We start from the raw sequence: 144,179 nt of genomic DNA on the forward strand, positions 1-144,179 counted from the left end.
AAAACATGACCCCTCTAATAAGTGTTTTTCCTCCCTTCTAATTAGAATTATTTTTCTCAGTTCACGTCCTTCACGCAACCCTCTGTTCGTTACGTAGCGTAACACAAGGGATACCGTATACTAAATTTCAGCCTTTTTTGTGTGTGTATGGGGGGGGGGAAATCTTACTTCAGAATGCAAGAGTAATTGGTTTGATGCTTCATCATTTTTTTCACAAAGTTTAGCAAACAATGGCGATTTAAGAGGATGAGCTCTAATTTGATTAATAGATTTAATATACACTCTTAGAGTATCATGCAGTTCGTCACTGAGAGTTTTTGCCACCAAATGGTTTCGGTGCAACACACAGTGAACAGTACGTACACTTTGAACTTTTTCTTTCAGAAAGGCAGCGAAACCTCGATAACGGCCCACCATTGCAGGTGCTCCATCTGTGGCTACTGCTGTTATATTAGTAAATGGAATATCATACTTATTTAAATATTCCTCCAATCGCTGAAAAATTGTCAACCCCGTTTCATTACTTTCAAGATATTTTGCAAATAAAAATTCGTCAATAATTTGATGTTTAGTTTTACTATAATATCTTACATAAGCCATAAGAATAGAACTATCGAATGTAGATTCATCAAGTTAGATGGAGAACTTACTATTTTTGAGTTCTAATACTACAGTTTTTTTCTACATCTTCAGCCATTTCACCAATACGCCTTTTCACGGTATTTGCACTCAATGGTAAGCATTTTAAAACAGGGCCAGAATCTTTTTTTTTTTTTTCATTATGGTTTCAATTACTTCTTTGATTACGGGTATAACAATGTCCTCTGCAATTGTATATGGTTTTCCTTTTTTTGCTATATTAAAAGAACTATTGTAGCTGGCTGTTAATCCTTGTTTATTGTCAGCTTCGGCAGGTGCTTTCATAAATGATTTTATAGTTGGTCGATGGGTGTGTTTCTCTTTTAGTTCTTTAAAAAGTCAAGATCTTTATCTTTCTTATCGGGAGGGAGTCTTTGAAGATAATCTTTCATTTTTGCTGGTTTCATTTTTGCATCGTTACTAAAAGTTTTTTCACAAAGAAGACACATAAGCCTCGTTTCGTTTGTTAATGAATCAATAAACCCAAGTTTCAAATATTCTAACGAATACTGTCTGCATTTCTTTTTAGAATCTGAAGCTGCCATTGTGGTTACTGGAGTTGTAACAAAATAATTAAAATTGAAGTCAGTAAGCAAAAGTAATAAGTTTAAATAATATATCTACTCACGTATTTCTATAGGATGTACAAAACTACCAGCTCTGCTCAACTTTTCAACATAGAAGTTTAGTTCGTGAAGCAACCGCGCACGTGTTGCAATCTCGCTCCCGCCGCGTCGGCCGGCGGGAACCACCGACGTCCGTTTATTGGTAAATTCGTCATTTTGGCCTACTTGAATGGCCTCCGTAACTATTTTCATGACCTTGCTCCATCTTACAGGTCCTATTCATGTCACTGTTAATTGCGTTGTCATTCAGGATGGAGATAATCCAAGTTAACCGAATTAAATATTACCCGTACAATGATGTCTTATATTTTTCTATCGACCCCCTAACAATGTTATATCGACCCCTGGGGGTCGATATCGACCACTGCATTAAATAAATCCATACTTGGTGAATGCAAACATCTTTTTCAATACAATTTCTCTGGATACATTAAATAAATCAGCAGTTGTAGTCACCGATGCCCCAGTTAAATGTGCCTAAACAATTCTACCTCTGTAATTCAGACCCGTCACCCATTTCTTTTCATGTATCTTTTTATATCACCTCTAAATAAACATCAGCTCTTTCCTTCACAGTACTACACACAAAAAAACAAAAATTAAAATAATCATAACTGCATGTTCATAAATACGTCATACAGCCATTACAAGAACAACAATTTTCATATCAGGTGTTTCTATTATTTCCCCATGCCCAATGCATTTTGCATGCCCAGCTATAAGTTCTGCCAAATGTTCAAGCAATGGCAGATTTAACTGATATCTCACCTACTGCTCTCCAGGAATCTAAATCTACAACTGTTCATTGCGCTCTCTTTCTTGTCACTTGTTTTGTTACCTAGTTGTAGAGTGCTCTGTGCTGCCTGTTTAAAAAAATTGCATAGTAAGTCTTTCGTTATTCACGTTTAACATGACGTAGAACATCGTCACTCCGAAAAAAATAAAAAATAAAAAAACAATAATGGTCCGATATGTAAGAGTGTCCAATACGAACAGTACGGACCGATAATAATAATAATAAAATCAAGAGGACTAATCAAATGATTAAAAATTTGAATTACATAAAAAATTATATTATACTACTGTATATGAAAATGAAGGAGCATTTATACTATTCTGCAATTTAATTACCAAAACAGTTTGCATATTTATCCTATGATCAGGGCCGGATTTAAACTTGTAGCCCTAAGCTAAGAGAAGGGCCTCATACATATGAGGCCCTTCTCTCTGACAGTTCTCCTGTGACAATATTAAAAAGGATTTTTTAAGATGGATCGATGCCCTTTGTAATGTGAGGCCTAAGCTGTAGCTTGTTTAGCTTATATGAAATTCGGCCTTGCCTATGATGCAAGTTTCGGAATTACGCTATAACAGAAACTGTCAGGTTGTGCACAGAAAGTGACGTCAGCAGTTTTGATGCTGTTATCAGTATGGAGAGCAGGTCAGCTTGTATGGCGGAATGCAGAAACGCTATCCAGTCCCACGAACGAATTTTGTTTCAGAAGATTGTATGTTGTTCGGCGACGCATTGTGGGGGGTACAACAATACATTTTCCATGCGTTCGTTGCTGGTCATCTTCGCACAATGGCTGCTCTTAGACGTGACACTGTAACCAAAGGTGGAATCACTAAAAAATTTATTCCTGATATCCAACTGGTGTACCCAAACTATCCACCTTGGCTTTCTCCTGGACTTCTCGCCACCTACCTGTTGACCGGCCATGGCGCCATAAGAGAAAAACTCCATGGATTCGGATTGAGTGACACCCCCTATGCCACTGTGGTCTACGTGAGACATGGGGACACTTGATGTGCGACTGCCCACTGTACGAGGATCTCCGCTGCCGATTTATAACTACCACCCAAATAATGCTACGAGACCAGGAATATCTGATACTAACTGAAAAAGATACCTATAGTGCCTTCACTCAATATGCGCACGACCTCTTCACAAGAAGGTGGACTCTCCCGCATCCACTACCGCAACAGCAACAACCATGAAATGAATAACCTATGACAGCAAACAATACGAACCAACAACGAACTGCCTTAGACAAAGAGGAAAAAAAAAAAAAAAAAAAACCCATGATAAGAGGATCACACCAACCGGACCTAACCCACGAAAAGTACACACCGGATATGTGGAACTCTTCCGGACGGGACACAGCCTCATGAGTGACTTTCTATTCAGCTGAATTCCAACCAGCCCAATGAAACCGCAGAGCTTTCTGCATATGCCAGCCATAATAGCAATCGGTGCCGGCGCTCTTGCTGGACCCATCTTTCTTTCCTCCTCCCCAGAGTGAGCAGGTGGCAGCACCTGCCAGAGTAAACTACAACTACTGGGTACCTGGTCTGCCTCCACGGGGCGAAGTGTGGGCAACGTCGGGCCTCAGCAGGGGTCTGGCGGCTAAATGGCCAGAAGAACAACGGTACACGACATCACACACCTCAAGATCCATATACTTTTAAATCTCTGGCCTTTACAGTGAACTGTATCACACCACAATGTAAACTACGCGGAGATGGGGGAACCCTGGTGCCGTTTGACCCTAAACACACTTTACACTGTAACAGCATTTGAACTAGTATTAACACGTTGGCCAGGAGGAAGAGACAAAAAATATCACACCGTATCACTCAAAAAGGTTGTGAGCATGACCTCATCTGCCGGTGCAACTGTTAGGAACATCTTTGATGGAGGGGAAGTTTACATGTTTTCTATACTGCTGCTGCGTTTCAGGCGTGAAATGGTTAACCCAAGGTTCATTTCTGATGATGACGATGTTCGGAAAAGATTCACCCTTGCAGTCGTACTGTTTAAAATTTTCCAGATGTACATCATGCGCCCTTATCATCTGCAGACAGCTACTTTAAAATTCATCGCACTGAAACCTTCCTATTGAGAAAGGTGCCGTGCATTGCGTGATCAAGCAATGCTCGCTCAATTCAATGGCCATGCTTCTCTTCCATACAGGCCTCTTCAGTCACTGTATTCAGTTTCCAGTAGATGAGCATCGGCTTGGGGTATTTGGCTCACAGTAAGCGAGCGACACTGCATTTTTTTATCTGCGTCGAAACAGCAAACTGGATTGCCACATTCAGCAGCTCTTGTGACCATCACAGTAGTTATAATTATTCTTTCCACAACGTACAGAAAAGTTCTGGTTTCGAGTCTCGTCTAGACAGAAGAAACTTTTACAGGCGTTTTTCACACTCTGGCCGAGTTATTTTATCTCAGGTGAGAGTTGCGTCTTTTTCTCCTCACAAACTGCCCTCATGGGTAACACTTGGCTATAATCACCATCTTCTACTGCGGGTGGCAGTAAACTTTTATCTTGTTGAATTATTGTTTAATGTTAAATTTTTCTTGTACAATTATTTAAATGTATTTTGATAATTACTTGACGTTTTTGTGTGGTAATTCTAGCTTATTATTAGTAGTATCTATGTAAGCTTCTTTTGCATACTACGATTGGTGTTGTGAATTTTATTTTATGAGGGTTTTAAATTTCTGTGTTGTTAATAATGTAAATTGAATTTGCAGTTTCTGAGCCTTACATGGTTCCAACTGTATACTACGATAATGTCGTGAACTGTCTTCTAAGGGTTTTAAAATTACTATGTTGTTAATAATGTAAATATTATTTTGTTGTCTCTGCGGGTTGCAGAGAGCCATTTCGTTTGTTGGCTAATTGTATTTTGTTAATTCACCTCGTTTCGTTGATGAATTGTTCAAGCTAATTATTTTTAGCTAGTGATTCGGGGTTTTAGTGGGTCTTTCACCCATAGCTTGGGTCATATGTCTTTGGCAGCAGGAGTTCTGTTGTCTTAATAACCTTAATAATTGTTTGAACCTGAACTTATGATTTTATGCGAGTTGCTACATAAAGGGTTTTAGATTTTATGACCTGTTTTGTCGTTTTAACTTCTATTGTTCGTGCTTATAGTTTCAGCTGAACTTGTCGTGGCTGTTTAGTGATTTGCCATCAGTACTGGTTCGGCATTCTCAACATTTGCTCTCTGATTGTGTCTTAGGTTTTGGAAGTAGTATTAGATTAATTACCTTGTTATGTGTTGTTATCCTGCATTAATCGTGTTGTTGGGTGTTTTGCTGATTAATTGGCTGTTTAGTTGTAAGTTTTTCAAGGTTTTGTAATCTTACTGATTTGCAGTCTTTCAATTGCTTATTGGTATGATTCTTGTCTTGTTGTTTTTGGAGTTTTAAATTTGAATTTAAGTTATTATCTGCCCTAATGGTTGATATTATGACTGGGTTTATTGTGATTAATGGGTAAAATTGATTGTATGTATATATGCATAGCTGATGTTTGTATGTATATATGCATAGTTTTTAATTACATGTTCCTCGTAGTCTTCTTACTTTTCTCTTTCATATTCTTCTGCTTATATTTCTAGAGTATATCTCTATTCCTGCCCTCTTCTGTTCCTTTTTTTTTCATCCTCTTTCCCCTTTTCCCCTTCTTCCTTTCTAAATTATTTTGAGGTTCTCCTTGTGACAGCCTCAGTACGTGTCTCTTGATAGTAGAATGGGATGGGAGTCGGAGGGGGAGGCTTTGTTCTCCTACCCATTGACTGCTAAATGCCAGGTGCCGGCTTACAACGTACAACAAAACTCACATTAATACGCACATAAAGATACAAATATTTCATTAGTTTTTTTTTTTTTTTTTAATGCCGGCTTTGGCACTTTGCCGTTATATGACTCGGCGGCCTATAGGGGAAAACCTGGTTACCGCCTTTATATACAAGAATACTTTCCCACATTGTGCGGAAAAGGCCTGGGTTCGAATCCCGTCAATAACATGATTTCGCAACAATGATATGGACTCTCAATAATATGAACTTTTTTTTCCATAGCATGGCCGGTTTCCCCCCGCTCCCCAAAAAACACTGTTTTCTCCCAGGAAACAGGCAAAACAATTGAAAAATACGCGCAATTACAGACAGAATACTACTGAAGTATGATGGAATGAACTTTTTTTTTTTTTTTACAACTCCGCACACGAAAGTTATTGAGAATTTTAGGGTATAGGTTTCGGTTCATTTTATCGGTAGCAGGGGTCGATTAGAAACTTTGCGCGACTGTTTAAGAAAGCATAATATTTTCTCACAATTAAGTACTGCTTAGATATGGGTTGAAAGCCAAGAAGGAAGAAAATACTCGTTGATATTGAACTTGTATTTCTGTAGATTGAAATTTTCGAGAAAGACACGTGAAGGAAGATTGTTACAGAAGTAGAAGGAATAAATGAGGAAAAATTGGTTCTGTGAGCATGGAGTTGGACAATAAATGGATATCAACAGGCTACAGAAAATACAGATATCAATTCAGAAGAACAATACCCATCGAAATTATCTATACAAAACGCATTCAGCAGAAAATGAACGTCTATGACACAGAATGGAGAGACTTTGTAAGGTATTAATTAACCTGACTGCCCGCTTTTGAATATAGTCAAGGAGTATGAGAGAGGTTTTGAGCCACCCCAGAAGTTTTGCAATTGTTTAGAAGAAAAAACAATGCTGAGAGCGAAAAATACCGCCCCCCCATTTCCCTATTTTTTTATGCAGAGGAAGAAATATTTGCGATGTATTTATGTCAAGAGAGATTAGAAATCAGGGATACGTGATCTTGTCTATAAATCTACCGTAGGTGTCATCGAAGATGAGGATAGGAATATTAAACTTTTTTGCAAGAAATAACACAAGAATGAGTTTTAGAAGGATTGAAATTACTAAGTTTTATTCGCCCAATCGGAGGATTATTTCAAGATCGACACAAGAACTGGTGGCAGATATTCGAGAATTTGAAGCTGTGCAGACAACGTTCGTTTGCATACAATTAATGTTATGCCTTTTATAATAATGATATTTTGTGTATACAAAAGCTTAAATAAAACAGTCTACACTTTTAAGGTAAGGCAACTTTTCTGACACTAAATGTAGATGAAGATAACGTTGGATAATCTCCGAAGATTAATGCATACGCTTATACCATTTTTATAAACATGCATCAAGATAGTATATTTTCAGTCACTAATATTTTATTAATTTATAAAGGAAGGTATTTTTTAATAGCACGGTTACTTTATCATTTGTTCATTGTACATTGACAATAACAGAATTCAGTGAGAAATATCTGTATGGCACCATACAGTAAATTTCTGAAGATAAAATGTTATTAAAAATTAAATGTTTTAAGCAGTACTAATGAAGTCTTGTTTCTGCTTCTCTAAGCATAATGAATAATGGTATATTGCAACTTTGTTTTTAGGTGGTAGATTCGAAATCCCACTCCCTCCCATGAGTCGGGGTATCCTTTGAACCTTTTCCAAGCCCTGCAAATTTGGTGGATACTGCAATATTAGCACCAATAGTAAAAAGTTAAAGGACAGACGACGAAAGTGCATAACAATTGATGCAAGTCAATAAAGTTCTGTATGATTTGGTAACATGGTGTCATGTTATTGATGTGTGGAAGTTCTTAGTGCAACTTATTTCCAATGAATAATAAATCTGTGGAGCAGATCGCGAAGGCAGTAAACGTACTGACATCCATATTTCGCAAATTGGATGTACATTTACATTTTACATACAAATGTGTACATATACAGTCGAACTTCCCTATAACGAATTCGATAAATTCAGCAAAAAAATTCATATAGAGAAATTTATCTTTTCTCTTTTTTTATTAGAAATTGTTAGAATATCTATTGTTAGTTTCTAATAATAAAGAATATCTTTTTTTATTAGAAATTATTTAATTAGACAATGAAAATGAATCTACATTTATTTTTAAATGTATTTTATTTCAAAAACACTTATTTAAATTACGTTTACACAATTTTCGCCGGTAAGTATCACAAATTAAAAAAAAAATCTGTAATTTTCGTTTGCACAATACAATTAAAAAATTGTCTGATTCTCAAAGAAAACCTCACATTTGTTCCGAGCATTAAAAACATTATCAGGAACATTTTCACAAAACTGTAGACCCATACAAACCGTTTTAAAAGCGTTAATCATTTCTTCACGAGTTGGCTTTTCTACGGGTTGTTCTGATGTGTCTTCAGCGTCATCGTTAATTTCTTCGTAATCATGGTCGCGTCTAACACTGTTCAGCAGTATTTCATCTTCATTTGGATGTTCTGTTGTAGTCAGATCTTGATCTACATAAACATAAATATCCAGTGTTATTTCATTTTCGATGTTTCCGGACGATTCTAATAATGTCCAAAAGTTTTTCAGTTGTGAAAGGGGCAGTTCATCTTGTTCATCCAGTTGATGTTCGACTTCTGTATTCAATGCAAATCCCGCTTTCGAAAGAAAAACAATTTTGAATAGTATTCAGTGATATCGTTTGTCCAAACTTTTCCCAGTTCAGAGATGCAATCTCTAAGGTTAATTGTAACCTCCAAGTTTCTATTTTCTGATAATGCATTGACAATCTTCATTATTATTCTCTTTCGATAATGAAATTTAAAATTTTTAATAATGCCTTGGTCCATTGGCTGGAGTTTTGACGTCACGTTTGGTGGTAAAAACAATAACTTCACACTTTTAAGTTTGGCAGAAATACTGACAGGATGTGCTGGACAGTTGTCAGTTACCAACACGATTTTCCTTTTTTCTTTTGTTATGCGCTTGTCTAGTTTTAATATCCAGTCTTCAAAGATATCACTGGTCATCCATGCGTTTTTATTAAAGGTGTAGTCAACTTCCAAAGATTTTGTGTCTCTAAAACATCTTGGGTTTTTTGATTTTCCGATGACTAAAAGTCTTAATTTTTCACCCTGTCATATTTTCTCCAACTAGCACAGTGATTCTTTCTTTGCTTTCCGCCAAAACATTTATCATCCTTAAAAGCAAGTGTTCTATTCGGTAAACATTTAAAGAATAAACCCATTTCGTCAGCATTAAAAACATCCTTAGGTTCATATTCTTCCAAAATCTTCTTTAAGGTATTGTTCCTCCAACTGTTGCAATCTTCTTCGCTTACATTAACACTTTCTCCACAAATAACCTTTTCCACAATTCTGTGGCGCTTCTTAAATTTATCTAGCCACCCAGTGCTCGCATTAAATTCTGTATTTGCACAAATTTGCTGAGCAAATTTCAGAGCTTGTTGCTTAATTATTAGGCCCGATATTGGTATATTCTTTTCACATGTCATTTGCACCCATTTTAGAACAGCTTTATCAACATCTTCGTATATACACAACTTAATTCGCTTCTTGTCTGCACCTCCTTCAATTGCATTTAAAATTGATTCTCGATTTTTTAAAATCGTAGATAAGCTGCTTGCAGGTATGCCATATTTCTCCGCAATATCTTTTCTCTTAAAACCCTGGTCAATATTTATTTATTTATTTATTTATTTATTTATTTTTAACATATAATATACACAACAGGCATTCACCCAGTTAAAGTGTATAACAGAACAAAGGTTGTACAAAACATAAAATAGATGGTAGACTAATATACTTTGTACAATGGAAACGGGAAAAGTTCAATTCACAAAAATAAAAAAGATATTCATGACGTTAAGTCCAGCTCCATGAAGACTGGCAGAAAGCAGTATGCTGCAGTAGACATCATCACACACACACACACACACACACACACGAATTAAGGAGGACATCTTTAACCCAGAACTCATCCGTCAATCGGTCAACGTACTCCGAATAGTTCTGTGAAATTGTTTCTTGTTCACAGCCATGTCCAATTCAAACTTGTTCATGAGTGCCAATGTTCTTTTGAAGAAGGAGTTCCTGGATATCTCTAATCTGGAGTTACCGATGTGGAAAGTAGTCTTCTTTCTAGTAGCCACCACTGGAGCGTGAAGGTCAATATAGCACAGAAGATCCGGCAGGTAAGTTGATCCAGCGAAGATGTGGTACAACAGTTTTAAATCAAGAACAGTTCGCCGAGTTTCCAGAGATTGAAGCTTGAAGTAGGAACAGAGATTCCGGTAGAAGATTCTGTGGTAAAACATGGGGTTACGTCTGGAAAGATAGTGGATAAATTTCATCTGGAGCGATTCTATTTGCTGTATCAAGTATGCATAGTGTGGGTTCCATATAGGAGAAGCAAACTCCACTATAGGGAGTATAGTTGTCTTAAATAGGAGCACAGAGAACTGAGGATCTTGAAATCTGCACGTCTGCCGTTTAATGAAGCCAATTTGTTTTTTCGCTTGGCTTAATATATTCCTAACATGTTTTTCAAACCCACATGTAGCGGTAAAAGTAACTCCCAGATCTTTAACTTCGTCAACTCTGGAAATCGGCATCTCCTTGATGTAATATTCATTACCTAAAGTCTTAGTTTTCCTCGTAGAGGCAAAGGAAATAGAGCTGCACTTCATAGTATTAACCTCCAAACCATTCAAAGCAACCCAATCAGCAAAAGAGTTGAGAGCAGTCTGAAGGTTAACTGCATCATCTTGACTGCTGATAGGTGAATATAGTTTCACATCATCGGCAAACATTAGTATCTTGATACCACCTCTCTCAACAAATTGCGGTAGATCGTTGATAAAGATGGTGAATAAAAGAGGCCCAAGAGATGATCCCTGAGGTACTCCTCTCGATGGGAAAAATTCCCTTGAGACTTCCTGTCCGATGATCACTGTATGTTTTCGATATGAGATATAACTCATCAACCAGGATAATAAAGGGTCAAGTATTCCATAGTGGCTTAGTTTTTGAGCAAGTTGATTATGTGGGACACTGTCAAAAGCCTTAGTAAGGTCTGTGTAGATCACATCAACCTGTCCCCCGCGATCGACGGTGTCTAGAACCTGTTGCCAGATGGTGAGAAGATTAGTGGTAGTTGATCGGCCCCTGGTGAAGCCATGTTGGCAGTCGCAGATGAAGTGATTAAAGTATTCCATTAATCGGTGGTGAATGATAGTGTCCAGAATTTTTGCCAGCGAGTTCAGAAGGCAGATGGGACGGTAATTCTCTAGTGAGTGGTTTGCACTTCTCTTTGGGATAGGAATAACATTAACAGTTTTGAAGTGAGTTGGGTAGATACCAGACTTAACGGAAAGATTGAATATATGCAATAATATATATTTAAGTTGTGGCAAGCATTTCTTCCACAAGATAAGTGGAATCTTATCTGGGCCTGCAGAAAAATCTTTTGTTAGTTTCCGAAGCGCTTGAATGATATCGCCTGTGTCCACCGAGAGATTATTCAGTGTATCATCCTTAATGACTTGAAATTGATAAGCTGAAGCAGCAGTAGCTGCTGTTTTCTCTGAAAAGGAGGAGAAAAAGGTCGCAAAAAGATCTGCTTTAGTTTTGTCAGGTTATAGGCTTGCCATCGGAATCAATGATCCTGGTTCCTGTTGAGCAGTTATTAGAATTCTTTAGCATGTTCCAGAACGGCTTTAGGTCTCCATTTACTGTGAAACTGTGTTGAATTGATTGCATATAACGAGCGTACTGATTTCTGATCATCCTTTTAACGTTACTTCTGTGTTCCTTGAACAGTGCCATATATGCTTCATCATGTGTCGTCCTAAAGAGTTTTCTGCACTGTTCTTTGGCTCGTATAATCGCAATTATGTCTGTCGTGATCCAATGAGGGAATCTATTCCTGTAATTTTTACTAAGAGGTACGAACTCTTGAATGATTGAGGAGATTGTGCTAATAAGATGATCGGTGACTGCGTCAAGATCATTAATCCGTGGGAAGGAGAACCAATCAATGCAATCGAGCTCACGCCCTAATAGTTGCCAGTCTGCTCTCCTAAAGTTCAGCTTGGCTGGAACAGGAGTAGTGCATCTATTCTTCTGCGATATGTTTATTTGACAGCTTAGAGCCTTGTGATCAGACGGCAGAAATGAAACTGCTTCTAAAATACGGATCTGCTTGGATGCAAAAACGAGATCCAGCATCGCCTTGCCTCTAGTACAAGTATTGTTATACTGCTTGAAGCCCAGTTCTGACGTGATGTCATATAGCAGCTTAGTTGTAGCGGTTGACTTCTCGATGCCTAGTGGAGAGTGTTGAGTATTGAAGTCTCCAAACAAGTACACCTCATCCGACTGGTGAAAAAACGTTTCAAACTCACAGAGTGCTTGCGACAGCCTCTCCATAAGAAGAAGATCGACCGGAGGCGGAAGGTAGATAGCTGCAATGAGAACAGTTTTATTATGAACCTTCAGCTGACAAAAGATTCCTTCAATGTTTTGGAAAGTCCTGTGCATTGTAACTGCAAATTGGTTTGAGATGATAATCGCGACACCACCTCCCCTAGATCCCCTGTCTCTTCTGAGGACAGTATGGCCCACTGCTGCCACTTCCGAATCCAGCATCCCATCGTGTAGCCAAGTTTCTGTGAAGATATATATATCAAACTCCAGAGAGCAAAGCGAGATTCTAAGTTTGTCAATTTTATTCACTAAGCTCCTACAGTTCTGATAATATATGTGAAGAGATTGCTGACAGGGATCATCAGCTCTCCCTGTATATACAGAATCAGTAGAGGCCTGGAAAAGAAGAGAACAAGAGTTGTTTGTGCACCGTGATTGCTAACTATCATTCTTCTCCACATTATTTGTACTCTTGTTGTAGATTTTGAATGGCCTGATTATTAATCCGGGAGGCCAATACAGGGAATCCAGTAGTTTTCTTTCATCCAATGTATTGCAGGTCACCAGGAAAGAAGCGTAAGATGGATGTTTAGTTTTAAGTGCACGAACTTCAGCTACCATTCCGATTTCATTTCTGATAAATTCATGTAGAACTTCCACTTTTGTGTGTGGACTGAGCCGGGAAATAAATAACTTGGATTTGCGAGGTACTACAGTGAGATTGTATTTTCCTTTGAATAGGCGATCCTCACATTGAGAAGGCGCGTGTGCCGAAGAGAGATAATTGGCTGCACGATAATGGGCTGATGAGGTGTTGCTATCAATTCGTTCCTTATCATTCTCGTAAGTTCTTCCACCAGTTTTTTTGTTATCATTCCCGTGAGTTCTTCTACTGGATTTTTTGTTATTATTCTCGTTAGTACTTCTACCGGTTTCGATGTTTCTGTCCTCTAATCTGCCTACGTCGAAATCCACCTGCAGTGCCTTATCCTTTGGAACTTTAGGCAGCTCAGACTCTGATCTCTTGTTACCAATAGGTATGAGATTACTGATGTTGGCTTCGCCTACAGAGCCAGTTTGTTGTGGTTTCCTCTGTTTTCCTGCTTTAGCCTGAAGATCAGATATTTTCTTCCCTTTGCTGAGGGTACTAACTTTTTCAGCAGATCTATCGATCTTGTTTGAGGAGGTCTGCGGTCTATGATCAGTTGATTGCTTAGCTGGCTGATTCCGTTTTTCTACATCGCAAAAATTTCCTCCTGAAGCCAGTGTGGAGTGGCTGTCAGTATGATTGCGTGCGCAATGAGGGCAGATTGCAATTAAGCTGGATTGGGCATAGTTTTTATAGAATCGGATAAGCTCAGTTGAATTAAGTAAGTTCGTCAATTTAGCTGGGTCATCAAGATTCCTTAGTTCGATTTTGTTAAATATATCTAGGAGGATAAGTTTGATCTCCTCATTTTCCCTGTGCAGTACCGTGATATAGTCTTTCAGCTCTTGTAATTGAGCTTTAATAAGAACGTTTCCTTGCTCAGGTTTAGTAACAAAATCTGAATAACCTTCGCCATTGCACTTTCTTTGAGTTTCAAGTATTTTTTTCTCAGATTGCAGGAACTGAGTGCTATCATCGAGGTTGTTTGTCAGTGGCTTCCCATTATGTGACCCCTGTTTTGTCAACTCCAGAAGTTCCATTAGTTTATTAGCCATAAGATCGGCTCTATTTAAATGATCTTTCTGGAAGTTGCGGAACTCATTTGTGAGTTGTTTCACAGCTGTGGAAATCTGTGTTAATCCTTCGTCACTGCTCGCGCTCCGCGTGCCATTCCATGTTAACGACGGAGGGCATGTTAACTCGGCATCATCTGATGAGTCATCATTTACTGAGTCCTTAGACTGATCGCCACCCTTACATAACTCACATTTCCAGAATTTTTTTACTTTTTTAGCGAGTTTTTTCAGATTCGCGTAGGGAGAACAGGATCCGAAATAATGGGCATGACAGGATGTACATTGAAGTGCATAGTCCACTTGGATGCTACAACTTGTGCAGATTAACAATTTCTCCATAGTCTTGTGGAAAAGAAAACAGAACAGAATATGCCAAGCAGCCCTTCCGATGCGCTTCGTAGTGACAGTCAGTAATTAGGCGTGACCTGTAGCTTGTCCAACATAGCTCTAGGGCTTGAAACGTTTGAAAGCATAACACAGTGTATGTAGGTCGGAAGACGCTAACTGCTGACCTTGACCAGCCAGTTGAATGCAGAAGAGAGCTCTTTGTCTGTATTACTGAAATTCAAAATATGAATAAAATTACCTGAAATCGTCCAAGAGGATCCCTGTAAGTTGCCCAGAGTAGTCACAGCGAGTAGGTGAAACACTTTAACTCCAAGAAATGGAAACTCCTTAAGTTAGATACTTGTTAAAAGCACACTTTTTGAAGAGCACAAAATTAATACACCTGTATGCAGACGCGCACGCGCATATCATGAAGCCACTTCACTCGTCTCGCTTGACTACACAATTTCAGCATATTATTTATTTTTATTAATTTACAAATTCTCTTCGCTGATTAATCAGGTGGTGGCAATTCCTTTTCCTTCTGATAGAATTTTTCTGATTTATAACACACACATTTTTTTTCACTTTTCAAATATGTATTTCTGTATAAACACTCTACACTTTTCACTTATTACTCAGGGTGCATTTCTTCGCAACAGTTCTGATTTTTTAACGAAATAACTACTACATACATACAGGGCCGTGCAAATGGGGGTGCACTGGATGTGCGCCGCACAAGGGTCCCCCATCTTGGGGACCCAATCGAGGGAGCCATTAAGATCTCAACATAAGTAAACGAGACCCCTTAACCCCTGTTGCATCCGGGTCCCCAGGTGCCTTTGCTCAGCCCTGCATACATTAAAAATATATATATATATATATTCAGCCTTATTTCAAACAGATCATGGTGTGTTAGACTATTAGAAACAAAAACACCTCACCCCCTTTTAAAACACCTTTTTATTTTTTAATGTACAAAATCTTCTTGTGTAAAATCAAAATTCAACGGTTTAAAAGCTAAATGCATTATAACTATTCAATGTTTATATGCAAGTGGAATTAAATACTAATTAAAAGAATAAAATACAATATGAACTAAAATTTAGAGTAATTTAAAAAGAATTTATGATACTGCTGTGGTCATACATGCACCATTAAGAAATGGAAGGAAGTTATGAAACTGTTCGACATGACTGACTTGTTTTAAATTCATGTTCTGTTCTTCAAAGGCAAAATTTCGGTACTCGCTCACATCCGTTTAAAATATTGAATACAAATGCATTGCAGCATCAGTAGGTACATTACAACATACTGGAGAAGTAATCATTGGCGTACTCTGCTTATCCTCAACACCTGTCATGTGATTCCACCTGCATAACTAGGTACTTGCAAGCAGTGTGCTGCAGTGCATTTATATTCCGATGATTTGCGATCGCAGAAAGTCTTTCTATTGAAGAAGAGATCACATAGGTTCGAAAGTTTCAGTTTTCTATCTCTGTAAATATAGTTTATATCAGTATTATTTCATATCATATCAGTATTATTTCATGCCTATTTCGATATTTAGATCTATTTTTTTAAGCGTTCATCATCATATTTTAATGATCTTAGTATTTGTTTCAATTGTAAAGTAGGGTCCTGCAGACCTGTTTCGAATCGGCAATGGTGATTTCTTTCGATTTGTACAGGGCTAATATAAAGTGCAGGGCAAATATAAAGTGCTGCTTTAAGTCTATCGCGTGTGTAACATGGCTATTCACTTGCAAGTTGCTCATTCAAATATAAATGATAATACATTTATGTTGGAATGATAATGCCGGTAGCGACAGTGCAGGATATTTTCATTTCTGGAAACTAACTATCCCTCAGATTATCTCCGAACCTAGAATATAAACAATGCAACTGTTTTTGCTAAATTTTGCATGACGTACGTAAGCCAATTAAAAAAGAATAACTAGATAACGGCTCAGCTGATGAAGTATTCAATGAAGCACAATTGGAAAAGGTAATCATATAGATCAGTGGTTTTCAAACTCTGGCAACCTAAAGACTCCTTTTAAGTTTAAAACTTATTTTTGTGGATCCCTAAGCTTAACATATAAACATATTGTTTGTATTCTATGAATTTTCTCGATATAAATTGTCCTCATTTCTCAGTTTTTAAATATTTATAAGAAAATTTGGGCATTATTCATAAATTCGTTGTTATGCTTTTTACGAAATCCTATGGTAACATAGCGTCATGCTGTTCTTAATGTACTATTTAAAAAATTTCAACGTTCTCAACAAAGGAAAATTTCGAAATACAGCCTAGTCTTGTTTTCAGAACGAAGTTGATGATTATGGTAAATTTTACACCATTAATAACAACTTATAACCAATTTGTGGATAATCTTAAGTTCCGAAAGTAAATTGACATAAAGAATGGGGAAAACTTGATATGGCGGAACTTACCTCCTTACTGCTTTCGTATGATTAAGGATGAGATTAAAATTAGAAAGCATAAAAGCATTAAAAAATTATTAAAATGAAATCCTATAAAAGGTTCACCTTTCTATACGTCATGGAGAATTGCTCCGTGTTAAAAGCATACTGTTAAACCAAGAGTACGAACGACGAACTTTCGTAAAAACATCATCAGGTAGTTCGTGAATGGCGAAAGGTCTCATCTTAATCATAAGAAAGCAATAAGAGGGTAAGTAATGTCATATAAGGTTTACCAATTCTTTATGACCATTAATATTATATAATTTATTATATAATATTAATTAAAGAAAAAGTATTATATAAAAATAGTTTTATCGATTAATTTTTTTTATTGTATTTTGTTAAACCATTAATAGTTTTTAATCGTAGTTTATTGTTGTTCTTGAAAGAAATAAAATAGTTTGGCATATATTGATATACAAATACCCTCATATAACAGTAGATAATCCTCGTATATCTATAATCTTTTATTGTCAAGCGATAAGTAGGTGATAAATCATAGTTAATAGCAATTCCAAAAACACAAACTAAAGGGATTTTACGCAAAGCATTAATATATATATATATATATATATAAAAGACGCTGCGGCGCGGAAGACGCACCCTCATTTTAGAAAGGTAAATTAAAAATAAAAAATAAAAACTTTAAAAAAAATTGTTAATACAATGGAAATTTAAAATTCAATAAAAAATAAAACCTAAAAGCAAATAAAAAAGGTATAGGATTATTATTATTCTTATCATTTAGTATTATTCAACTTCATTACTGACTTGATCCTCATTATCCTCAACATCGTAATCCTCTTCACTAGTATCAACTATCACTCTCATACAATAAATGATCTTCAATGCCATCCATTGCATTACTTACACCACATTTTTTAAAGGAATTGGCCACAATTTTAGTATTAACATCATGCCACGAATCATCTTCTCAGTAAGCGGTGATCCGAAATTTTGTTCTGCTGCTCTGTTCCCGTGTTCTTTGGCATATTGTACTACTTTTAGCTTATATACAATAGTATAATTTTGCCTTCTTGATGCGCCTACCACTGATTAGGGCTTAAATGTATAACTATAATTCACTTGTTACTCCAACAACAGCCTGGTAATTACTGAAAAGTGTACTAACATATATATGATGAGGAATAAATCTGATCAATAGAGCTAAATGCAATTTGGAAATGACGATTACGCAGAGATTAATTATGTAATGAACCACTGTTATACCACATTAAGTATTTATGACCTAATTACAAAATTTGATACAAAGATGTTTCAGGAATAGTTTCCAACTAGCAATGCTGTGACATCTTCAAGAAAAAACGTAGTTTAAGAAAAGCTCTGAAAGCAGAATCAAACTGATACAGCAGCACACCAGTCTACCATGGATTTCGACAAACTGCAATAACACAGAAAGAATTGGTATCGAAGCTTCATTAACTAAAGATAATGAAGGTTTATGACCCGGTCTAATCTCAACTCATTGGTCATTTAGTAGCATGTTGCCATTTAGCCTTAGCATAACAATCCAATAGTATAATTTTGCCTTCTTGATGCGCCTGCTATTGATTAGGGATTAAACTTATAACTGGAATTCACTTGTTACTGTAACAACTGCAGTGACTGCTCCTCATGGAAGAATATGAAATCATATGTATCACAGAAACCTGGTTACCCATGAACAATCACCTAGATACACTCACGCAGTCGACAAGGTATAACTCTCTAGAGAATTCCAGAGACGCCAGAAGAGGAGTCGTTGCCCTTGTCTTCAGAGAAACTTATCACCAACTAAAACAAAAATTAGCGAGCAAAACAAACAACTTTGAAGCTCTATCCACAGTGTTATCTAACAAGGACACCCAGATACAAGTCTGGGTAATATATTTTTCCCCAGATCATATCGAAGACTCAAGAGCGGAGCTACATAACTGAATAGTAACAAACTTGGAACCAGGCCTCAAAACCATAGTGACAGGCGATTTTAACATGCCCACACCACGTCATGAAGAAGCCAGGAAAGAACTTGACACCATATTTGCTTCCCTAGGCCTCGCTCCAATTATTACTAGCCCAACCAGAGGCAACAGTTCACTTGATCTGCTGTTCCGTAATCTTCTCAACATCTCTGTGATCACCTCTTCCTTTAAATTTTACTCTGACCACAATCGAATCACATGTGAAATCGCCTTGCAGGAACATTTCTTCGAGCTATGTGTTCTGCCCAAGTCCATTTCAGTTCGTTAATTTTGATAAGAATGTTCTTTGTGTTTGCTGCCTAATCTGTGTGTTTCTCTTCTTATCTAACAGTCTGATTCCTAATAAAATTAGTTCCATTCTTCGCTGTGTAGTTTTCAGCTTCTCCTCCATTCTTTTGGTGAGCGCCCAAGTTTCACTGCCATAAGTCGTGGTGGAGAGTATACATTGGTTCATTATTTTACAATGAACAAATTGGGATATTCTTCCTCAGTATGTGACTATATTTCCTGAATGCTATCCATGCAAAATTTATTCTTCTCTGGACTTCTATCCATTTATCATTATTGCAGCTAATGACTTGTTTGTTATTTGGTTTTTAGGAGCATTAGCAACTAAGGCCATATTGCTCCAGGGATATGCGGTGGTCATTCCCTGACCTTTCCGCATCCTCCGTATTTGGTGGTCACAGGCTCGAACCCCGGTCTAATCAAGAAGTATGTGCTACGCACTGCTGCTCCTGCCCACCTGGCTACGGAGGCGCCTAATGACTTGTCCCAAATAAGTATATGAATCAACCTTTTCAATTACTGCTCCATCAATGATTATATCCCTTTCTGTGGCATACTTGTTCATCATTACTTTTGTTTTAGCTATATTCATTTTTATTTCGAAATCCTTACTTACTCTGCATAACTGATTACGATTTTCCTCTAATTCTTTGGGATCGTGGCTTATGGTCACAATCCCAAATGTATCGTAAATGTTTTAGATACTCTCCATTCACATCGACTCCTTTCTGTGACCAGTCTAATCTTCTGAAAGCTTCCACATGATAAGTAGTAAACAACTTCGGAGATATGTCTCCTTGTCGAACTCCTTTCTCAATTTTAAATTTGCTACTGTCTTTGTCTAGTCTAATAAAGGAGGTAGCGTTCTCATATACAGTCGGCTCTCCACATAACGAAATCAATCGTTCGCCTGAAAATATTCCTTATACAGAAATTTCGTTATAAAGAAATATGACCTTTTCAGCAATGAAAAATTCAGAAATACAGTAAAATATGGGAAATAAATCAGAAATAAGTGGGAAAGAATAAATTTTCTAACGTTAAAACAATTTATTAATATCACATATTAAGAAACTACTACTTACATGATTCGCACAATATATTAGTACACTTTTAAGAATTATGTCGAAAAATATTTGGTTATTTTTTGTTGTACACTGGATTTTACTGTATATCGTTCATAAAAATGTTCGCATTTGTTTAAGAACTCAAATATATTTTCTGGCACATTTTCTTCACACTGAAGGCTTCGATGCAAAGTTTCAAATGCTGCCAACATTGCGTGTTTGGAAAGTTCTTTGCACTCATTTTTATCCAACTCATCGTCGATATTTTCACTAGTTCTTTAAATATTGTACTATAAAATGTTGGGATCCCTCGGATATTCAGCTACTATGACATCATTATCAACTCCTAAAAATTCGTCAAGAACAATTTTCTCCAATGATCAAACCTCTCGCTTGGAGTTCTTCCCAAGATTGCTCAATGTGTTGTAGCAGTTCAATCCTCTCTCTCTCTCGTTCATCGCTGTTAATTGGTGTTTTAGCGAAACTTGCTTTTGTGAACAAATTCTTAATCGTTGTTTCCGTCACATCTTGACTCCACACTTTTGCCTACTCTGATATGCACATCCGCAAATCTATAACAGTATCTACAGGTTGATTGGTTTTGTTTCTCAGTATAATTTTTTCCAGTATGCGCCTTGGGTAGCACATTTTCATATTCTTAATAATGCCTTGGTCCATTGGCTGCAGTTCAGACGAGGTATTCGGAGAGAAGAAAACAAGCTTCACACTTGTAAATTTCGAAATTACTGAGTGAAGGTGGGCAGTTGTCGACAATCAAAGCGATTTTTCTGTTTTCTTTCGTCATATTTCTATCGAAATTTAAAATCCGCTGTTCAACTGTTCAAAAATTTCACTTGTCATTCAAGTTTTTTTGTTGTAGTTCAACTCCAACGACTTTACTCCTTTGAAAAATCGGGATTGTTTACTTTTGCCTATTACCAAAAGCTTCAAAGTTTTCATTGCTAGCCATATTTGCACCAACCAAGGCTAATTCTCTCCTATTTTTCCACCTACACATTTATCACCTTTAAAAGTCAGTGTCTTGTTCGGCAAACATTTAAAAAATAGACCTGAAAAATAGATTTCATCAACGTGGAATGTCGTTGGGCTCGTAGTTCTCCATAATTTTTTTCAACACTGTTTCTTTTCAATGGGTATAGTATTCTTCAATTACAACCGCATTTTCAACAGAAATAAAACTTTTTCGAGTAAGTGATGGCGCTTTTTAAATTTGTCCAGCCAACCAGAACTGGCTGGGAATGTTTTATGTCCCAGAAAAAATGCTTACTCCATAGCATTTTCTTTTATTAATGGCCCTTATATCGGCATGTTTTGGTCTCGCATCAACTTCACCCACTTAAAAACAACTTCATCTACATCTTCAATACAGGCATAATTTCGCACGCGTCCCGGTTCCTCAAACAGTTTGAGAATCGAAACACGGTTTTTTAAAATGGCTGACATTCTGAAAAACAGTGCCACTATTGGCAGGGATATCAAATTTTAAAGCGAGTTCTTTTTTTTTTTTTTTTTTTTTTTTAACGCCCGATCTACACTATTAAGCACTTCCACCTTTTCCCCTACACTCGAAGACTTCCTCTTAGACAATTTAAGGTGTTACGTGACAGCAACTATAACAAAACTGATTTAGGGACCACTTGTACCGACCATGCAGAGATAGGCGAAATTTAGTGAAACTGTGGATGACTAATTTCTGCAAAACAACGGATGAATTTCTGAGATAAAGGAAAAAATCACTCTCTCCTAATTCTCTCATAGGGTGCTTCCAAACAGGTTAACCAGAGTCACTATCCGTGTCCGGAATATGCCTTATTCTTTGCCAATAACTGTGGACAACACAGAGAGCAGTTGACCAGCGCAACTTCTCGGTACAGTAATGGCTTTACGGGCAACACTAAATTGTGGAATGCTCTTAAGAATTAAACCCTTTAGCTATTAAAAGCTAAAGTGATTAATTGTTAATCCTTAGCTCTTAATTCCTAATTTCTACAGCGTCATCTCTATTGCCTAAAGGCCAGAGGTGTGAAGAATGCGTACCCAGGTCTCTCGAAATCAGTTCGTTGTTGTTGATGGGGTTTTAAGTGCAATGGCTACTTAGGCCATATTGCACTTCAATCAGTTCGCTATCAAATTATTATATTAGGATCAACCGTAATTCATTACATAAACCTGTATTTGTGTCTGTAAATTCCGTGTGTTCTCTGGTTGATTTGCCTGTTTTGCTGGACGAAAAAACCCGTTTCTGGGGGGGAAAAATATATAATTGTAAAAATATATAAATATAAAAATATATATATTCTCCTTATATAATTGCTGTCTATGCTTGAGACCGACTAACTCAGCCACCCAGTGGAAAAAAAGCCGAATAAAGTTCCTCGCGTCATCGATGGTATTCGAACCCGGGCCTTTTCCACCCGATGTGGGGAGGACGGTGACGATACCACTATGCTACCCGCGCAGACAATCAGTTCGTTATATTAGCTGCTATAATTACATGAAGGTGATCCATAGTTGAGAATCTTGACCTAAAGCCAGCTTGCTCTTTCGGTTGATTCTCATCAAGTATTCTTTCTAATCCGTTAGTAATTCTTTTAAACAACTTGTAGATGTGGGACAACAAGCTAATTGGTCTATAATTTCCAATTTATGATTTATCTCCTTTCTTATACAGCAAAATTATGACTACATTATTCCACTCCTTAGACGTCATGCTTTTTCCTAATGTATTTTGTGAAGAGTCTTGCCAGTTTCTGTGTAATGTCTCTTGCTCCCAATTTTAGCAACTCTGCAGTAACTTCATATTCACACGGGGCTTTCTGATTCTTCATATTCTTGTATGCATGTTCTACCTCATCGAGAAGGATATCGGGTATGTCGTATGTGTTGCTAATTTGTGAACCATCTTCCCCACTGCTGGCATCATTCCCTCGCTCCTTATATAATTCTTTATAGTAGCCTTCTGCTATTATTCATAAGTACACCAACGCTATGCTTCAGTTTCAGTATCATTTTTCTTTCTGTATTACTGCTCATGGCTGCTGATTTAAGTCCTATGTTTTCCCTTAACGCCTTTTCTACTTTTCTTGTGTTAAATTTCTTATGTCTTCTCAGAGTCTCTTTCTAATGGCTTTGCATAACTCAGTATACTCAATTTTATCCTTGTCAGTGATTATCTTGCTCTTCATTTGTCGTCTTCAGTTCATCATGACAAGTGTTTCTTGACTAATTTTTCTTCTTTGGATTTCTTTTTACCTATAGGTTTCTCGGGCTTTATCATTTTCAGGAAGTTGTTTTGTTCCTCTTCGATATCTTGGTCTTCCTCAAACAGTTTGAGAATCAAAACACGGTTTTTTTAAAATGGCTGACATTCTGAAAAACAGTGCCACTACTGGCAGTTTACCTCTGCAGAAGCTTAAACTTGTTCTTAAGTTCCAGGAGTTTGTTCCACTCGCCAATCTCGTTTCCCTTCTCTGTACCTGTTCGAGTAGCTCTATATACTTCCTAAAATGATGCCTCCAGACCTGTTTGCAGTACTCAAGATGTGGCCTACCATTACCTTATGCAATGGGATAATCACCTCCTTATCCCTACTAGAAAAATTCCTGCATATTATTGATACACCTCCATGAGCTGTTCTGGCCGCCTGTCTGTACTGCTCAGAGAAATTCATATCTGACTGCACAATTACTCCCAGGTCTTTTTCATTTTCCATTACTCTGAGTGTCGTACCATACAGTTGATACGTTACTCTGGGGTTACTGCTACTTATATGCAACTTTGTATTCGTCAATGTTAAACTTCAGTTGCCATTTCTCAGCCCATCTGCCTAACTTTTCTAGAACTTATTGCAACAGCATAAAGTCATTAACAACCCTTACAACCTTTGAATCATCTGCAAACTTGGACATTAAGCCTGATAAGCCTTCATCAATATTACTGATAAATAAACAAGCCAACAACAGGACAACACCGAACCGTGAGGTAGTCCACCAAAAGCAGTGTCCATTGGTTACCACTATGTCTTCTCCCCTTTATTCATAGCAGCAACTTGCCCTTAATGCCACAATTCTCCAGTTTGTACAGCAGTCTTTTATGTGTAACAGTATCAAAAGCTTCCCTGAAATCCAAGTGTATGATATTAAAATTATTTTTATTTTTTGCATCCAGTACCTTTGTGGCCACATCGTAATGTCCAATGAAATTTGTCAGACAAGATTTCCCCTGAACAAACCCCATGCTGTGTGTGAAGTACAATTGCCACCTTGTCTGGATGATCCTGCATTACTTCTTTTACCAGTGACTCCATTATTTTTCCCTTAACAGAAGTTGAACTAACAGGTCTGTAATTACTCCTATCACTCTTTGATCCCCTTTGTGAATTGGGGATACATTCGCACATCTCCAGTCCGCGGGCCCTCCCTGAATTCGAGTATGTTCTCATAATTATAGCTAAGGGTTTGCATACTCCCTATGCTGCCTCCCTTAATATAATTGAATAGAATCCAAGTGCCTTTCTTATGTTTAACTTCAACACTTTCTCTTCAACTTTTCCTGTCAGTTATTGCAAAATCATTTAGCTCCCTGTTAGAGTTTCATAAACTTCTGGTCTCCACTTAACTTATTCCTCATACGTGAATGTGGATTATGATAAACTTCTAGCATTTTCCTCCCTTAATAACTCCTCGTGTGTTAACGTAGATGCAAAATATTCATTCAGTTTGTCAACAACCTGAGCAGGATCGTCAACAGTCCAAACATCGATGTCAAGTGGACCAATTTGAATCATCCCCTTCTTTCTAGTGTTCACATAAGAAAAGATGTCGTTGCTGTTTTTCTTTGCACGCTTTGCAAAAATTTCTCGTAAGACAATGTCTAGTAGCTTCTGATTAATTCCTTGAATGCTGATGGTAACATAATCATTGGTCTCACTGCATAGAATTTAAAAACATATCTGAGACCACTGCAATCACTTTTATGAAAGCAAAAACTCTTCCCTTTACCCTTGATGGCCATTGCATCTTTAAGCAAATTCCACATGAATACACTATGACCACCGTCACCTAGTAGTTCTTTTATCTGCAGATTATTACTGCATGAATAATCACTGCCCATAATCAGATCAAGAGTACTATTCCCACTGACTGGCCGGATATGGCGCATCATGGTCTTAATCGCTCAGGCGCCCTAAAAACCAAAATCAATCCATCAATCAATCAAAAAACCCTCTGGTTGTCTCTCTACATGTTGCTGTAGTCATCCAATAAATCCACAAAACCTTGCTAGTGTGTGAGTGACCACCCTACAAGTTCAAGACAATATCTGGAAAGTTAAAATCTCTAGCCCACTTTTATGTCTTTGTAAGTTGTTCGTTGCAGTCATAAGAGTAATTAGGCCTATAACACACTCCTACTCTCATTTTTACTTTCCGGCACTCCCACTACCTTGAGCCTTTTGCTTTAGTGCCCTGGTCTGAGGCATGATTTCGGCTAAAATTCAATATAATTCAAAATACTACACAAAAAGTATGTACTTAATGCAGTAATTACACTAGTAGTAGTGGCATGTGATGCAAGAAAGCAAGTGTATGAGCTTATGCAGCATCAGCCAAAAAAAAAAAAAAATTCACACAACCATTCCCTCTAAATGTTTGTCCAGATGCTCCTTAAATTTATTTAACCTATCAACTTCCACAAGACAGATGGAAGTTTGTTCCAACAATTAATCACCCGCTGGCTAAAGGCAAAATTCCGAACATCTACATCTGTCTTTCCTTAATTTGAATTTATGCCTCCTTAGGTTTGTAATCTGAACAAGTGGAAGAATCCCTTCAGAATTCAGCGTGCTCAACCCATTCAAGGCCTTATATACCTCAATCAGATCACCGCGCAGGTGCCTAGTCTCCAGCCATTACAATTTGCAAAACTTAAGCCTCTCTTGGTAAGAGGATCCCTTCATTCTCCTCACCAATCTTGTTGCCCTTCTCTGTACACGTTCAAACAAATCGACATCCTTCCTAAAATGAGGCCTTCAGACCTGTACGCAGTACTCAAGGCGTGGGCTGACCATTACCTTATACAGAGGGACAATCACCTCCTTTTCCCTGCTAGAAAAATTCCTATATATCATTGACGAAACCCCATGACCTGCCCTGGCAGCCTGTCTGCATTGCTCAGAAAACTTCATATCTGACTGCACAATTACTCCCAGGTCTTTTTCCTTTTCTACCACCTTAAGTGTAGTATCACACAGTTGGTACGTTTCTCTGGGATTACTTCTACCCATATGCACTATGTACAGATTATGCTAGGAAGTTTACGTTATTAAATATATATATATATATATATATATTTTTTTTTTTTTTTTTTTAATAACGTAAACTTCATAGCATATCTATACCGTTACGTTTGTAAGTTCTAAGCCCTTATAATAGGTAATAAATTTATCTAACTAATGCCAACCTAATGTGATTCGAACTTTCGAGCTACATGTTTGACACAATTAAAAATTAAACAATTAAATTCAAAGTAACAAACAAGTTAATTAACTAAAACAATAAAATATAAATATGCCAACGTACATGATTAGAGCCAACGAACTACTTATTTTTCACAATTAAAATCCTACAATTCCACTACTATGCTCTATACCACTAGCCAAGCGATACTATATCTACGCCAAATCACCAGCACAAAAAGCTCTACGAATATTAATGTCATACGTTGTGTTAGGTGATAAAGTTAAGTTATTAAAACACATATGAATTGCTAAAATATAGTTTATAAGCCTCTTCTAATACTGATTACACTGCTACAAAACTATAGAAACCTCCACGTATCCTATATCAATATTAAAAGAATGGCGGCAAAATTTGCAATGTAAGAGTTTAAAGAACAGAAATAATTAAATTTAAAAAGCACACTTCTTAAGCATTTTTTACTGTAATTCATCACTACGCAAGATGAGAAAGATGGCTGTAAAAGAGGGAGGCCGACTTATACGGAGAATACATGATTAAGAACAATTTTTTTTTTTTTTTCTTTCGGGCTGTGTAGGGGGAAACGTTAATGTTTACATAAATAAATAATAACCGGGCACAACCAACCACCTCATATACCTGAGGTGATTGGTTTCTACCAGTACGGGGTAGAAAAAAATCCCATAAAAGGGTCTTTTTTTATTTTTATTTATTATTATTTTTTTAATATAATAATTGAGATCGGATTCGCACCGAGCTGGAGGGAATTACGAGATTAACCAGGATAATGATGACCAAGAGCCGCCAACACCACTCGAAGTCGGCCATCGAGAGACTGTCCATAGCCGGAAAGAAGGAGGGAGGGTTTTGACTTCACTGAACAAGAGAAGGCGGCGATTAAGAACCTTCGGGATTACTTCCAGGAAAACACGGCGCCAATCTACCAAGCCATAAGGAAGGACAAAGGGCACATACTGCTCAACCTCAACAAGGAGACCTCACTCACAGAGGTACATGACACAAAGACAGAAAGGTGAGCGAATAAGGCACTCCACGGTAAACACTACAATATCCTACTAGGCTTCCAACGCATGGCCCATGAGCGGAAGGCTCTTATGCGAGACCAAAGGATTCATCCTCGCCATCCACTACCAAGTAATTAACACCAGGAACTACAGGAAATAAATCGTGAAAAACCCCGGAGTGATATATGACAAGCTGGCGATGATGCCCGGCCCCAGAAACAATCCAGCGCATCACTGCGGGATGTACAGCGATCACCCAGACACTCAACATCACACTCATAGAAATCACCAGGTCGCCAGGATAATACATCGGAAGCTAGCGCAAAATTGCCAGTTGATCAAAGAAAATGTACCGTATTAAAAGTACGAACCGCAGGCCGTACTAGAGACCCCTACTCACAAATTCTACTGGGAGTGCGCAATAATAACAAACAAGGCGATCCCGCACAACAGATCAGACATAACCCTCATCGACAAGAAGGAAATGGCTACCTACTTGATAGACAGAGGTGCCCAAAATCAGCAATCTCCAGGAAGTACATAGACTTAAGACAAGAAGGCCAAGAGATGTGGCATGTGGAACAAGTAATTACCATTCCGATCACGGTATCAACCACAGACATAGTGCCAAAGAACCTAGTAATAATAAGACGCTCAGAGAACAAAAATTACATGGAACTCCAGAAAGCCGCGATCCTGAAAACCTGTATTATAGTCAGAAAGTTTCTCGACCAACAGTAACAATAATAATAGTAACACAACCAACTATCCCATGCACTTGGTACTAGCACCACGTTTGAAAAAATGCCATGAAGAGAAAAAAATTCATAATAATAACAAAAGTCGACTTATACGTCAGTGTATAAGGCATTTTTAAATGCCTTATACTCTAATACATTTTCATATTTTTATGTGAAATCCTTTTTTTTTTATTATTATTTTTTTTTTTTGTAAGAATGCAAAGAAAATTGAAACAATAACTATTTTTAATTTTAATAGTTTCAGGCAAATCAATATATATACAGTATATTAAAAGTGTTCCTCCTAGTGATATTTATTCGAGCCAATGGGAGAAGAGGGCGAGGCAATTACGTCACTACAAATGCAATTAATTATTGACAACTACCTCTATAACGTTCACCAATCTTGTGCACGTGCTTCCCTGTCAAACATTTGATGTTCCATTGTAACATTTTTGTATATTAATGAATGTTGTATACAGTATTTGTAAACAGTTTAGTATTTTGTAAATATTTGTATAGTTTTGAATATTTCAGTTAAATATTTTAGTCCTGTTCTTTGGGATGCAACAGTATTCCTCATGCATTATGAAAACTCGAAGCAAAAGGCCTTTTCCTAAGTGGCATATGTAAACGCACGTAAATAATTACATAGCAATATTTATTCGACCTTGAGAACACTGAGCACTACAAATGCACAGGTAAATAATTACATAGGTCATTACCTGATTAGAAATCTATCAGTGCGTATTGACAGGTGTGTCTTTTACGCAGAAAACATTTGACTTACTCCGTATACATTTTACGTAGAGAAGCATGCGGGAGTGGGCGAGCAGGGGGCGAAGCCCTCTAGTATTTTATTTTTATTATTTATTTATTTATTTTTTTTTTTTTTTTTTTGTTAGTTGTTGGCGCATCGGCTTCTGTGGCCATAATGCACCTCCCAAGGTTTTTGCACTACTCTGATCCAAGCCCGAGGCGGGATTCGAACCCGCAACCTTTGGGTTGCCAGGCAGGCACTTTATCCACCCGGCTAGCCCGGTTGGTCCCTAGTATATATTAATATTAAGACAAAAAATAACACACATTGCATATAGAAACAGAAAAGTTATTTCATCCGATTTTTTTTTTCATTGCATCCAAAAGTGTCATATAATATTCATCTTAAATCAATTCCTGGTAAAATCCTACTATTATTTTTTTTTAAACCCTACTATACTTTTAAATGAAAATACATCATATTAATTTTATTTACAAATTTTGAGCCAAACTCATATCTCACAGTGTGAGAGAGTAGCCTTGCTCTTACTTGAACTACCCGCCATAGCTTACCTATGAAAAGGTTGTACTTAAAATTGTGATAATAACGTGGAAGCAATTCGCACAGAAACATTTTATAGTAACTGAAGCTTAACTTGAAGTTGAATTTCTGTTTTCCAGAGTTAAAAGAAATGAATATTAGAATCGTTTGTGCGATCTTTATGATGTTCCTGACGAAGACATCGTTCTCTTTGCTGTTCAAAACCGTATTATATAAAGAAACAGACGGACATCGATTAGCTGAAATTACTTATAACACCATCGGAAGCGTCCTCATCAACATTAGCAGTTGCTACCTGTATGGTGACAGGTGGGTTTTACTTAATGTAATATTTTATGGATTTTGCAGTGTAGCGTTAAGAAATTCGTGGCTTTTCTCTCGAATTTGGAGAAGTATAATAAATAGTTTTCAAGAGAGTTGTGCTTTCATCTAAGAAGTCTGGCTAAAAAGGTTTTAGGAATGACTTTATAAGTTAAAACTGAATTCGCAATTATTTGTTTTGTCTCATCAAAATAATTACTTTCGGCAGCTCTACATGAAGTGTTTTAATGTGTCACGACTGGATGCATTTCTTGAACTCATAAATACATGTCAATTTGATTGTTCTTTTTAGAATGGACTTCCTCCAAAATGTCTCTTTCAGCGAAATTTCCATACCTGGAAACAGAAGTAAGAGGGAACCAAACTGTAGGATCTGGAGGATGTTCTATCTGTAGGATCCACTTTCAGTCAGAAATTGACTCACTGACGACGTAGAGTGAGCCAAGGCGTTGTCGGTCAGACAATTCATAATTAATCATCGCTTGTTGAGGGCATAACGCGATACCAGGAAATACGTTTCAGAACCGTTTCTACTCGTGATAGAGGAGGACAAATTCGAATAACTGGTAAGTTCAATTTTAACTTATAAAGTCACTCCTGAATTCTCCAGCCTCGCCGTCGTGCATAGTGTTAGATTATTGGTGAGGATACGATGTGTATTAATGACCCTGTATTTACAAGTGTAAGTTTCAATTAGTCGACATCTAACCCCAGAACATTGAGTAGGATCTCCACTGGAAGAAATTCTCCTGCAGCCTGTGCGAAACGAGCGGAACAGAGGAAGAAGCCCCCAAAGCCACGTGCAGACCTGAAAGCAATTAGGAATTACGATATTGCTAATCACTTTGATGGCGCTATTAAACCACAGGTAAATTTACTATTGAAGACCTTATAATCGATTTTAAAATGCAGTAAATTAAACCAGTCAGCTGGAAGCACTGAATAACCACTAATTGGAAAAATCGATAAACCCTTTAGTGTTAAATGCTGATCCGAGACATGTAGGGAGAGTCGCAGCATGGGTGTCATCCTTGTTTCTGGAGAAACTTCTGTGAGGCCAGTATTGTTCTGTTAATCATTGAGTTACTGTTTAAATTTTGATGTGGTTTCATAATTGTAAATGTCATGTTCTTTGTTTACAAATGTAAGCTTGAATTACTTTGCAGTTAAATCAAAACAATGAATATACTTTTTAATCATGACAAAGCCACATGTCAATAATTATATTTTAATGTTTTATTGATATTAAGACTGTTTTCATAAGCATTTAAATTTCAATCTGTACTTTTTCTTGTTATTGTTGTTGGAGTAGGATTTATTGACGCAAGGGCTGCTATGGCCAAATTGCACCTGTTTGGAGTGTTGGTCAATATATGAAAGGAGATAGGTCTAGAAGTGACTGTATACGTTAATCATTTTTAGATAAGTGAACGGTTCTGATAAATTTGCATCTTCTCCAAGTAGTTATATGGGTTAGTGAGGTTGCAGAGGTTTTTGTGAGTTAACTAGAGATCTGAAACATGCGATTCTAGCTAAATGGTAATGTGCACGCAATGATAATATGCTACACGGTAGGTATATAACTACAATGTTTTTCCTGTTATAATTACATTTCAAATTGTATCAATGCACAGTGATATTGGGCCTAAATCTGTAATGTTCTAGTTCATAAACAGACAGAAGGTTGAGTCAAACATAAACGAAAATTCCATTGTTTAAATTAAATTTAAACTACGCGCCGCCAGCCATGGATGTAAATTTGGTACCAATGCTTCTACTGAACAAACGATCCTTTGGCTATCCTGAATGTGTGTGTGAGGGTGGGGGAGTGGAGAGTTGCTCAACATCAGAAACAATATTGTGTTCATTTTAAAGGGTTTTTTTACACTCGGCCCTTCAACACTCCCACCTCCGAAGGAAGGCACCCGTAACCACAGGGCACCTCCGTAGCCAGGGGAAGGAGCAGCAGTACGTAGCACACGCTTCTTGATTAGACTGGGGTTCGAGCCCGTCACCACCAAATACGGAGGATGCGGAAAGGTCAGGGAATGATCACCGCATATCCCGGAGCAATATGGCCTTAGTTGCTAATGCTCCTAAAAACCAAATAACAACAACAACCGTAACCACATCAGCGAGGGTACATTGCAGCACAATCCTTTTAAAGTTACAAGTTAGCATTCGTAGAAGTGCATTTTGTCTGTTAATTTCGTATGTTCTTTGGGCGGTTTGCTTTGATGGTTTGGCGGGTTTGGGCAGCCTGGGACCGGGAGTGCTGCCACCCACCAGTCTTGCACTTCACTGGTGGATGCAGGATAGTGTATTTAACCACACAGAATGAGACAGTTAACTCCGGCCCGGCTCCTTGTGCCAGGGACAGGAGCCGGGTTGCGTTTGTCTATTTGATGGCTGTCACTGGTGGTAGAGAGGCCCAATACCCTCACAAGCCAGGCCAATACGGTTTAGAATTTTCTTTTGTTTTTGTATATAGTGAACACAGGTGGAGATAGGCGTAAGCCTGGGTGCCACCGACGACAAGATTATACATATATGATCAGTTTGCTTGTTTCGCTGAACGAAAAACACTCGCTCGAGACCAACTAACTCGACCACAGTGTGAAAAAAATCCTATAAAGTTCCCCTCGTCATTAACGTGATACAAGCCCAGACTTCGTCCATGAGATGTGAGGACGTGATTATAATTGGTACTACCCACTAGAACTAACTTGCCATGTCATAGTGCAAACGCAGATTCCGTCATGGTATGTGACATTCGAAAAATGACAACTTTTTGGTGAGTTTTGGAACTCAAGAAATTTTCTCAAAAAACCTCTCTACAAAAATAAAGCCTCAATTGCTGCAAGGGAAAACTGGAACTGGAATTCAGACGAGCATTTCCAGACTTTATACTCGAACAAATGTCAAATCGAAGTCTCGACATTATAAAAATTTCAGAGAAAACATTAAACTTACGAGAGTTCTATATCATTTGCTTCAATGAATAAAAAAATTGCTAGCATAGTGCAATACTGTTTTAAAATTCATGGTAAGGTGGTAAAGTTTATCACCGAAATTCTCACCTTCAGCCCACAGATCAATGGCGATATTCCCTTGGAAATTTGCACAGTTGTATGGGATTGACTGCACCGTTAAGGCATATCTAGACTGGCAGAAAATCGTTTTCTGCTATTAGTAATGCAAAAGTTGGATCATTTCATAAGAAAAAAAAATCTCTTTGCAACAGCATTAATATTAAAAAAACTCCAAATGCAGTATTTGGAGTATTTCGGCGTATCAAGCTGAAAAATTGACATGTTTTCAGTAATAGGAAATTGGATTATACTGTGATGAGTAGAAACCTCAGATCACGCTGTGATGTTGCGATATGCAGAGTTCAAATAGTGCCTCGCGATACGTTAAACATTTTCTTATTATATTCAGCTGTAATCGATTACAATGGTTCCAACACACAGTAGATGAAACGAATAAATCTTTATTGCCGAATACACACACTAACAGTGAAGTATGTACATATATAGAGGCCAAGTTCCCTCCACGGCCGGGGATTGACAGCATTAGTATACTATAGATTATTTCTAACTCACTCTGCGCGATTAGTACAGACTATAGAGCAGGGGTCGGCAACCTTTTTTGAGTGAAGAGCCATTTTTGATCTCATTAAAAAAAAAAAAAAAAGAGAGAGAGAGAGAGAATCCGATGAGCCGCACCTCAGCTCAAGCTAGTGGGGGGAGGGCAGGTTTAAGAAATAGAACAGAGTGGAAAGGTGTTTTATTAAAAAATATATATATTTATTAATACTGAGAAAACGTAACAAACATTCAATTAGGTAAGAATTAATGTGAATTTTGCTGCTGAACTTCTTGAGCGAGTCTCTCATAATTTTCATCTTTAAACATGCTGAGAGACTTGCATTGTTCAGACAGTTTCTTGATTTATTTTTAATATAGTTCATGTTCGAAAATATTTGCCTGCAGAAATACGTCGAACCAAATATTTTCAAATTTATGTGTGTCCTGTAAGCTACTCTACATATCTAACACAATTTGGCCTAGCTTTTTCAATTCACCTGTCGCCGTCCATTTGTCTATAATTGCAAGGGCAGCCTTTTGCCTCTACAAATCCTCAATTTCAGTTTTAAGGCATTTTAGTCTTGCACTTCATGTGTCCTTGATTTTTAAGTCCTCTAACTCCATTTTATATTGTGCTTCATGTGGGAAAAAAAGTTAAAGAGCCGCAGGTGGCCGACCCCTGCTGTAGAGTGATATCATCACCATCCTCCCCACACAGGGTAGAAAGGCTCGGGTTCGAATCCCATCAATGACGCGAAGAATGGGCTTTTTTTTCCCTCCATGACTGAGTTAGTCGTTCTCAGGCGTAGATAGCAAGATTTCCTTTCCCCCCCCCACACACAAAAGGAGTCTCCGTAGCCAGGTGGGAAGGAGCAGCAGTGCGTAGCACACGCTTCTTGATTAGACCGGGGTTCGAGCCCGTCACCACCAAATACGGAGGATGCGGAAAGGTCAAGGGAATGATCACCGCATAATCCCGGAGCAATATGGCCTTAGTTGCTAATGCTCCTAAAAAAAACCAAATAACAAAATACCCCCCCCCCCCACAAACTGGGGTTTTTCGTCCAGCAAAACAGGCAAATCGACCACAGAACACATGCAATCTACAAACACAATACAATACAAACACAAGTTTGGTTTAGTTTTACTCACTCTATACTAATGTTAGTATAGATTATATTATTAGTTATTATTACAATTGAAACAATACTTGTATATACCCTTCAGCACACTAAACAAGGAAAGATATTTTAACTGAATTTGCAAGTATCATTTAGTTACAATATTTAGAAATTGACTGAATTTGTAGTGATGGCTGCATTATAACATAAGAACAGCTCTATGTTTTTCCAGCAATATTTCTTATAGATAATGAATGTTTAAGGTCCATATAAAGTTACTGTGAAACCTAAGCATTTGCCGGGTAAAAATCTGTCAGCCATGTGCAACTTATTTCTATTGGTAGCTAGGTAAGGAGTCGCCAGAAAGGTACAGAGTGGAATCCTCCAGTGAACGCTATCCCATAGATCCGGAGCCGAAATACGTCCTATTAGCATATTTACATTGGCAGCGAGTCTTCTCTCAAAGATTGAACTATGAGCCTTGGGATTTTTAAGGATTGCGCCTAGGCTGCAGTCCTACTGGCAGGTGGCGCACCATGTTTATGAGCTGTACGCCTCGCCTGAACAGCCAGTATTCTTAAGCACACAATGGTTTCAGTGATACAGAGACCGACGAAGCCCATGTATCTGCCCCATACAAGATTGCTGAGTGGACAACTGTAAGAAACGCACCTAGGGTGAGATGGGACCTATCCAGTTATATTAAAGGAGGCAGTAAAGGAAATAAGCAAACCCTTAGCCATAATTATGAGAGCATCCTTGGACTCAGGGGAGGTACCCATGGACTGGAGATGTGCAAATGTGACCCCAAGTTTGGGGTCACATTTGCACATCTCCATTTGCCATTTGAGGATCAAAAGGCGACACAAATCATTACAGACCTGTTAGTTTAACTTCTGTTCCAGCGAAAGTAATGAGGCACTGGTTAAAGAAGCACTGCAGGATCATCTAGACAAGACTTCAGTTATAGCTCGGACACAGCATGGGTTTGTTAATGGGAGGTTTTGTCTGACTAATTTGATTGCATTCTATGATGTGGTCAGAAAGGATCTGGATACAAAGAATAATTTTAATATCATATATTTGGATCTTAGAAAGGCTTTTGATACTGTTGCACATGGAAGACTGCTGCACAAATTGGAGCAGTGTGGCACTGGAGGCAAATTTCTGCTATGGATAAAGGGATGGTTGAGTGGGAGAAGACAGAGAGTGGTAATCAATGGACACTGTTCTTCGTGGACTAATGTTATTAGTGGAGTCCCCCGGGGTTCAGTGTTGGGTCCATTGTTGTTTTCTGTATTTATTAATATTTATGATGGTTTATCAGGCCTAATGTCCAAGTTCTGTGATTAATGTTTTAAAGGTATACTATAATTCAATTGTATTCGCTCTCTGTGAGGTATCTACCCAGTTAATAGAGGCCCTATATCACCTTAAGCCGTCGTAATTTCCTTTTTCTGAAATTATAACCCATTCTTTAACTACTGCTAGCTCTCTTCATCGTTCACCGTAGAACTCCACGATGACTCCCTGCTACTGGTTCCAGTACTGCCAGCCCTATTATGTCATCTGGTTAATGGGCGATGATGAGTTCTAGAATATTCTTTTTCTCTGACATGCTGATACAAATAACAATGATCTAGTTGATTTAAAAATGTTGTCCTCCATGTCGAGTTTCCTTTCCATTTGCTCCAATCAATTAGAGGCAAATTAAAATCACCCGCAATAAGACATTCACGCTTATTTGCCCATTCCGTTTGCGCGTAGAGGCTCTGATCATAATCTTCACAATCACCTGGCCTGTAGATTACTCCCACTCTCATTATACCTTTGCTTCCAATACAGATTCTATACTAGCATACAAAGCGCTTGAATCCCCCTAAATCTTTCGTCGCGCTCAGGCTGCTTCTGATAAGAAGCATGACCCCATCACCCCTTCTATCTGTCCTATCCTTCCTAAATACTTTGTACATACTGTACTGAAACTCATCATCTCCTCTCTCCGGGTGGCACCACGTTTCCGTAATCCCTGTTATGTCAGTGTTACTTGTCCTGACCAGCAGTTCGAATTCACTCATTTTATTGACGACACTTATGATATTACTATACAAACAATTAAGACTTGTGTTCTTCTATAGTTATCTACCCTGACACAGCCCCTTGAAGTTATTTAAGCTTGCTTCCCTGGCATTAGCTACCCGCTCATTTGAAACATTTCTTCCGTCAGAACATCTTGCTAATATGATCTGTTGCGGTAACAAAAAAGAGCTCTGAGGTATGTGCAAGAGTTTAACATATATTATCAGATAAACGCATATCTATATTACTCTTGTCCCCCTGAACCTTTAAGGTATCATCAATACTGCCAAAAACCATTCCACCACCTTTGTTTAAATATATACCGTTTCTACAAAACAGATTCCTTCTACCTACAAGTGGGGTCCAAGGTGATAAAATCTCCCCCCCCCCAAAAAAAAAAGCCTTGCAGAGTCCTTCAAGTCTTGAGTTAATCCACAAGGCTTTCAGCAGATAATCCCTCCTATCGTGTCTAGGAAGAATTTCAGATACATAGACATTGTGACCGAACTAGCAGCATTTCTTCAGCATGGTCCGATATTTGTATGCTTAATATCATTAATCCCCACATGAATAATAAAATTCTCTTTACCCCACCCCTTAAAATCTGACAGTCTGTTTGATGACATCATTAATAGTTGTACCCGGCAGACATACCCTGGTTCTAGTTCACCTATCCTTATTACAAAATAATTCCACGTTTTCCCTGACAATGGAGTTTCTTAATAGAACAAAGTCCTTCTGAACCAGAGCAGTTTTCACTTGGTTATTCTTCTCTGGGGCCCGAATCGGAAGTGCATCGCTTGGTAGGTTACTAGAGTCTTGAGACCCTGACCAGCTCCCAGTTACATTATTCTCTAGGGTAAGCACCCGTTTTTTCAGTAACTCAAATTGTCCTTGCAATGCACCAAATTTTAACTTTAGATATGTACACTCCGTACAATGGTGACAAAGAAAAGAATCGCCAGGTGAGCTATGATTATCAACTAGGTCGACCTTGGGATACATGCCACAGGTTCTGCAAAGGGTGAAATCATGATTCATCAGCTATTTCCCTATGAGTCATAATACCCTCTGACGAATTGTTGAAGGTAGATCTTGTCACAACCATTGTTAAATTATTCTATTTATAATATTATAAACATTAAATTGACAATTTTACAAAAATTTAAATTTACGTTACAATATATTAAATAAATTATTTAAAAGCAATCTAACCTCTCTAATCCTAATCAGCTCCACTAATCCCCTCTAATCTTAAGTCTTCTGTAGACACTATGAAGAGCACCACGAAACACGTCTGCTTGCCACGAATGCAGTTTTATGTCTGTATTATACTATGGAAGTCCTGTTTGTGGTTTAAGCAAGTAGTAAGAAAAAAAAAGACTACTAGGCTTTTGTCCTTCCAAAGATTCGCACAGTTTTCGACGCAGCAGATGTAGCAACAGAATTCAGCCAGTAAATCATTAAGGTGACTATCAAGATCACAGTACCGGAAGCCGTCTAAAGGAAATGATTTTATTGTGGGTGTAGTGCGAACGGCAATTTTTCAGCATATTTCTATTTTTTTTTATGTATTTTTCCTCTTTTCAATATATATTCATATAATACGATTTGAAAGCATAAGCAAAGGAGTGAAGAAATCTTCGGAGAAAAATAGAAAGCAACTCCACTATGTCTCCAAAAGATGAAGACCATCATTGATTGCGGAGTCGAAGTCCCAGTAATTCAGTTACAATACAAAACTTACAATAGCCCTATGTCCTTTGCTGTCGTTGTTGCAGGACAAAGGTTTTCGACCTTTTTTTTAATAACGCCCCCCTACTCAATTTTCTGCCTGTTAGATCCGATTCTCTCCTTGTGTGTGTGTGTATATATATATATATATATATATATATATATATATATATATATATATAATATTAAAAAATATATGTTACACCATAGTTATTACAATAATATAACTATAAACAAAATTAAAATTCATAATACCAGTTATGGATTTTAAGTAAACATCAATTATAGATCATCACAAAACTAAAAAGATACCGTACCCTTTTTATAATGAAATAAAAATAAATATAAATAATAATAAAAAAAGTTTAAGTAACTTAAACCCAAATTACGTGGCGCCCCTGGAGTGTTGTTGAGGCACTTCGGTTGAACACCACTGTTGTAGGGTTTTAGACGCATGAGCAAATTAGGCTCTATTGCATCGTATATAATATGTCTGTAAAGTGTGTGTTCTGTGGTCGATTTGCTGTTTGCTGAAAGAAAAACTCGAGCTGCTATATCATTTGCACTTGCAGTAGATATAACAGATTGTGAGTGTTCGTGGAAATTATAAAGAAGGAATGTAGAACACTCCCCCAACAAAAAAAAAAAAAAAATTATAAAATTAAATTCTTTTTATACTTCAGGGAAGCCACATAAAGGTAAAAAAAATTAGCAAGATAGAGATACATGATTAAAAAGTCTAATAAAAAGGGTCCGTCGCAAAGAACGGCTTTACACACTAATTGCCTCATTACATCACAGGTTCTACATTAGTACTTCAATAATTGTTGTTGTTTGTTTATTTTTTGAGTTAAAGAAAAGCGACTAAAGCGACTATTGCTTAAATAAGTAGCATATTTGAAAATAGGCCATTTGGTATCACGTATTCTACTTTGAAGAGCATTCAATATTTACAGGTAATTCTATTCGTATGTTATCGAATCAATCTCACAACCGTAGTGAAAGCTCGCAGATATGCTGTTTTTAACTTTAATTTTAAAATAATATATTGTATGGAAGTTTATTTAAATGTATTTCTTCCCCTTTTCCCTTCACTTAAGCAATGCAATTGAAGAAGTTCTGAAAGCCAACCAGTATTCAAGCATCGTTGAGACAAATAGTTCATACATGGATACACTAGTCAACCAATGTATGGAACAGACAGTGAGCACTTTGCTTGATCCACTTGTCAAGCGATTATTTATATATCCAGGTAAATATATTTGCAAGTTGTTACATATCCAGATATTTAGTTTGTACTAATTATTAGACAGAATTATATAAGTTAACATGAAGTCCACAGGTTTAATAATATACATTATTTATTTGTAAAAGAAAAAGAGAAGTTTACCTCAATATGATACTCTCCAGCAATTAAAACGAAAACAATTCCTTGAGGTTGTCAAAGACATTCTCTCATATGCCAACCAAGCTGGACTTGTAACATGGGAGTCTAAAACGCTGATGGAACTGATATTCGGGTGACATTCAAGTCAAGTGGACCCAATTTCGGCGAGGTCCGATCTGTCTGTGACTAGCCAAATCCTCTGCTTGCACCTTCACGATAGTGGTACTGGTAGTAATCCTGGGTATAACCTCCATGCACAAGCACACTGTGGGCACAAGCACACCCAGGTGTGAACCAACGTAAACAGGGGTTGAGGTGTGGCCCTCACACCACATGGACGAATGCCGCCCCTCTGTGTTACCAAGAAATACTAGGTGGTATATGACTCTCATCTACCGGTGCAATACCACCACACTTTGCTTACTGGAGGTTTGAAGTGGTGAAACCCATGCTTAGTCTCCAGAGCTAAGTTACGGTCAATCCTTCCCCATCTCTTCCATCATGAAGTAAGACTGATGACTTTTGAGGTTATGATGAACATCATGGTGAGATCCAATCTCCCTTACATTTCGGGGGTACAGCTCTAAAACAGTGTTCGCAGGCCGACCGCTAGTTAGTACACAGGACCGAACCTATTGGTAACTCTTTAGGAGGCTTCCGGATCAGCTAGTGTATAATCTCTGAGTAGTGTATTGTTGAGGCCACGTTATGTCAAGGATCTGGGTGTATTCTTACCATGTGTACACCATATCCAAAATTTTCATTACTTCATACAGCATGTCCCCCCCCACTTTTTCTTACTATTCAATACACAATGAATTGTTAAACTAATAGAGTAAGCTTATCTGCGAAAAGACCTAAACCTCCAAAGCACTTCCTAGTTCATTTCACAAATATACGTGTTCTCAATTCTAATCTCAACGATGTCCATTTCCACTTGCAGCTGCCAAACCCCATGTACTTTTTCTGACAGAATCTCAGTTATCGGTTGATTCAACTACTGCTCATTTCAGTTGCCCAAATTATTCGCTCTATGATTCCTTTTGCCTAAAAAGTGGTACTTGTGCATATCTCCGTTCCGATATTCCATGTGAGAGACTTGGTAATTTGGAATATCCTCTTTTCGATCTTCTCTCGCTTAAAATCTCTCTACCTCATTGTGTCAAATTCAACTCCACTAATCACGTGGAGCTCTTTGACTTCCTCTCTTTGCAACTTGACTTTCTCCACTCCAACTTTCCTAACAGTGGGGTAATTTTCCTTGGTGATTTTAATGTTCACAACTCCAGCTAGCTTCCGTTTTCTAGTCACACTGACCCAGCTGGTCGAGATGCTGAGGCTTCTGCAATTACTAGTGCAACAACCTTGCACAGATTGTTCATTTACCTACAAGAATACCGGAAAATCCTAACCATACAGCCAACACGCTTGATCTATTTCTCACGAACAACTCTTCTAAGTACACGGTCGAAGTGAGTGGTCCTTTAGGAACCTCAGGTCACAATTTGGTGATTGTCTCTTCTCCAATGGAGCCTTTATGTCATGGATAATCCCAGCCTCGTATTGTTTGGTATTACAAGAATGCAAAATGGGATCACCTTGCGAGATTTCTTTTCCTTGGTCGGATTACTGTTTCAAAACTTCTGACGTCAACTTTTGCTCAGATCGTGCCAGTGAAATTATTCTTGTAGGAATGGAATCCTTTATTCCACACTCCAATTTAAAATCTCGTACTTTGGTTTTCCAATAAATGTTCTAAAGCTGTTCAAGAGAAGAATTGCATATCGTAATTGGCTTGTTTCCAATTCTTCAGTTTCATTTTCTGACTATACCAAAGCTCGCAACAATCGTAAAGCAGTTATTAATCAGTCAAAACTAGATTTTGAACAGGCTAAGAGTAGAAGACTTGCTTCTTGCCCTAATGGTAGCCGAACATTCTGGTCTCTTGCCAAAGCTATTGGCCGCAACGTTTGCCCATCTCTGCTCCCACCTCTGTCAAAACCAGATGATTCTGTTGTCACTTCAGCCAAAAATAAATCTGACCTGCTAGCATGCCATTTTTATTCCAACTCATGTATTAATGATTTTGGTAAAACACCTCCCACCATTCCCAACACGCTCCATTCAATGCCTCCTGTAGTCTTCCGTCAAAAGGATGTCAGAAGGATTGTGACGAATTTTGATGCTAAGAAAGCTCTAGGTTCTGATGGTATTTCTCCACTTGTTCTCAAAACCTGTGCTCCTGAACTTACTCCTGCTCTCTGCCGCCTTTTTTCACTTTCTTATTCCAAAGGTGTTTTTCCTTCTGCTTGGAAATTTGCTCATATCCAGCCAGTTCCTAAAAAAGGGTAACAAATCCCTCCCATCCAATTATCGTCCCATTGCAATTACTTCTACTCTTTCTAAAGTAATGGAGAAATCAATTAACCGCCAACTCTTAAATTATCTAGAAACCTTCCGTCTGATCAACGATCGCCAGTATGGTTTCCGTTATTGTCGATCCACCGGAGATATTCTGGCTTATGATACCCATTTAGGGAAATATTCAATGGATATCAATGGAAATGTTCGGTGAAACACAAGCAGTTGCTCTTGACATCTCAAAGGCTTTCGATCGTGTTTGGCATAAAGGTCTTCTAAACAAAAATACATCTTATGGTTTGCCAAATGTTTTTTTCTAATTGGTTATCCAGTTTTCTCTCTGATCGCTCACCGACGGTGATGGTAGATGGCTCTCTGTCTTCTAACTTCTCCACTAATGCCTTAAAAAGTACTGAACCTTGTTCCCCAAGGTTCAGTACTTTTCTCCACCCTTTTCCTCTTGTATATGAATGACCTTTTATTGACTGGAAATCTTATCCATAGTTTTGCCCATGATATCACATTGCATTCCACTTTCCATTTTGAGAAACCTTGCCATGCGCAATCAGCTTCAACTTCTTGAATATCCGCTACCAATTCCTTAAATGCTGCCATGATGGGAAATTACTGCTGGCTTCTTAAGAAGAAAAGCAAAATAGACTATAACAAAAACCTTCTCAAGAAAATATTTCTAAGGAAACAGAACTTATATAGTACATTACATGTTTGCATAAAGCATTTTAAAATTAATAAGACCCATTTTTAAGATAGCATATGAATTATTGTATATTTGAAGTTAGTCGCTTGTATATCTTTCAATGAAGACGTAATAGAAACATAATTTTGGTAATTTTGAAACCAAAGGAACAAATTGCTTTAAAATATTCAACTTTTGCTCTAAAAGTATGATATTTTTTCTTTTTTTTTTTAGCCGGTGTTATTAATTAGTTGTTTAATACCAGCAACATGTAGAAAATATTTTTTTCGTTACCAAACGTTTCCCAGCCCTCTTTTACTCCGCGTCGGTAGCACAGTGGCCGTTATCACCATCCTCCCACAGTGAGTGGAGAAGGCCGGGGTTCGAATCCCGCCAATGACGCAGGGAACTTGTGTTTTTTTTTTTTTTCCCGCCCAACAAAACAGCACAGAGAACATATGCAATTTACGGACAATAATACACTTGGGCAGATGAATTAATTTTCGGGTGGCTCTAGTATAAACACACAAATCCCCTCTTACTTTGAAGTCTTCTACTACAAATTAAGGGGGGGGTTACTTATACTATCAATTAAGACGTCCATCGACACAACCTTGCAATTACTGCTATTTTGTTTTTTTTTTTCTGGTTGCGAAAAATTGGCTAAAATATTAGGAAATAGAGAAAATGACTGTAAAAGAGTAGCTCTATTACGTCAATTTACTTGGAATGAAACTAGAATAACTGATTTATCTTTATTTTCAGGCACTAAATGGTGTGGACCTGGTAACGTGTCTAGTAATTATGATGACCTCGGTCCCGCGACGGAGACAGATATGTGCTGCCGAGATCATGATTATTGCAATGATACAATAGCACCCAACGGGGAAAATCATGGGTTGCAGAATAACGGCTTGTTTACAATGTAAGTGCTGAACTATATTTACAGGTAGCTTTATTATTTGAAGGCAATAATAGAAATTCATAATATACAATAAATGTAAACCAAAAATCAGGACAAGTTGAATAGTTTCTGTAATAGAGCAGGTAAGATGGGGTTTCTTCTTTAAATGCTTGTACATCAGATAAATGTAAACGCGCGATTGTAGCCGAGTAGGCAACCTATCAGTACAGAGTTACGTCGCGTTTTCAAATCCACGAGTATCACAAAATATTGCAATATTCTTTTTTTCTGTCTTGTAAATTGCTCTGATCCTATATAGCCGTCCTGGATTATAAACGGAAACTTTTATCTTTTTTATGAATTATGTTTTACTGGCTTATTAAAAGTTCTTGTGACCTTTGGATCATCCTATATATATGCAGAATGTCCATAAAGTTCACGTGCACTTTAAAACTGCAATAACTTAGATTCTATGCAAGATAAAAACAATCTGTAAAATGCACTGTAAAAGGTAATTTATTCTAGTTTTATGTACAAAAATAATTACTTTAATTTTTAAAAAAACACAATTTACTCTAATTTTCTTTTTAAAATTTTTTTCCAGCTAATCTACCGACAAGAGATGGTTTCAATAGAAAAGAAACTGAACTGTGTCCCTCTAGCAAGCAGAGATTGTCTTTAATAGCAGTTTAGAAGAAAATTTACGACACGTTATGCAAAAGGAATCTGCACAGAAATTCAATTTAAAACTAGATGAAGTTTAAAAAGTCTAGTTCTGTTAATAAGCTATGAACTGGAAGGCACAGATTAAATTAGGAGGCTGTCCATCTGTCGAAGATTTTCAGAAAAGCCCATGAAAAGAGGGGCATTTCTTGGAACTCTATGTTCTTAAAGCAACAGTGCACAAAATTCTTTGAGTGAGATTGCACAAGGGACCTTACAAGATTCAAGTGTATCAAATGTCGCTGGAAGAGAACTACCATGCAGGATTAACTTTTATGTCATGGGTATAATTAAAACGTCGAAAATGGAATCTTATTTGTTGGCAATGTAATGTTTAGTGATGAAGCAATGTTTCGCATTAGTGGCAAAGGTTATTACTATAATTGCCCTATTCGGGACACACAGCAATCATAAAAAGTCTAGGAACATTAAAGGGATTCCCCGAAAGTCAATGTCTGGTGTGCCCTATACTGAACCTAAGCTACTGCAGTTTTGTTTTAAAGTGCACAAGGACGTTACACTCTGTACACTGGTACTTAAAAGTAAAGATATTAAAAAATTCGCACATTTACTGTCAATGGAACTGAAATTATGAGCACCGAATAAACGATGAAAATGCAAATGTGGATATCGTTATATTATGCAAATACGTGTTGTTTTAATTGAGCAATTCGACTTTTCACAGGTATCCATCACACATGAGTAACGTTTAATGATCCAGTGGAACAGAGATGCTCTATGAGTGACTGATTGCAGTGAAGATCAGGGTCTAAAGAAAAGTGGAAGTAGCAAGGATTCTGACTTTCCACTTAAATGTGATATCGTAATTGAAGCAACAGTTCTGAAACACAAGAGAAGTATCTTCAAGAGCTGCAAAAGCTCGATCAAGAGTTACAACGCCAGTAGGTAACCATATCTGCCTCTGGCAAAGGAGACAGTAACTATCTTCCAAGTCTGCAGCCTCTTTGGCCAAATAGCTCCTGCAGGAACTATTCCAAGGAAGGAGAAGTCTCTATATCAGATACGCCATGATCTCTCTCTCTCTCTCTCTCTCTCTCTCTCTCTCTCTCTCTCTCTCTCTCTTTTTCCCCTCGTCACAGAAAAGAGCCAGTTTCAATTAGTGTTGTGGGCATATAATCACAACAACAGCCAGAAGCTTTATATTTCTGATTTACAATCCAGGTTATAATAATACATATTCGTAGTAACGTAGATATGCTGTATACAGAATTTTCCGAGAGGTATGTCACAAATGAGATGTCCACCAAGGTCTAAAGATCTGAGTGCAATTGACTATTGTATTGTATATCAGGATGCTCCCAAAAGACAACTTGAAATCGTTACCCCCTCCGTAGCCGAATGTTCAGGAGCGGGAGTGCAATAGCACACGCTCTTTGAGTAGATCGGGGTTCAAACTCCTGACTGCTAAATACGGTCGATCTGCCAACCCGCACTGGACCAGCGTGGCAGATTATGGTCCAATTCCCTAAACATGAATCGTGGAGGAGGCTTCCATCCTGCAGTGGTTTGATGATGGCTGCAGTTTTTTTTTTTTTTTTTAACCCCAGAAACTTTCATGAGTATGGAAATACTCTCTTAGAAAAGTAGGTTTCAACACCGTCAACAGCCTTGAAAACTTTAATTTTATTTTTTTAATAAGAACAGAGCACAAGCGGCATTAGGACCTATAGTACTTAGTACCGTGCATGGATTGAAGGTTGAGATAATGAAAAAAAATACTTGTTGACATTAGATTTGAATTTCTGTAGACGTAATTTGTAATTTTTAGGGAATATATATATAAATGAGGAAGAAGAATAGTTGGGTCTGTGAGTTTGAAGTTGGACAGAAAAACAATATTGACTGGTTGCAGCACATGTTCGGACTGGTTTTAAAGATAGACCAGAAATTATAGAAGCCACGTCAGAAGAATAATGTCCGTAGAAGTATCTATAGAAAAGGCATGCAGCAGAAACAGAACGTCTATGAGACAGAGAATGGAGAGAGACTCTGTTAGAGATGATTCATTAATTAACCTAACTGGCCTCTTTTGAATGGAATCTAGAAGCATGAGAGCGGATCTGGGGACCCCCCCCCCCCCAGATGTGAAAACAATATTGCATGACAGGACGGATTTGCGATTTATGCAGAGTGAACAGCCGTTTGAAAGAAAACTAACGTCGAGAGAGAAAGAGAAATCTTTTAGATGCAGAGGAAGCAATATTAAAAAAAAATTTTCTTATTTATACTCCGGCACGACCACCAGGTCAGCGAAGTTTACAATAAATCTATCAATACAAAAATGATAATCGTATTTATTTAGCAGTCACGGGCTTGAACCCCAGTCCACCCAAAGAACGTGTGCTACTGCACTGGGCTCCTGACCACTCGGACTCGGCTACGTCAGGCCTGCTGTGGAAATGTCAAGAGAGAGAATAGAGGGTCAGAGTAATCCCCAATAGAGATACATGATCTTGCCTAGAAATAAGAGTGTCATCGAAGATAAGCATAGGAACAGAAGAATCCTTCTTGAGGGATATAAGTCAGGACTGAGTTATAGAAGGATTGAAGTCGGCTAAGTTATTTTTGTCCCACTGCAGAATTACATGTAAATCAGCATTTAAGGAATTGGTAGTGGATATTCGAGAAGTTGAAGCTGTTTTAGCAGGGCAAGGTTCTTCAAACTGGAAGGTGGAATGCAATGTGCTATCATCATCAAAACCATGGATAGGATTTCTGGTTAATGGAAGAAACAATTGAACTAGTATTAGTGGAGAAGTTAGAAGGCAGAGAGCCATCTATCGTTACCAGCAGTGATCAGTCAGAGAGAAACCCGGATACCCAATTGCAAATATCAGTTGGCAAATCATAAGATGGAAGTTTATTTAGAATACCTTTATACCAAACACGATGAAAAGCCTTTGAAATGTCAAGAGCAACTGCTTGAGTTACACCAAACCTTTCCACATTCAATTTGTCCATAGATGGGAAACATAAGCCGGAATATCACCAGTGGATCGACACTGACGGAATCCATATTGGGAATCGTTTGATCAGACGGAAGGTTTCCAGATAGTTTAATAGATTTCTCCATTACTTTAGTAAGAGTAGAAGTGCGATTGGATAATAATTGGATGGTAGGGATTAGCAAAATTTTAAGCAGAAGGGAAAACATCTTTAGAATAAGAAAGTGAAAAAAGGCCACACAGAACAGGAGTAAGCTCAGGAGCACAGGTTTTGAGAACAAATGGAGAAATACCATCACGACCTGGAGTTTTCTTACAATAAAGATTCTTCAAAATCCTTCTGACATTCTTTTGACGGAAGACAACAGGAGGTATTAATGGACTGGGAATGGTAGGAGATGGTTTATCAAGGTCATTAATACATGATTTAGAAGAAAAGGAGAATGTTAGCAATTAACTTTACCTTTGTCTGGAGTGGCAATAGAACCATCTGGTTTTGAGAGCGGTGGGAATAGAGATCGGCAAAAGTTACGCCCAATAGCTTTGGCAAGAGATCAGAATGCTCGACTACCATTTGGACAAGAAGCAAGTTTTCTACTCTTAGGTTATTTGAAATCCGGTTTGGATTGATTAATAATTCCTTTACGATTATTGCGAGTTTCGGTGTAAACAGAAAATGAAGCTGGAGATTTGGGTACATAATATAGTAACCCGTTCTGAGTGTTTCCTCACTGTTAAGGGCAATGATACCCCCTATTTAAGTTCTACCACCTCTTTATTTGGACATTCATTTTCGGGGTCGAATGAGTTAATTTGCATATTTCAGAAATTATACGCTTCGCTTATAATTTCCATACAATACTGTTCATTCATAATACAATGTACAGGCAGGCCTCGCTTAACGCGAGTTCGATTAACACGGTTTTCAGTTACCGCGATTTGAAAAAAATGATACCACTTTTTACTTTACGCGATGCAAATTTCCAGTTAACGCGATCTTTTATTTGTGATAGTTGAAAAAGATTCGAATCGCGCACTAAATGTCTGACTGCCAATAAACAAGCGTTTGCCCGCTTCCCGCCTCAGTGTTCCATCAGCTAAGTAGACGTGTTACTTGTTTGTCTCCACCTAATAAAGTCACGTGCAGACGTATTTAAAAATTCTAATTTTCTACCCCTGTTAATTATGGATAAAAGAAAGAGTGAAAAACAACGTAATTGTAATAAATAAAAAAAAAAACGAAAAGTTATTACTTTAGCTGATAAACTTGAAGTTATTAAAAAACATGAACGTGGTGCAAACCAAGCGAAAATCGTACGAGATGTAGGATACAGTAAGTTTACCGTACGAACTATTTGAGTCGTAAGGACGAATATAAAGAGAAAGGTAAAGTTTCATCATCATCTTTTGTCTTACAAAATACCAGAAACAGAACTCCAATAATGATTGAAATGGAAAGTCTTCAAATTGAAATGCAATCAAAAAAGGATTCCATTATCTAAGGACAATATTGAGAGCAAAGCTATTACTAAGCTCAAACCTTTTTACTAAGCTCAAAGAAACAAAATATCAAGGGGAGACTGAAACGTTTGTTGCTAGTTCATGGGTTTGGACTTTTCAAAAATCGAGCACGACTGCATAATGTTAAAGTAACAAGGGAAGCTGATAGTGCTGATGAAGATGCTGCAGCCAACTTTCCTGCAGAATTGCAAAAAAAATCATTCAGGATGCTGAATGACGATCGGCAAATATTTAATGTAGACGAAACGGGCGTATTTTGGAAACGGATGCCAACTAAAACTTATTTGGCTGCAAATGAAGCATCGCAGCCTGGGTATAAAGTCTCAAAAGATCGACTAACACTTTTATTAGGAGGTAACGCTGAAGGTGATTTTAAATTGAAGCCCATGCTTGTGTACCGTGCACAAAATCCTAGGGCTTTAAAAGGATACAGCCATCGCACTCTTCCAGTCATTTTTCGTTCAAATAAAAAAGCATGGATGACCAAAGCCCTATTTGAAGACTGGTTTACGTCTTATTTCTGTCCAACAGTTGAAGCCTATTGCAAGAAAAATAATCTTACTTTTAAAGCTCTGTTTCTTTTAGATAATGCACCTGGACATCCTTCTGCACTTGGTGACTTAAATTAAAATGTGAAAGTTGTTTTTTTACCGGCGAATACGACTTCGTTATTGCAACCCATGGACCAGGGGACGATTGCAACTTTCAAGGCTTTCTATCTCCGCAGAACCTTTGCACAGGCACTTGAAGCTACAACAGGAGATAATGCAATTTCTGTACCAGAATTTTGGAAAAAATATAACATACGAGTGGCCATTGAAAACATTCATGCAGCATAGGAAGAAGTGACAGCCAGCAATATGAGAGCAGTTTGGAAGCATCTTTTACCCCGCGCAAACGATTTTATTTGCTTCAAAGATGCAGTTCAAAAAGTTATTGAAGACATAACTAATATTGGTAATGACCTTGGTTTCAAAGGCTTAGATGCGGCTAACGTTCGAGAATCACTGAATTCGCATTTAGAACAGCTAAGTGACAATGATCTCCTTCAAATAGAGCAACAGCGTGCGCACGAAGAAGCTGAAGAAAAAGAGTGTGAGGCAGATGAAAATGTTACCTCAAAGGAGATAACGGTAAAAGAACTAGGCGAAATCTTTCGTATCGCAGAGAACGTTAAACAAACAGGTAATGGATGTTGATCCTAACATCGAAAGAAGCATGCTATTTCGCCAGGGCCTAGAGAAGCTTGTTATCGGCTATCGGAAATTGTATAATGAAAAAACGAAAGCCAAAACTGTTCAAACGACTGTGTTCAAATATTTCCGTAGCAAATAGTTAGTTTCTCCATTATAAATTTTGAGCAATAAACATTCAATTCTATAATTTTTATTATCTTTTACATGGCATGCAGTTAAAAAGTTATTTAAAAAGTATTTTTAAAATTCTTTATGGACATTCCAGAAGGTCAAGGACAAATTATAATTTTTCCTATTGATTATTATATTCGATTAACGCGATTCCGTTTTGCGAGATGCGCTCGCGGGACGAATTAATCGCGTTAATCGAGGCCAGCCTGTACTTCGAGACTAAACTCAACTGACTTCTATTAACAATTCGCCACCATTGCAGTTTTATCACTGACACCTCAACGTACGAGGCGTCAGTTTATTGTGTCAGTTGCAGTAATTATATGTTTTCGGTTTGTTTGCTATATGTTTGCTAGACAAAAAACCTGAGTTTCCATAGGAAAAAACAAACTAAACCCTCACCTGAGGCTGACTAACTCAGACCGTTATGAAGGTGGGAATTCCTCGTATTACGGGCGGAATTCCAATTCATTCTTTTCCACCAATGTTTCAGGATCGCGATTATAATCACTACGCAACTTGCGAGGGAGGGCACTGTACGTGATTAGGTAGAAAATTGCATTGTACGATATTAATGGAAACTAGTGCGCACATTTCAAAGCCACTGGCAGGAAAAACTAACAATCTTTCTAACAATGTACTGTTACACGTATTTTTCTTTGTCTTATAGGCTACTTAACCATTCTGTATTGCTCCAGTAATTCTTCGGTAACTACTGGCTTTAATCCTTCAATCTTATTCTTAAATATACAGATATATAGTATATAAGTGAGAAAAATATGTTCAGGAAAAGATATTTTAATTATTATTGACAATATTCCGTGTTAAAAATATTTTTGTGGCGGGTATGACTGGTTTTATGTAATAGATTCACTGAAAAAAAGTTAAAAAGGTTTTACAGTTGGTGTCAACTGATAATTAAATGTACAGTACGTAAATGTAAGTTGACACATGGTATAATCACAAGATATCAGATAAATACTGTACGCTTTCCTGGAAATTCTTAGTCGATTCGGTCATGAGGAAGACAGGTGATCTTTCCGATTTTCAGAAAAGTTTTATTGCTAGAGCACGTTTAACAGGAGCCAAAAATTGAGAAAACAAAGGAAATTACTGGTTTGTCGAAAGCAACCGTCTCAAAACTATACAAGGAATTGAAGGCGATAGGAGAATGTAGCTCTAAAAGGAAGAAATACGACAGAAAGTAGGTACCCCAATAATGAGAACGCACGAATTTAAATCGAATTGGGCGTCAGAATAGAAAGGTCCAGTGTGCAGAAAATGACTTTAAAATTCAATTTAAACAAGAAAGAAAGAATCATTTCAAACCTAAATATGAGGCGGGAGTAGAAATCCCTGGGAATTGGTAGTCAAGTGCCACGAAAGCCACTTCTGTAAAAAATCGAAAGATTCGAATGGTGTAGTGATGCCAACGCTATGGCAGACTCCGAAACAGTGGGAAAAAAATCATGTGGTCTTACGAGTCTCGATTTTACACTATTTTGTACCAATTGTTCGATGAAAGTGGTGTGAACCTCATGAAACTATGCATGCAGACTCTCCAGTTCACTACTCAAGCGGCTGGAGGCGGTATCATGGTATGAGGTGTGTTCTGTGGGTACCGCGACTAGGACCACCGATAATGTTAACAGGTCGTCTTACCTCCAATGAATGTCTTTCTGTCATATCGGACTAACTTTACTCTACAGTGCTTCATTTTTAACCTAACTGCGACGAATTCTTTCAAAAAGACAACGCAACTGTTCACCATGCAAGAATTGTAGCTGAACGATAAAGAAACATTTCCAAGATTTTCAACGTTTACCCTGGCCGCCTAATTTTCCAGATGTGAATCCATTTGAGAATGTCTGGAATATGTTGAAAAAGAAAGTTCGGCTTCGCACACTTTTATACTGACGACAGTACAGGAGGAAACCATGCCAAGACTTGTACAGGCTGTAATTGGGGACCGATTTCTGTATAACTGCATTCTCTCAAGATGAACCCGCAATGTTTCTTCAGCCATTGACTCCATTATTTTTCCTGACACAGAAGTCAAGCTTTCAGGTTTGTAATTACTTACGTTGCATTTGATCCTTCTTTGTGAATAGGAGAAACATTTGCGCATCTTCAAACTGTAGGACCTCCCCTGAGCTCCAAGGATACACTCATAATTATGATTAAAGGTGTACTTAACTTCCTTGCTGCTGCTATCCAGGTGCCTTATTTACTTTTTAGCTTCAACAATTTCTCTTCCACTTTTCGCTCAGTTATCACAAATAACACTACCTGACAATTTTTTTTTATTCATATCTCTGGAACGAAAGTTGGTTATTCTGAACAAAATTAATGTCCTGATTATGAAAATATCAATTTGTCCTTTTACTTCTGTTCTTCTTTTACTTCTGTCACGTCTTCATCAAAGATATACGCATTTTTTAAATTCCTTGTTTTTATACAATATCAGCATACATGGTTGTAATTATTACACACAATATATGTTACTTAGACATGTTTCCCACTCAATGATTACCTTTTATACTCCAGATTACTGTTGGTTCCTTAAACGGGAAAGCAATCTCCCATCATGGCAGAGTCCCAGCGACCTTGGTATCGTTTTTCCATTGCAGATACGTCCTGGTGGAAGCACTCTCCTTGTTCATCACTGACATCTGCTAAGTTTTCGGGAAAGAAATCCAGATGGGAATGAAGGAAATGCATTTTCAATGACATTCAGCATCCCATGTTCTTGTAACATTTCAGCAAGTTTGTCACCAGTTGCTCATAGTTCTCTTCTTTTCTCTTTCCGATGAATCCGTGTACCATAACCTTGAAAGATCTCCATGCAGCCAGTTGAACATCACTCAGGTTTCTTTGAAATTCATCTTTTAGGAGCTTTCTCATTTGAGGACCTATGAAAATTCCTTCCTTCAAGCTTTGCATGAGATAAATTTGGAAACATTTCCAGTAAATATGCGAATCCTCTGCTTTCTTTATCCAGTGCCTTAGTGAAATTCTTAATCAGCCCAAGTTTGATGTGTAAAGGGAAGAAAAACCTTTTGTTGATCAACCAATGGAACATACTTTGCATTGCTTTTGCCGGGAATATATTCATCTCTCCTGTCCCAGTATTGTACGACGTAGTGTTTGGCTGTTGCACGACTATCCCACAAACACAGGAAACAACAGTATTTAGTGAAACCACCTTGCAACCCAACAAGCAGTCCAATCACTTTGAGATCATCACAAATATTACAACCATAGTCATTGTAACGTATAGCAGCAAGAATCTGGGACATACTATCGTAAGTTTCTTTCAGGCCATCAGCACGAACAAGAGAAATTGATGGTAAAATATTTCCATTATGAAGCAATACTGCTTCCAAACTTAGCTTTGATGCATCAATGAACAAACGCCATTCGGACGTGTTGTTGTTATGGGGGTTTCATGGCGCATAAGCTACTTGGCTATAATGCGCCTCAGAGCTATTGTGATCAATGTTCAGTTCGTGCGTAAGATCAACTACTACTTTGCAGACACACATGTTGTTTTCCATTGCAAAATATCTTGAAAACTCTTCATTTCGTTTACGGTATATTGTAATGTTTGTACCTTTGGCGAGTAAGTTCCACTGTTTAGTCTGGATCCGAGTAATTCAACCTTCTCTTTGGGTAAGTCCAAGTCTCTTATCAAGTCGCTTAATTCTTGTTCAATGTAGTTTGGGGCATTTTCTTTTTCTGGCTCGTAGTCTAAATCATGTGAAGTACATGGTTCCGCAACATTGGGTAAAACGATTTCTTCTGTACCTTCATCACTACTTCCAATATCCCAACATTTTGGTGGCACAGGTACTGGCAGTTCTTTACCCTGTGGCGTTGGCCTAATTGCTGATGGGATATTTGGATTAAAAAAAATATATACAAATTATTATATTAGGACCACCCGTAATTTCTTACATATACCCATTCATATATTATGTCTGTAAATTGCGTGTGTTCTTGGTCGGTTTGCCTGTTTTGCTGGACGAAAAAACCCCAGTTTCCGGGAAGAAAAACCTTGCTATCTACGCCTAAGACCGACTAACTCAGCCACGGAGTGAAAAAAAAAGTCCATTAAAGTTCCTGGCGTCATCGACGGAATTCGAACCCGGGCCTTTTCCACCCGGTGTGGGGAGGACGGTGACGATACCACTGTGCTACCGCGCAGAATGAGATATTTGGATATATGATGAAGCGCTTGCTCCTTTTAGAAATACCTTTTATTTTTGTCATGCAGAAATAGCAGTCATCGAAATGATTCTTGGGCTCGCGCCACACCATAGGGACGGCAAAAGGTAATGCTCTCAGCTTGCCATATAACCACACCCTTAAGTTCGTTGTACAAGCAATACAACAGATATGTGCAGCCCAATTTTTTTCTTGGTCACCGATCTTGTAGCCGAAGTACAATGAATATGCAACTTTTATGACATTGTATATTTTCTTCCTTTGAGTTTTTTGAGTTAAGTGTCCACAAACATAGCAGAAGTTGTCTGGGTGATTGACGCAAGTTCTGTGCTTTGTCTTCTCCATTTTAACAATGCATTAACCTAAAAACAGTAAAAGCAATTGGCAAATTTGAACAGAAGGTGAATTCTTGTAGCGTAGTTTATCATACACAATATATTGAACAGTTGAATGGTGTAATAAAATTAATAAAAATACTGACTTGTCTGGGAAAGTGCATCAAAATATACTATATTGCAAGGACAGTAATAATGTACTTGCTTAACTTTTAGCCTACTAAACAAAACCAACCAAAAGTTAATAAGTTTAAAAATTGTATTTCAAACCGTGACATCTTTGTATAGAATCCAGTTTTCTATCTATATCTTAAAACTGAGACGTGATAGGAAATTTTTATGATTGATTTTAAATTCTATACATAAAACTTGACCAGAAACAACCATTGATTTGCTGGAGGTAAAACTCATGTTGGGTAGTGAAATTTATCTCACAGTTAGAATTATCTCCAGTTACAACTTGATGTACTTACAGCGTACCATCCCTAAAAACTTCCTCATTGGTGAATGTATATGTAAAATATTAATTTAGTTTTTCAGCAACCTAAACAGGACCATCAATAGGTATCCATTCATACCTTGTGCGCCTATATGGTTCATACTTTCCTTCTACTGTTAATATAAGCAAGTAATTGTTTTCTACTTTTCTTTGCAGTCTTAGCCAAAGATTTCTCATAATGTGCATTAGTAACGTATAGTAAGTATAAAATAACCTACATCAAGTCACTAATAGGTTTAGTCATGCTGTGTCCCCTGATAATTTATCATTATCCTATGCATTTTTCTTCTCTACCACTAGTAGCATCATCATCATCATCATTTATCTGAGTCTATTTAGATATAAACTGAACCATATTCCTAATTCCTATAAAAAGTTTAACAGATTCTATGATTACTTCCATGAACGCTTCCTTCTGGTTAAAATTTTATGTGAATCTCTATAGTTTGATTACACTAGGATACTTCTCGTGCCGTGTTTGGTTGGAAATTAATAATTTTATATATATTTATATATCAAAACAATATCCATATCTTTGCTTATAAAAACTACGAAACATTCTAGAGATTTTTTTTTGTTGAATTATACTTGATTTCGAAATTAATTAAGTGTCTAAATGCAATACTGATACAGTCGATTCCGGTTACTTGGGACACATCGGGACTAGTGCATTTTGGCCCGATTAAGCGGCTGCCCCAATTATCCGAAGTTTCACGTAAATAGTTAAAAATACAATGCACACCCCCCGCCCTTTACAATTGGTTCACTGTTCAATCACGTTACGATGGAGTCACCATTTAAAGTACCGATCACTATACGATGTGTAATAAGCGCCGGTCATTGTGATCACGTTTGTGAATTGAATTTTAATTCTATTAAACAGCGATTGTAATTAGCGAAAATAGGAGGAATATTATCCATAGGCTATAAAAGTAGATATATTAAATACAAATTTACCCTTTATTACCTTACCAATTAAAAAATTAAATGATACGTGAAATTCGGAAGAATATACGTGATAATCGAAATAATTAATACGTACTGTAATATGTACATACTAACTAAACTAGTTGACATTTCTGTTCAATGTCATTTGTGGTGGGGGTTAATATCTAAAACAGTAAAAAGATAAGCAATCAATAACAAAGAACACCGCACACACACAAATTGCAAATAACACGATACGCGCAAGTGAGAAATAACAAATTCCGAAGCTTTAAAAATAGGAATGAAGAGAAGAGCCTGAAAATTATTTTTTTTTTATATGATTGAAGATTCCAAAGAAGTGTAAACACATTTCACCATAATAACCCACAGAATTCCAGCTGTCGGTATTATCGCAAATTCAATAAGATCGAGTTTACTATCAGTTTATGATAGATTTCACAAAAGCCCAATAAACAGGTGACTGCTAATTGTTTTTATTGTTTTATGGTTGTGACCTCCAGAAATTCGACCGAACTACGTGGTACGGTTGGGGACAATCGTAGGGTAATCTTCAGTGCTGCGGTCTTCTGCCCCGATTAAACGGCATTTTGTCCCAATTAAGCGAAGTAAATCCTGGCTATTTTCTCGATTGGATTCTGTTTTTTAAGATTTGCCCCAAATAAACGGCTGCCCCGATTAACCGGTGGCCCAAATAACCGGAATCCACTGTATTATAATTTCATAATTATATCTGAAATGCATTTATTTATTCATATAAAATTATCTGAATTTCATTAAAACTAGAGATAAAATATTAAATTTGCTTATTTTCATTTTATTTTTAAATTCAGAAGCAACTGTGAATGCGACTTCAAATTTTATGATTGTCTCAAGAACGTCAGCGCAATGACTACCGATGGAAATGATATTGTCGCTGCAAATGGTGTGGGAACGATATATTTTGATGTCGTGCACCAGCAATGCTTCAAGAATGATTGTCCTATAGTAGAATGTGCAGAAAGGTAAATTCTTTACTAAAGTTAGAGAAAAACTAATTACTTCAATTTCAGCTAACAGTAAAACACAGTAATGCTACATAGTATGTAGCCCTCGTGGGTACCACAATTGATAGGATCGCCGTCCTCCCCACACCGGGTGGAAAAAATCTGAGTTCTGAGTCCCATCTACGACGGCAGGAATTTTTCACAATGCAGCTGAGTTAATCGGTTTCAGGCGAAGGTAGAAAGGTTTTTTCTCCCAGAAACTCGGGTGTTTCGTCCAGCAAACAGAAAATCGATCACAGAACATACGCAATTCACAGACAATATACACGGATCAATGTGGCCTTAGTCGCTACTAAAAACCTACTACAATACACAGTATGCGGTGTGTGTTATTTGTTGTATTGTTTTAGGCGCAACAGTAATTTACCCATATTGCGCTGTATATAATGTCTGTACATTTCGTATATTTTGTGGCCGGTTTGCTGAACGAACAATCCGAGATGCCGAGGGGAAAAAATGCTACCTCGCATGAGACCGACTAACTCAGCCACGATTTCAAAAAGATCCATAAAAATTCCTTGCATCCTTGACGGGATTCGAACTCGGGTATTTTCCACTCGATATGGGGCGGCCAGTGATTATACCAATTGTGCTATCCACGAGGGCATTTCATGTATCTTAAAAAGAAAACCTACGCAGCTTTCTAGGCAATCCGCCAAAAGTGATTGGATGCCAAAACACATCACTGATATGTAAACACATTGAAAAGTAGCTGACACCCATTCCTTTATATGCCTATGAGACATGATCCTCAGTCCTATCTAGTATTCTTAAGAAGTTCCTGTGTTTTGAGTACTGGATCATGAGATGGCTGAATAGAATCGGAGGACTACCATTCACCGTCTACTACATGCTAATACGTACATGATTCCATGAAAGACCAAATTACTAAAAAAAAACTTAATCACACTTGCAAAACTGCTAATTAATAAGATGCATTCCCCAAGATGAAGGATATAACTGCAGCGTCAAGTATCCTCCCTAGAGAGCGACATAAAACGATATACATTGGTGTCCAAAGAAAGTGCATCACCCCATAAAATTGTAATTGTCGTCCGAATAGCGTAAGTATATAGCAATATTTCTTACAAATTGCATCATATAAGATTGACACGCGTATGCGATGACGCAATATTGCATCACCTGTTACTTTAAGCTATATAAGCACGCTCGGCAGGAGTTGCAGTCATTCCTTGCATGTGTCAGAAATGAGAGTTACGTGCAGTTGACGCCACGAAGGAGTACTATTGTTGCTTTACGTGAGGAAGGACGTTCTTCCCGTCATATTGCTTATAGAGTGTCTTGTGATCAGTCCACACTGAGTAGATTTCTTTCCAAACTCAAGAATACTGGAAGACAAACGATTCGCCGTAGACGTGGTGAAGAATGCCATCCAGACTGTACGTGTCTACAGCGAAATTCCCTACCAGCCAAATGATATGGGGATGCATTTCATATCACGTGTAGTTTATAAAAGGTTCTGTAAATGCCAATGGATACCTGGCTATATTGGAAGGCAAATTGCTGCCAACCATTTCAACCTGCTAAGTGACTGCATCGTTCAGGACGACTCCGCTCCTTGTCATCGTGTGAAAAGTGTAAGTAGACACTTCCGTAGTTACTTTAGCTTCATTTCTGCATTAGAGGTTCGACAGTAATGTGCTTAAATTTGTTACAGGTGAAAAAATGGTTAGAAGAACGGTCCATTATAATTTTTATCTGGCCAGGAAACAGCCAGATCTGAATCCTAAAAAGAACCGTTGTTCGTAATTCGTGTTTGGAACCACGAACTATCAGTTTATTATCTTCAGAAATTGATCTTGTCAATGCGTCGACGGTGCGTTGCTCTTATCTGGGCCACATGCGGTTCAACTAAATATTAGTTTGCACCTGGTGAACTTTTCATTTTGTTTTCCATTTAAAATGATAAACTGAAGCAAACTAAGGGCTTCTGATAACATTTCAGCCATAATTGGCGTGGTTGCCGAAACTGTTGTATAAAGGTTGCAAATGCTCATTTTGGAATATTTTGAGAGCACCTATCAAATATCATTTAGCTTTGCCTTAACTATTAATAAATATCTTTTGTTTATATTTCTATTTGTGATGCTGTTCATTAATGTAATATACCATCGCGAAAAAGGGATAGAAACGTGAAATTCCTAGGTGATGCACTTTCTTTGAACACCAGTGCATCTACTCTGCCTCAGAGACATGTTCCCAGCAAATATAGTTGAATATTTCAACAATCTACAAATTGCTCCTAATAAGAAAATTGATGACAAGATATACAGGAAGCAAATCAGGGAGGATATGCATCAGAACATCGAACAACAGTATGTCTTGACTAACATCTAGCAATCTTTTCTGTGAGTTCATTACTTTATTCTTCCTGAACTGTTTTTCATTAGAATTCTAATCTCTGTACTTCCAGGTTCCAAATGTATACCATCGATCTCCAACAGTTCTCTACAGAAAATAAATTCTCAGTGACCTTTTAATGATTGTGTAATTAATATGTATCTAGTATATACACCGATGAGCCAAAATATTATGACCAGCGAGTCGTTATTGCAAATCGGAGCAACTGCAGGTGAACTACGGCGCATGCGCGGGTCGGGACACGGTATAAAAAAACACCTGATACTGAGCTCCATTAATTAGTGTTACTCTTATTGTTCAGGTGGGAAAGGCAGCGGACTTAAGCGAGTTTGACAAAGGGCAAATTGTAATGGCCAGACCACTGGGTCAGAGCATATCCAAACTATTATATTTAGGCCACCCGAATAATTAAATTCATCTGCCGTGCTGTGTGTCTTATGTCTGATAATTGCGTGTGTTCTATGGTCGATTTGTCTGTTTTGCTGGACGAAAAACTCTAGTTTCTGGGGGGAAAAACCTTGCTATCTACTCCTGAGACCGACTAACTCAGCCACGGAGTGAAAAAGAGCATATCTGAAACGGCACCGCTGGTGGGATGCTCACAGTCAGCCGTGGTTAGTACCTACCGAAAGTGGTCCGAGGAGGGGAACCCACGAACCGCCGGCGAGGTGTTGGACGACCACGGCTCATCGATGCTCGAGGTGAGCGAAGGCTCTGCCAGATGGTACGTGGCAACAGAATGGCGACTGTGGCGAAACTCGCCGGTAATTGGAATGCTGGTGATGAGAGTAATGTGTCACAACACACAGTACATCGAACCCTGCTGAAAATGGGGCTGCGTATCCACAGGCGGCTCCGAGTGCCCATGCTAACCACGGTTCACCGGCGACAGCGCCTACAATGGGCACCCGAGCATCGAAACTGGACCTCGAATGATTGGAAGACGGTCGTCTGGTCCAATGAATCACGTTTCCTGATGTGGACGGCCGGATACGTGTGCGTCGTTTACCTGGGGAAGTGATGGCGCCTGGATGCACCGTAGGACGAAAACAAGTCGGTGGCGGCGGTGTCATGCTTTGGGCGATGTTATGCTGGAATACCCTGAGTCCAGTCATCCATGTACCGGGCACTCTGACGTTTAGCACCTTCCATTTCCATTCCATTTATTTATACACACAATTTTATGTAAATTCTCATGATATATATACAATTTATGTACAAGATTATATACAGTTTTATACACATTATCATATATATATAAATATAATAGTAATCAAGGTACTGTGTGTGTTTTCTTGTATTGGGGTGGCTCCTAGGCGTTTGCCCATCTCCACTTTTGTACTCTGTTATGGTGCAGAAACTCTGCATAATGGACCTGAAAAAGTGTAAGTGTATGTGTGTAAATATTAATGTGCATTGTTTTTTTATGTGTCAGGATTCTTTTCCCCCAAGGAGCAGCCAAGACATGGGCGTCTGCTGCCTGGTGCCCATCCCTAGCACTGGATCTGGGTCAACCCTCATCCTGTACCGGTGTAATTACCACTGAAAATCTCGCACCCGCCAGAGGTAGTGCAATACTGGTGGGCGCCTGCAACCAGCTCCCAGGTTGCCCATACCTGAGAACCAGCGCGAAAAAGAAAAAAAAAAAAAAAAAACCTAGTAGTTATATACATTTATGGTCTGAATTTCTCGACCAAACACTCCTGTTCTTAAGAAATATGTAATTTTGGTCCCAAGTCACCAGGACCAACCACTCTAAGGCTAGGAGGATGTTCTGGCAAAACAATTGTAACAATTATATTAACATATATGGTTTTTGTTTGTTTGTTATTTAGTTTTTAGGAGCATTAGCAACTAAAGCCATATTGCTCCAGAGATATGAGGTGGTCAGTCCCTGACCTTTCCGCCTCCTCCGTATTTGGTGTCACGGGCTCGAACCCCAGTCTAATAACATATATGGTACATGATTTCCTAACGTCTTAGTCTTTTTCACCACAGTCCAATGTTCTCAGTACATTTTTTTTATTTCAATGAAGTCATCAGAACTGTTCAGTTTTATTTCATTCAAGAAGAAAGAAGTCAGTCCCAGTAGTCTTCTCCCTTCTGTGCCAGCATAAGTCTTAAAAACTCTTCTTCAGGTGATTCTCTCCTAGTTGTTGAAGACTTTAGTTACAGTATTCTCTTTTTCCCGAGAATCCTAAACTAGATCTTCTGTATGATTTGGAATTCTAATGCCAGTCCATAGGTAAGCAAATGGAGCATTTTCACTTTCAAAAGTTCATGTTGTGAAAGGCACGTTTCATTAAGTTCATGTAGTTTTCAAGTGTATGTATGTTGTAGTCCATAGCTATATGGTCACAAATCTAGATGTCACTTAAGACCACACAAGGTCACCAGGTATAACTGTATAAGTTACGCTAACACCTGTCTAAACATCATTGCTGACCAGGTACACCCTTTCATGGCAACGGTCTTCCCCTCTGGCGGTGCCGTCTTTCAGCAGGATAATGCGCCATACCACACCGCCTGGATTGTTCGAGACTGGTTCGTGGAACATGAGGATGGCTTCCAGGTATTTCCCTGGCCTCCAAATTCCCCAGATATCAATCCCATCGAGCAGCTGTGTTTTGTGTTGGAACAGCAACTCCGATCTGCAGCGTCTCAACCACGGACCTTACAGGAGTTAAAGGATCTGCTGGTTACGTGTTGGTACCAGATACCACAATACATATTTAGAAATCTCGTAGCGTCCATGCCTCGCCGGGTACGAGCTGTTTTCACTGCACGTGGAGGACCAACATCATATTAGGTAGGTGGTCATAATGTTTTGGCTCATCGGTGTATGTATCTCGTATATCTATGTGCTACTGGTATGTACATTACTTGTTTATTATAAAGCTAACAGCTACTATAGCTCAATATATTCTATGTTTTTTCAATACTCAAAAAATACTTAAGAGTTTACCTCAATATTTTTCATAGGATGACTTCTGCAGATTACTCTCCAAGTAAAACCGACGTAAAAATGTATAATCACCTGTTTAAAATACTGTAATTTAATGTGTTCATCACTCTTAGCACATGAACGATAGGACACGCCAGGATCACACTAGAAGGTCCCAACCCGATTCCAGACCCATCAAAACCCTCCACGAAACCTGGAGTGGCAAGACATTATGTCAATTATATCATGGTATAAAAATAAAATGAAGATACACGCCGATAAAATTATATAGCGAAATAAAAGCCTGATAAAAACGCGACAGCAGAAAATAATTTACGACAATTTCCGTAAGTTCCTCAATTTCGGTGTGTAATGGTGTTGTAGAGTATTTGTAAGAGTTCATAAACTGATTAATAAACCTTAAGTGGACTAAGCTTTTCGACTTCTGTCTTGTTCGTAGGGTTGGAAAACTAACGCGAGGTATGTGTGTGCCCTACGATATAAATAGGAGATCAATTGTTACTGCGCATGCTTGTAAATGCCCATGAATCTGAAATGAGAAACGGACGTCGGATGTTAATCGAATTGCTATGTAGCCTCATTTCTAAGGTTTCCGCAATCAACAGTTTAGTGTAGTTGTGTTGGATATTTAAAATCTTGGCTTCATTAAATAGGAGAGTGTGATCTCGATCATAGCATGGAAGGACAATTCTGACGCAGTGGTCTGTGACGCTCGGACCGACGCAGCATGCTCTTTCATTCTAATGTTCAAAACACATCTTGTTGATCCTACGTAAGAAGAATCACAATCTCCACACGAAATACTATATATCAAGTCATGAGTCTGCATAGGAGAAGAGGGAAGAACAGAATGGTTTTTCAATATGGAGTGCAATTTTTGTGTCGGCTTTGCTAGTTCTGTGTCTATGAAAAGATTATTAAGTTGCGTGTACCAGTGTTCTATATATGGAACAGTAATCAAGTGTTTTTTTGCTAATTCTGTTTTTATATCAGGTGTCGTCCACCCAGTCTTTAGCCTGTAATCTTATTCGGTTAATACTGGTAAGAGGGTATCCGCTATTTAAAAATCGACTCGTAAGTTCTTCAATTTTGGTGTGTAATGGTGTTGTGCAGTATTTGTAAGAGTTAATAAACTGATTGAATATAATGGATCGCTTATATGCAAATGGATGATAACTGTTATGGTGTAAGAACATTCCAGTATTAGTTGATTTACGATAAATCTTAAATTGCATACTTTCCCCCGCTCTTGTGAGCATAAATTTTAAGAAATTAATAGTTCTGGTCTCTTAATTCTCATTTTACAATGTAAATTTTAATCCCATATGTATGTTATTAAAAGTATTTGTATTATTTGTAGTATTATCGTCCCTAATAATACCTAATCCTAGGGAGAAACGGTGTCAAATGTATATGTTCAATTTTGTCTAAATAAATCTCGGCAATTAGGCCACTGAGACTTAACCTCATTGGCAACCCGGAAATTTGTTTATACATTTTTTCTTGAAAGGAAATGTAATTTGCTTCAATTAAAAGTTTAACCAAGTGAAAAATTTCTTTTTCTGAATCTTGGTTCTGGTTAATAACAACAGCGTTATCATTAAAAAGGTCCCAAATCGTATCTAGTGCATAATCTATATTAACGTTAGTATGATGTGACATCCAATGAAAACAACTCGTCGCCATTCTCTATCTTACGATCTTTTAGTTTAGTGAATAAGGCGTTGTAGTTTTTTCATACTGAACTTTAGTACTTGTCTAAAAGATTTTGTGATACAGATGTGTGGCCAAGGGTGCGAAGGCCGAGTTTTTACAGGAGACAATAGGTCGAATGAGATGACCCGCCTTTAGGCCTGAGTGGTCAGGAGAGCGAGTGCAGTAGCACACGCTCTTTGAGTGGACCGGGGTTCAAGCCCATGACTACTAAATACAATTAACATTTGTATTGATTGATTTATTGTAAACTCCACTGACATGGTGGTCGTGTAGGAGTATAAACAAGAATTTTTTTTTAAAAAAAGGCACATTGCCTGTATACCCTCCTAGCCAATGAGCTATTGAAGGAGTGAATTTTATTTAAATTATTATTATTACAACAGGTTACAATTAGCCCGTGATTACGATGCCAGACCACCAATGTGTTGGATCCAAGTTCAAATCCCGCCGCGGGAGAGAGGGGAAAAAAAAAAAAAAAAAAAAAAAAATACACGCGAAAGTCGTTTCATCAGACGTAATTCCCAAAGGTCGAAGTGATGGCTGCGCGAGTGGCGTCATCTGATGTCGATTCCAAGAACTACTACACACTACTGGATGCAAAAGTCAAACCTAAACAGATCCACCTCCACAGTTCGATGAAGATGGCAATAGAAATACTGAACATGCTGCATCGAAAATGGCGCAGGATAAAATCACTCGCGTTAAAGTTTTAGGCAGAGGGGTTGGTTCGAAAAGTCAGAGAGAGTCTCCCGACGATGACAATATAGTTAGTGGCGCTGTCACCCATAAGGCTATCAGAAGGGAAGGTCAAGACCATCCAGCCCAAGCAACCGGAAGTGCTTCCTGCGCAAGAGCGCTAGTGACCACCCAGGAAGGAAGAAAGGGCCAACGCATGAAGTGGAGAACCGAAATAGATATATTCATCATGCGAGCATACTACGAAGTAACCAAGCTAGAGACAGATATAACAATGTACAGGATGAAACGAGACACACACACACCAAGTGGTTGTACAGTTCCTGACTGTTCAAGGTCACCGAACAGTAGACCAGAGAGGACCATCCTCGTGAATAACCTGATAGCTCCTACAATCTTGGAAAAAAAAAAAAAATCAAGCAGGTATGGGAGCGACCGAATACAAAGAACAAAGAATACGGACACAACTGAACCAGTACCAGGGGACGAACAGCAAATACAAGAAGTAGAAAGAAAAAAGCCGAATGGAAAGAAACGATGTCGCAATATCCAGAATAGAAGAGTGCAAGAAGGCCCTGTCAGAATTCGAGAAAAATGAATCCAACAAAGATCCATACCATACCGAAGCAGAATCCTGCGGAAAGTCACAAAAATATTCAAATTATTATATTAGGGCCACCCGTAAATTCTTACATATAATCGTACATGTATTATGTCTGTAAATTGCATGTGTTCTCTGATCGATTTGCCTATTTTGCTGGACGAAAAAACCCCAGTTTCTGGGGTAAAAAAACCTTGCTATCTACGCCTGAGACCGACTAGCTCAGCCACGGAGTGAAAAAAGCCCATTAAAGTTCCTCGCGTCATCGACGGGATTCGAACCCAGGCCTTTTTCTCCCGGTGTGGGGAGGACGGTGATGATACCATTGTGCTGCCTGCGCAAAGTCACAGACCATCTCAATCGGAGAATAATGCCCGGATTACGTGAAAACCATCGAAGTAACGTTAGATGCATTCTGCACAGCCATGTAGTGTGTCGCTATACAGCCACCTGGATGAACGAAAGAGAAGCCACAGACCACCAGAAAACAATACGCAAAAACAAGGGATCACCAGCCTGGGAACGAAGGCTATAACAGAAGATAAAAGAGCTAAGAGTGACAAGCCAACTGATAAGTTGGCTTATCACTCTTAGAGATAAGCCAACTGACCCAGTACTAACACGGTAACAGAAGTAAGAAGCAGATTGGAAAAGTGAAGACGATCTTCAGGAAAGGCAACATCCACAAACCAAACCAAAACTATTATATTAGGGTCACCCGGTAATTTCTTATACAAATATATAAATAGCGTAAAGGTAGCCATTCAAAAACTCATTAAAACTCTCAACATAAATCAAATACCCACCCAATACAGTAGGTATCATATAAAAACAGCTATACATGCAAATCTTATAACGTATCACCCTAATGTCGACCCACATACATTCATTGAAAATAATCTAAAAATACCATAGCATTTAATAAAATTCCCCATGTTTATGCAGTTTTTTGAGCTCAGACGAGGCTCGTCGTCTGACCGCACTACAACCCTCAGCAAAAAATCCCCCCCCCCCCAGATAGAAATATCATGAAAGTATTAGAAAATATCACCTAGTAAGAGGTTGTATATATGTATATAGCCATACCTTAGGACATATACGCGCTGTTATGCCTTAGAAAAGCGTTACCGGCGCAGTCCGAGGTAAGGCAGAAACAAATGTACAAATAACAGTAAAAGCCTATGTAAATTACAAAGGTAAATGTAAATACTCATGTAAATACAATTTGATAAGACAAACTTAAATCCCATTGTTGGCATAATCCATAAGGAATTAACAGAAAACCAACCAACTCACAACCAAACAAACCCACCCCCAAGAGCAGACATTAGCATAGGATATCGGGGCCTGAGGCTAATGCACCAACACGACACAGTATAAAGTAAGTGCGACTGCGCAGTAAAAAGCTTCACTACCTATATAACAATTAGAAGGCGGGAAATTAACCCCTTTCTAATCTAAAACTTCCCCAGGATAGTAGCAGTAGGTAAGAGCATTCACAATATCGGATACTTACCCGTTGGGCTTTGTGTTCCCTATCACAGTTTGCTGTAGAGAACGATTATAAAAATTTAAACTAAAATAAACGGCGGCATCCAAAAACGAGTACCGCACTCTCTACCGCACCCTCAGATGTCTGAGTGGAAAGACCAAATTGACTAGTGACAACATCAAGAATGCTAATGGGACCTTCGTGCGATCACCATCCGAACGCCTGCAACGGTGGAGTGAATTCTTCAAAGCTTTGTATAATCACGACCCACCTCAGGGACCGCCAGCAACAGCACTCTCGATCGACCCCCCCTGAGGTCTCCATGGTCGATGTTGAGCCTACAGTAGAAGAAGTGAAAGCAGCCATACAATCCCTGAAGAATGGCAGGGCACCAGGAGTGGACCAAGTCACCACAGAAGCGATCAAGGCCGGGGGAGATGTACTGCTTCGCCGACTACACTCACTCCTCAAAACCATCTGGTGCACTGAACAAATTCCGTTAACATGGAGGAAAGCCATTATCGTACCGATCCACAAGAAAGGTGATAACCGGGACTGCAAGAACTACCGTGGCATCAGCCTCCTTTCCATCATCGGAAAGGTCTTTATGAAGATCATCCAGTCAAGACTGCAAAAACATCGCGAGCAAACCAGTCGAGAAGAACAGGCAGGATTTAGACCCGGGCGAGGATGCTGTGATCAAATCTTTGCCATTCGTCAGCTGATGGAGGAGAGGATCCGGTGTGGACAGCGAACCGTCATTGTTTTCATTGACTTTAAGTCTGCTTTCGACTGTGTCCACCGGCCTGCCTTATGGAAACTACTAGAGGTTGAACATGTACCTCGAAAAGTCATCACACTCCTCCAAACTGCATACAACGGTTTAACCAGCCAGGTGCGCATCCAGAACGATTTATCTGAGGAATTTACCATCCAAACTGGAGTCCGCCAAGGGGATGTAGCCTCCCCATTGCTTTTCAACATCGTAGTCGACGCCATTATGAGGCAAGCATTCAGAAACAGACAGGGCATACAATATGATAAGGATCACTATGTGACTGACCTGATGTTTGCTGATGATAGTGCTATCCTTGCCGGTAACGACGCTGAAGCCACGGACATCCTCTACGACATTGCCCGGCCATACGGTTTGAAGATCAATGCTGGTAAGACAAAGGCCCTGACAACAGATGGGTCGCAAACCACCATCTATCTCGAAGGCGTCCAGATCGAGCAAGTGCAGGACTTTAAATACCTTGGGTCGCTGGTCCAGGAGAAGAAAGTTGCATCCACCATGGAAATCCACAGCAGAATTGGACAGGCGGCCACTGCGTTCGCCTCGCTCAAATGGTGTCTATGGAAGAGGACCAACATTTCCACAAAGACTAAAATCCGACTCTTCCGGACTTTGATCCTGCCCATTCTTCTTTACGGATCGGAAACATGGATTTGTCTCAAGTTAGATTTGAACAACCTTGAGGTATTCCAAATGCGATGCCTGCGGCAGATCTTGGGCATCTCTCTTCGCGACCGCATCACTAATGATACCATCCGCGCCAGATGCCAACAGCAACCAACCATTGCCGACCAAATCCAGAAGCGAAGGCTCAGATGGTTTGGCCACGTATGTAGAATGGGCACGAACAGAATACCATCCACACTCCTTTGGAGACAACGACCCACCCAATGGAGCATCCAACGGACCGCGCCTAGGAAAACGTGGGCCAAGCAAGTGGAAGATGACTTGAAGAGCCGACGTCTCGACCTTAACCAGGCCAGGACTGAAGCCATGGATCGTAAGGTATGGAAGAACATCACAGAGCAAGTCCGAAACCCTGCGGCACCTACAGCAGCATACTGGTTGCGTGGCCAACCGCCTCCCCCAGCTGCCAGCTAAGGACCAAAGAAGAGAAGAAGAAGAAACTAAAATAAATATAAGTAAATGAAATATTTTAAATTTAAAATAAAAATGTAAATTTGAAAATTTAAATTTAAATTGTAAATTTGAAAGTTAAATTAATATAGCAAAAGGCAAAACTGGTATAGGGACAACAGAAACGGGTAGGTATGAGACATTACATCAGATGGGCTGTCAATCCATTCAAAGCCCCCGAAGAAGTAGGAGATTGACGGCCACGTGATGGAATGTTCTATATTATAATATTATAATTTATGTAAAATTATAATATTTAAAATTGATATTTAAAATTAGTTTGACTTAAACATAATTTTAACTGAAGGTAATGAAAATTCATCAGTAAAGTGTAATGAAAACTTCATTATCATATAGTAATATGCTTCTTAAAATTAATGAATTAATTTTAAGTATATTAATTCCATGCTGAATTAAGATAACCTAGTTGGGCTAACTTTATTACCAGATTTGTATGCACAATAATACTTAAACGTCATAGCGCCATTAAAAAGGGAGAAAAAAAAAAAAAAAAACACATACACTCATATATATATATATATATATATATATATATTCGGATGAGTGCATATGCAATGCCCTGTAGAGGAACATATTGCAGCTCAACCGACCCTCAACAAACAAATGTTGTCAACTCCTTCCTTACATTGTGTGTCACTATTACTTTTCTTTTTCAGTTACCTCATTCCCATCCTCTGTCCTGGTTGCAAGAAATACCAACTGAATTGTTCTCTTCCTACCACATGGCAGTGGTTTGACACAAAGTATTTTATCCGCTGTCAGTGAATTAAATCAGAGAAACAATGCTTTTTGTGTAGCTGATTGGATCTAATTAATGAGTATTATTTGTAAAACGATTGTGTATTATCTATTTGTTGAGTACTATTTGTAAAACGATTGTGTTTTATTATCTATTTTGTATTATCTATTTGTTGAATAAAGTCAGATATTAACAGCAGCAAAAACGGCGAAGAGTAGATTTATTTATTTATGGTTATTACAGTATTATATTTTTTGCAAAGTCAAGATGAACAAACGATATTTCTTCGCTTTTTTACGTGAACTTAAGTCCCTTGTTGTGTTTTGATTTAAACCTTTCGTTCCTTCATTATTTAGTTTGAATATTTTTACTTCACAGAAGTAACATAATACACTGTGTATTATGTTACATAATACATCAAGTGCCACTACTACTACTACTACTACTACTGCTCGACAAAATTAACAGAACACGTATAAAACGTGGCGTAACTCATACAGCTAGCGATGAGCCTTCTTAACACAACCCGGTTGGAAATGTTTTCTCATGTAGCCGCAGCAACGCCAAGAGACAGTTGATGACGGACATCACAGGGTTGCTTCTTGCTGTTAGAAACAGATAGCGGTGTGTTCTCGTTGACGTATCTCTTCTTGCAATGGTTCCTCTCCCCCGAAACTACTTGCATAATGCAGAGATGACATTGCGTAACATATTAAGCCAATGTGTCCCCTCCACCTGCGACTTAATGGCTTCAAGTCGTCCAACGGCCCAGCATCTCAAAAAAAAAAAAAAAAAAAAAAATCAACTAAACGACGACTTGCTATCCTGCGTATTGGAGATGTGGCTATCCCAATAAGCAAGCTGAAAAACTGGAATGAACTAATGTGGTCACAAACCTTGCTTTTATAGGTATGAATAATTTTCATAAAGTGCGCCTCGGTAAGGTGGTACATCGATTTCTATTGGATACTCGGAATTTGCATGCCAGGATGCCTTATATATGAAATATTCACCTTCTGCGATACTGTTATCCTAAAGTTACATTAAAGAACAGCAAAGGAAGTAAGAAAACCCTTAACCATAATTATGAGAGCATCATTGGATTCAGGAAAGGTTCCCAAGGACTAGAGATGTGCAAATCTATCCCCAATGCACAAAGGGGGAGTGAAAGATTACGAACCTGATGGAGAATAAACTCAAATTGAGGAAAGACAATTGTAGAATAGATGTGCGGAAGTTAGCCTTTAGCCAGTGGGTAATTTATTGCTGGAACATTCGTCCATCTGTCGTTGTAGAAGTTGATAGCTTAGATAAATTCAAGGAAGAACTGGACAAACGTTTGGAGCGAATGGATGGGTAAAATGGGAAGTGTGTACTACTGTATTTTTATTTTAGCTGATATAGTATAAGCTTGCTTTCTTGCATCATAAGCCTCTATTAATGCTAAAAGGGTAAACACGAGTAATTACAGACCTGTTAATTTAGCTTCTTTCCGGGGGAAATGATGGAATCACTTGTTAAAGAAGAATTGCAGAATCATTTAGACAAGACTGATGTTGTTGTTGTTGTTTTGGGGGCTTTACGGCGCAAGGACAGCAAAGGCCATAATGCGCCTAACTATGGTGATGTTAAATCTTGAATTGCGTCCGTATAGATGCTGTTCAAATTTATATTTATATTGTGTTGTATAGTTTTATATGTTTGAGGAAATCAAAAATTTTGGACACCTGTGGTGTGTCTCCTAGTAGATCAGAAATGCTGAGAGAGGTGTTCGTCGTGGGAAATGAAATAAAAATAGCCTGTCGCTGAATACTGTACTTGGGACAATCAATAAGTAGATGGTGGACAGTGAGCTGAGTGTTGCAGTTTGTACACAGTGGTGGGTCAGTGGCTGCCAGCAAATAAAGATGTGTCAAGTGTGTGTGGCCTATCCTTAATCGGGCTAATACGACTTCTTCATGTCGGTTCTCACGGATACTAGATCTCCATGGTTTTAGATATTTTTTTATGCCAAGTAGCTTATTGTTGGCTTGATTCTGCCAGATATGTTGCCATAGTTCAAGGCATCGCTTATTTATAATGTATTTATAGTCAGATATAGGTGTAGTGAAGGATTGGTCTATAGGATCGGTAGCAGTTTTGGCAGCTAGGTCGGCCTGTTCGTTTCCGGAAATGCCAGCGTGACCAGAGATCCAACATAACAGAACCTGTTGTTTCTTCTGGTTTAACTTGGTCAGAGTATTCCAGATCTGTCTAAGTAAGGGGTTATCATTTTTTGTATTGTGTTGTATAGCTTGGATAGCACTAATGGAGTCGGTATAAATAACGCTGTGGAGTCTTGTTCTTGAGAGTATGTAGTTTAAGGCTATGTGGATAGCACAGAGTTCTGCAGTATAGCTGCTACATTCGGTGGGGAGTTTTTTGGACAAAGTGATGTTAGGAAATACTGCTGCTGCACCGACATGCTTTTCAGTTTTAGATCCATCTGTGTAGATCGGTGTGTACTGGCCGTGCTGGGTTCTCAGTGCGGCATGTATTTGTAGCAAGTTCTGTTGGGACATGGTGTGTTTTCCCCAGGCTGTGAATGAAAAGTCACACGGCGGTATATGATACATCCATGGTGGGACTGCATGAGAGGTAGTAGGCTGTATCTTACTCAGGTCAATTTGCCAGTCAACTTGTAGTGAGCGAAGACGTATCCCAGTTGGTGGGTTTATTGATGGGTAAGCTCTATAAAGGTTTTCCCATTTAGGATAGAAAACACCATTCCAAGTAGGGTGGTTTGGATGCCCTTTGAGTTTTGCGGCATAATTTAATAAAAGCATTTGTCTCCGTAGCTGTAAGGGTGTTTCATGCGCTTCGGTATATAGGCTCTGTACCGGTGATGTACGGTACGCCCCCAGTGCAAGACGAAGGGCGCTGTGGTGTACAGGATCAAGCCAACGTAAAGCGCTTGGTCTAGCAGAGCTATATACGACAGAACCATAATCCAGACGTGACCGTATTAGTGCACGGTAGAGACTTAGCAGCGTGTAACGGTCAGCTCCCCACGTTGTGCCCGATAGAACTCTTAGAATGTTAAGCTTTTTAAGACAGTTAGTCCGGAGCGTTTTTATATGATCAAGGAAAGTGAGTTTTTGGTCGAATATCACACCCAGAAAGCGAACACTAGGGACCACTGGTATGACCTGATTTTCTAGTCTAAGTTCCGGATGTTGGTGTAGGTTACGCTTTCTACAGAAATGTATCCCAACTGTTTTTTGGTGTGAGAGACGAAAACCATTGTTTTGGGACCATTTGGCTATTTTATTGATAGCACATTGCAACTGCCTTTCTATCATTCGCATGTTAGGCGAATGGCAGGCGATACTGAAGTCATCAGCGTACAGGGTAGTGGATATCGTTTGTGGTAGGTCGTGTGTTATTGAATTCATTATTATACTAAAGAGAGTAGCACTTAGCACTGACCCTTGTGGTACTCCTTCTTCCTGGATGAATTTTGAAGATAACTGGTTGTGAACTCTAACTTGAAAAGAGCGGCAATGCAGGAAGTTTCTGATAAACTGTGGTAGGTGTCCGCGAAATCCCAGATCGTATAGGGTTCGCATAATACCATATCTCCAAGAAGTGTCAAATGCTTTTTCGATGTCAAAGAAGACCATTGCAAGATGTTCTTTTCGGACGAAGGCATCCCGGATGTTTATTTCTGTCTTGATCAAAAGGTCAAGAGTGGATCTACCTTCCCGGAAACCGCATTGCACAGGATTTAGGAGATCATTTTCAGCTAGAAACCAGGTTAGGCGGGCGTTAACCATTTTTTCCATGACCTTGCTCATACAGCTAGTGAGTGCAATAGGTCGATAATGTTGCGGATTTGTAGGGTCTTTGCCTGGTTTTGGAAAAGCCAGAATGTACGCGTGGTGCCATTTGTCGGGGAACGTGTTTTCTTTGAATATTCTGTTATAGAGGAGTAACAGAGTCTTGAGAGCCGGTTCGGTGAGTTTTGCTATCATGATGTAGTGGATTCCATCTGGCCCTGCTGCACTGAGTTTAGTAGACGATAGAGCATGATGCAACTCTGACATTGTGAAGGGGAGATTGTACGCAGAAATTGATGCTGATTCAAAATTGATACGTTTTTTTTCAGCTTGTGCTTTGTGTGCCTGAAAATATTGCGAGTATGATGTTGCGGCTGATATATTCATGAAAGTTTTACCCAGGGTGTTTGCGATATCCTCAGGTTTTGTGATATCGTGACCATTGACAGTGAGCATGGGACAGTTGACACGTGGGTATTTTGCGTACATCCGCTGTATTTTTGCCCATATTGTTTGAGTTTTTGTCGTGCTTGTGATTGTGGATGCGAAGCGTCTCCATGCTTCCCTTCTACTAGTCTGCCTGACTCGTTTTGCCCTTGCTCTTGCCTGTTTAAAGCGGATGAGGTTTTCTGTTGTGGGGAACTTCCTGAAGATGTTCCATGCTTTGTTCTTCTGTTTTTTAGCTGCATTACATTCATCATTCCACCACACTTTTGATTTGGCCGATATTTTTGTGGATTGTTTTGGAATTGCTTTGTCTGCTGCCTGCAGTATTTGATTAGATATGTATTCTACTGCCAGGTTTATGGATGTCTGTTGGATCTGGTTTTCTTCTAGTATTGCTAGCTGCTTGTACACATCCCATTCAGCTTTTGAAAAGTTCCATTTAGGGATCCGATAAGAAAGGTGGGGAATGCTTGTGTTAATGCGACATATCACAGGATAATGATCACTGCCCAGCGGATTGCTGTGAATGGTCCATCCAAATAGTGGATATATGGTTGCTGTGCACAGGGAGACATCAATAGCTGATGTAGATCCTGTCGGAAGATGTGTATAGGTGTGAGCCCCATTATTCAGAGTTATCAGATTCTGTTGATCGAGTAATTTTTCAATTATTTGTCCACGCTTGTCCAGATTGTGGTTTCCCCACAGCGGATGGTGACTGTTGAGGTCTCCTAAGATACAGTAGGGTTTGGGAAGTTGTATTACTAATTCTTCTAAATCGGCATAGCTTATATTTTGGTTAGGTGGCAAGTATAGTGAGACTATGGTTAAATCAAAGTTAATATTGACTCGTGCAGCAACTGCCTCAAGGTTTGTTTTTAGCGGGAGTGGCTTTGAGGGTATCTGGGCATTGATGATCAATGCTACTCCTCCATGGGCAGGATTGTTTGAATTTTGTGCAACACGATCTTGACGATGTATTATGTATTTCCGAAGGGAAACATTTATATTTGGTGTCAGATTGGTTTCCTGTAAGCAAAAGGCAATAGGGTCATATTGTGAAAGAAGATCTTGGATGTCGGACAAGTTACTGCGATAGCCTCTGCAGTTCCACTGTAAGAAAGTAAGCATTATTTGGGTTTAGTGGAACCCTCGACTTCTTTTCGAGGGACAGAAGATTTGCCTCGGTCAAGTTTAACTTTCCCCTTCTTTGGGAAGTAAGGTTTCCCTGTATCCATGTCCTCATTGGAGAACAGTTCTAAAACCTGTTCGTCGTGATTCAAATTTTCTTCTGAGTCCGTGTATTCTGTTTGATTTGAGTCAGGAGTAGTAGATACTGTGGTATTCTGTTGAATGGCATCAGGTTGTACTGAGATTGGCGTATTTATGGCTTTGGTATGTTTGTTTTTCGTATGGGGCGTTGGTACTGGGGACAGCAATGACCTTGCCCATTCAGCTAGTGATTTGCTTGGTGGTATAGTTACTTCCGTTTGGGTAGAAATTGATATGTGTTTTGTGGTTATTTGTGCATAAGTGGGCTTACTAGTATTTGGAACCGGTAGGGATTTTTTGGCCTCTTGGTAGGTTACGTTATGTTCGGTTTTGTACCGCTGTATCTTTTTTTTCACGCTGCCAAAGGGAACACTCTTTGGAATATGCTGGGTGTGCCTCTTTACAGTTCAGACAGATTGGTCTTGTGGCTGTGCAGTCAGTACTAATGTGTTCAGTGGATCCACACGTGGCACAGGCAGCTACTCCTCTGCAGACTGTCTGTGAGTGCCCAAATTTTTGGCATTTATAGCAGCGTAGCGGGTTCGGGATGTACGGTTTAACTCGGCAGTTAAGGTAGCCTGCTTTTATCACTGTTGGTGGCTTGGGATTGTCAAAAGTAAGTATTATGTTCCGTGTAGGAACTAGTATGCCATCTTTCTTTGTCATAATTCGTCTGACATTAATGATTCCTTGGTCGTGTAATTCTTGTTTTAGTTCTTCGTCTGACACGTTCATGAGGTCCCATTCGGTGATGACACCTCTTGACGTGTTCAGGGAAATGTGGGGTGAAACGGTGATAGAAGTTCCACCAAAAGTTTTCATTTTTTGTAGTTGCTCAGCCTGTCGAGCAGTGGCAACTTCAACTAGTAGGTCACCTGATCTTAGACGACGAACTGTCTTTGGAGTTCCTATTGTGCTTTCTAGGCATTTCTGCACTAGAAATGGAGAGAGCTTTCCAACTGGTTGTTCTTCAGTTGAATGAATAATCAAGAAGGTTGGAGTTCGGATTCTGCCTACGTCAGTCTTTTGACGTTTTGCTGCGACAGAACCAGACTCCTCTTGTTCTTGCCGTGTCAAGGTTTCTTCTATGCACCCAGTGTTTTTCTGGGTTTTACGGACTTCTTGCTCCATTTCGCCCTGGAAGGGAGACCTTTTCCCCTCCAGGTTACCAGCCCCGCCACGTGGAGGCAGGAGCAGTGCCACCTTTGTGACCAAGCGGTAGTGGGTTAGTAGTAATGCAAAATAAAAGAAAAAGAAGAAAGAAGGTTACTTTTCCTCCTGTTCAAGTAAAGTGATTTCTTTACTTAAGCTTATGTAATTGATTGTTAGTGTAACGCTGTAAATAAAGAAGACGATTTTATTTATTCAAGAGAGCGCAAATTCACTGGCAAAGACACTTGATCACAAAATCGCTTGGCACCTGGGGCCAGACAAGACTGAATTATAGTTTAGATACAGCATGGGTTTGTTAAGAGGACGCCTTGTCTGACCAATCTGACTAGATACTAAGTTGTGGTCACAAAGGAACTGGTTCCAAAAAACAATTTTGATATCGTATACGTCGATTTCAGGGAAGATTGTGATACTATTACCTATGGAAGATTGCTTACAAATTGTAGCGGTATGGCATTAAGGAAAATGGCTGCTATGGATAAAGGGATGGTTGAGTGGGAGAAGACAGGTTGGTGGTAATGGGCACTGTTCTTCGTGGGCAGAAGAGAGTGGTAATGGAGACTGCTCTTCGTGGTCTAATGTTATTAGTGGAGTCCTCTAGGTTTCGGTGTTAAGCCCATTGTTTTCTGTATTTATCAATGATACTGATGAAAGAATATCAGCCTTAATGTTCTAGTTTGCAGACGATACGAAGGTTGGCAAGGTTGTTAATAACAATAAGTTTAACATTGACAAATGCAATGCATAGGGGTAACAGTAACCCCAGTTCGGTAGTGATTGTACTAGCGAACAGTAACTGTTCAGTAGTACAATCACTATAAATGACCGTATTGGTTTAGATGTAGTCTTTGAATGTATCGATTGTGGCGTCAGTGAATTTTTGTGAATATTTTAAACGTTAATTTTGTGGCAATGCAGTGTGGGTGTTAATTGGGAAGGTATATTTTGGAGTGTTTATGTTGTGGGGGAGGGCCGCCGCTGCCCCGCGACTGCGTCGCAGACGCGGCACCTTGTGTGCGAGATGGGAAAAAAAAATCCCCCCCCACTGAAAAATAAATTCCTTGCTATTTTCATCTGTTTTTGAGACATGAAAATAAAATCTGTATTCTTAAAGTTTTTCCGTCCAAAGTTCCATCTGTTCTTGAAAAGCTGAAAATTAAAACTGTTTCCTTGAAATTTTGATAGTTTTATCTGCAATGTTGGTTTGTAAAATCTATTCCCAAGTGAAATTAAACTGCAGTTAAAAGCTTATTACTGTTATGGAAAAGCTGAAAATTAAAAGTACTGTCTAGTTTATCTACAATGATTGCAGTTTTCTCAAGCCTCTGTATATACTTGATGTGTGAAAGCTATTCAATGTAAAATTTAAAATTGAAGATAAACACAAGAAAGGCACCTGGGGTGGATGGGATCCATCCAGTTATATTAAAGGAGGCAGCAAAGGAAGTAAGCAAACACTTAGCCTAATTATGAGAGCTTCCTTGGACTCAGGGAACCACAGACTGGAGATGTGCAAATGTGACCCCAATTCACAAAGGAGGATCAAAGGCTGACACAAGTAATTATAGACCTGTGAGTTTAACTTCTTCTGTTCCAGGAAAATTAATGGAGGCACTGCAGGATCATCTGGCGCCTCCGTAGCCAGGTGGGTAGGAGCAGCAGTGGTAGCACACGCTTCTTGATTAGACCGGGGTTCGAGCCCGTGACCACCAAATACGGAGGATGCGGAAAGGTCAGGGAATAACCACCGCATATCCCCGGAGCAATATGGCCTAAGTTGCTAATGCTCCTAAAAACCAAATAACAACAACAGCAGGATCATCTAGACAAGACTTCAGTTATAGCCCGGACTCAGTATGGTTTTGTTAAGGGGAAGTCTTGCCTGACCAATTTGATTGGATACAATGATGCAGTCACAAAAGAACTGGATGCAGGGAATAACTTTGATATTATATACTTGGATCTTAGAAAGGCTTTTGATACTGTTGCACATGGAAGACTGCTGCACAAATTTGAGCAGTGTGGCATTGGAAGCAAATTGCTGCTATGGATAAAGGGGTGGCTGAAGGGGAGAAGACAGAGAGTGGTAATCAATGGACACTGCTCATCGTGGACTAATGTTATTAGTGGAGTCCCTCAGGGTTCAGTGTTGGGTCCATTATTGTTTTCTGTATTTATAAATGATATTGATGATGGTATATCAAGCTTAATGTCCAAGTTTGCAGACGATACAAAAAGGTTGGCAGGGTTGTCAAGGACACTACTGATACTATGCTGCTGCAACAGGATCTGGAAGGGTTGAGCAGATGGGCTGAGAGGTGGCAAATGAAGTTTAACACTGACAAATGTAAAGTACTACATATGGGAAACAGCAACCCCAGAGCAACGTATCAACTCTGTGGTACTACACTGACAGTGGTAGAGAATGAAAAGGACCTGGGGATAATTGTGCAGGCAGATATGAAGTTCTCTGAGCAGTGCAGACGGGCTACAAGAGTAGCTCATGGTGTCTTGTCAATGATATACAGGAATTTTTCTAGCAGGGATAAGGAAGTGATTATTCCCTTGTATAAGGCAATGGTCAAGCCACACCTAGAGGAGTATTGTATACAGGTCTGAAGGCCTCATTTCAAGAAGGATGTAGAGCTGCTGGAACGAGTACAGAGAAGGGCAACAAGATTAGTGAATGGAACAACATTGTTACGAAGAAAGGCTTAAGTTTTGCAAATTACAGTGTCTGGAGACTAGGCACCAGAGAGGTGATCTGATAGAGGTGTATAAAGCCTTGAATGGTTTGAGCATGCTCAATGCTGATGGGATTCTTCCTCTTGCCCAGAATAATCACCTGAGAAGGCATAAATTCAAATTGAGGAAAGACAGATATAGGATAGAGGTGCGGAAATTTGCCTTTAGCCAGCGGGTAGTTGGTTGGTGGAACAGACTTCTATCCCTTGTCGTGGAGGTTGATAGCCTAAATAAATTTAAGGCTCAGCTGGACAGGTATTTCGAACGAACGGAAGGGTGAATTGGAAGTGTTTTTTTTTTTTTTTTTTTTTTTTTTTGGCTGATGCTGCATAAGCTTGCTTTCTTGCATCATATGCCTCTACTAATGCTAATTAAACACTTAAAAGGTTATTACATGTTCTTGAAAAGTTGAAAATTAAACCTATCTGTTTCTTGAAGTGTTATCAAGTTTATCTGTAATATTGGCTTGCAAAATCTATTCAAAAGTAAAATTAAACAGTGTGTGTGGTACTAAAAACGTGTGTGTCTAAAAAACGTTTTAATGGTTGGTTCAACTGTATCTGCAATCTATTTCTGATTGGTTGAAAATATAACCCGATATTTATTTCCCTTTTTCGAAATGAAATATTTTTTTTTTCCCCACGTCCGTTTGTGTTCATTTTTTGCAAAACTATTTCTCGGTGACTGCAGTTAGTTTTTCCTTAAAATTGTAATTTTGCCGTTTAAGTTGATTGCTGGATTAAGATGTTAATGAGAAAATTACAAATTTTAAGTTCGGCGTTTTAACTGTCACAACAACAATAAAAGTATATATTAAGCAACATCAGGCGTGCTTTTGCTTGCTTAAATGAGTTTAAGTGAAAATTACCAACGTTAAAAAGGTTGGCATTTTAGGTTATTTTCTATTTTACCTCAAGAATAAAACTGTATATTTTAGCATTATCAAGTCTGGTTTTTGACTCTACTTAAATTTTCAAAAAAAACCAAAACGCACATGTTACGATTAATCCTTAAGTTTTGTCAAGGAATTGAAATGTGTATGCAAAGCCGACAAATAACCATGTTGTTTTCTCAAAAACTTAAAATTACCAATATTAATGGGGACATCTGCTTCTTAACAGGCTAGCAAATAACATCAACAGTTTAGTAATTTAAAAAAAATATTGTGCTCATGTGTATGTGTGTGTGATTGAAAACATTTTCATGTATGATTCCACTGTGTCTGCAACGCACGCACGCGTCTGTCTGTGTTTTCACAATCTCCGGGTCGATTTAACGGTAAACATTCCTAAAGTTAAAAGTTTAAGATTGAATTTAAAATCTACTTAAGCTTACTCTTAGTAAACACAGGGCTGATAACATTTACAAAAGCCAAAAACTATTTAACAACTTAATAAGGTATAGTCACTAAAGCTTTTGTTTTGGAATCACGGAGTCAAATTGAATCACAAACTCACCAGGACTGGACTGCTCCACTGTGGAAGCAGAATTGTGCAGTTGCTTCGCAAAGCACAATCACACAAAATGATAATTCACATACATTTCAAGATTTTCATATTATTCACTGGAAATATATTCAACTCCCGCGTTTCCAATATTTATTTCATGTTCTTGAAACCAGTTAGTAGCCTAACTGGTTCCAGGAACACGAAAATGAATTCTTCGTCCTCCCATGGCCGCCAAACTCATCAGATTTCAACTCAATTGAACATGTTTGAGACCTACTAGAAAAGGCCATTCGATGTTACGACTATCCATCTGATAATGGGCGGGCAATTGTTGGATACACTGTGCAAATGCATGAGTAGCACTACCAGAGGATACCCTGCACCACCTTGTGGCGTCCATGCCAAGACGTGTACGGGCTGTATTACGAGCAAAAGGTGACCCCACAAGCTATTACGTAGGTGTTGCTAATGCAAAGCCTACTTATTACTTTGCATTATAATGTACTCAGCTGCTGTTGCATAACCTGGGAAAAGTATGGGGTTTGCTATACTTCAGTATATTTTAGTTTAATGTGGAATTTCTTTTTAAATTTTTAAACTAAAATCAGTCCTCAGACTTAAAAAGCAGAGCAAAGAGTTCAAAGTACAGTAGTGGGAATGTTGGCTCGTTGTATGTTTACAAAACTACAACCTGTAGCTGGATGTGATACAACAAAAGGGTTTGTTTTTGTGTGTTTCAATGCGAAGTTTGAGAAGATTAAGCGCAAATTCAGCGTTCTGATCGGCGAATATGACCTCTTGAAGCACAGGGTAGATACTTTCCTCAAGGATCATCGCTCGGACCCTTGTTATTTAATATATATACACCAATTACCTCACCAAAATTTTTTTTTAGCATGGTGTTAGAACTTTACTGTATGCCGACGATATAAAGGTATTTTCTTCCGGTTATAACCAGGAACAATGCCCCTTTCTTTAAAATTTTTTTACAGCTTTTTACTAACTGGGCGTCAAAAACAATTTTAAAATAAATACTGCTAAATGCCATATTCTAACCTTTGTCGATCTCAGAAAAGCATCAATTACTTTACTTATACCATCATATCCCATTAAATAGAGTTACGCAAATCAAAGATAGATCTGGTTGTGATTTTCACCTAAAATCATTTTTTCAAACACACGAAACAATATGACGCTTCAAGCACACAGAAAGATAGGATTCATCAAGCGGTTCCCATCTTCGTGTTGTGTTGTTATTGTTTGTGGTTTTATGGCGCAAGAGCTGCTTTGGCTATATTGCGCCTGTTCAAGTTCTTTTATTTCCAGTTATGTTGTTACTGAGGTTGGCATATTAGATACGGTTGGTAAATTTTATTAAACTGAGGTATGTAAACAGTTCATTTATGTTTGATTTTTCTTCCATAATGAGTTCAAGGCTTAATGGCTCATTTGCATGTGATTTGAAAGCTGACTGGTGGGCAACTTGGTAACGTGGAAATTCTACGATGGCATGCTTCACTGTTTATTTTATGACAGTGTGGGCATTGCGGAGGATCGCATTTCATTAGGAGATAGGAGTGCATCAAATGTGTGTGGCCGGTGTGAAGCCGGGCGAGGATAATCTCTTCATGTCGGTTAGCCCGAAAGCTTGATTTCCAAGATTTCGGCTGCTGTTTGATTTGGTATAATTTGTTGTTAGCTTGAGATTTCCAGGTCTCTGTCCATATGTTTTCAGAAGCCTTTCGAATGACGTTTTTAAAGTCATTTTGTGGAATTTTATATAGGTGAGAATTTTCATTTGACGGATGTTTTGCAGCTTGATCTGCACCTTCATTACCCAGTATTCCAAAATAATCTGACTCTGTTTTTTTGTCCTAAGATGTGATAAGCAGGAAAGAATTTTTCTTACATAAGGATGAGATGGATGATCTTCCGTCTGTAAAGCATACATTGCACTTAATGAATCTGTAAAAATGATACTTTTTATGAGGGAAGTTTTGGCAATGTGGTCTAGTGCGAGTCTTATTGCAAACCATTCGGCACTGTAAACACTGCACTCTATTCGAAGAGACTGACAGAGATTATGCTGTTTGGCAAGATGACTTCGGCACCAACATGTGTATCTGTCTTGGAGCCATCAGTATACAGATGAGAATAGTCTGAGAATTGTTTTAAATAAGAGGAATGTAGCTGTTTTATATGTTGATTTGGGATATTGTACTGTTTCCATTTTGTGAGATCCATGTCATAGTCGACTGAACTGATTTCCCACGGCGGGTGGGATGTGGGGGAATTTTGGTAGATTTTATCCATGTTTAAGTTCCATCGTGAAAGTAATTCTTTTAGTCGGATACCCGCAGGTTTGCATAAGCTAGGTTTGTTCGCGTATAAAGTTTCCCATTGGATTATAGAGATACTGCCATGTTGGACGTCCGGGAAGGCCTTGAATTTTCGCAGCATAGTTCAGAAGAAGAACTTGTCTACGAAGACTGAGTGGGAGTTCATGGATCTCTGTGTATAAACTGTACACAGGTGAGGTACGAAATGCTCCGGAAACAACACGTAATGCACAGTGATGAATCGGATCTAACCAATTTAACACACTTTTTCTAGCTGAAGAGTAGATGAGAGAACCGTAATCTAATCTGGATCTTATCATTGCACGATAGATATGCAAAAGTGAATAACGATCTGCTCCTCATGTCATGGTAGATATTGTTCGGAGAACGTTTAATTTGTTTAAGCACACTGTGCGCAGATATTTTGTGTTCTAGGAAATTTAATTTGTGATCCATGATTAATCCTAGCAGTCTGATACTATGTTTGATCGGAATTTGTTGAGTGCTTAGTCTTAGTTCTGGGTTTGGATGCATTTTTCGTTTTCTGCAGAAGTGTATTGCCATTGTCTGTTGTACTGAGATGATTCGATATCCATTACAGATGGACCAGGATTCTATTTTGTTTATAGCACATTGAAGCTGTCTCTCGATTGTCCGCATATTCTGTGATTGGCATGAAATTGTGAGGTCGTCGGCATATAGATATGTTTCTACTGTTTCTGGAATAACTTCTGTGATAGGATTCATTTTGACAGGGAAAAGGGTTGCACTGAGGACTGAACCTTGGGGTACCCCCTGTTCTTGATTGTATGTATGAGACAGAATATGATCATAGCAGACTTGGAAAGTTCTTTTATACATGAAGTTCTGAAGGAACTTAAGTAGATGGCCTCGTAATCCTAATTTATGCAATTCTTGTAGGATACCATATCTCCAGGTAGTATCAAAAGCCTTTTCAATATCGAGGTATATCATAACAAGGTGTTCGTTTCGGAGAAAGGCATTGCGTATGTTTGCTTCGGCTTTTGTCATTATATCTATTGTTGATCTGTTTACCGAAAACCGAATTGACCGGGACTAAGGGGATTGTGCGAGTCAAAGAAACCATGTTAACCGATCATTCACCATTTTTTCTAAAAGTTTTTTCAAGACAGCTAGTAAGGGCAATGATTATATGGATTTGAGCGGTCCTTCCCTGGTTTTAAAAAGGGCAGCACAAATGAATGCCGCCAAGAGTCTGGATATGTGTCCTCAAGGTATATCCTATTATAAAGTAGTAAAAGCATGCATAAGGAATTTTCGGTGAGATATTTAATCATTTGATAGTGGATTCCATCCGGACCTGTTGCACTTTGTTTTGATTTGGCTAAGGCTTTATGTAATTCATTTACGGTAAACGGTTGGTTGTATGAAATATCTTGAGTTGCATGGAAGTTAATTTTGTATTTTTCGATTTGAGCTTTATATGTTTGAAAGACTGGTCTATATGATGATGTTGCCGACAATTCCTCAAAGGTTTCTCCTAGTAGGTTTGCAATCTTTTCTGGTTCAGTTATGTCACGACCTTTCCAGCTTATGATCGGTTTGGGGAATGTTGAATATTTGCTTGAGAGTTGTCTAATTTTATTCTTCCAGATAATTCTAGTATCCGTTTTTCTATTAATTTTGCTAGCGAAAGATATCCAGGACTCTTTCTTTTGCTCTGGCTTTCTTATATTTTATGAAATTAGTGGTGGTGGGAAACTTTCTGAATTGATTCCAAGCCTTATTTTTTTCTTTCTTTGCTTCCAAGCATTCTTCATTCCACCACTGTTTGCAATGTCTATGGTACTGATTAGTTGTCTTTGGTATTGAAAGATTTGCTGCATAGATCATTTGATTTGACATATGTAACAGCACATTGGTATTTTTCCCAGTTTGCTTTGCAAAATTTCCATTTTTTTTTTTTTTTTTTTCTCTTATAGCTTGCGGAACGTCATTTGTTAATAGGCGACACACGATTGGGTAATGATCACTGTTATAGGGATCATTTAAAACCGACCAGCCAAGAACAAGAAAGAGAGCCCGGGAACAGATCCCTGTTGTTAAATGAACATGGATGTGAGTACTTGTGTTTAAGAGTGTTAAGTTCCTGCTATCTAGAAGTTTTTCGATCATCTGTCCTCTTTGAAGTGAACCCCAAATGATATGATGCCAATTAAGGTCTCCCATCAACAGAATGGAGATGGTAATTGGTCAATTAAATCCTCCAAGTCTTGCAGCGTATGTATGGTTAGGTGGAAGGTAGAGTGAAACCATGATCAAGGTAATTTCAGTCACGATGCGTACCGAAACTGCTTCAAGGGGTGTCTGCAGCTGGATATGCCTGGATGGAATACTAGAGTCGACCAAAATGGCGACTCCTCCATGAGCAGTTGTGGTTTACGATCTTGCCTATATATAAGGCCGCCGTAGCCTAGTGGTCAGACGCGCGGGTGCATAAGTACACGTGCCTTGAGTGACCGGGGTTCAAGCCCGTAACTGCTGAATACGGTGCTGTTTCTTGTATTCTGTGTATCTTGTAAACTCCTATGACCGTTTGGTCGTCCCGGAGTATAAACAGAAAATTTATTTATTTATTTATATTGTAGTGCTTAATTGAAATACTTTAGGTTTGGTTTTATTTGATTCAAGTTTAACAAACTTAACCTTTAGGTTATGTTTGTTTCATGTAAACAGATACTTGCAGGAGCGTAGATGGAAATCAGATCTTTGATATCGTTAAGATTACTTCGAATGCCACGACAATTCCACTGAAGAAGTGTACGCATTATTTGGACTTTGTAACTGGGTCAGATGGTTTACGATGGGCTGCCCGTTTGAGCCGATCTGTTTTGATTTTTTCTTTTCTAGGGAAACTTGGTCGACCACCACTGTCCATGTCATCAGTTGCATAAAGTTCCAGGACTGGTTCATCTTGCTCCCTTTCATTGATTTCCATAGTGTCAATATTTTTCTGTCAACAGGTTTGGTAGGATTTGCACTGCTTGTTGGTGTTGGGTCTTCAGCGTCTGGTGGGATTATAATGGGCGTATTTATTGCTTGGTCACTTTTTGATTTCGTTTGTAAGAGCAGAGTACGTGTCCAATCCGCTATTGAAATGTTAGGAGGAACTGAGATGTCAGTTTGTGATGCAGTTACTTTTGTTTTCTGTACTGCCGTTGCAGCTTCTGCGCATGTTCTTATTGCTGTGATTAATGGTATTTGCTTTTTCGCTTCTTGGTATGTGACCTTGTGTTCAGTTTTATATTTCTGAACTTGCTTCTCTCTCTCTCTCTCTCTCTCTCTCTCTCTCTCCCATATACTCTGGAATAGGCAGGGTGGTCCCCTTTGCAGTTTGGACAGCGAGGAGACTGTGTGTGGCATTCTTTATCATTATGGTCTTTTGAGCCACAAGTCACACAAATAGTTTGACCTCTGCATACTTTTGACACTTGAAGCATCTTATGGGATTGAGGATGTATGGCTTTACCTGGAAATTCAGGTAACCTGTTTTGACTGATGTTGGTAGAGTAGGCGTATTGAAGGTAAGTATGATAGTGCGGGTTAGTATCAGGGTTGGTATCAGGTTTCCATCCTTTTTAATAACGATTCTTATGGCATGATGACATTCTGATTTTGTAACTCTTGTACAATTTCTTCTTCAGAGCTGTTTAAGAGGTCCTATTCCACGATAACTCCTCTTGATGTATTTAAAATGGCATGTGGAGCGACCTTGATGGGAATCCCGCCAAAAGCTTTTATTTTAAGAAGAAGCTCTGAATGTCAGTGATTTGCCGTTTCTATTAGTAGGTCACCAGATTTTAGGCGGCGAATCATTTTCGGTGGTTATGTTATTGTTGGTTTTTAGGAGCATTAGCAACTAAGGCCATATTGCTCCGGGGATATGCGGTGGTCATTCCCTGACCTTTCTGCATCCTCCGTATTTGGTGGTCACGGGCTTGAACCCCGTTCTACATTTTCGATGGACCAGCTATATGTTCTAAGCACCTTTGTACTACAAAGGGAGAAAGTTTACTATCAGGATTGATTTGTTAAGGAGTGGAAAATTAGAAAGAGTGGAGAGATGGTTTGGGTCACATCTTTCTTTTGTCTTTTGGCAGTAGATGGATTAGGATCATCTTGCTGCCGATTATGATCAGTTAGATCCATAGTTCCAGGTAAAGCCTGGTTTGTCGAGTCTACTGTTGCTCCTTTTAGCCCTGAAAGGATTATTTTTCCTTTCAGGTTTCCGACCCCGCCACGGGGAGGCAGGAGCAGTGCCACCTAGTGACCAAGCGGCTGGAGGATTAGTTTGTTAGTGAAGAAAATTAATAAATGTACTAAGAAAAGAAAGGTGGTTTTCCTTCCAGGGTTCTTACTTAAATCTGTTAAGGAAAGAACCACTTACAATGAACTGAGGATGAGAAAGGCGCTAGAAATGAAACAGAACGAAATCACTTGGAAAGATCACTCTACATGTGGCTTGAGAAAAATCGCTTGGCACTCGGGGCAAGGTTCGTATCTTCTGTAAAGAAATCTGCTATGACTAATATCTTATTTTCTCACATAATCCTTCCTACAGCTGAATTCGCATGTTCTGTTTGGAACATAAAATCTACACAAGTAATTGAAAAAATAGGAAGAGTCCAGACAAGAACAATAAAATACACGTTGAGACATCTACGTCTATAACAGTAATCGCTATTACACCTATCTAAATAAGTATCATTTAAAAGCATCAGGGCACAAAAGCAACATACAAGGTCTAAAACTTATATTTAAAATAATTAGCAGCAAGTGTTTAAACAGCTCGCTTACCCTATATAAAGATTTAATATGATAGCATAGCTTAATTTATTATGGTACTCACCTTTTTTTTTATAATCTGCAATTGATGTTTGAATAGGGTGGATGATAATTTTAATTTAAATTAGGAGTAAGTAAGTTAGGGTTTAAAAACAGAAGTTAAAATATGCGCAAGGAGGTAGAAGTGCACGTCTTTGTCCTTGGTTTTCAATTAAATGGTTAATACTGGTTATTTTTAATACTAGTTATAAATGGTTAATACTGGTTAATTTATTTTCAACTTTAATATTGACAACCAAGGACGAAGACGTGCACTTCTACCTCCTTGCGCATATTTTAACTTCTGTTTTTAAACCCCAACTTACTCCTAATTTAAATTAAAATTATCATCCACCCTATTCAAACATCAATTGCAGATTATAAAAAAAAAAAGGTGAGTACCATAATAAATTAAGCTATGCTATCATATTAAGCCAATTATAAATGGTATTTTAAGTAATCTACAATTATCGAATTGCCTATATAAAGATTAAATACCTGTGTGCCATACTCTAACCCCCACACAATTTTATTTAAAATTTAGAACAGATTATGAGAGATTATCTCCACTAAATTTTCCCCTGTATTTAATCGATCAACGTAATTTGTATCTCTTTATTGGATTTCCAATTTTTTTTTTTTTTTTTTACCACAACTAAAACAGCTTAAGCTGATTTATTAAGACATTGTTTTCTGAACCCAACACTAATTAACTACATGGTTTAACATATACGTATAATCACTAACACCAACTTTAAAATTTCGAATTCATCTGAAGATCTGCTGTACCCCTCACAGTTCACTTGTTAATTCTTGCCGTGAATATTTTTATTATGTGCTTAGAATGTTCTTTTTTTTATTTCCAAAATTGCTTTTATATTATAGACTTAAATACTGAATCAACGATACTGCGTTAAGAATATGGACTACTCTCACTTTTATTATTAATAATACTATTTATTTTAAATTTGTAAAAATTCAATATCAATTTAGAGTACATAATGGTTTGTACTTTAATTTAACTTTTTAAATTTGATCGTGATAAAAATATTATTCTTTTACATGTTCTTTTTTTATATAATACAAAATAAATTTATGTTCCATTATTTTATAAATAAACGACTTCATGTGATACAACACATTGTAACCGAGGGCATCACCTGCGTTTTAATCTAAATAAATAAATTAAAAAAGAACCAATCAAGCTCATCTGTCCAACTCAATGCTTAAGCTTACATCCGTGCATCAAACACAGCCAGCAAAACTCTGGTTCCTTATGTGGAATAGAATCAGTGTATCCAACGTTCCTGACGATAGAATCATCTATCATTTAATGGCACAAAATGTTATATCGTTTTCCATGTTGATTAATGGCATTAAAGATAAAAACTGTCATATTACGACCAACCAAGAGCTATCTTATCTACCCATACGTATTATGTCCATGAGTGGCGTGTGTTCTCTAGTCGATTTGCTGGACGGAAAATCCAAGTTTCCGGAGCGGGGAACCTTGCTGTCCACGCCTGAGATAGACTAATTCAGCCACCGGGGGGGGGGGGGAGACCATAAAAGTTCCTAGCGTCAGAAATTAGAAACTATGCCTTTACCAAGACCTCACTCATCGTCATTAACCTTATCATTCCACTCCCGCTAAGTGTTCCGATACTGTCAACATTTTTACACTATCTGGAGCGGGGAGATCAGGTCTGCAGTATTCTTGACTCTAGTACTTTCCCTAACATATAGATGACAACCACATAATTGATTTAAAATTTTGTTCTCCCCAAGATGAGTTTTCCTGCTAATTGATCTAATCAACAAGCAGAAGATTAAAATCTCCCATTACAGGGCACTCGTACTTAACTCACCTTTACAATTAAATTCTGATATAAAATAATAATTAAATTAATATAGAAAAGCATGTAGCTTTGGATAATAGTAATTGTAGTGATACTTTTAAAATGAATTTTAAATTTAATTATTCTCAGGCTTTTCTCACTCCATTTGGTGCTCATAGTGAATCAGCGCCTATGGCCAGGACCATGATCGCCATATCGGGAAAAAAAAATATTTGAGAAGTAAGCATTTTCTAAATGAGATTATAAGAGTTCTATTAGGATGCTTAGTCGCCCATCAATGAAGGCACAACAATCACCAAAACAGCCAATCTGGAGGGAGTACCGCACATTCATTTTTTTCTCTTAGAAGTGCTGTTTATTTGTAAGGCAACCTGATTCAATAAGAGATCAGTAATTTGGAAAGTACTTTCGTCTTTCCTTTCATAACTTTAATTTGCTTATTCATATATGCTAATGTTTCACATAAGTGAACCGCTGGCCACAGATAATATTTCTATGTTCCTTCTGTCTTTATGTAATGACAGAAAGATGCGATAAAGGACTGAATATAGATAATATACAGGGTGTTTTAAAAAATGATGGCAAATATTTTCAGGGTGAAAGAACACTTAAATTAAGCGAAAACGTCTCAGTAAACATGTGCCTACAAATCAGCCGTTTCAGAGTTAAACAGCGTTTTTGGTTAGGGTCTCAAGATTACTCAAGAGGTGGCTGTACTTAAACTTGAACATACGTAGAAAAATTTATAATCTCTCATCTAACTCATACTTTTTGACACTGGCAAAGAGGCAGTCATCCATTCGTATCGTATTATTCAGCGCTTTAAGGCTATTATTACTGATACCTTTGTGTCAAGAAGCGAAGAGTTTCCTTTCTTTATTTTAAAAGAAAAGTAAAAAATGTTTACCAACTAAACTATCAATGTTATTCTTAGTTATTCTTACACTTTTGATTGGTTAAATAACGTTCAGTAACATTCCATCACTGGCAGGATAAATGCGGCACTCACGATGCTCTAAACTCTTCGTTCTCTTAACCTTCCTGTTCATATTTCAGCTGAGTTATTTTATTTGAGAGGTTTTAATTAAACTTTGGTGAAAGTACCGTATGGCACGTGTTTCAGGAAAGACATACTCCTAACATTTATTAGTTTGGAGTCTGCCTCTTAGTGGCTACTTGAAATAAGATGACTTAAGTAGATTTTAATTAAGAAAGCTTGAGGTTGTGCAAATGATGCTGAAAGCGTTAATCTTTGCTGAAAACTAAAAAGTAGCGAGCTCGTAAAAATTTGCTTCAGTAAAGCTGATGGAAATTATGTTAGAACACTGTGGGTCTGTTTTCATCTCCTTTTTGAGTATGTTATCATTGATCCTCTTCAATTAAGCCAAAGCTGCAACATATGCCAATCTTCAGTAATCCCACACAGCACGTTGAAACTAGCAACAAATAAAGGCACGAAAACAGACAGGGTATTTCAAAAGTATGTGAAATTTTTCTTAAAGATCCTATAAACATGCATCCGATTCTGAACAGTTATGGAGCCATGGTTGTTTTAATTTAACAAAATGTCTAACATGTACGTTAGTGCAAATGCATCATTTTAATATAGCTAACTACTAAATTAGTTGAATTAATTAATTAAATTGTCATCGTTTTGGTTATATCTCATATTGTGACTGCCTTCAGAACGAGTTGCCATGGTATTGTACTACCTCAAATAAATAACACTTCACCAGTGGAGAAGACTATTGTTATTTATTCTCGGCGGATATCACCACCCAGACGGCACCGTTTTGAAATATGGTATGGGATAAAGTTCTCGGTTATCCTCATACTATCCCTATTAGACTTAGAAAAGAGATAAAGATGTAGGAAGGTTATAGTAGGAGAGGTATAAAATGCCGTAGAAGAAAGAAAGGAACAGTTGCTCCTTCAACTCACACTCAAAGCTCATATATTCCTCGAATAGGCAACGCTTCCCCAGTAGAGAAGATTGTTGTTACCTATTCGAGGAAACCCAGCTCCTTCGACTCACACACACACACACAAAGCTCATATATTCCACGAATAGGCAACGCTTCCCCAGTAGAGAAGACTGTTGTTACCTATTCGAGGAAACCCAGTGGCCATCATGCCCCCAGACGGCACCGTTTCCAAGCTTGTTGGCTTCTCTTCGGTGGGTGGGCAGGTACCCTAGTGTTGCAATAGTGACAACCCAGTTATGAAGTATAACTTCACAATAATATAGATGCCCGATGGTGTGTAGTGATACAGACTATAAAGTATTTAGGGGCAAAGGCCTCGTGCTACGAGGTAGAATGACTAACATGTAGGTTAGTGGAAATGCATCATTTTAACATAGCTATCTACCAAAGTAGTTGAATTAATTAATTTAATTAAATCGGCATCGTTTTGGTTATATCTCATATTGTGACTGCCTTCACAACGAGTTGCCATTGTATTGTACTACCTCGAATAAATAACACTTCACCAGTGGAGTGAATAACAATACTCTTCTCCACTGGTGAAGTGTTATTTATTCGAGGTAGTACAATACCATGTCAACTCGTTCTGAAGGCAGTCACAATATGGGATATAACCAAAACGATGCCAATTTAATTAATTAATTCAACTACTTTGGTAGATAGCTATGTTAAAATGATGCATTTGCACTAACCTACATGTTAGTCATTCTACCTCGTAGCATGAGGCCATTGCCCCTAAATACTTTATAGTCTATTAAATTTTGAATGGTAAAATTAATAAAAAAATAAATAAGAATAGAAAGCCACATATCCGTTTAAGTGTTGATTCATACTTAAATTGGTTCAACAGCTGCTGTGGCTATAGTGTGCCTCGGTTGTTCTCTGACGCCATCTTCTGTCTTACTTTAGTTTACTTTATGAGGTTCTGTTTTACATATTTTGTAGAGGAAAGTTTTCACTAAATATCTTTAGTGCTCTACATTTATATTAGGTTATAGTGGTTTATTAATTTTAGCTAGTCAAAGACGGATACATTATTTCTTCAGCCAAAAGGTGTTGCAACCGACAATAACTACCTCCCTCGGAACAAGCGCCTTGGGATTGCCTGATGCACAAGGGAGGACTCTGGCGTTGAATTGGAAAACTGAGAGCTTGATGGGCTCCATTTTAATTCCTTCAATGGCATCCACCCCGTTTTTCAAGCTCTAATAAATGCCCATAAGAACTCCTAGTTTGCGCCTAATTTCCTCATACTGTTTGCACCGAACACACACATACATCCCCTTTAGCTCCATCATGTCCCGTTCTAGATAGGCCGCAAACATCGCACAAATAACACATTTCGTTAGGCCGTGATTTATAGAAGACCCCGCCCCTTCAGCTCCTGAGTTTGATTTATAGTTGGAAGAATCGCCTCTTGGTGTCTCCTTTCTGCGTGATTTCCCAGCTCTGATGCCTTAAACGATTGCGGTAAGATGTAAATTAATAAATTCTTGGTGGTTATAAATGAAGTATAATTTTATTTATCAAAGGCCGATGATAGGAGAAGATACATATGGCATAGTATTTATATCGATTTTTCTTACAAAGGTTAAAGCTATACAAGTGTTGTCCAGAGTAGTGGGCGATGTAGAACTGTACTTCAAGTTGAACTCACGTTGAACTTTTGAATTTTTCTTTCCAATGATATACGTTTCTTACATTTCTGTTCATATTTCCTATGCAATTTTTTCGACATTAAAAATTTCCTCTTGAAGAAAATTATGAAAATTTTCTTCAACTCAGCACACTTACCGGCTTATAACTTTACAAATTTTATTTTATCAGTTATTATTGCTAAATAATATTGCAGATCCTGTTATTCTCTACAAATCGACACCGATTTGTAGATGTGTCACCGATGTGTCGCCATTTTCAGTGTTCAAGCGCAAGCGGTCCCCCCCCCTGCACATCCCTACTACCCATCATTTTAGATACGGACATAAACCCTCTATCTAACAAAATTTAAATCATTAGATTATCATTTATAGTTTACGAGATATAAGCGCGACAAATCTTGCCATTTTTTTGGTCGCTAGAGTTTTCGTAGAGAACACCCTATACCGGACCGAATTTAAAGACGTATTCACGTCAAAAAGAACTATTGAGAAGAAATTTCAAGGAGGCATTAAGAAAGACAATGATGAAAACATTATGGACTGTTGCACTATATGGCTCCGAGACATAGACACTGGGAAAGAGGAGATCAGCCGCCTAGAAGCTTTCGAGATGTGGGTGTGGAAGAGAATGGAAAGGGTGAAATGGGTGGACAGAGTGATGATGAGATTTTGCGGAAAGTAGAAGAGAACTTTTGTAAAGAATTAAGAAGGAGACAAAATAACTTTATAGGACATGTATTGAAAAGAGAAAGCAGGCTGAGGAAAGAGATTTGTTATTTGGTTTTTAGGAGCATTAGCAACTAAGGCCATATTGCTTCGGGATATGCGGTGGTCATTCCCTGACCTTTCCGCATCCTCCGTATTTGGTGGTGACGGGCTCGAACCCCGGTCTAATCAAGAAGTGTGTGCTACTCACTGCTGCTCCTTCCCACCTGGCTACGGAGGCGCCGCTGAGGAAAGAGATTGAGGGGTAGATGTGTGGGAAGAGAACTGTTGGGAGGAGGAGAATTGGAATGATGGATTGGACGGTAAAAGGAAATTATGCAGGAATTAAAAGTATAGCACAAGATAGAGAAGCATGGCGTAAATGAAGCCTTGAATCTGCCTGAGGGCAGAGAACTTGAAGAAAAAGATTTTATAACAAAAATATAAATATGAAACACAGATCCAGATAAGCAAATTAATGTGTCTCCAATTAAATATATTGTATTTATTTCAAATGAATTATTTTCCTGCCATGTTGAATACTGGTAAAATGATGAAAGTCGCACTGATCATCTGATTGTATAAAACCAATCAGATGACCAGTGCGACTTCTTGGTAGTGGGACAAGCGGATGGATAGGTTTTAAGAGTAACACTAAGTTGCAGAATGGTAATCCCTTTGCCTCTTAATTCGTGCTTAGCAGCAGAACTAATTGACTCAATCGTGCAAACAATGCGTTCCCAGTAAAGTCTCTCATAATTCGTTCGTTTTATGGCAATTTCCTTCGTTCTACTGAAACTGTTATAAATGTAATTACCCAGAGGAATTAAAAAAAATCACTAAATAATCAAATTTATCTATAAAGAAGTTCGTTAAACAGAGGTCTGAATTGTATATGTCAAAAAAAAAAAAAAAAAAATTTTGGCGCCTGAACTGCCGCTCATAAGCGACGCTTGTCTCGCCTACCCACTTGCAGCGGCCCTGGTACGGATGATCTCCCTCACTCCAACGGTAAACAGGCCTGACAGCGGTGAACCATGCTCGATATAAGGGTGTCTATAAAATCCTGTGGCAACAAATCCCATTCTTCCACCAGTGCAGACTGGTGGAAGAATCCTGAGGAAAGGGACTGAGGGGTAGATGTGTGGGAAGAGAACTGTTGGGAGAAGGAGAATTGGAATGATGGATTGGACGGTAAAAGGAAATTATGCAGGAATTAAAAGTATTGCTTTTATACTTGGTGAGATATAGCTTATCTCACCAAGTGACCGAGCAGTTCGTTGTTGGCGTGCAATGCGACGCCTAAGGGCGTCCCACACATATTCGATCGGATTTAAGTCTGCTGATCGTGCTGGCCACGGCAGTTGCTGGATACCTTCAGTTTTAAGATATTCCTCCACTACTTGAGCTCTGTGTGCAGTGGCGTTGTTGTGCATGAAAAGAAAATCTGGGCCAACCGCAACACACTAAAAAGTCGCCATATGGTTCGAGGATCTGTCCTCCGTACCTCTGCAAAGCTACGGTACCCCAACTAAAACATGAAAAGGGGTGCGGCCGTTGATCATTATTCTGCCCCACACGAGAACACCGTCTCCACCATAAGTGTCTCTTTCTCTGATGGTGGAGGGATGGTACTGTGTTCCTCTTCGACTCCAGATGATATAATGTCTAGAATCTGTTTGTAGGCTAAAACAGGACTCATCAGAGAACAGAACTGTACCCAATTTGTCAGTGCTCCAAGTCAATGTTCATGGCACCAGTTTCGACGAGCTCTGCGGTGGTTTGGAGTTAATGGGATACAACCACTGACTTCCTTGCGTCGAGTATTTGAATTGAGCCTTCTTAACACAACCCCGTTGGAAATGTTTTCACCTGTGCCCGCATCAATCTCAGGAGATATTTTTTGATGGATGACAGGGCATAGTAGGGTTTCGTCTTGCTGTTAGAGCCAGATAGTGCTCTCTTCCGGACGACGTAGCCCTCGGGCGACCTTTGTGAGCTCTTCCTGCCTCCAGAAACTGCTTCCATAGTGTCGAGACAACTTTTTATTTAAATATAGTGGTGAGTTATATTTAAATAAAATAAAATTCCATAGTGGTGAGCATGACTTCTTATTTAAACCACAAAAACTATTCGAAATACTTTATTTAACACACACACACACACACACACACACACACACACACACACACACACACACAAATAAAAGTAGTAGAGAAAAGAGAAATATGTAAATAAAGGTCGTAAAGATAAGCGAATAAGTAAAAAGTGAAAAAAAAAAAAATGCAGGACAAAAAAAAAAAAATTTAATACATGATTATATTGTCGTATATAGCACAATCCTGATATTTTTTTCAAGTGTCAACCACCAAAATGGCCTGACAAGATGACAATATAATATTCTCTGTTTCTAACAAAGTAAATGCCATGGCAAAATAGAATTACGTAAAAATATAGTATTGGGGATGAAAAAAAAACATTATATGAAATAAATAAAATTAAAGCAATAAGGGAGGATATATAGACAGCCTGCATGCAATTTAAGGTTGACACGACAGAAATCGAAAATAATTATAAACATGTTTATAATTATTTTTGGGTCCTCTGTCGTGTCAACCTTAAATTACATGCTGGCTGTAATATAGCCTTAGCTTTAATTTTACTTTATTTCATATAATTTTTCCCTCCCCAATACTGTATTTTGATGCGGATCTTTTTTTCCCCATGGCATGTACTTTATGTTAGAAACAGAGGATACTATACTGTCGTCTTTTCGGGAAATTCTGGTGGTTGGCAATTGAAAACGACACCAGGATTGTGCGATATACGACAGAATAATTATCTGAAAACACAGGCGCTTTCTACATCGACTGAAAAAGTTTCTTTTTTTTTTTTTTTTTTTTGATTTGGTAGTTGTTGGCGCATCGGCTTCTGTGGCCATATTGCACCTCCCAAGGTTTTTGCAGTACTTTAATCCAAGCCCGAGGCGGGAATCGAACCCGCGACCTTTGGGTTGCCGGGCAGGTACTTTACCCACTCGGCTAGCCCGGTCGGCTGAAAAAGTTTCATTAGAACATGAATATAAATACAGTGCATGATGATCGGATGTATAAGTCAGGAAACAGAATAAAGAGTGAGGAGGAGAAGGGAGGGAGGGGGAAAGGTAATTTCCGAATGACCTGGAGGTCACATTAACCTCATGACATTCGGAAAAAACTATCATTCCTCTCCCATCTTTTTCTTCTCCTTCATTCTATCTGCCACTCCTTTCCACTACAGTTCTGTCCTTTCCTTTTTTCCCCCTCCTCCTTCTCCCACTCACTTTTAGTCAGCATCATCATCATATACATACAGTACTGTATTTATACTCACTGCTTTGTACAATGTAATTTTTGCAGTTTATAAAAGCACAATATACTCGTAAATACGGAAAGCTCCTATGTCTCCACATTATTATTTTTAGCTCTTTTACTCGTAACCTAGTATATTTTTAAATATTCTATTGTACTATATTTCCATTGCACGTTTTTAACCAGTGTTATTATGATTTTAAATGTATATTTGTATAATATATATTCTGAAGTTTGGTCAGTGTAGGCAAGAGAATTTAAGAGTTTTTTAAGTTTGTAATTTAATATTGTCGTATTTATTTTATTCTGAAATAATGATAAGTATGGTAGGCCAAACTTTTCAAATATCCCTCTTTTATCAAAATAAATTATATAGACCTAATAATGCCACTTTTTACTATTTGTAGCAATGTTGAGATACGTAGCTTGTATATCCTAATCAGCAATCTCCAGTAGACTATGATCCACATAAAAATAAATAAATATATTCTAGACGTAAAAAGGAAAAGACATCACTGCGAAAACTAAATATATAATCAAGATCATCTATTCAAAAGACAACCGCTACTCCGGTACTTTCATAAGGGCAGTATCAAGCTTAATTCACTAAGTATCGAGTTGAACGTATTGTGCAACCAAACAAAAAGAAAAAGCAACTTGATCCATATCTTCCATCAAAATCTTAAGAGAAAATGGAAAGATTTAAGGATTGAAATATGAGAATCAAAGAATGTCGTTTTGGAGAATAAATTGCAAGCTATAAAGGGAATAATGCTCGTCTAACAACAACAAAAAAACGAAACGTAGATTTAAGGCTCATATATTTCGTAAGAGGCTATTCTTTTCGCCTTATTTCAACACTAAATCAACGTTTATTTTTTTAAATGAATATATACACGTATATATATTTTTTTTTTCTTTCCCTTAAGTGTTTTCAAAGTAAAATCACTACTCATAACTCATGCTTCCTCCCTAATGTGATACCTCATTTGCTCGATCCATTCTCAATGAAGTGCCTCTTCTATAAATACGCCTAGTTCATTTGAAAACATTAATCGTAATTATGTAATTCGTGAGTAAACAGAAAACGTGCCCACTAAGCCATTCTCATATTTCTATGTTTGTGTGTTCATACCTGAACAGCATTGTAATGCTGCTCGAAAGGCTAAATGTCCACGTCACAAATCCATGGTTTATTATTATTAATAGCCATATGGTGCAAAGAAGTCTGAGACTTATGCTGCAACAGAAAAAAAAAAATTCCCGAGTTACGAGAGAGAGAGAGAGAGAGAGAGAGAGAGAGAGAGAGAGAGAAGAATGATGATATTCAGCTCAGGACCTTGGGTGTGCAAAGCCCATACTCACCAGATGTGTTTGCCGTCCTTAATTCCACTGACCAGAAGGCAGACAACTAGTAAGTTGCATATCTTTCCTATCAAACAGACTCCCATTTAAGTCCTAATAGTGGAGTTTAATAAACAGTCATATAACGTCTCCACTATGCCGCATTTGTGGCATAGTGGTGAATTGAAGCTGCAGTTAGGAAAACTCGATACTTACACGTCACAACAAATGGTTATCAGATCACGAAATCTTTTTTCCTCTTGTAACATTAATAGTGTACTGGAAAGTTTTTGCGATGCATGAACTTCTGCAAATATCCACTGCAAATAGATGTTTTAAAAACGAAAGCGTTTTATTGAATGTTAAAAGAAAGATGGTGTCCAATTCTTTCTACGTATGATTTTCCACTTAAGCCTATAGCAAGTTTTTATCTGGAGTATACGCTTCGAGCTACAGATGGCATTTGTTATGCAGCTGTTTCTTTTTCAACTATTTCGCCATATTAGTATACGAATCGGTTTCAGCTTTCTTTTTTTAACGAAACAGCCCACCGTTGAAATAGGGTAGATCTTACTAAGAATCAATCCTGAATAGCACAAAACCGGTGCAACTTGATGTTATAGGAGAGCAGAGGATGGTGTTCATGGATTTTGATGAATTTTGTTTTTTCAGCTTTCTTCAGTTGGTAGAGACCATGAATATTAAAAAGAAAATTGGTGTCTAATACCGTAATGAATTTTATTTCATATATTATTCATTTTTCAGATTTGAGGTATACATTTGAAGAAAGTCAAAAAAACAAATCATTTTGCGACATTTTTTCTGATCTCTTCATCTGTCTACGGGACTGATACTCTTTAAGCTTGGGTCAAAAGTAAATAAAACATTTCAAGAGTATCTTTTATCCAGGTAAAGTATGATATATTCCAGATTTGTGTTTGTGCGCACATGCACGAAATCTTTTTTCTTCTTGTGACATTAATAGTGTACTTGAAAATTTCTGCGATGCATGAACTTCTATCCATTACAAATGAATTTTTTACCATTTCGTTTCTTATGTTTGTTCAAAAGATTATGGTGAATCCGTGAGTCGGTGACGAAGACTTATTGGTAGTTTGATTGAAAGACGTGTTCAGAGAATGTACACCACAACACAAGATTTATTGACCTAATCCGCAACCTTAACGGATAAGAAAGAGAAAAAGAGGGATGCCAAAAGATTTTCTTTGTTACTGTATTTCAACCTTTTTTTTTTTTTTTTTTTTTTTTTCATTGTAATAAAGTTGGAATTATCGGGGTTTAATTGAAGACAAATAAGATTTACGTTATTCATTGGGTGACTACTCACGATGATAGACAACAGCTGTTCAGGTTAGGAGTCGCTGGGTAACTTTTTATACCGGTATATCAGCTGTAATAAAGCAGTTGCAATTAAGTTTGAAACTCCTTTAGCCCTTTGGAGACTGTAATGGAAATATAATCAGATTTTTATTCATATATATTGTTTTATGAAACCATGTTCCTTTTCTACGCCAGCGAAGACTCTTACATTTGAAGAATGAAATCTCAAATCAAACTAAAGGTTTACATAGCTACTACAATTATGATAACGTTTCAATTATGATTTAATTGGGACGTCATATGCAATTATTTAAAGGTAGTTAGTAAGAGCATCCTCTTTCAAATAGGAGGCGAATAAAATCATAAATCAATGGACACATCGCACGCTTACTTCAGATCATCAACGCAAGAAAGCAAGGTTATACAGCACAAGCAAAAAAAAAAAAAAAAAAAAAACACCTCTTCTTATTTCACCTATCCACTACCTCCAAAAGGTTTCCAGTTCTTCCATGAATCTATTTAAGCAATCAACTTCCACTACGAAAGATGGAAGTTTGTTCCAGCAATCAACCACTCGCTGACTAAAGACATTTCTACACATCCATTCTGCAAGTGTCTTTACTCAATTTGAATTTATGCCCCTTCAAGTACGTAATCTCAACAAGAGGAAGAACCCATCAGCATTGAGCTTTCACAAACCATTCAAAGCTTTATACACCTCACAGGTGCCTAGTCTCCAGTCGCTGCTATTTGCAGAACTTAACCTTTTCTTGGTAAGAGCACCCCTTCGTTTCTCCTCACCAACCTCATTACCCTTCTCTGTTCTCCTTTCAGCACCTCAACGCCGTTCCAAATATACAGGCCTCCAGACCTGTATGCAGTACTCAAGGTGTGGGCTGACCATTGCCTTATACAAATGACAATCACCTCCTCATCCCTGCTAGCAAAGTTCCTGTATATCATTGACAAAACCCCATGAGCTGCTCTGGAAGCTTGCACTACTTTGAAAATTTCACATCTGACTGCGCAATTACTCCCAGGTCTTTTTCGTTTTATACCACCCTAAGTGTAGTACCCCACAGTTGGCATGTTTCTCTGTGGTTATTTCTACCCACATGCAGTACTTTGCATTTTTTAAAGTTTAAACTTCAGTTGCCACTTCTCAGACGATCTCTCCAAATTTTCTAGTTCCTGTTGCAGTAGCACACTGTCATTAACAACCCTGCCAACCTTTGTATCATCTGCAAATGTCGACACTAAGCCTGATATACCTTCATCAATATCATTGATAAATATACAAAACAGTGGGTCCAACTCCGAAATCTCCGAAAGCAAATTTTGCTTCAAATTAGGAAAAGTGCAACAGAAACCCACGAAACGCTAAAAACTGATTTTAGAGAAGATGCTATGTGTTGTTCGAAGAGTTATCAGTGATACGCCAAGTTTATAGAGGGCCGCTTGTCTGTCGAAAATGTTCCTCAATCTAGAGGCCTTCAACTTCAAAAACCATTAATTCTATACCTCCTGTTCGTGATCTGGTTACGAGCGATCGACGTTTAACTATCCACAAAGTTGCTAACGAAATTGGTCTTTCTTATGGGGACATGTCACTCAACTTTAACAAGATTTAGGAATTCGACACGGTTTAGCCATGGTCAGGGAGAGCGGCAAGTTTTCTCCACACACGAGAAAACTTTCTCGCAGCACGATGGCGAAGTCGGGATCTTCGTCAGTATGCTGCTCCATTATGGTAACAAGACAATCTCGATCAAATGTGAAGAGCATACTTATAGCATATAACTTACAAGGCACTGTTCATTATGAATTTGTCCAGCATGGTCGAACAGTGGACCAGGAATAACAGTTCTATAGAAACTGCGAGATGCTCCTAGGTGAAACCGATCAGAAGAGTGGACTTCAGGGAATTAACGTTTGTATTATGACAACGGCCCTGAATACCTGGCGCTTTCCATTCAAGAATTTCTTGTGAAGTATCACTGTTGTCTCCCATATATTACACCCACCGAATTTAGCTTCCTATGTGCTCCCCTTTTCCTATTCCCCCCCCTCAAACTTAAAGCCCCCTTGAAAGGGCACAGATTTGCAATGACTGAGGAAATTATTCAGAACGCAACACAGGAATTATTAGCAATTCCAAAGAAGCCTATAAGGAAGGCTTCCAAAAGCTGCAGAAGCATTGGAATCGGTGTGTCAATGAGACTATTTCAAAGGAGACCATTTCTAATACCGGTAAGCTTCATAATTTCCCAAATATTAGTTTAGTCCTCGAACATTTTGATCACACTTTGTATTCTAATTCAAGTTGTCACGGTCATTGTTAAAATGTGTCCATAACTTGCCAAATTTCAACTTCAAAAGCTTCTTCCAGGGTCAGTCTACCAACCTATGAACGTTTTCTAAAAATTCGTTGTGTGATAGGTAATAAATTAAACTAAAATCCCTTAACATAAATGCCATCTTAAGTATACAGGACTTTTTTTTTGTTCCCTTCTTTTCTATAAAAACAGGTAGAATGCGAACATTTTTAAAATTTAAGAGGGAAAATAATTAGGGGCGTAATGCCGAACTGCAATATGTCTAAAGAGAATTCAGACACTGCGATGAGAATCCACGTTCACCGACCTAGGATGCTTTGAGAAAAAAATAAAGGCATGGGCTTAAATGAAGAGCATAGGCCAAAAAATTACGGGTAGTTCCTAGTGAATGCTAGGTTCCTGTGAAGGGGAAAGACTAGTAGTTCCTAGCCTTTCCCCTTCACAGTTTCAGTTGAACAGGATTTGACTTTGCCTACTGGTATAATTCCCATCGATCAATGTCAAAGATGAAAGCTGGACTGTGATTGAAGGAAACCTTTAAAGCTAACTGAGATAATGGAAATACACTTCCAGTTTTAAGATGTATACGTGAAACCTCCGACAATCAATTATCTCTTTTTAACTAGGAATACGTTTGGAGTAAAGCTTTCTGCGTTTTCTCGAATAGGGGATTTGATATCACTTCGAGTTTTCGACCTCCGCATCAAAGATCACGGTCATTATTCATTCTGACAATCAATCCAACATGTGAAATGAACACGTTGGCATCTGCCGTTGAACGAGGTCAAAAAGGTCAGAAGAATGAGTGGCATTACGTAAAGACGAGTCATGTAGAATGACAGAAAACTGTCTTTATAAAGGAGAGAGAGATTCAAAAAAAAAAACATAGTAGAGAACGAAACATTCAAAAAAAGAGGGATAAAATAATTGAACTCTATTTTAAACAGAAAATAAGACACAGCTTCCTATTACTTCCTATTTGTAATACCAAGATTTGGTTGTACGAGCTAGTGTTATCTAACGGAGACGCAGTGACACACTTTAATTAGTCAGAGGACACCCCTATAATGATATAAACCGTAGAAGTTAGAAACAGCTTCTCTGGAAACAAACTGGTATAAATTCATGTCATTTAGTTTTCCTTCTTTCTTTCTTCGTTCGTTTCCACGCATGCGGTTATGTAGATTACAACTTCACTTGGCAAAGCCAGAATATTAATTATTACTGGAATGAGATGATGAAAAACATCCTCTCTCAGAGAGAAATTTCACACAGATAAAAAGAAAGTGAGTGGATGGATGACTCTTTAGAAATACTGGTTTGGATAAAGGATATCAGCACGGAAAAGAACCTGAAAACGGAAGTTTAGCTGGTAATGAATTAAACAGAACAGGCCAAATAAAGATGCTATATATTTTAACATTGTAAGGAGCAGGAGCGTCGATGAGAAAGGCAGGCCAGCTGCCACTGACTCGGAAATTGCTGTAGGGAAAACCCGGCAATGGAGTCCTTTGTCATAAAGTGGCTTATGCTGATCATCTGGTCTTATGTGTGTCCGGTAAACCGGGGACGGTGATTGAGGCCAGATTAGAAATAATAGTGAGTGAGTGACCTTGTAAGTATGGCATCTATGAATAAGCTTAAAATTTCCCCAAACAAGACCGTTATGATGCTACTAAGGGGAAAACTTGATTATAACAGGCCACTCCGACTGCGGATAAACAAAAAAATACCCCTATTCTCGCAGTCGAGTATTTAGGAGTAATCTTGGATGATAAACTGTTATTTACACCTCACTTAGAGCACTTGAGTAATAATATTAAAAATTATACTGCTTCTATTGTGAGGATCACTAGGAAAGATTGTGGGTTAGGCAAAAGAGTTTTGATTCTTTATTATAAGACTATTTCTCTCAATAGGTATACGGTGCATCGATTTGGTATGTTCGAATAAATAAAGTGAAATTTAGACAGAAGCTAATATTGCTATTAACAATATTAAAGGTTTGTAAAACAGTGTCGACGAATGTTCTGCAAGTTATTGAAGGAACTCTGCCGTTGGATTTGGCAGTCTTATACGGAGTATTTTGTTATGTTTTGCGTAAAGGAAGGCAGATATCGTGTATGGGAGTTACTAAGGATTTGACAGTCGGAATTAATCAGGAAAAGAAAAATATTATGCTGAAATTAATTGAAATTTCGCAAACTCTTTGGGATAGTAGCCTGACTGGCAAAACGACCTATTTATTTATTCCTAATGTAGGCTTTAATTGTAATAATAAACTGAACAGATGGTTTTATACACATGTATGGAGGCCTCATATTTGATTACAGGGCATGGCTCCCTAAGAAATAAATGTTTTTGTTTATACTCCGTCACGACCACCAGGCCAGTGGAGTTTACAATAAATCAATCAATACAAATGTTAATCGTATTTAGCAGTCACGGGCTTGAACCCCAGACCACTCAAAGAGCGAGTGTTACTACACATTCGCGCTCTTGACCACTCGGCTACATAAAGCCTATAATAATTATTTCAACTAGGATTAGAGGAGCGACCATTTTGTATATGCGGTAGTCTTGAAACTTGGGACCACATTTTATATGATTGTCCAATTATACGACGAATTTAGAGGTATATTAAAAATTTTACAGCCGGATTTTAATAGAGGTTTTGAGGCTGCGTGGCTGTCTTCAGCAGAACACTTTGTTTTTCAAAGGATATTGTAGGCAGGTGTTTAGAAAAAGGAGATTAATTCCAGTCGTTACTGATAGCAGGTAGTTTACATTTACAGTTTTTGGGTGGAGGTAGAATTTTTTTTTAATTATTACTTTTATTTATTTATTTTTTTTAAATTTTATTTTATTTTATTTAATTTTATTTATTTATTTTAATTTTTTTTTGCAGGCTCCCAGTGCAAGTAGTGTAGGAAGGGGATTGCCGCATCTACCATTTTTGGTTGTTACTGGTGGATGCGGGAAACATTTTTTTTTTCTTTTTTATTTCCTTTTTTATTATTATTATTTTTTTTTCTTTTGCTGGCTCCGAGGTGTGGGCAGCCTGGGAGTGGGATTGTTGGCACCCACTAGTATTGCACTATCTCTAGTGGGTGCGAGAATATAGTGCAATATGCACTGACAGATTAGTAGAACCAGGTCCGATTCCACACGCCAAGGACGGACACCAGGTAGCTGACCCCTGGTGGTGTCTGCTTCCTGGTGGAAAAGTGACCTGTTACTAACAATATAAACAACACACTACACATTACACTGCAGACCTATTTGTAGTAGTACTACGTGGATACAGAATTAATAGGTGGAGATAGACCTGTGTCTGGGTGCCACCCTATACAAGTATATATAATAATAAAATCCACGATGATGTCCCGAACATTCCTCGCATGCTGCAGTGAGGTGTGCTACGAGTGTGGGTTTTAAATATTGACACATTCTCCTTATTCCCCTGGCTTCATACCCTAGGATTTCTCCCTGTTTCCTGCCTTGAAGTCCTTTCTGCTTTAGAGTAGTGGTTTGAAGGACTCTCTCTCTCTCTCTCTCTCTCTCTCTCTCTCTCTCTCTCTCTCTCTCTCTCTCTCTCTCTCTCTCTCTCTCTCTCTCTCTCTAAGAAGTTTATACCCTCAGTTACACTGACTAGACCGATGGCCCGTTCGACAGAAATTATCAGAGCTTAGTGTAGAAAATAACCCACTTTGCTTCTGTGGAGTAGTGGAGAGCTGAGATCACGGGATATACCAATGCCTAGAATGCGAAAACCAATGAAGCACTCATCACCAAGATACAGGAAATTCCCTGCACCACTGAATACCTTCTATTCATGAGTGAGCGCTGTTACACTGCATTCACTGAATTTGCTCATTTGATTTGAAGGACAGTCACAGGACTTCTCTGAAATATACACACTCACACACTCTCTCTCTCTCTCTCTAAGAAATTTATACCTTCAGTTACACTGTCTAGCCCAATGTCACCTCCTTCGTGCTAGAGGACAGTCAGAGGACTTCAATATTAGGTACGCTATCACGTATCCAGACATTGAAGCTACCTTTGATGCCATCATTGTGTCGGCACTCCTCTGCTTACTTGAAGCATACTGTCTAATCCAAGGTAATATCCTCTGGCTCATAGCATCACTCGTCCACGACAGGGTATTACAGATTGATGCCCATGGACAATCGCACAAGAAGGCAATATCTGCTGGTGTTCCACAAGGAGGAGTCCTATGTGGCTTGTTATTTACAGCCATCAATGCGCCTCTTGTTCGTAACAATGAGAAAATTATCACGTATGCAGACGATATAAAAATTCTAACTGCTATTGCTTCAAACAATCGTCTACAGCATGTATTAATAATAATCTCATCAACACGCCTCTTACTTCAAACAGTATGGACTCTCAATCATCCACAAAAAACAAAGCTAATGGTGTTTTCCCTCAAACCAATCCCCTACAGTAATAGTCCCAACACTCGATGGAACTGTAATATTTGCCACTTCCTACTCAAGCAAATTTGGGATAATATTTGTCCCAAAACTTCGGTTTTATGATCATGTAGCCATGATCACGTCTAGAGCAGCCTCTCTTTGATGGGCAGTTAAACAGCAATTACTCTATGTCAAGGATCCAAAAATAATTAGGAAATTCATTAGAATAGTATCCTTTTGCGAGATGTTGGTCGATCACTTGGGCGATACTCAAATCATGTACCGTCAAGCTAGCTGTCACCCTACTTACCAACTGGATTCTCTCTAACACACTATGCGACCAAAAGAAAAGGTCACAATCTCTCCTCACTCCAAAGAATGGTGGTCCCACGATCTAAAGAAGCGCTTCGACTTTGACCTTAAGCAATACTTAATTGCTTAAATGTTTTATTCGGGGTTTTTTTTTTTTTTTTTTTTTTTTTTTGGCTGGTGAAGCATAAGCCATAGGCTTTCTTGCACCATGCGGCCATTACTAATACTAAACACCTGCACAAATTGTGGAAGCAGTCTCAGAACGATACGAACAGAATTGCCTACTCTAGAGTTCGAGCCAAGTTTAACAGCCAGATATCCAAAGCGATTAAATCGTATCTTGACAGGACCATATGCACAGGGAAAGTTCCATATAAGGACACCCCTTCAGGTTTCTCCCCACAACTTGATCCCCAAAGCTGGCTTGATTACATCACCAGGTTTACCGCTATGTCAATCAAGAAGATCAGCCCGGCTAACTACATCTGAAACCAACTTTGAACCGTTGACAACCATAGTAATATCGAGACAACAGTTAATTACTGATATAAACTCACTGCTAGAAACTTCTACTACCGGACCTGATGGGATCCCGCAATTTTTGCTTAAGAGCCTAAGTCCTTACATGCAAAGTAATCTTGGTTGGAGTCAAAAAAGAGACAGTTCTATCTGGCCTCCTCTTCACCGCCCTCGTTGCTCCACTGCTAATCCAAGAGCGGAATACCCTAGTATATGGTGACGACCCAAAGATACCTGCACCAATCAAAGCAAACCAAGCCCATTACCAAATCTCAGAAAAGCTAACCTTCACTCTTTCACTAATCCTATCTCAAGCAATTTTGTCTGCGTTTCGATCCTGAAAAGTCAGAAACCATGGTCTTCTCGTGAAAGCAACGCCCAATAAAAATCCATCCAGACCTCAATGGAGCTTCCATCCCACTTATTCAAAATCACGTTGACCTAGGGATCAGATTCTACCAAAAGCTTCTTTTCAGCTAGCATGTAGCATGCTTCTCACAAAAGCCTCCAGACAGATGGATATGCAAGCAGTATCTGCACGATGTAACAGACAAATCCACTATGGTTAGACACACTGCAACTACAGTCTATCCCCTACTTCTCTATGCTGCAGAGAGTTTTGGGCATCTGCATCTCCCTCTACCACCAAACCAGTGTCCTCCTCCGAAGTATTGGCTCCTCAAGTGGGCTTGCCACAAGCTTAGCCTACCTCCCCAGCTCCGGACCACTGCTATAGCCAACACATTCAACATCCCAAGGCTCACTGATGAAAAGACTCGTCATAACGGTCAAGCCGGCCTCATCTCCTCTCCCTCTTTCCGGACAACTGTGCATAAAGGATCCCAGTGGCGCATCTGCGTGCAACACCGCAGCTATGCCCTCTTCAAACACACCTTCACCTGTCGGACCGGTTTTTTTCTAAACAGATGTTATCATGCGTCCAGGATCTAGATGTCGACTTCAACAAGTTCAGTAAGGATCGACAATATTGAAAAAGAATATTCCGGTTGGAGTCCAATCATCGCAGGACTACAACCGCGATGTGGCCAACACTACCACTATTATAACCAGGATCCTGATCAACTCAATTCAATGTACATTAATGCAATTCGGTGTATATTTTTTTAAATTATGTGTTTTATAAATAATGGTCTGTACATACGCTCAATTTATTTCTTAGTTTTTTACATTGCTGTATTTTATTTATTTATTATTATTTTATTTTTTAATTATTTTCAGTTTATTCAGACAACCTTTTCTTTATATTACATTGTTAACACTCCAGACACTGTGCCGTGATGGGCAGTTGCAACCACGCTAGTATGTAAATCATCCTATCTGTGTTGCAATAAAGATTCTTCTTCTTATACAAAACAGGACTGAGTTTTAGAAGAATTGAAATCAATTAAGTTATCTTTGCCCAACTGGAGAATTAAATGCAGACCAGCATTTAAGGAATTGGTAGTGGATATTCCAGAAGTTGAAGCTGTTTGTGCAGAGCAAGGTTGGTCTGTGCAAGGTAAGCCGTTGCAGATATATTGACCCCACCCCCCCAAGGATGAAGTGCAGGTCGCATAATTCGCCTCTTAACCTGGCCTACTACTTTAGTTATCAAGAGTGCATTCGGACTTCGTGTTGGGGGAGAAGGGGAACAGCATAGGAAAACAAGGGAGATCCAGCCTTAGAATGCAAATATCCATGCTTAGCCTACCTCCCCCAGGCCTCCACATGATTCAGGGATAATTATTTCAATTATCCCGTGGATAAACGAAATAATTACCCCTGAAGATTATTAGTTATTGAGGATAATTAGAGTACGTACTTCCGTACCGTAGTTATACAGTCAAAGCTCTGTATAACAATCCCCCAGGGAATGAGAAACCGGTCGTTATATCGATTGTTAATAAAATAGCATTAGATTAATGAGAAATTGGCCGGGACCAACCGCTATAACGTGTGGGATGTTAAAAAGAGGGTCGCTATAAAGAGTTGACTGTACTCAGTAACCATTAATCATTTTTAACTACTAATCGTCTCTAATAACTAATAAACGCCTCCACATGATTTCACAATGAGCTTCCTCGTTATCGCTATTAATCACGCGTTTCTGATTTACAGCGATAACGACGTCTATAAATCAAGTGTTGCGGATGACATGTTATACGGAGGGTTGATTCAGCCTTTTGATAAAGATTTTGACATTAATCCTGCTTGTGACGTATGGCAGCAATGTAAAATTTTTTTGAACAGGTGTATCAGTTGTAGAAGTTGTTTTAATGTCGACATGCCTCGGAAATTGGACCCATGGTTGGAAGGTTACATAACCGCACTTTCCGAAGAAGGATACCGTTATGCGAAAATTATTGGTAGGTGCAAGTCGAAAAATTTTGGTGTATCGAAGTTCGGTATCCATAAAGTTTTCAGTGGCAAAGGAAAATTCCGCGAAGCTGCTGCAAGTGGGCGCAAAACACCGAAGAAACTGCAACTGCTCCAAGTCGAACGAGGGAGGTAGTACGAAAAGTGCAGTCGCTCGTTGTCGGTGAAAATCCAAAAACCCAAAGAGCTATAGTGTCACGTGTGGGAAACTCCAAGTCAACCGTTTGTCGCATAATCAACGAAAATTTGCAACTGGAGAAGAAGCGCAAGGCCCTCGTACACCACCTAGGAGCAAGGCACATTGCAGAGCGGCGGATCAATGCTCGAAAACTCTACGAAAAATACCTGGCAGCTGAAAGGTGGAAATTCGTAGCAACATTGGACGAAGCGTGGGTGTACCTCTCCTATTTCAACAAAATTCGGGCAATTTATTACCGTCCACAGGGTGACAAGGCCTTTCCAACATGGGCGCATCAGTGCAAAGAAAGTTTTGGCTGAGCTTTTATGGTTGTGGCCGGTTTTTGTTATAACGACAAATTTGAGTTGCATAGAGTCGCTAAAAACGTGAAAGTGAACTCAGTGTATTACCAGACTGAAGTTCTACTGCCGTTATTTGAACGTGAAATACCCACATTGTACGGTTCTGAAGCTGGAAAGGTCTGGGTGCAGCAGGATAGGGCGTACAGCCACAGTCACGTTCCGCCCGTGCTTTTTTTGGGGGGGAGAATGGAAGCGGTGACAGGTATTCGTTCGATCCCGTTTGAAGATATACCTGTTAAATCACCTGACGCCGCATCCATGGATTTTTGCGCATTCGGACTTTTGAAAAGAGCTCTCGGAAACCGCCGCTCCAGAACTGTTGAAGGTTTGTGGAAAGTCTGCCAGCAGGAATGGGACAAGATCGACTTGGCAGTTTTGCAGCGGGCTTTAATTCAATAGAAATTGCGATGCCGTGCGATAGTCCATGAGCAGGGAAAACAAATAGAACACAACTGGTAGTGGTGGCACGGAATTTCATAGTTTTAAAGGACTGTCAAAATCGTTATCAAAAGGCTGAATCAACCCTCCGTGTAATGCTATACACCGATGAGTCAAAACATTATGACCAGAGAGTCGTTATGCAAATCGAAGCAACTGCAAGTGAACTACGACGCGTGAGCGGGTCGGGACTTGGTATAAAAAATACCTGATACTGAGCTCCGTTAATCAGTATTACTCTTGTTCTTCAGATGGGAAAGGCAGCGGACTTAAGCGAGTTTGACCAAGGCCAAATTGTAATGAACAGACGACTGGGTCAGAGCATATCCGAAACGGCACGGGTGGTGTGATGCTCACGGTCAGCCGTGATTAGTATCTACCGAAAGTAGTCCGAGGAGAGAAAACCAATGAACCGCCGGCGAGGTGTTGGACGACCACGGCTCATCGATGCCCGAGATCAGCGAAGGCTCTCCCAGATGGTACGTGGCAACAGAATGGCGAAACTCGCCGGTAATTGGAATGCTGGGGATGGGAGTAATGTGTCACAACACACAGTACACTGAACCATGCTGAAAACGGGGCTGCGTAGCCGCAAGCCGCTCCGAGTGCTCATGCTAACCATGGTACAGCGGCTACAATGGGCACGCGAGCATCGAAACTGGACCTCGAGTGATTGGAAGAAGGTCGTCTGGTCCGATGAATCACGTTTCCTGATGTGGACGGCCGGGTACGTGTGCATCGTTTACCTGGGGAAGTGATGGCGCCTGGATGCACTGTGGGACGAAAACAAGCCGGTGTCGGCGGTGTCATGCTTTGGGCGATACCCTGATGTTATTCTGGGATACCCTGGGTCCAGTCATGCATGTGCCAGACACTCTGACACAATCACCTACCTAACCCCCCAGTCTTCAGCTCCTCCCCCCCTCTATCTTAACACTAGCGAAGTCCCACACACCTAAATTTAAACACATCCAAAATATCTTTGCCCACTTCCCAGCCCAACTCAAGCGACGTCAACCCCACGATTGATGCTGGTATGTGTATGCAGTTTGTGTGTACATATATGCGTGTGTGTATACATGTACTTGTATACACACATATATACATGCAATATAAATACAATATAAAAAAAAAATTTTATTATTATTTTATTTATTTCCTTTTTTTTTTTTAGGTCTCAGGCAATTAGGTGGCAGGACCTGCCAGAGTAACTTAAGTCTACTGGGTTCCTGGTCTGCCTCTACGGGGCGAAAGTGGGGCAACATTGGGCCTCAGCAGGGGTCCAGCGGCTAAACGACCAGATGAACAACGGTACACGGCACTACACATATACAATATCCATACAAAATCTCTGGCATTTCCATGGCGCCTCCGTAGCCAGGTGGGAAGGAGCAGCAGTGCGTAGCACACGCTTCTTGATTAGACCGGGGTTCGAGCCTGTCACCACCAAATATAGGAGAATGCGGAAAGGTCAGGGAATGACCACCGCATATCCCGGAGCAATATGGCACTAGTTGCTAATGCTCCTAAAAAAAAAACCAAACAAACAAATCTGGCATTTCCAATGAACTGGTACACCCGCAATGAAAACTACGCGGAGATGGGGGAAACTCCTGGTACCATCTGACACTAAATACACCCTTACACCTCATCACCTACCTAAACATTTTTTTTCCTGAGGGGGAGAAGAGCTTCTCCCCTTTTTTTTCTGGTGGGGCATGGGTATACCGCACTGCCAAACTGGGGTCATCTTCCCTGTCGATCTCCTACTTCCAAGACCCAACCCCCAGCCTTCGCCTCCCCCACACTTTCTTCTTACACAGCATCCGTCCCACATGTCAAAATTCAAAAAACACCAAAATTTATGCTCGCCCTATAATAAAACTTATCGTTCAGCGATTGTTCCTTTATAGCCCCTCTAAACAGCGACTAAGTATCCTCCCTGCCGTCTACTCTAATTTCATAGTTTTCCTCCATTTATTTAGGTCCTAGCCACTGAAATCCCAGGGTGTGGTAATGTCGGGTCCCATTAAGGGCCCAGCGGCTAACTGACCGGATGAACAAATGATACAACACACTACATAGCACATAACCCACACACCTCAAAATCTCTGGCTCGATACAAAGCTCACTCGCGGAGATGGGAGAAATCTCAGGAGCCGTTAGACACCAACATACCTTACCTAAACATAATTCTGACCAGGTACACCCTTTCATGGCAATGGTCTTTCCCTCTGGTGGTGCCGTCTTTCAGCAGGATAATGCGCCATGCCACCGCCCGGATTGTTCGAGATTGGTTCGCGGAACATGAAGAAGACTTACAGGTATTACCCTGGCCTCCAAATTCCCCAGATATCAATCCCATCGAGCGTCTGTGATTTGTGTTGGAACAGCAACTCCGATCTGCGGCGTCTCAACCACGGACCTTACAGGAGTTAAAAGATCTGCTGGTTATGTGTTGGTACTAGATACCACAAGGACATATTTAGAAAAATTGTAGCGTCCATGCCTCGCTGGGTACGAGTTGTTTTTGCTGCGCGTGGAGGACCAACATCATATTAAGTAGGTGGTTATAATGTTTTGGCTCATCGGTGTATGTTTACCTTGACTATTATACTCTATACAGAGTATAATAGTGGAGATAAACGTATCGATATTGTAATACAACAGGAATGGGCATTGAAATGTTTGAGATGACAACTACACTTTTCATTTAAAAAAATATTTACTATCGTTTTCATCGCAGTCAACAAGCAATCAAGTGACACGAAATTAAAAGCAAGATGTCTGTTCGATATTAGCTCTGGCAGCGTGTTTACTAGCCACAGTCCATCTCTACACTCATTATAACAGCGCAAAATAAAATGCATTACATAAGCTAGTCAAGGAAAGAAGACAGCGGACGAGTAGTTCATGTTTCTGTTTTTCGTGATATGATGAAGTTCAATAAAACTCGGAATATGTCCTGAGGTGCGAGTTGTAAACAATGAATGTTTCCAATATATATTTAACCTCGCTAGTCATTACTTATTTGTCAGATGGAAGTAAACGAAATTTTACCTGCGTGACCTCCAAAAGAGAGATAAACAATCAACACTGAAGAATATTAACTTTGCTTCGCGGTACCAGCTAATCCTTTTACCTTTTTTTTTTTTTTTTTGTAGTTGTTGGTGCATAGGCTTCTGCGGCCATAATGCACCTCCTAAGGTCTTTGCAGTACTTTGATCCAAGCCCGAGGCGGGAATCGAACCCGCGACCTTTGGGTTGCCAGATAGGGACTTTACCCACCCGGCTAGCCCGGTCGGCTCGCGGAAGGTAAAAGGATTAGCTTTTCACAGTTTAGGCTCGCCATTGCAAAAACAGTTCCCAATCGCAATCAGTAACCTTTGACTTAATTTCCTATAGTCTGCAAAAAGTAAGAAAAAAAAATGTCATGTACTGTTATAATTCAAAATTCACGTTTTCACAAATCGCGCGACAGCAATCTCTGAAACTTTCGTTCAAATATTGGTGGTCTTGTTACCAATGAGAGGGCAATAACCTTCAAAGCCTTGGTGGTGGTATGCATTTCAAATAAACAATACTATACTTCACTTTTTATATATATAACCTTTATTTATAGTAACACTCTAGGGCAACTCATAACGATTGTATTATAAATTCATATTTTATAGGTTCACAGTATCGACAAAGATTTGAAACTCCCAGTTAAGGAGAACGGGACGTCCTATATAAACTTCTATAGTATCAAGTTAACGGAAGTATTTATAGCTTTCCAGAAAAACAATTAGTAAATAATGAAAATTTTAAGAATTTCGTACTTTTTAGTAGTTAGAAAATAATGAAGGTCATAAGTATGAAAAATATGGGAGTGCAAAACATTTTAACACATCGTTTCATTATTAGTAAATGGTTTATGTTCATATTTGTTAGGTTGCAGGATAGAGTTCGCATCCGACTATGAAAGTGGGATTCGTTTTTTTTTTTTTTTTTTTTTTTTTCATAATTAAATTTCTTTTTCATCGCTCAAAGTTAAATATTTGACGTTTATGTACAGGATGAGTATAAAAAATTTGCTGTGATGATTTTAAATATTTTAGGTTTATATCAACTAATCACCATCCACGAAATGAAAATTTAAGTAGGTGGCACTTATAAAATTTGGGTTATAACACATATGAATATATGTCGGCTTTTTAATCAGTCTGAAATGATTAGCAATTAAAGAAATTATTATCGTTAATTCGTTATTATGAAAATAGTTCTCTGCCTGGAATGCCTTAAACCTACAGAAACACTTTTGAAAAAACTTCTAAAGGAGAGGAAGTGTGCGTGAAACCCTTAGAACGCGGAAGACCAACAACTAATGAAATATCCCAAGATGCCAAGAAAATGGTTTCTACATCAGGTTTAGATATTTGCAGCTTTTTGGAAAATGCACTGCCTGCATTTTCCAAAAAGGACTATATATAGATAACGTGCTGTAGACAGACGGCGCTCATTTATTTATTTATTTATGACACGGTCGACACCCACTATTGTGTCATTTGGACAAAGGAGAACGGCATTCAGAAGGAAATAGAGTTGCTAATCTTCTTAATCCTTGGGATTATTACCAAAATTTTAAAGTTAATCGGTTTTCCTTGAAAAGAAATACATCAATCCTTGGGATCATGAGGATGCATTAAACAATTTCTTTTAAATAAATAAATTAATTTTCTGTTTATATTCCGAGATAGGCACACGGCCAGACGAGTTATGTTTTATTCCTTACTGTTTTATTATTATAATTTTTATTTATTTATTTTATTTATAACAGAAAGTGGTCTTACTTTTGATGCACTGATAAATAAAAATTATAAAAAATAAATTATAAATTATTAAAAATTATATTAAAAATAGATTTAATCCAAGATTTACCTACACATTAGACTACAGGGGATCCAACCCCCCCCCCCCCACCTGCATGTGGCCATGCAGGCATTTTTAAGAGAGAGAATAATTTATCCCGTCTTTAAGAGGAGAAAATGAGTGAAGTATTTTGAAATGTTGTCGAGGCTTAAACACGTTCTAGGATGCGAAAACCATCCAAGAAAGTCCGGAGATAACACTCCCTTTACTCTGGAGTAAAGGGTAAAGTTTAGAATTTACGGATGTCGCATAAACAATACCAGAACATATTTACAAAACAAGAAGTTACAGATGTTGCATAAGTAATCATATATCAGATCCAAAACTCAATCATGATCTCCCTGTCATAGACAATACTTATTTTCTTTAAGAAGAGCAATGATGAATTCCCGCAGGTCTACAAATCTACAAGTATTTAATTACAGTAATTGATAACCCTCTTTAACAACAAAGAGACGTCAATAGCTTTGATCTCAAGCTCATTAGTAGAATACTTTTGGTTTTATCAAGAGTCGCGCATTAAGTATAGATGAACAGCAGACTGACCACCACTGACATGTAGCATACACTGAAGCCACTTTTATGATGCGACACTGTACTGTATTGTCCAAATAAATAATAACAAAAAAATATATATCGAGGGGGAAAAATTGGTTTGGACTATTCAAGTACCCTATATGCATGTGATAGAAATGCATATAGTGCAAAATTTTAAAATATTCATCGTAAGCAAGTGTAACTGATGGATGCTTTCAACTCAATGCAATGTACCTGTTGACAGCCTGATGTGCCGCAGCTCCCACAATAGTCATTTTGTATAGTACAGTAATATTTATGGTATTTATTGTACTGTGTTACTGTATATATTCGACTCTGTTATATACTTTTTATTCACCCCACTAGCATATACAGGGTGATTCACTATCAGTGCGACAAACTTGCAGGAGGTGTAGGGGGCACAAAGACGAATCGGAATCACATAGCATTGCAGGCGAAATGCCTTCGTCCTGCAGTAGAGGACGTTGAACGGGAGGTCGCGTGAATAGCGATCCGCTGGAAGTCAACATTTGCGAACTGTTTCTGTTGAAGAAACCAAGTAGCAAAAGTCCTCCGGAGTGGATAATCCGCAGGCTCCAATGATTGGACACGTTGCAGATGGTATGAACTCATTTGGTTTGTTGACAGTATCCTTCATACAGTGGATTGGGAAATACCCAATCGTTGGCCTATCGCTCGAGTACTCGTACTGCCTTCTGCAAGACGTAGGACATTCTCCTCATTGTCTGGCGTCCTCGTCGTTCGCTCTCGATTCATGGTACCTCTCGTGAAACAACAAGTCTCACATAACCTTCTGTGCACACGTGCGAAAATCGTATGATGAGGAGCACGCCTGTGCGGGAAACGTTCCTGGTACAAGCGCACATCGGCGCGCCCGTTACAGTCCGCAGCTCCATACGCGAGGTGCATGTCGGCCAGTTCAACGTTTGAATACTCGTTCATCCTACTGCCTCAGGAATCGGTTCGCAAATGCTGACTTCCAGCGGGATCGCTGTTCACGCGACCTCCCGTTCAACGTCCTCTACCGCATGACGAAGGCATTTCAGACCCTGCAATGCTATGTGATTCCAATTCGTCTTTGTGCCCCCTACACCTCCTGCAAGTTTGTCGCACTGATGGTTAATCACCCTATATACTACCGAGGTAAAGTTGTATACTTCAAAGAGAGCAAATAAATAAATAAATACTGTAGCCCAGTTTCTGATTGCACAGGGAGCACTTTCACGCAAAATTCTTTTTCTTCATGAACGTTTTTTTTACGAGGAAGGTTAAGTGATGTTGTCTGTGGTTGGTTTGGTATATTTATTTTGGATGAAAAAATCTAGTTTCGGGCAGGGGGCCCTCATCCAAGACCTATTCACAGTGTCAAAAGATTCCAACTATACTGTACTGTGCTAGTACCGGAAGTATCTTTCACCCAACTCCACTTTCAATACCACTGTACTAGCTGCAATGGCAACATTATCTGAGGGAAAACTGCGACTCGAATCACCGATGGTGGTTTACAATACATGGACTGTCCTTGGTCTGACTCAGACCTGATACATTAGAATGCATCTGAAATCCTGTTCTCGCGGTAGCACATGGTTATAATAATCATATTCCCAATACTGGGTGGAAAAGGTGCGGTTCGAATCCCGTCAATGATGCGAAGAATTATGGGTTTTTTTCGCTTCTTGGCTGAGTTAGTCGGTTTCGGGCGAGAAGAGCAGGGTCCTTCACGGAAATTGTGGTTTTTCATCCAACAAAAGAGGCAAATCGACCAGAGGATGGACGTAATTTATGGACAAAAACACATGGGGAGATGAGGTTAGTTAAGGGTGGCCCTAATACAAAGGGTACTTTTTTCATTTTCATTTATTAATTACACACAATATAGTCTCAACATTATGTACATAAAAGTATATACATGATTTATATACAAGATATATTTACATATAATTATATGCTCTGACAAACATTAAACTCTCATGTGTGTGTGCAAGTGTGTTCTTATTCAGGGTAGCTCCCAGGCATAAGCCCAAATCTACCTTGAGAACTTGGGAATATATAGTCTTTACAAAGCAGTCCTTAAAAAGTATGTTAAATTACTTGAGTCTGATTTTACTGTAGCGCTATTCGCACTTGAAATCCCGCACCCACTGGAGGTAGTGCAATACCAGTGAGTGCCAGCAATCCCGCGCCCCGGGTTGGCCATACCAGGGAGCCAGCAGGGGAAAAAAAAAATAATAATAAAATATATATATATATATATATATATATATATATATATATATATATATATATATATAAATAATAAAACAACAATAATATTCAATAGTCTGGATGGCACAACTATAAACTTCAAAAATCACAGTTCAATTGAATATTTCCTCAGCTGCTGTTTCACATGCACTGGAACCTCCAAAACCAATAACGGTACTATCCAGCAATCTCCAACTGTACGCCATGGATAATAGACGCTTTAGACCACCAGACCCGACGCAATGAATCTGATCCAGCACGGCAGAATCCAGAATGGAGTATTCATGATTGCAGCACAAAAGACAACCAACCAGAGCACCAGACCCAACACCATGAATCAGGTCCAGCACCCCAGCCGCCAGCCAGATGCAGAAACCAATAGTGAAACTCCATGAAGACAATTAAGACACTAGGTTTGCCTCTGAAGAAAGGCTCTGAGAACAGTTCTTCTTGCAAAAACAGCAGCTGAAAACTCCTGAAATAAATTAAAACAGTCACGATTTGCAATAAGCAAATGCACTGTATCAAATGATAAGTCAGGAATATGCGCCATCAAAATCCGCCTTTGGTCTTTATACTCCCGACATAAAAAAATTACATGCATCCAAGTCTCCTGCTCGCCACATGTACAGAAAGGATCTGTCTCCAACCCTCTCTCATATAATTTGGCCCTAAGTGAGCCGTGTCCTGTTAACAAATAAGAAGTGTACATAGAAGGCGTAAACCAAGATGCCACGGTTTTTGCCAATGCATAGTTCACCTGGGGAATATATTTCCTCGTCACAGCTCCAACATCACCACTTTCCCATCTGGTCTGCCATAAATCCATTAATTTGTTCCATATTCGTTGTTTTTCTTCTTTAATATTATTCTCCAAATCAATTGTAATATCCAAAAACGTTACTGATGTACCCTTTTTCAATTTGTACAAAAACCCTCTGTAGACAATAAATAAATCCAATGGCATGGTACCAGCAATTACCTGTAGGGCGTTTGTAGACGCTGTTCTAGGTACTTTCAATAAAGTTAATAACACAGAGCGCTGAAGCGATAAACGTTTCGATCGAATCCTAGTTTTAGTTACCACAGAAAACCAAACAACAGCCGCATATGCCACTATCTGGAGAAAAATAGTCTTATAATACAATGACAACACTCTCTTATTCAATCCCCACTCCTTACGAGAAATCCTAGCAATGGAGCCTGTAAAGTGTCTTACTTTTACAGTTAGGTGTGAAACATGTGGGAAAAAGGAAAGTTTGTCATCTATGATTAATCCCAAATACTTAGTTTTAGCAACATAAGGAATTTGAACACCACCTAAAAGAACTCTTGGAGGCCTGCCGTAATCAAATTGTTTCTTAAAAACCATAAAACAGGTCTTACTTGCAGAGATCTTCAATTTGTTCAAATTGGCCCACTCCATTAAATCATCTAAAACTGACTGTATTTTTCTTTCCAATATAAGTCTGGAGCGCCCAGAAACTCCAATCACAAGGTCATCAGCATAAGCTATCTTAGCAACCTCTGTACTCTCCTTAACAAGCCACTGATCTAAAACTGCATTCCAAAAGAGAGGTCCCAAAACCGAACCTTGAGGACAGCCTCTCGAGACACTGGCACTATATGACAGATGACGTGCACGCACAGTAATAAATCTGTCCTGAAAGTATGACCTTATAGTGTTAAATATGTAACTATTACACTCTGCTAGCACTAGAGATCGAAGGGCACTTTCCCACCATACCGAATCAAATGCTCCTTCGAAGTCTATAAAGACCATAAGAACATATTTCTCAGAAGAATCCTTAATGTACTTTAAAAGAGATGTTATGGCGTCCTCTGTAGAGTGCCCCTTCTTAAATCCATGCTGATCAGCAGAACACAGATGCTTATCCTCTAACATCGCAGAAATTCTGGGAGCAAGTAACCTTTCATAAACCTTACCCATGTTCGCCAAGAGAGAAATTGGTCTGTATGCTCTCGGATCAGTCCTGGGCTTACCAGGCTTATGCAATATCTTTAGCAGTGCCATCTTCCACGGTCTTGGAAAAGTACCTTCAGTGAAACATTTATTAAACAAATTTAACATAATTTGAGGAAAGTAATCATAAAACTTAATGATTACTTGATTTTCAATTAAGTCTAAACCTGGACATTTCTTAACGTTCAATTTAGGTACTGCTGCACCCAACTCCACCAAACTGAAGAGTTCAGCTTCAGCGTCACCTGCTCCTGTAAACTCAGAGTTCATCCGGCGTATCTCCGTTTGTTCAGGTGAATCATCTTGAGGAAGATCCTGAGGAAATAGTCTTCTAACAATCGTTTCCACAGTAGAAAACCAATCCAATGTCTCATCATTATTGTTCAATACAGTGTTGTATATTTCTCCACAAAGCAACTTATTACGAGAGATTTTATACACGAGACCCCAGGGATCTCTGTTACCAACTTCATTAACCAAATTTTGCCAACAAGTTCTCTTGCTCTCAGCAATAGCCTTATGAAAGGCCTTTCTTCTCTCTTTATAGGCATTTTTAAATGATTCCACATCAACACTAGAGAGATGTCTATTTCTTTGGTATACTTTCCTAGCCTGGCATACCTGAGACCTCAGAGAAGACAAAGCAGGAGTCCACCACGGCACAGACAACTTTTTAGTCCTTTTTCTCCTCGTAGAGTGCACACAAGCCTGGAAAATATGATACTGTACATAGTTTACATATTCATAAGCTGTCATACCATTTAAACTCTCTCCAGGTATCGCACAATTATCACTATCGAAAACTGTAGTCAAATAATTTTTAAAATTGTTCCAGTTAACACGGTCCATAGAAAATCTAGACAGATCACTCGTAGCGAAGCTCTTTTCCCTTACTTCGAAACAGAGATCAAATGAAATTGCACGGTGATCACTATTTACTAAACCAGAATTGACTTCCCAATTCAAAATAGAATCGCACATACGAAGAGATGTCACAGTTACGTCAATATTAGACTCTCCATTTACAGCTGAAAAGGTGAACGGCTTATTTGGAAGGTTTTGAACAACAAGATTATGAGATAATAAGAGGTCTTCAAATTGGTTCCCTCTCACATCAGTATATCCACTGTGCCAAAAATGTGATTTTGCATTAAAATCAGCAGTCACAATGAGATTATGGGATGCATATCTTAAACAAATATTTTCCAAATTATGAAGCGCTATCTGAATATTTTCCGATGGAGGACAATACAGTGACACTAGGCAGAAAGAAGAAACTTGTGAAGACACAATAATGCTTGTCATACACGCCGAGCACAAACCCGTGATTGACGTTACAACAAGGTCTTGATTAAAAATTACAATAGCGGATTTTGGAGGAACATCCACAGCTGCTACTATTCTAATAGAAGAAGGAAAACCCATAATCTTATGAGCTGCCCCTCCCACTTGTGAGGAATAAAATGGCTCCTGTATACAAACAATATCTATACAATGCTCCAAGGCATTCACCCTTATTTCATCAGCAACTGCCCGACAGCGCTGACCATTTATTTGCAAAATTTTTAAATCTCTATGTCCTTGCAAAGCTCCAGAGGTAAAATCAGAGGAGTTATTATCCATGATTGATGCGCATGTTTGCTAATTCCACTGCTCTCATGTACTCAGGACACTTAATGTCCCTTACGGAGTGATTACAATCTCTGTTTCTTCTCTTACAATTAATACATTGTGGAGGATCCTCCTTGTGAGGGCACTCAGCGAAAACATGACCCCCATTAGCACAGTGACCACAAGAAACAGTCTTGTGTGAACATGACTGTGCACCATGTCCAAAACCCAGACATCTAAAACACTTGTTCACAACCGTGAATTTACGAAACCTATGTGAACCGAATCCAAGGAAAATTCTTTCATTATGAAACAAGCATTTATATAATCGAGGGCTGAAACCAATGACCCAATTAGTTGCATTAGTTCCAGATCCAGAATTAAATCTGAATGTTACTTCATCTTTTACCTCATCCTGAGTAAATTCATAATCTTTAAAATTTTTATAATATAAATCCTCCAGGATTTCATCCTTTGTAAACTCCTTGGGAACCCCGTATACAAGCACTGTTGGATCTGACATTTTAGGCCTCTCGATCGATATACCAACCTCCTTTAAAGCTGAAACGTTCCCTATCCTAGTTGCATCTTCTGAGTTTGTGGTTTCTAATAAAACCCCTTTATTCCTCAGGAGACGAATATTTTTAATTTTCATATTCTTATAATCCTTCTTAATTGCGTCTGCCACCGCATTCCTGACGTCTTGGCTTGAAGCCAAAGCAGAATTCTCTGTTGGTCTAAGTATAACAATATTTTTAGGGTCCGAAATACCACGAGGACTAACCGAGGACACATGCACAACCTTATCTGCAGCAGCAACACCCATTGCGCGCCTCTCAGTAGCCTCTCTAACAATAGTATCACCATTTAAATTCTCACAAACCAAATTCTGCCTAACAGCATCAGGAAAAAATCTATGAGGAGCTGCCCGTTTCTCCATTAGCTGATTAAAATGATTTGCTCGAATTTCTAGTTCAACTGATTTAGCTTTTAATCGCTCATTGTCAATCAATAAAGCTGTTGTGACTGCCTCCAAATCTGCCCACAAACTATGGATGCGATTTGCCTGAAGTGAATACAAAGGGTACTAGGAAAGTTTTGCAATATGACGCAACAATGAATCACAGGAAGCTGCATGTTGAGACATGTTCATACGTGCATAGTAGCCGCCGCGCCAAGTCGATGGGCGCAGTTATTCATTAGTAGTGGGAGTGTAAAGTGCTTGCGATGGCATCGTGGTAACGAAATGAGATAAGGACAGTTTTGCGGTATAATTTCGTGCGTGGTTTAACCATAGACCAGTGCTTAGAAGAAATGACTCTTGCACTACATGATGATTGTCCACATCGTACAACGATATTCAGGTGGTATAGAGAATTCCAAAGGGGAAATTTCACTCTGGAGGATTCTGAGAGGCCGGGAAGGCCACGAACGTCAGTTACGGAGGAAAACGTTACTGCTGTGAGGAAAATGCTTGACGAAATCAGGCGAGTGACCTACCAACAGATAGAGGATACTTTGGGCCTAAATGCACCAGCAATTCGTTCGATTCTGCAAGATCATCTGCACGTGAAGAAACTTTGTTCTCTCTGGGTGCCGCATCAACTGACTGAAGAGCAGATGACACGACGTGTGACTTGGTGCCGGGAGATGTTAAAAAAGTTTGATAAGGGACAATCTCGGTATGTGAACAACATCGTGACAGGTGACGAGACTTGGCTGTACTATTACGATCTGCCGACCAAGGCTCAAAACAAAGTTTGGGTCTTTGATGATGACGACACATCCGTAATTGTCAGAAAATCCCCATCTCTAAAGAAGAAAATGATAGCTGTATTTTTCAAATCGAGTGGAATTGTGGAACGTGTCGTTTTGGACAAGCAGAAGACAGTCACAGCTAAGTGGTATACTGAACAATGCCTGCCTAAAGTCATTGGATCTATGAAGAACCTGCGGCCAAAGTCAAGAATGGACACCTGGTACCTCCATCACGATAATGCTGCAGCTCACCGCGCCAAAGCCTGCACCGAATATTTGACCACGACATGACTGAAACTTCTCGAGCACCCTCCCTAAAGTCCAGACCTTGCTCCCTGCGACTTTGCACTGTTCCCGCATGTGAAAATGAAGCTAAAAGGGAGGCGGTTTTCCAGTGATGAGGACCTTCTAGGGGCTTGGGACAACGAGTGTGCTTTACTCCCTAGTGAAACTTGGCAGAACTGGTTTAAAGATTGGTTTCGGAGGATGGAGAGGTGTATTGAATGTAGAGGAAATTACTTTGAAAAAATTAAATAAACAAAGCTGTATTGCAAAAAACTTTCCTAGTACCCTTTGTATAACAGGGTTTTCCCCTCTCTCTCTCTCTCTCTCTCTCTCTCTCTCTCTCTCTCTCTCTCTCTCTCTCTCTCTCTCTCTGTGTGTGTGTGTGTGTGTGTGTGTGTGTGTGCGCGCGCGCGCGTGTAGTTCTGTATAAGCATTATAAGAGGAGCTATATGCTAAAAGCATTATGAATGAACTTAAGACGAGGGAAGTCTGCAAGACTTTTAATGCAAGTTTTTTATCAGCGTTAACCTAACCCTGGGGATAGCAAGGCTAGTTAGCTTTATTAGTCCATATACAATGAGCCAAAGTATTCGAAGTGATTCGTAGTAGGGCACTGACTGAAAAAGGTAATAAGACAAATACGCAGAAAAAAAATCTCGGTTTATGCTGAGAATTGTTGTATCAAAAAAAAAAAAAATAATAATAATAATAAATAAATAAATAATGAAGCCGGGAGAGGTCGCATACACCGGCGAACTCTCGGCGACAAAATGAATATAGGCGACTTTTTATATTTGAAAGAGAGGACGACAAATTGAACAGATGAACCTATTTCTTGTTTGCAATCAAGCACTTAAGTTTTGACAAGCCCCTCATTTTATTAAATATTGCATATAATTAATGAATTATTTCTGTTGCATTTGTTTATGCTGTTAATCACGTATTTTATTTCAATTTTTATTAAACTCTAAGAGGAATTTATATTTTAGCATATTTTATTTAAAAAAAAATGGAGTGAATATTATGTTGAGAGCTATAAGCAATGAAGCAAACAACTACTTGTATTTTATTAATTAATTAATTATTAATGAAGTGGTAATAAATTAATTAGTAAATTACGTTTTACTTCTATTAATCACAGAAATTTTCATTCCATTAATTTACAAAAAAACAAAACCCGTCTCCGAATTGTAACATGCAATACATTACCCAAGTTGTTTTATTTTCTTTCATTACAAAGCTATAATAGTACCAAGGGCATGCAACATCATTATAATGAATAACATTAGAATTAAATTTGTATAAATTAAGTTGTAGCTAAGCGAATCCAAAAATTAGCATACCAAAAATAGGTAAAATTAAAACAATTAGCTAATTATGACGATGAAAATTTATCGTCATATATAACCCATTATTTTCATTATCGTAAACTCGATTTAAGTCACAGATAACATCTTTCTTTTCCCTTCCCCCCAATAAGCTAGCATTGCTAACTGACTAATGTTATCCATAGTTGAGGTAATATAATTTACTAATTTTAAGATCTTGAAAGAATAAAAGAAACATTTTTCATCGCTTGAAACTATTATTTGCAGCCAATTATGAACGGTGAAGCGAAGATCACCTATGATGATTTTGGTACAATCTTTTGTAAACGCAAAGTAGAACATACCCACTTCGTGTTTTATTTATGCGACCCTTATGTATATATGATTAAATATTCAGTTAACTCAGAAAAAATAAAACCATCTCTCTCTCTCTCTCTCTCTCTCTCTCTCTCTCTCTCTCTCGCATTAAGAAAAACGCATTTGCTCTGATGGTATGCAAACAAAAAAAAAAAAAATTAAGTAGGTCGAGCTCGATGGGACATTGATACATGCAGTACACAATATTAGTTTCGATTGTGCACGCAGTGGTGAAACACGGTCTTCTTTTTTAAGCGAAGAATGTCATACTATGTTGGAGAAACCTAAACTGCGATCCAACAATTCCATCAAAGCATGAATAAGGTTAAAGGAATATCGAATAAATTCCAGAATTTGTTCTTTTATTTTGAGGGAGGGGGAAAAATGGGATACAAATAACAAGAGAAGGAAAACTTTCATGCAGAAATGAAAATATAAAACAAAATAAACTGCAAAATGAAAAACATTTGAACATAAATTGTAAACTAAAATTTAAAATATAACATATATGCATCTATTTTTCTCAAGTGGAGTAGTATACTCACATGGTTGTTTTGGATCAGCATCGAGAAACCTAAGGCGACAAAGTGTAGATATATGGCATCTGCAAATTACGTGTATTCTAAGTCCATTTGTTCACTTTTCCGAATAAAAAGCCCACGTAACCAGGAGAAAAACACTCTCCAAATTTCTCACTCAGGCCAATTAACTGGACCACAGCTTCCAAAAGCCTTTAGAAGTTCGTGCTATTGCTGATGAGAATAAATCGCTCCAATCTGGAGATGGAAATCAGTGTCTCTACCATAGAAATAATAATAATTACAGTTATTAATATTAGTAATTATTATTACAGTTATTGTAATCTTTCTATACATTAAAATAATTTTCCTCCTAATGATATTTATTCAGCCAATGGGAGAAGAGAGATGCGGGTTACCTGGTAATACGTAACAGAAGCTTGTAAAACAAGCTTACTGTGGTAAAACAAGCTTCTCTTTAAGTGTGGTCACGCGCTATGTTTATCTAACATGACTACGCAGTACTATTCGGTTTTTTTTTTTTTTTTTTTGTAGTTGTTGGCGCATAGACTTCGGTGGCCATAATGCACCTCCCAAGGTTTTTGCAGTACTTTGATCCAAGCCCGAGGCGGGAATCGAACCTGCGACCTTTGGGTTGCCAGGCAGGCACTTTACCCACCCGGCTAGCCCGGTCGGCAGTACTATTCGTGATTTCCCTACGTACCGTACCGTACCGTACCGTATTTATTGAAATAAACTAAATGCAACAAGGCATATTTTAAGATTCTATATCTATATAATATCGGTGTAAATACACCATAGACAACTCTTAAAGAAAAACTACGACCGTAGTGTGAAAGGCACCCACCGATGACAAGCCAACTAGCTTTGAAACGGTGCCATCTGGGTGATGGTGCCTACCGAGAATAAGTGACAGTAGTCTTCTCTATTAGTGAAGCGTTGCTTATTCGAGGTAATGCAATACATGGTAACTCGTTGTGAAGGGTGAGCACGGATATAGGATACAGATGAAATGCTGCTTTTCACACTACGATCGTAGTTTTTCTTTAAGGGTTGTCTATGGTGTACATACACCGATATTATATAGATATAGTAATGTATTTATGTATTCATAGCTGAAGAAGAGACACACACGGAGTCGAAAGCTTCTATAACTATTTTATTTGATTTTATCAAAAGAAGCGAGCGCAGCCACCTAGTAACCATCATTATTGTTATTTATACTATTTCCATTTAAGAAAATTGACTTTGATATCAAATACTTCAATAATATTAAATAATAATAGTATTATTACAATGCTATTATAACAATACATTTTACATATTTTTAACAATTCCATTATTAATTGGTTGAAAGAGGGACGTTACGCTGTTATTCATCTTATTGTTATAAAATGCAATAAGCCACACTAATTTACCACGTGTGAAGATTAACTTTTTTACTGGAAATTTTACAAAATTAATTAAGCACATCTCAATAGACACGCTTAAACAGTTTGACCACATTTCGAGAAGACTGTTTCTCGTCGTCAGGTATGCTAGAATGGCACCTGGATTGATGGGAATGGAAACTACTGGAACCCAGTATGACCACAAAATACAAAGCAGTTCATTTTAAGGAAAAATTTTTATTAACCGAAGCAGAGTTTCTACTTTTTTTTATTTGTGATTTTTTTTAGCTTGTTGTTTTAGTGAGTTCCAAATTTTCATTCCACATCAGTCCACGAATAATTCTAACAGACCTAACAACGAGAAACAGTGACTTCTTGAAAAGTCACCAAACTATTTAAGTGCTACTTGTAAAAAGTAATATGGTTAACGGCGGAAGCTCCATTACTTATGCTTCCTTGGTTAAATTTTTCAATTAAATCATATATTAATTAAAAATTTTCAGTTATATAATATTTTAAATTAAATAATAAGTCAAAAGAAATGTGGCATATGGAACAAGCAACGACCATCCCAATCACAGAGTCAACCAGATGGTACCACAGCCTATATATAAGAACCAAGCAAAAGCAGGCTTCTCAGGGAACACCTACAAAGAACCCCAGAAAGCCGCAATCCTGGATACCTTCCTGTAGGATAGTCAGAGAGTTCCTCGACCAATAATAGTAATCGGACCTAATCAACCCACGCACTTAGTAGGGTACTCGTCGCGGGGTAATATTAGGAGAAGAAAGAGATAATAATAATAATAACACCAACAACAAGAATACAAAGGAGGTGTGTATGTTTGTTATAAAGAACAGAAATGTGAAACATAAAAATTAATAACTCAGAAATATAATTTACTTTATAAGTAAAAATGAATTTTTACTTATGACTAGGAGATGATTCAAAAGTGAAAGACTCCTAAATGACAGAAAGAGAAGACTGTTTATCGTGTCTCCTTTACTAACTTAAAGTTATCACAAGCTGAAATGATGAAGTTAAAGAAACAATAAAATGAAGTCCGCCTAATGAAGTAAGGATGGAGTTGTGCATTGTATATAAAAGACAAATAGAAATACCTGGGCAGAATGAGAAAGTTGGCCGAGAGTCGCTGTTCGTAGGTATTATTTTCGTACCGGCGAAATATGACATAGAGCAGGGGTTCCCAACGTGAGGGTCGTACCTCCCCTCCTCGAGACACACTTGGTTTTTTGGGGAACTTTTCTCTTGTTTTTTCATGAAACACTTTTTTAATGAAATATGGACAAACCATTCCATTAATCCAGGTACGGAGCGTTTTTTTTTTTTTTTTTTTATTTATCTCTATTCGCATTTTATTTCTTTGAGATTAAATGCAATGAAGTACATTAATTTATAAATGTATATTCATAATCATAGTTAAATTTTATTTTTATTATTATTATTTTTTTTTTTTTGTAGTTGTTGGCGCATCGGCTTCTGTGGCCATAATGCACCTCCCAAGGTTTTTGCATTACTTTGATCCAAGCCCGAGGCGGGATTCGAACCCGCGACCTTTGGGTTGCTAGGTAGGCACTTTACCCACCTGGCTAGCCCGATCGGCAGTTAAATTTTATGTCAAACCTGTTTATTTACACTATGTTCTGAAACTTGAGGGAAGCGTAAAATTTATAAAAATTTTAAGGGAGTCCAAGGTATAAAAGTTTGGGAACCTCTGACATAGAGAGACATGCCGCCTCGGTTGAATTTTTCCAGCTTCATTTTCGGTAAAATTTTTACATGTATCTCACAAATAATATAATAATTACACACTGGTGAGATATACAATATTCTGAAACTTTGCTTTTGAATGTAAAAACTGGCGTTATAGTACAGAAAGATCTTCTTAGAAAATATCTGCTTTATAAGGAGTGGGGGGGGTATAAAATAAATTCTTCAGCTACTCGTCGAGGGGCTTGGAGCGGACAAACACAAATGTACAAAAAAATGAATAGCCCATGCATTATCGGCTTCCTGTTATTCCATTATCACTTTTACAATCTAATAAATTTTTTGACGGATCAAGTATTACTGGTTTTTGAGAGACGAATAGCTATTTTATACAGCGGCCGAATAGTTATTTTATATCAATGCCCTTTTAAATAACACTAAACGTAATAAACTGGGACTGGAACACAAAACCTTTTTATGTCTGACGTTGGGTATAGACCAAAAATAAAAATGGTTATGCATGTACTATTCATTTTAATTGGACAGTTGTCCACTTGTTCATTTTATATTGGACAGTTGTCCATATAAAATGAAATGGATTTATATCACATTTTATTAATTTAGTAATAATTATTATTATTATCATCGATATATTAGTTAGCATAATAATATGTGCATAGACATAAATAGCATTAGCATTAGAAGAGGCATACGATGCAAGAAAGCAAGCTTATGCAGCATCAGCCAAAAAAAAAAAAACCTCCCATTTCACCCCTCCATTCGTTCCAAATGCCTGTCCAGCTCAGCCTTAAATTTATTTAGGCTATCAACTTCCACGACAAAAGATGGAAGTCTGTTCCACCAATAACCCACCCGCTGGCTAAAGACAAATTTCCGCACATCTATTCTACAAGAAGAAGAAGAAGAATTCTTTATTATACAGAAAGCACATTGCTGTATACAACTCCCTTCACGGCTACAAGCCAGGGGTTTACATAAAAGAAATCATATAATACAATAAACACAAAGAAAAAAAAAAAAAAAGAAAAAAAAGAGCATTATGACTGTCTTTCCTCAATTTGAAACTGTGCTTCCCCCTCAGGTTCTTAATCTGAGCACGAAGAAAAATCCCATCAAAATTCAGCTTGCTCAACCCATTCAAGGCATTATACACCTCAATCAGATTACCTCGCAGGTGCTTACTCTCCAGGCACTGCAATTTGCAGAACTTAAGCCTTTCTTGGTAAGAGCACCCCTTTGTTCCCCTCACCAATCTTGTTGCCCTTCTTTGTACTCGTTCTAGCAACTCTATATCCTTCCTAAAATGAAGCCTCCAGACCTGTACACAGTACTCTAAGTGTGGCCTGACCATTTCCTTGTACAATGGGATAATCACATCCCTGTCCTTGCTAGCAAAATTTCTATATATCATTGACACGACTCCATGACTTGCCCTGGAAGCCCGTCTGCACTGCTCAGCGAACTTCATATTTGACAGCACAACCACCCCCAGGTCTTTTTCACTTTCTAATTCCCTGAGTGTAGTACCACATAGTTGGTACGTTTCTCTTCGGTTATTGCTACCCATATACAGTACTTTGCATTTGTCAATGTTAAACTTCAGTTGCCACTTCTCAGCCCATTTGCCCAACTTATCTAGATCCTGTTGAAGTAGCATACTGTCTTTACTATCATTAACAACCCTGCCAACCTTTGTATCATCTGCAAACTTGGACATTAAGCCTGATTTACCTTTATCAATATCATTGATGAATACACAAAACAACAATGGGCCCAGCACCGAACCCTGGGGAACTCCACTAATAACATTTGTCCACGAAGAGCTGTGTCCATTGATTGCCACTCTCTGTCGTCTCCCACTCAACCATCCCTTTATCCATTGTAGCAACTTACCCTTAATGCCATACTGCTCCAATCTGTGCAGCAGTCTTCCATGTGCAACAATATCAAAAGCTTTCCTGAAATCCAAGTATATGATATCAAAATTATTTTTGACATTCAGTTCCTCTATGAGCACATCATAGTATCAATCAAATTGGTCAGACAAGACCTCCCTTTAACAAACCCATAAAAAAAACTGCAGCCATTATCAACCCACTGCAAAGCCTCCTCAACAATTCATGCTGAGGGAAATGGACCATAATCTGCCACTCTGGTCCAGTACGGGTTGGCAGATCGACCGTATTCAGCAGTCAGGGGCTTGAACTCCGGTCTACTCAAAGAGCGTGTGCTACTGCACTCCCGCTCCTGCCCGCTCGGCTACGGAGGCCCCGTGCTGTGTCTTAACTATTACTGCAGTATTGTCTAGATGACCGTGTAATGCTTCTTTAACCAGTGACTCCATTATTTTTCCCAGAACACAAGTTAAACTAACAGGTCTATAGTTACATGTGTCACCTTTTGAACCAACTTTGTGAATTGGTGATACATTTGCACGAATAATGATGGGGCTGCGCTCGCTTCTTTTTGATAAAACCAAACAGTTAGCAACGTACTTGATTGCCCTTACATCATTTGCACAAACTAGCATAAACCCATCTGAAATGAAACTACACTTTCAATCGATCTCACACTAAATCAGGCAGGCTTCTAAAATACATATCGATATAAATTAATATAGATAGATAGATATGCTATTATTGTAAAAGTCTGAAATCCGGTAAATCCTAGGATTTACAAATTCGCTTCGGTAAAAGTTTGAATCTCACCAATCGTTCAGCCAATTTTCGATTTTTACAGTGAATATAGTGAATATATATCAGAGACCATCTTTCGGGATAGATAAGAGATATATCCACCCCATGCCCTTGTTTGAAAGTTGTAAAAGTAATAATCGTACAGTGCGTAAAGCGAAGAGTTGATGATTTCCTGATTCATTCGCTTTTCATTTCTAACCAAAGGCATGAGGGTGATATATCTTCTCTCCAAGTAAACTTGCTTGGGTAACATACTCACTATACTCAGATCGCCTATAGTACTTTGGTTATAATGGAAAATAATTCGCAACTGTGATTATGAAATGGCTTTTGCCAACGTGAACTATTATTATGAGATCTACTATCGAAACGATAAAAGTTCAAAACACGTTAAATGTGTTGACATTTCGTGCTTAATATAAACTTGAGTGGAATATATTCTGACATTTAGCTATTCGCTTTGGTAAAAGTCTGAACAGGTAAGTGTCAGATGGGGTAAAAGTCTTTATCCTATCTGACACTTACTGGTAAAAAAAATCTGGTAAATCCTAGGAAATAAAGCTGAATTTCATTATTCAAGTTGTTTTATAAAAAATATCATAACAGATATTTAAAAAAAAAAAAATTGCACATTTACTTGTTTCATCATGTTTCTTGATTTTCTTGAAAATTTTTCTAGTTTAATTTGGGTTTTATTGCTTTTTTTTTCTCTAATATTTCTAATTTTTTTTATCCCGTATGAACGAGGAATCAAAACATGTTGCTAAATTTGCCCAACAGATAACGACATTAATACTATTTTATTAAACACAACACACACACATCCTAATATTTACTGGCATTTCTGTTTAAAATATCATGGCAAAAAGAAGTACATCAAGGTATTAGAATGGTATCTTAGTTCAAAAGTTTGAAGAGAAAGGGAGAGATTATTCTAACTGAAGTCGAAACAGCAATAACGCATAAAACAGTGAGTAGACAGAAACTATAAACTGATTTCCATTATGAACCCTCTCACCTAAAGCTGAATACTGAAAACGCGAAATCTGATGTATTTGTGCCCTTAGATCCAAACAGAGGACGATGGGGAAATCTTCGAAGCGTACCTTCAGCGATTTGAACGTTCTAACTTAGTTGAGTGATTTGATGCGATTTCGTATCAAGGAAAGAAAGTTTTTAGAGTTTCACCGGATCTCACAATCTTACGAATCAGCGGGACGGAAATAAAAATCATTTCACGCTTTCCTCTCTCACCTTACCTGCCGGAGTCGTACGGAAGGAATTTTCCGGTGGCTCGTGAAATCTAAGTAGTTCGCTTTTCCTGTTGATCGTAGTAATTAAAGGAACGCTAGATAACGTGTAAGATTATTTTTGAAGGTACGTAACAATGTTCTAAAGCGACGTTGCTAGGATACTAAGTGTGTGACGTAACGCACAATCGTAATTCCCAGCATTTCTCAACGCAATGTCCGAGTTACATATTTTTTTTTCGATCAGTAAATGGGGTTGTGGATGTGATCTTATACAGAAAAACTGTCGGAAGCAGAGCAGTCTTGGCTTGCTAGATTTTCAAGATGCCCACAAGCAACCTGTTTTATACTTTTAGCCTTAAACTCTAATATGCTATAAAATTAATAACAAAACAACAGCTAATGATAAGATGGTATAAGTTTTCGGAGATTAACAATGAAAACATCACAATAAAAAATCAGCATGCGCAGCCACAAGTAAGGATGATGCGGGCTTGAGCCAGTATGATTCCATATACAGACTCAAGTATGTAGTTTGTACGCAACGTAATGTTTAAAGTATTCTGCATACGGTTCTAATTTCAATTACATCGAAAACTGTTGGCATGTAATGAGGGAAGAAGTCGCACAGAAATACAGGTCAAAAAGGAAACTTCTAAATGATACTGAATAGTTAGAGAAATGCCTCTATGTATTTAGTACCATTAATTGAATTTTTCTTACTTTAATGATTTCTCAACGCAGCATGAATTGAGAATTTAAATTTCTGTAATTTCTCAATTTGTAGCATGCGTCAAAAGGTTAAATGTACCGTATTAATGTTGATTTTTTATTGACAAATATAACGATATATAGATTTTTGTCCACTCATGTGGGAAGCAGTGAATCCCGGGCAAAGCTTTTAGGATTACTTTATATAAAGTCATATTATATGAGGGAAATGGATGGAACAAATGCTGTGCTCGTAATGCACTACGAAGACCCTATCCATTTCAATATTAATAGTGTTTTACAACTTTGAGGTAAAAACCGGACTTAAATATTTACGAGTTGAAAGCGATTCCTTCTACATATATTGTTTGCTAAAATCTCTTAGGACGTTGCTAACATGTAAGGAACACGACATTTCAATCATGCTTGTTTTCATTAGTTTTCGTATCCAGCTGGCACAGATGTTAAACCTACAAGGAACGAATACACAAACTACAAATAATATTTTCACTGTTCTCTCTGAGGCCCGATTTAATAACCCATGTGGCAACTGAATCACCCAGCTGGAGAAGATAAATCGCTGGTATTAATTCCATTCAGATTTTATTGCGCTACTCACAACGAGACCCTTTGGAATTACTGTGCAGGTCCTTACTTTTCACCCTCGATGGCATTGTTTCTTTTAATTTATGCGATTCACTTATGCGCTTGGAGAAATTCTTGCCGATCTTTATGGCTGTACTCCATTGGGTGGGCCACTGCATTCTGCCTCATAAAACCGGATTAAATCTTGAAAATCGCTTGGTTCACTGAGCTACTACATAACAGTAAAAATGCGTTATTCCGTGAGAAACATCTGTTGTACGAGAAGTATACAAGTGCTGTATGTCAAAACTGCGTAAACTTATTAGGAATTAAACAAAGGAGTGGAGACAACATACTGTCAATGGAATAACTTTGTAATTAATTTTCAGAATCCAAGTGTTGGAGTAACTTTAAATGTCTTTCTATTGTGAAATCAAAATTTACTGCATTCTACTTTATATTTGTGTACCAGCTGAAGTTTATAACAATGATTCAGTTCAAACTAGATTGTTGTTTATCGGTTTAATTTGGGGGGGGGGGGGATGAGAGGAGTTCCAAATGGTACCAAACATAATAAATTAAAATTCAAAAATAGAATTGGCAGTGAATATCTGCAACACACAAAAGACCCATCAGCCTCTATATAAAGCAAAGTTAATAATAATCATAATAATTCAATATTTACAAAATACAAATCTAAAAAACCAAAAATACAAAATTTATCAGTTGTTATTGAATAAGGCTTGCATTGAAAGGCACGTTTTCATAGGGCTAGCGCCTCTCAATATATGCCATCAATAAAAACCAACCCTATCTGTTTCTGCTAGTTATATGTCAGCTTTAACAATTTTTATGATATACTAAATATAGTATAAATCATAGGTTTAATTTAAGTTGATATAAGTTAATTTAAAATTAACGGCAGACTGGTAAAAAATAAACTGCTAGCCCTACAGATAACAAAAACTAAAATAATGGGTACCATTTTCAGATGTGTACCATAAAATAATAATTGGTACCATTTTATGCTATAACTATTGAATTAAAAAAAATTGATATATATATATATATAGCTTCCACTGATCCTGGGAACTACGACAGATTAATTAATATACATATAATGCAATATATGTATAGATATACGTACCTGACTGATTCACACGTGCGTGTTCAATCGGTTTATGGATACCAAAAAAGGTAGACGTGTATACGCTCTGACGAAGAGTGCACAGACATCTGTTTTTGAAATGTATGTGTCAGGATGTAATCTGAACAAGGAACAAACGTCCAAATTCTGAGTGCATCTTCGGCGCTTGTTTCGAAAGTTTATAATATTTTTGACACTACTGCGGACATGGTTTCTCTTCTCCCTCCCACTAGAGACAGCGCGCCGCCTTTCTTCATTCTTAATTATCAAGAAACTAAGTGATATGTGTTAGTTGTCGACAATTTCGGTGTGTTATTGCCCCATCTGAAATTATCGCCTGATTTCATTGTTCTCATCTTAACTTTTGCACATATTTTCCCGTAATGCATTGGTCTCATAGAGGTAAATCCACTGTATCAGGATGTCTCCTCATCTGTTTGATACAAACCAAAAGGGAACATGCAGGCACAAACGGAAAGTTTGACTTAACTAATCCCTGCTGTTTTTCTCTCCGGCGACTACCAATTCATAAATTTGACCAGTTTCTTTAAATCGTAATCTTCTACATTACGAAAGCAGAAAAGACATAACAATAGAGTTATTAAAAACAAGAAGAATGCCATGATACACTTTTATGGTGAACGGAATCTCCACTGTTTATTATGTTCAAGACAATTTACAATTATTCAATTCCTAATACATTCTAACTAATCTCACTTAGTCTTTAAATGTAATTCCTTATTTATGAGCACGTGTTTATCTGCATATAAATTTGACTAAATCTTTTGCGGAAGAGAGTTTTGCCATAAGATTCACATGAATTGTTTGAAAAGAAATATGTCTCTATCTTTACTAATCTCTTGACAGTGAATAGTGAAATGTAGAGACATATTTCTTTTCAAACAATACATGTGAGTACGACAAAAGATTTGGTAAAATGCCATCAAGTACATATTGATATCTAATATTTCTTAATATTTTAATGACAATTTATGCATATAAATTGTGGTTACATGTCTGATGAGGGTGATGGCAGAGGAATCGGAGTTTGCGCGTGCAAAGAAAAGGAAACATCGGAAGGAGAGATCACACCGAGAAACACGATGTGATTGCTTGTCGACTGCACAGCGGAGCCACTGTTTTCCCACGCTCCTTTGCGCTGGAGGAGTGAACACTGCTGTGCTGTGCTCCTTCCCGTTCAGAATTACGATGGAGCACCCATGGAGTGTCAGGGCGAGTTCGAAGTTACTGTGCAAAACAGAAGAATGTCTTGGGGTTAAACAAAACAAAGTCTAGGGGGCAAGAACAGCACCTCACCTAGTTCTTCTCATCCTTATCATCACTGTTCGGAACACTTCTCTGATCTTTATAAAGGTAAGTGGAACAAGGAGTTGGGTCTATCTGTGTCCAAGTGATAGAAATGTGAAGTAAGCAGATGTTACCTTCTTCACTATTAACTCTTTCCTTGTAGCCCTTCTAAATCTCTAAAATCACTACACCAAAATTCAATTACAGCGTTGTAAAATGAACATTTTCCTATTGTTCATTTACATTATTGACATAATTAATTGTTCCTTTCCTTTTTTCTGATAGACCTACAAATATTTAACATCATCTGTAGTCGCTGCTTCACATACACACTAAGTAAATAAGATAAATGAACTGAGAGTTTCTACTGTGAAGTGAGATCCAGTGTTAATATAAGTTATTTGGGCGCCTCCGTAGCCAGGTGGGAAGGAGCAGCAGTGCGTAGCACACGCTTCTTGATTAGACCGAGGTTCAAGCCCGTCACCACCAAATACGGAGGATGCGGAAAGGTCAGGGAATGACCACCGCATACCCCCTCGGAGCAATATGGCCTTAGTTGCTAATGCTCTTAAAAAAAAACCAAATAACAAAAAAAAAAAAAAAAAATAAGTTATTTGTGCAACGTACTACTTTTCAATGATAACAGAATGTGTTATGATCTTACTCTTCTCCCTCCTCCATAGATTTTAAAACACTAAGGCATATTTCAAATTATCTTTAAACGATATGTTCAATTACGATTTCCCAGATGAATTCCAAATTGACGGCTCTGAGAATCTTTTCTTAATGCAGTTTATTGGTGCTATTTCTCAGGGGAATGGTGAACAATTAGTCAGGCCTTCGAAGATGGAGATATCTGTAGTAAAGAGTGAAAAGAGAAACAACCTAAAAGAAATTATAATACAATATATGGACCTGAGACATTGTCGTGATTCTTTCTGTGCAATATTCTGTGAATTCAAAGATGATATCTGTTAGAAAGAACGCAATTAGTAAATACAAAAATTATGGTGGGTTGACAGAAATAATATCGGAGGCAACTAAGACCACTAGGCATTAGTATACTGTTCGTAAACTGATTGTATTCTATGATCAGTTTTGTCGGATGAAAAATCTCGAATTTCTGATTGAGGTTCCGTGCAACCTTAGCGTGACTAATTCTACCACCGCACGAAGAAAAATAATGAAAGTTCCCTTTATCCAGAGGGTAATCGAACCAAAGCCTTTATATGCGATGCGGAAGAGCAATGCTTGTACTTATCGGATTAATAATGAAAGTTGTCAGGGTGACAAAACTAATATTACAAATGTAATTATGACACGAAGAGGTCGAGCTTAATTAAAGTTTACTCATTAAAGACTATGGTGGTTTCCTTGGTTGATTGTCGTAGGGTTTTATACTCATCACCAATTTCGGCCATATTACACCGTATATACTTGTAATGTCTGTAAATTACGTGTGTTCTGAGGTCGATTTGCTGTTTGCTAGAAGAAAAACCCGAGTTACCTGGGGGGGGACCATGCTACCCTCGCATGAGACCGACTAACCCAGCCATGTTATGAAAAAGGCCCAAAAAATTCCTCACGTCAGTGACGGGATTTGAACTCAGGTCTTTTACACCCAGTGTGAGGAAGATGATGTCCATCGATATATGAAAGAATGTTTAGTTCTCGGTGTATACTTTTTACTTCCATTACTTTTAGGCACTAAAATTTTTATGGATTGTTTTCAAACTGTAATGAATTAGTCGGTCTCGGACGTATATTGCTTGGTTTTGCCTCCAGGAAACACTGGTTTTTCAGCCCACGAAACAGGCAAACCAGTCATGAATAGACAAAAAATGAGTAGCAATTACAAGTATATGTGTTTCTTATTAAGAAATTAGGCGGAATAAGCAAATGCTTGTTTAATTAAGTAAAAAAAAGTCTTGCTAATAATCTCTCAGAATACGACTATCATAGCCAGTTTCCTTGATATTGCACAACAAGTCCAAGGAGTTATACCAATCCAAGATTGATTATGGATTCGCTCCCTAAACAAACCTTCAACACCGGGATTCTAAAAATACAACAGCTTTATGCGCAGCGTGCTCGGGCAGTGGTCGAGCAGATCAGAAAGAAAGCAGACGAGGAAAACACTGACCTCATAATTCTACAGGAACCGTACACCCACCAAAAACAGGTGAGAGGATACCTCATACCTTACAAAATTGTGCACTGCACAGAGGATACGCCTTGGGCGGCAATAATCGTAAGGAATACGGATAACAACTGTTACAAAAATCCAGCAACTCTGCACGGCTTGGGCAGCCCGTGCCCAGTTAATCACCTCGATTGGAACCATTTACGTCATAGCTCTCTACTGTAGACCTGGCATAGAAATTGACTTCGCTACAGCGTACTTAGAGAACGTACAATCAATCTTAGCCGGACACAAGATAACTATTGGGGCAGACGTGAACTGCAGATCACCACTGTGACATAACCGCACCCCCGACCGCAGAGGAATGGCTAATGGACAGAAGTTGGAAGACTTCCTAACAAACTCGATATTCACTGTTATTAACGACCGTTCTGTCTCCCAACATTCTGCAACACGCTTTGGGAGGCAACCATAGACGTCACTATATTAACAAGAAATATAGAGAATTATATCACAGACTGGACAGTCCAAGGTGATTGGTCAACATCTGACCATAGGACAATTACATACTCCATAAAAAGAAACCTACAAAGAACACTAATAATAAGGCAGATGCAGAGTAGATTCAATGTTCACAAAGCTAACTGGGACATATTTAAAGAAAATCGTAACCAGGAGCAACTCTACATGGAAACGCACAGAAATCTGGCTCCTGAGGTGGAAAACCCGGAAACACTACAAAGAGAAGTGACCGAAATGATTACCAAGGCAGCCGAAGTAGCCATCAAAAGGTATCCAACACCAGAGCAACACCAGGGTGGACACCAGAGCTCCAAAGACTGAGAAAGATAGTACAAGCGAAACGGAAAGAATTCCAAAGGGCAAGAAGAACGTGGCCGGCAGCGGAAGTCGCGGAATTGAGAAACTGATATTGTCAACTCAGAAACCAGTACACAGACAAAATCAAAAAGAGCAAAAGGAAAAGTTGGCATAACTTTGTCCAAACAACAGGAAACACTTACCCCTGGGGAGTGGTGTACAAAATCACAACCAGCAGGCTCCCCAGAGGCGAAGTGACAACGGCAACCAAAACTCCGCAAGGCACGATGACTACAACAATGGAAAGACTCAGTAGCAAATATTCTTGCAACAATCATACAGGAACCGCCAACAGAGATGACATTGGAGCAGACAGAAATATGCCAAACAAACGCGCAATATGCAAACACCCAAAGAGAACCACCATTCACGACGAGCAGAACAAAAAACAAGCGATGTTCAGGTTCAGATTTAATCGAACCAGAAATGATTAAAAAAAAAACAGCAGAATATGTTCCCCAACTGCTTCTGCGACTCCAAAAGGCGACTTCCCAACTCAATGGAAAACAGCTATACTAAAATTGATACCAAAAAGCCCAACAAAACCACTGGAGTTACCAACATCGTATAGACCGATAGCCCTGCTATCGACAGTTAGCAAGATTTACGAAAGGCTATTGCACAAGAGAATCGAACACTACTACATAGAAGCAAATCTCAGCATTACAAAACAATACGGTTTTAAACAGGGTTCTTCAACCACAAATGCTATTCTGGATCTTCTCAACAAAGCCACACAATACACCAGCAAGTATTTTCTAGCAATTGCTGTGGACTTTGCTGAGGCGTTCGACACCCTCTGGTGGCCGAGCGTCCTGGTAAGGCTCCGTGCTGCATCTTTGCCACAAAATCTTTATAACAGCCTAAAATCCTATCTCACGAACAGTGAAGTGCAGATCCTCACGCCTTATGCTAGCCTCACCCGTCTTGTCCGCAGGGGCTGCCCCCAGGAATCGATCCTGGGGCCGCTCCTGTGGAACATTGTTCTAGATGACTTTATCTGCAAGGACCTGGGCGAATGGAGGCACAGGCCTTTGCTGATGATTTGATCTGATCCACAGCAGCAGACTCAAGAGCAAACCTGGAAAAGCAGGCAAACAAAGCACTGCAAACCCTACAAAAGTGGACTAAAATCAACAATCTAAAAATAGTACCGGAAAAGACCAGCTCCGTCCTTAGAGGAAAGCTTAAATTAAACAGGCTGCCCAAATCAAAATAGAAGGTACCACTGTCAGACTAGCCAACCAGATAAATTACCTAGGGATAATTATAGATAGCAATCTCTCATTTAAACCCCATCTAAATTACCTGAGGAAGAAAATACGCAAATACACAGGACTCATACTAAGAATAACGCAAGAGGACTGGGAACTAAACAAGAGGACCTTTCCTTATATCATAAAGCCTTATTTATACCGGCAATTATCTACGGCTCACCCATATAGATGACGAAAACCAGCACAGCAACAAATAGGAAAATAATAGAAACAATACAAAGGAACATACTACTAACCATCACTAGGGCAAGCAGTACAACTAGTAAGGCGGCGCTTCAGGTCATTGCTGGTGCACTGCCCCTTGACTTAGAGGTAGTACGAACTGGATTAATGCATTATTACAAAAAGGCAATACCAATCACAACTATGAACAGAAAATGTAAGAAACGTATAACATTGGAAAGAAAAATTATATTACCGGTGATTATGTCGGTGATATGTGTCTAGTTGATGCGATGGTGCGCGGTGAATCTTGTTTCATACTCGGTTCTGTCTACATACATCCCAATATATCACAAACTTCGATTGGAGTATTTCTGTTTCAAATGCTATGTAAATATTCAGATTCTATCAGGAAAATCATACCCAATATGATTCCAGATACCAATGTACCCACGTAAAAAACCGGTGATTTCAATGTCGATGTTACTCAAAACAAATCGCTTATAGAGTACAGAAGACTCTCGATTTACCGGGATCGAATTAACTGGGACACTTCAAGGTTCCAAAAAAAAAAAAACAACCAGAAATCATAAAATTCAAGTAATAAATAGAATAGGTATAAACAGATGTTTTGCAAGTCGTAAATAAGCGACAAGCGGAATTATAAGTCGTCATTGGGATATTAGTGTACCTATTACTGTATCTCGCAACCCCGCTGTTTTCACATCCGCCGCTCAAAAAGAAGAAAAAAAAAAAAAAAGAGAGAACAAATGTTTAGTTTGTTTTAGAGCGTTGCAACAATTGTTGTGTTCGGTTGCACTGCAAAAAGACAACTTTTGTTTCGTTATTTATGTCAGGGATGTCGAAATTTTTTTTTATAGTAAAAATTTTTTTTTGTTTAGAAATCGCGAAAATGATGGGTAAACGCAGAGTTACGCTTTCAGTTAAACAAAAATTTGAAATTATTCAAAAGTTTGAAAACGGTGAACCATTATAATGTTGGTGACCAAACCATACGCAACATCGTAAAAAATACAGGAAAGCTATAAACTTAAAATCGACATCGCAAAAAATAAAGGGAAGCATCGTATTGGACACGCGAGCAGTGCTTGGCAAGTTTTTTATCTATCGCCGTATTTTTTTTACGTAAGTTGTTGAACATTTTTCGATACAATTAGTTCCCGACTTACGCAACAACGGATTTACGTAAATTTTTTTCACTCAATTTTTTTTTTTTTTTTTTTTTAGGATTGTAAAATTTAAAACAAACAAAAAAATAAGCAATCAATAACGACGATCACTGCACGCACAAATTACACAAGTAAGACATGGAGTAACAAGCAAAAAAATAGGAAAAAAAGAGAAGATTCTAACAATTTATTTATTTATTATTTTTTTTTATTTATATATATATATATATGACTGAAGATTTCAGTGAAGGGGCAACACATTTGAGAAGGCCGCGTTAGCCTAGTGGTCAGGCGCGCGGGTGCATAAGTACACGTGCCTTGAGTGACAGGGGTTCAAACCCGTGACTGCTGAATACGGTGCTGTTTCTTGTATTCTGTCTAACTTGTGAACTCCTCCGACCGTCTGGTCGTCGCGGAGTATAAACAGAAAATTTATTTATTTATTTCACCATAATAACGTAAAAACACACAGAATTCCAGCTATCGCAAATACAATAAGATCGAGTTTACTACCTGTTTATAATTAGATGCACGAACAGAAAAGTCCAATAACACGGAAAGAGCAAACGTTTTTAT

The 144,179-nt window shown here is 38.4% G+C and overlaps 1 protein-coding gene across 1 annotated transcript; it reads left to right on the forward strand.

The window, feature by feature from the left end:
• The first annotated feature begins 30,061 nt into the window (after positions 1 to 30,061).
• LOC150080757 (phospholipase A2-like) lies at positions 30,062 to 103,748 on the forward strand. Its single transcript, XM_090380809.1, has 5 exons — positions 30,062 to 30,164; positions 39,801 to 39,952; positions 43,911 to 44,070; positions 57,466 to 57,636; positions 103,577 to 103,748. Exons 2-5 carry the CDS (start codon positions 39,868 to 39,870, stop codon positions 103,746 to 103,748), a joined length of 588 nt encoding a protein of 195 aa, XP_090236935.1. The 5' UTR covers positions 30,062 to 30,164; positions 39,801 to 39,867.
• Positions 103,749 to 144,179: the final 40,431 nt, after the last annotated feature.

This window comes from Mastigoproctus giganteus, chromosome 9 (assembly GCF_048544385.1).
Source record: "Mastigoproctus giganteus isolate SK-2022 chromosome 9, ASM4854438v1, whole genome shotgun sequence".
NCBI classification, from domain to species: Eukaryota; Metazoa; Arthropoda; class Arachnida; order Uropygi; family Thelyphonidae; genus Mastigoproctus; species Mastigoproctus giganteus.

What these genes read in the sequence shown, in the direction of transcription:
- LOC150080757 (XM_090380809.1), top strand. Translation starts at nt 39,868, where the DNA reads ATGGATACACTAGTCAACCAATGTATGGAACAGACAGTGAGCACTTTG. An exon ending in GCGATTATTTATATATCCAG is followed by an intron (nt 39,953 to 43,910) that starts GTAAATATATTT and finishes CTTTATTTTCAG; the next exon opens with GCACTAAATGGTGTGGACCT. An exon ending in AATAACGGCTTGTTTACAAT is followed by an intron (nt 44,071 to 57,465) that starts GTAAGTGCTGAA and finishes TTTTAAATTCAG; the next exon opens with AAGCAACTGTGAATGCGACT.